General features: G+C 36.3%; 2 long non-coding RNA genes across 2 annotated transcripts; both read right to left on the bottom strand.

The window, feature by feature from the left end:
- Nucleotides 1-202: 202 nt before the first annotated feature.
- On the bottom strand, nt 203-72135 carry LOC145674522 (uncharacterized). Its single transcript, XR_014128963.1, has 4 exons — nt 71943-72135; nt 18648-18700; nt 6824-7057; nt 203-270 (listed from the first exon to the last, which is right to left on the bottom strand). It is a non-coding gene; the product is annotated as an uncharacterized LOC145674522 (long non-coding RNA).
- Nucleotides 72136-119785: 47650 nt separating this feature from the next.
- On the bottom strand, nt 119786-128397 carry LOC145673835 (uncharacterized). Its single transcript, XR_014128829.1, has 4 exons — nt 128282-128397; nt 124703-124770; nt 123251-123387; nt 119786-119894 (listed from the first exon to the last, which is right to left on the bottom strand). It is a non-coding gene; the product is annotated as an uncharacterized LOC145673835 (long non-coding RNA).
- Between the last annotated feature and the right edge of the window lie 15782 nt (nt 128398-144179).

The following is a 144179-nucleotide window of genomic DNA, read 5'->3' on the forward strand; positions in this document are numbered from 1 at the left end:
CCATGTCAATTTTGTTTTATGGACGGAAAATGTATGTGGCTGTGTAGTTTATGATTAACATAAGCTAGAACTAAGTGCTCTTGTTTCAAAATAAAACATTCAAAAACTGTTTTCTTTTTAAGTACTTTTATTTGTTGATTTTTCAAATACAATAATAATATAAATATAAATAATAGTTACAAACAAATCATATAAACATTTGTGAGCACAATAATCGTATCAACAAAAGGGAGAAAGCGTCATTTGGTGCATTTTGTTCGTTCCCTTGTCCTGAAAAAAAATAAATAAATAAAAATCAGGATTAAATAAGTCCAAGATAGTAAGATTCGCAATAATTAAAAAAAAAACAGTGGAATATGAGAGCTTCAAAAACAAAATCTGGAGCACACGCAAATATATTTTGTAAAACTATTTAAAAATTACCAATGTGAATGTCTATTAAGAGCCGATGGCCTTATGCAGAGTCGTAATGACGCGTGATTAGTGCCATACTAAAGAGTTCGACTAACATATGTTTCCTGCAGGTAGTCAAGCTTTTAGCATGATGTTAATCATACGTCAAAACGACTCTGCATAAGGCGGGATATGTCTATCTTACAAGGCTGGTTTTCGGCCAAATTTAGTTAAAAAGTTTAAAGATTGGTTAGGTTTTATAATTTCGGAATACCTTGTAGGAGACACAATAGGGTTTTACCCAGCCTATACAGTTACTTTCATCTTTCTCATTCTTTAACCCTCGGACTACCAACGGGGCTACTTTGTGTCCACCCCAATATATATATATACTAGCAGCGTTCACCCCGCTTCGCTGCGGTCACCCCGGAACGCAATAAACTTTGTTACTTAGATAATTTTTACTTTTTCGCTTTCAAGTGATATGATAAAAACCATAGAAGATTGCACTAATGTTAACATTATATCGCCTGTCATTTATGTTAACCCGCCCCGCTTCGCTGCGGTCACCCCAACCCGCCCCGCTTCGCTGCGGTCATCCCGGAACGCAATAAACTTTGTTACTTAGATAATTTTTACTTTTTCGCTTTCAAGTGATTTATAGCGCCTGTCAGTTATGTTAACCCGCCGATTCACAGGGTCATGCGGGTTGCATATAAATACGTTTATTTTTATACCTATGATGAACTAATAACAAAGGATTTGTACGTATGGACACCTGAATGGTCAATTATCTCAAGACACTGGTAATTGAAAATTAAAGTGATATGATAAAAACCATCTAGGGTCCACATCCTAACAACCCCCCAAAAATGAAAGAAATCGGTTCAGCCGTATTAGCGTGATGAGCGCACAAAGGATTTTTTGTACGTATTAACACCTGATTGGTCAATTATCTCAAGACACTGGTAATTGAAAATTAAAGTGATATGATAAAAACCATCTAGGGTCCAAATCCTAACAACCCCCCAAAAATGAAAGAAATCGGTTCAGCCGTATTAGCGTGATGAGCGGACAAAGGATTTTGTGCGTTCTCTTTTATATATATAGATGTAATTGCTCTTCTAATTGTTTCTTTAAAATTGTAAGAAAATATTGCTCAACATGTTTAGCTAAAGCGTATAATTTACGGTCGTTCAAATTGAACGTATGTGTCTCATAAAATTTGCTATTTTAAGTTGGTGGGCACACAGTACCCCCTCCCCTCCGCGTTGGTGGGAGATGTTACTAACATTTAGAACTGCACTCCCAGATGGCTGCATAATAAATAGCTAATAATCTCATCCTGAGTACTGTTCACTTTAGTCTCTGTATATATTTGTGATAGTTTCTGATTTGTTTCTTTTGCGAGATATATTTAATCTTAACAGGTGGGCACAGAATGACCCCCTTGGTAGTTCGCTTTACAAAAAAAAAAAAAAAAAATACCTAAGTAGTGAGAGGGTTAAGTCAAGTAAAACACAAGGACCACGTGGTAGAGCAGATGAACCAAAGTAGATAGGCTTAAGTGAAACGAAGTATGCAAACTTTACCTAAGTTCGTTGAATTGATCTGCTGTGAACCAAAATATCCTATACGGCCTAGTTTAATAATTTATAGTATTGTCATATTCTTTTTTCCACTATTCCTAATGTTTTCACTTTAGATTTTCCGTCGATCCAACTAATTTTCTCCATTCATTTCCACTCAAATATTTTGGAAGATTATAGTCATTTTACGCATTTGAGAAGTGTTCATATTTCTGATTCTTAAAGTGCAATACTTCATGAAACATCTAAAGAGATTTATCCTTACATCTCTATTTAAAAAGGTGCAAAGAATATATTTTTTTCTTAAAGGTTTATTTGTCATTTTCATCCTCTCTTTTAAGTATATATATTTCGTAGTAACTTACTAACTCTCTAGCCTATCGAGCCCGGACTTTCGATGGCCTATCGAGCCCGCATCCACAAAAGTTATCCATTGACTTACGTCCTTAGCCAACTGGATCCAGTTTCTACTTTGTATTCCTATTTCTGCGAGATCCATCTTAACATTGTCCTCCCGTCTGCGACTAGGTCTTCATAATGGTCTTTTGCCTATTCGATTTTCAGTTAAAACTTTGAAAGCATTTCTGCTTTCTTCCATTCTAGCTACTTGACCTGCTCACCTAAGTCTCGTATATTTATTGATCCTAACAATGTTTGGTAAATGGTATAACTTATGCAATTCTCTTTATAAAGTTTCCTCCATTCCTCTTTCCGATTCACCTTGCGCCCGAATATTCGTCTCAGGATGTTGTTCTCAAATACTTTCAGTTCGTGTTCTTCTCTCAGAGTAAGCGACCATATTTTGCAACCATACAAGACAATAGCCATGGTTATCGTTTTATATATTTTGAGCTTCATATTTCTCGACAGAATTTGCAACGACAAGAGATTTTGAACTGGATGATAACACGAATTTCCTGATATGACTCGACATTTAATTTATTCGTGGATATAGTTTTGCTGTGCTTGTCGAAAGTATTATTCGATATTTTCACGCATCCATAATTTGCAGTATTACGATCTCAGCGAACTTCCATGTATTTAGTTTTTTCTACACTCACTCTACTCTACAAACACATGTCCCTGCAAGCGTTTAATATGATCTCTGCATTTCTCACTATTGTTCTCCTATCATCCCCTATAATATTTATATCTCAGAATACGCCATAACTTGCTTAATACCATTCAGTTCTAGGTCCTGGTCCTATTATTTCGTACTTCATGTTTTCATGTGGGTAATACTTCGTACTACCCATACAGCGCAAACTACACACCTATTTTGCTTTATCTCTTTCTATTATTGTTGTTCATATAGACAACTTTTGCCAACCACAATTGCTACTGTTTCTTAACGTCCATTTTCATGCCATATTTTTGACTGTTTTTCCTCAAATCACGTTAATTTTTGAACGCCAAAAATTATCCATCACGACTCGCATATTTGAATCGAAGCCACGAACCTTCGCAGCAGAGTACAGCGCTGTTGCTATGTTCCACATATTATTTGATCCTTTTTAGTAGAGGAATTAGGGTTACGTTGGTCGTCCAGTAAATAAAAGATAGATATAGAAGACAGGAGAATACATAAGACAAAAATGTGTCGGAAAAGCGAATAAACAAAGAAGAAAGTGTGATGAAAGGAAGTAAAGACTGAATGACGAACAAAATAAGGGATTAATGCAAAGGAAGAAACAACAATGCAGTAAAAAGCAAGATTATTCAATAACTAATTCAAGTGATCGATAGAGGGAAAACACATGAATAAAATAGTTAAATCAAGGAAACAAATTCAAATAACAAGAAATGGAGAATTAATTACAAAATGGTCTCCTGCTATTTATTATATCAATTAGCGATGATAATTAGTTGTTTTATTATTATTATTATTATTATTATTAAGCAGTGCCTGGTACAAATGAGTTTTTTTTTTTTAATAATTGTAAGTGTGAGCTTGGAAATGTTTACTTCACTTTTTAGATCTTCCACTGCTCTAAATTTTCTTCTATTTTCCAAATAATCAATCACTTGTGTTCTTCTTCTTCCTATTTCTCGCTTTTCTTCCATATTTCCTTCTATACCCGTATGAAGAAGACAGTTTCTTCGCAAGATGTGTGCAATCCAATTGGCCTTTCTACGAAGGATGCTGGATAAAAGCGTTCTATTCTCTCCTATTCGTTTTAAAACATCTACATTTGTTACTCTTTCTTTCTATTTTATTTTCTCCATCTTCCTATAACACGACATTTCGAAGCTTTCTAAACATTTCTACTCTAACTTTTGTAGTGCCAAGTTTCTGAATCATAAAGTTCAATACTCCATATATAGTTCTTGACCAACTTTTTCCTTAGTCCAATATTAAGGCTATCAGTTAAGAATTATGTTTTATTGTTGAATGCATCTTTGGCTATGATAATCCTCGACCTGACCTCTTTCATGCAGTAAGCATCTCTCGTAAAATAACTTGAAAGATATTTGAAATTATCGACCGCTTTACATGTCAAGAACTGTTTCTTCCCTTCATTTCGTACGTACTGTACCATATGGTGAATGGTCTTGTGTTCCAAGATAACCTTTGTCAATGGTTCATTGTTCCAAGATAACCTCTGTCAATGGTCATGTGTTCCAACATAACCTTTATCAATGGTCATGTATTCCAAGATAACCTTTGTCAATGGTCATGTGTTCCAAGACAACCTTTATCAATGGTCATGTGTTCCAAGATAACCTTTGTCAATGGTCATGAGTTCCAAAATAATCTTTCAGAGATAAAGCGGGGATGGGATGCCATTTTCCCGGGGTTTCTACCTTAGTAGTTTTAATTAATGCCTGCGGACAAATGACGGGACAAACGCGAGCAAAGTGTGCACGATTAGGATTAGAAATTAGATTTCTGGGCTTAGGATATGTATGGCCTTGTTAGACTGTCATGTATGATTGATGACGTTTCTCGGCGATCACACTATCCGAGGAAAGGAAGGAAGAAATGATTGGGGAAGGAAGGAAGCGTCCTGGAACAATTGTTAGGTACCATCAAGGTATTTTCCTGGTGTGAATGAGGAAAACCCAGGAAAACCTCACTCAGGAAGCCTGAGAAATAGCTTTCACAGTTTCTCGACCGAATGTTCCCACCGGGAATCGAATCAGGGACTGTTATGAATTGTGCATGAGGGACAATTTAAGAGGTTTCAGCTTATTTTGCACCCATCTAAGACAGCAAGCGCATGAGCTCCATTGTTCCACTCAAATTCACACAAACAGAAAGGTTTTAGTAATTACTCAGAATTTCTTTATCTTACAAATGTATCGATATTTCACTGCCAATCTCAACTCTCTTCAATTTGGTGCTTGTCTCTTTGACCGGCCGAAGGCTTTCATTTTACGCAGTAGATCTTTGAACAAACACTAATTAGATAATACCCCTTACAACTGTAGTAATTTTATTTAATATTTCTATCGTATATAAATTTCATTTATCAGATTATTAACAAGACCAGGTAGGCAGGTGATACGATTATTATAGCTAGAACCGAAGAAGGACTACAGGAAATGATTGACAAAATAGTTGACACTGGGAAACTATATGGAATGGAAATTAACATCAAAAAAATCGAAAATCAGAAGAATATCAGGTGAAAACACGCCCTTACGGGTCAGAGTAGAGAACATGAAGAGGTGTATAATTTCAAGTGGAAAGTAATTTGGTGAGAGACACTTACTGTACCAAAGAGATCAGGTAGAGAATTACAGTAGCCAATGAAGCATTCAACAACAAAAGATCACTCTTAACCCTGCATCCCTAGAGAGGGGTAAATATGACCCCAGAGGGATATTTTTTGTTTGGCTCTCCTAGACAGTTGGCAATTCTGACCCGGCCACCCTACTAGCTGTCTGTTGTATTGTCTACTTCAAGGCCAAAAATTAGTTAGTTGTTTACTGCAACATTTTTCGTACACAAAAAATACGTTTAATATAAAGTGAGATCACTGTGACCCCACGCGAGGGTTGTTGATAACTAACACCACGCGAGTGGTGCAGGGTTAACCAGCAGGCTCAATATCGGACTTAGAAGGGTAATGGTTAAGTGCTCTATATGGAGTATTGTACTGTATCTTCAGAGATTTGGACGTTACGGAAGTTAGAGAAGAAAAATTGAGAAATCTTCGAAATATAGTGCTGGAGGAGGAAGAAGAAGATAAAATAGACAGAGAGAATAAACGAAGATGTTTTAAGACAGATAAGTGAGAAGTAGACACTTTTAGTCAGTATCTTTTGTAGGAAGGCCAGTTGCATTGGACACATCTTGCAAAGAAATTGTCTTCTTCATACCACTATAGAAGGAAAGATGGAAGGAAAGCCAGGAATAGGAAGAAGAAGAACACAACTGATCGATGATTTGAAACAGAGAAGAAAATATTGGGAGCGAAAGAGGAAGTGAAGATCGAAAAGACATGGAAGAGACATTTTCAGTTCCTAACCAAAAAAAAAAAATCATTAGTCCCAGGAACTGCCAAAAAGCAGAATACTTAATAATAATAATAATAATAATAATAATAATAATAATAATAATAATAATAATAATAATAATAATAATAATAATAGGCTTGTTAATATTACCGGAGTAACGTAAGAAAACAATACGTCCTAGCATAATGACATTCCAATACAAGTCAACGAAATTTAGCACTGTGAATAAACGTATCTTTGAAATCACAGAAAATGAGAGTAAAAAAAAAAATCAGTTTCAGAAGCAAGGGAAAATAACAGTTAATAGAGCTTAATGAAAGGAACTACAACAGGCTTCTATTGCTGGAACAATAATTGATAAATACTAACTTACTTACGCATTAGTTCCTTGAAATTGCCAGTCGTTCTATTTCGTTCCTCTTATTCATCTATGATGTCCGTGCTTCTTCCCGTGTTTGTGCCCGTGCCCATGTCCGTGTCCATGCCCATGCTCATGCCCATGTCCATGATCAACGTGCTTGTAAATAATATGTTTCTCAGGCACATGAACGTAAACTGTATGTTTATGATGGACTACATGGATATGCTGAGGAACGTGAATAATTATTTTCCTTAGAGTAAAGAAAAAGAACGAAACATTAAATTAATGGAAAAACATGTTTGCGTAGTACAGGATGACCCCCAAACTCCCACATTTTAATGGCTAATAACGCCCCTCTCCCAAAAAAAATGCAGATAGAAATTTGTTTGTTCAAAAATATAAAATAGTATTGAATACCGTTTGTAATATGTGTGAAACTACCTCTTCTTGCAAAATTGATCTTACATTCTCGCTAGGAAGCCCAATAGATACAGCATGTTCCCTGGGAACTGCAAAACATACTGTCTCACACCCTCAATGTTTTCACGCGTACGAGCACTTTTAGGTCGGCTAGATGATTTTTTTTTTTCAACCTGTAGTTTGGAAATTCTCAACTCATTGCTACTTCTGCATCACTGCTGCTTTTGTAAAACATTTTGACTGGTTACGCGAGACGAGCTCCGGACCAAATCACAATGACAACTGGAAACAGCAGGAGTGAGGCGAGCAGAAACGATGACTCCTACTCCTCCATTAAGAGGCCGTATCACTGCGAAATTAAAATACCGCTAATTTTACAGTAATTACATGATATCTTCAAATAGATAAAAGATAATCAAAATGTGGAGCAAGATCGCTTTTGAGAATATTATTTTGCATGAGGTACTGTTGTTACTAATCGCCTAGTAGCTTTTCGTTGGCAGCTATTTAGAAACGCGAAAATAAATGCCGATTTTCTAAATGGCTGGAGATAAAAATGAGATAAGTGACTAGTGATAACGGTATTTCATGTAAAATAATATTGTCTATGGAGCTCTTGTTCCACTTTTTGATTATCTCTTATCTAGTTGAAGATATCACACAATTACTGTAAAATTAGCGGTATTTTAATTTCGCAGTCATAAGGTCTCTTAATAGCGCTACAGCCGATCAAAACGTAAGGGGTTTCATTGGGTATTATTGACAATAATTGTGTTGTCAATTGTTATGTCATTTCCACACACAACAGAAGAAAGTAATTCAAATCAAACTAAAGAAATTGCAAACTGACTTAAATACCAATTTATATATTTTCATAAACAAGTTTCCATCTGCAATGTTTTTTTTTTTTTGTTCGCCTTTCAAAATGAGAGATTTTTGGGGATCACTCTGTATTAAAGTGTCTTAGAAAATATACCTTAAACAATATCAAAGGAATAGCGTTGAACTCGCAAATTTAAAGGCACTACTTTTATAGGAGAATATATATATTCGTATTTTGTTTCACTCCTTTAAACTATATGTAATTGCTTCCTAAGTCAAATTTATTGTTGATAAAGTCTTTAAAAATTGTTACTGCAGAAAGAATAAACTTTGCATTTTTTTTTCTCTTGAGACCACTGTGACAAGTATCAACATTTGCACCTACCCTGAATTTTGAAGTACCTGAATTTGAAATAAAATATTGCCTATCTTTATTATTTACGAGCTATTCTTATTAAATGTTATAATTTTTTGGAATTGTTGACAATCCTAGGGAGTAAGTCAATGTAAACTAAGTATTTGGCAACTCTACATTGAAAGAGAAATATCGAAAGAATTCAGTCAGCGCTTTCTGGACAGAGCGTCGATCATCCGACCCATAATACCATCACCAAGTTTGTATTGCGATTCAAAGAGACTGGTGGCTCAGTGGTAGAGCGTTCACCTCTGGTGCTAGGGGTCTCGGGTTCAAACCCTGCTCCCGCCAAGTGAACTTTGTGGTGGACAAACACCGTGTGCGTGGGTTTTCTCGGGGTTCTCCTGTTTCCTCCCACTTTCTTCATTTCACCATTTCATTCATTACTCATTATCACCGTCTCCTTTAGCCTAACCGGCATAATCGTGGGACGTAAAACTCAAAATTTCATTTCATTTTTTTCATTTCAAAGAGACTGACTAGTTGTATGGTAGACACATTACATACTGAGTGACGATGGACCGTCAATGGCACATCGGTAATGAAACCAGTTCTAGAGGCACGGGGGCTCAGCAGTAGAGCGCTGATCTCTGGTGTGTAGGGTCCCTTGTCCGAACCCCAACTAAGTAAGTTTGTGGTCACAAACATCGTGGGTTTTCTGGGGGGGTACTCATGTTTACTCCCACATTTGTTTTCTGCCAATTCTTCTATCACCATTCTCTTGCCTTAACCATGGTCTCCCCTTAATCTAAAGGATATAATCGTGGGACGTTAAACTGAAATATTTCATTTCATTTTCGTTTTCATAATCGTATTTACTAAAAGTCATCCGAAAGTTTACCACCAATTCGCACTGGAACACATAGGCCAAAGAAGTGTGTGAGACAATTTAAACGTATATTAGTGGACCTCAGTGAGAATGATTTTTTTTTTTTTTTTTTTTTTTGAATAAGCATATTATTAACTGGAGAAAAAGAGGGCTTTAAGTCCTTCGTTCTTTCCTTTCAGTTTTTACGTCCCACGATTATGCCGGCTAGGCTAATGGAAACAGTGATAATGAGAAATGAATGATATGGTGGAATGAAAAAACGGGATAAAACTTATGCACACGGTGTTTGTCCACCACAAGTTCAAGAGTGGGGATCGAACCAGAAACCCATGCACCAGAGGTGAACGCTATACTACTGAGCCACCGCGGCCCCTGTCCTTCATTCTCTTCAGTACTGAATGCCCACTGTGGCTCAGTGGTAGAGCGTTCATCTCTGGTGCATGGGGTCCTTACTTTAACCTCACCTCGCGCCATGTCAGCTTTGTAGTAGATAAACAACGTATGTGGGGGTTTTCTTGGAGCTCTTCCGTTTCCTCCCACTTTCTTTATTCCCGCAGTTTGTTCACTCTCACCATCAGCGTCTCCATTAGCGTAGCTGGCATACTCGCGGGACGTAAACCTTAAAGATTTCATATCATTTTCAGATTTTTTTTTCTTCAGCAACGAAACCAATTTTTAATGTGAATGGTCAGATCATTATTAAAATTATCATTACTGGACTGACTACATCCATAATTTGATAGGTCCAGCAAAATAGTGTAGTAGAAATGACAATAGGGCAATTGCGTATATGCAGATGAACCTTCGTTCATCCTGTCTTCATCGATGAGAACCTCAAAATAGATAGGTGTTATCCTTTACATAAAATAATAATTTCTTTTGCTTGTTTACACCTCTGTCCCTTTTGTAGGACCAAGAAATGTAGATGCTATTTCTTAGCAAAGTGACATTAATGTTATTTTCCATTGATGTAAATCAAACAAGTTGCTCCTAAATATATTTTTTTTTTTAATGGAAAGTAGTATCATACACCAGGAAAATGAACTGTGTACGCAACGTGTATACTATTAACCAAACTCCAATTGAGAGAGTGGATTTTTAACTGATCTTGGAGTCACTCTGCAGTCAAACCTATCATTCGATATTCATGTCAATAGAGTAGTTGGTGAAGCCTCTAGGAATCTTGGCTTTGTGATGAGATTAGGAAGTGATTTTTTTCAACACTAATGTTCTGAAAACATTACACACTGCCTATGTAAGGTCTAAGATGAAATATGCATCGTTAATATGGGGTTCTAATAGTAAGAAATACAGGGTATTTTTTTTTTAATTCACGGATTTCATTTGGGACTAGAATTTCTAACTGAAGTTCGATTTTTATGTGGTTTGTGGCAAATGGTCAAGGAAGACTGGGAGATTTGTGGAACTATGTTTGCTGGTTTAAATTCATCCGGGGTAATATCAGCCACGCCTGGAGAAAAACAGCAAACCTTCACCGGTGTACCTTACAATTGGAATGATATGCAGTGCAATGTAGAAATATGAGTTTTCTTCGTTAAATGACAACCTCGCCAAAGTCGATAAAAACAGGAAACTGACCGTTCTATTGCTAATTGTGCTGTATATTTCAGTGTTAGTGTGTGAGTATGATCTGGAGACAGCAAGTACAGTGTACTCTTTGGAGCAACATGAGTCTATCGTTAAAGGTTTTGGGAGAACGGAATCTGTTATTGTTATGCAAAGGCCATTTATAAACAAATTTGCCGCACGTTCTACCTCAGACAGGAACATAACATGGTCGCTAGTGAATAAATTGGAAGGAACAGATCGCTTCTGAGGGAGACAGGGAAGCATCGGACCCAGCAGGCCGGTGTTGTGGAAGATGTCAATTATCGACCCCTTAGGACACCCAAGAAATCTCTCCGTCATTTGTCGCAAGAAACCGGCTATAGCTATTATGCATATGCTTTATGGGTGTTACCACAAACATTTAATTTGCATTCTCACTAACTTAATTTATGTTCTGCAATTTCGCTTGAAAAATCCAAAACCTCTTGCCAAGTGTAAGGTACACTGGAGAAAATATGCTGTTTTTCTTGAGGCGTGGTCGATATTAACCCAGATGAATTTAAAACACCAAACATAGTCCCATAAATCTCCAATTCTTCTTTGATTATTTGCCACAAACCACACAAAAATCGGACTTCAGTTCGAAATTCTAGACCCAAATCAAATCCGTGAGTCTTTTTTTAATCACCCTGTATATAAACAAAATATAAAATATTCAAAATAAATTTGTGCGCTTTTCAACATATAAAGAAACACCGATATATCCAAAATTTGAGAATTACGAAGATATTCGAAACAAATTTTCATTTACAATCACTTGAAAGCAGGAGAACTCATTTCATTTTTATCTTTCTTACTTAAAATAATTCATGGTGCAATAGATTCAGAATGTTTGTTATCAGAAATCGAAATCCACGTTCCACATAGAACAATGAGACTCCATAATGAAATATTCCATCTCTCAGCGCAAAGAACTAATGCATTGGATGTATTGCCAATAAAAAAAAACTGTTTATTGTGTAATAAGCTGTCATAATGGTACACAGAAATAGACATCTTTAGTTATAAACAAAATTTTCATTCTAAATAAATTAGCAACATAACGTGCTATGTGTGTTGGCGTTTTTTTATTTTTTTATGTTAGCACCTATGTTTTAAGCGCTATTCACTTGCATAATACGTAAGTAAAAATCAAAATCTTTGTTTAAATACAAAATAGTTTCATCTAAACAGAATCACATGTCAAGTATAATCTTCCTGTCTTTCTTGTAAAATCACAAAAGTACTCCGGTGCACTTGGGATGTTCTGCAATTCAGATCTTCAATTAGGCATTGGCCTGTTTTTTTTTTTTTTCGAAATAAATAAATCTCTTAAGAATCGAGTATGTCCACCATCCTGATACTTAACTAAAACTAGAATTACCAAAAGTGCAATTCTGGACAAAACCAGCAAATATGTTACTTTGGTTTCTGTTGAGCTCACACAACATTGTAAAAACTAACACACAAAATAAAAATTCCAACACGCAGTAAGCTTCTCCTTGTTTGAGGTTCTGTTATACTTCACTTAGCACAAGCTTGTTCTATATTGTGCTGGTCAAGTACATAAAAGAAAAAAAAAACAGTAAAAGTAGAGTTATATTTTCAGATGTGGTTTTGAAGACTAAACCATTGTCGAATTATTCATACTTTTTTCTTTCCTTCCTCTTTTCTTTTATTTCTTGTTTTGTGAGAAGAAAAGAAGAAAAAGTGCAATTCCTAGAAAAGAGTTGAGTCTGCTCAACAACATTCTTAACCCATGCCGTAAGTATCGGTGAACCATCGATGAACAACTGGCGACATCTTGCCAAAAATTGGAGGCCCCGCAGCGACGGTCCTAAGTGGCCCTACTTCTGTTTTCAAAATTATACCACCAGCGGCAGAGACACGACGAAAAGAAAATGAACCACAAAATGACTTCCCCAAAATATGTTAAATCGCCTATTTTCTTGATTTCTTTACACTAAAATGAGTCAAAAACACTACAAGAGAAAGTACCCTGAAGTCGGTGGGAACCCCCATACTTATAATTACTAGCCACATGTTTTACCAACCTCGCCGTGGAGGCGCTGAAGAAACTGTTTGTAGACGGATAAATCATTGAGGTATTTTTAATTTGGCCAGTCAAAGTGCTTCTTTAACAGTGTATATTCGACAATAACCGATTGGGGTTAAATAAAATGCGTTCGCCATGTAATTTCATAACAAATGAAATGAAATGAAATTTTTGAGTTTTACGTACCACGGTTATGCCGGTTAGGCTAAAGGAGACGGTGATGATGAGAGATGAATGAAATGGTGGAATGAAGAAAGTGGAGGAAACGGGAGAACCCCGACAAAACCCACGCACACGGTGTTTGTCCACCACAAAGTTCACTTGGCGGGAGCAGGGTTTGAACCCGAGACCGCAAGCACCAGAGGTGAATTTTATAACCAAACTAGCTTTTGACTAGATGGGGGCTATGCCCCTAGACACCGGCGTTTGCTCGGCCTACGGCTTCACACCACTTACGCATCAACCTTTGCATCAACAGTGAATTTCGTGCATTTGCTCTTCATATCTCCTGAATTTGCCAATCTGGGGGCTTCGCTCACCACACCTGCCTTTGCTTGGCCTACGGCCTCGCATCTCAAACCCACAATTCTACAGAATTTCAAGTTTCTTTTACTATTTGAAATATGTAAAAAATAAGATTTTGTATCTAAAAAAAAACGCCCATTTAAATAACATGGGGATTTCTTCATCCCCATTTAGAACCCTTAAAAGTTAAAAATATGTACTTTTGGAAATTTTTCTGTAGATTATTCCCGAAAGGCTATAATCGTGCCAAATTTCACCATTCTAATCCTGCCGGAAGTGCCTAAGCATTCTAAGATGTAGAAGACGTCCCAAATAAATAACACGGGAAAGATATTTCAGTTCACCATGAAACCATTCTAAAGTTGGAAATTTTCATTTTTACTGATTTACTTACGTAACGATGATGAGAACGTACAAGTATACCGAATGTCAGGTTTGTATTCCAATTCCAAGTACCTAGAACATGAGATTATATGTCCCAAAAACTGCCCATTTAAATAACATGGAGAAATTCTTCATCTCCTGTTTAGACCCACTAAAAATTAAAAATATTCACTTTTGGCAATTTTTCTGCTTGTTAGTCCCGAAAAGATATAATCATATCAAATCTAATCATTGCATCCCTACTGGAAGAGCCCAATAATTTTGGGGCGTAAAAGGTGTCCCGTATAAATAACATGGGAAAGATTTTTTTTTTTCAGTTCTCAATAAAACCACTCTAGAGTTGGAATTTTTACTGACTCACTTAGATAACGATAACGAAAACATACAAGCATTCCGAATTTACGTTTGTATTCCTATTCCAAGTACCTAAAATGTGAGATTATAGATCCAAAAAAAAGGCCCATTTAAATAACATGGAGAAATTGTTCATCCCTCTTTAGAACCCCTAACAATTAAAAATGTTCACTTTTTAGCAATTTTCCTGCCGGTTAATCCCGGAAAGCTACGATCATGCCAAATGTCAACTTTCCACGTCAATCAAAAGTACCCCTTTAATTTATGTCAGTTCATAGTTAGGATGACGCGCGTCTATTTACTTTATTTCATGGTTCTCCTATATTCACTTTCTAATGTTCGGCTATAGATGCCACCTAATTTCATACAATTATACGAAATCATCTCAAGATTTTTCACTTCGTAATGTAGACGTAGGATTTACTATTGGCCTCCGGAGCTCACTTTAGGAATAATTAATCAGGAAAAAATCAATATTAACCGCATGCACATGACTGGCGATAGTTCGTGTTGGCCCCTTCGCGATTCTACGCGACGAATCGAAGGAGCGCGGGCCAAAATGAAGTCCTCGGTGCTCCTCGGTGGTAACTTCAACACCCTGACTCTAGATATCTTTTTCGATTCGACAAAACCCTGCTGCCAGTGGTACACTAGCGGCAATCCTTCGACGTGTTGCTATATCGACGATCGACATTTACCGGCAAGTGGGCCACTAGGTGTTGACGACGTTTACGGACTAGGATACGTTTGTGCCATACAGAAGTTTTGGTTTTGACCGAAACTAAATACAGTGTAATTCAAAATGAATGTAGCATAACTAAAGCGTATTTATTTATTTTGTAATGAAACCATCATTATTCATCATTGAGGCGAAGGATTCCCTCCTGAAAGAGAGGAAGGATTTTTTTTTCACTTTTGCTACTCTATCCAAATCCTTAAAAAAGAAAAAGAAAAGAAAAAGAAAAGGGAATTCTGCATAGTCTCTGTAGTGCAACGAAGCTTCTGTTTGAGTGAAGGTGATTTGATTCCGGCACAAAGTTCGTGACATTGTGTATGTCTGCTGTCTCTAGGAGCTCGTCTTGGGTTATAATTAACCACTGACACTGTAAACTTTCGTTGCTCTCCTTCAAGTTGCTTTGTTGAAGCAAGCATTTATGTTGTTTGGACATGTGCTGCTTGAATGCATGTGTTTAAAGTGTTTTTCTTTGTGGGGAAGCTAATGATGTATTTCTTGTAAGGGAGGTTATCGTTGTCTGGTGTGCATGATTCTGGCAGAGTAATATAATAATTTTGTTGTGTTGTTTCGGATTTCGTGTTAAGATAGTTCTAGTGACGTGTTCTGGATATTTTTTTATGTTTGTGCGTTCTGATGTATCGATATGTAGTTTTCTATAATTTGTGAGTTGTGGGATGATTGGGTGATGTAAACATCCCCCTTATGAGGTAACTGTGTTCATGTTTTTGAGCATGAGATGTCTGGAGGCTTTCTGTATTGCTTTATGAGAGTGTTTTGTTTTGGTGGTTCAACAGCCATGATGAATACATATCTAACCCACTGCATGATGGTTTACGTAGCTTCCATAACGGCTTCTTTGATCACGGTTTTGATGCCTTCTCTTGGCACTTCTGTTGTGGAGTCATCTGTTGTTGTGAATTCGCAGGGAGAACATACAAAAACAAAATTGCTCGGAAAGGAAGGTTGTAGGTTATATAGTTTGTATTTGTAGTTTGTGCCAAAGCCGTTAGAGGCGTTAGTTGTGTGGAAACAGTTAACAACGCAAATGGCGATTGCGAAGATACAGTGGGTATATTGTCTGATTTGTACGAACAGGGTCTGTCGTAACAGTGCACACTTATTTTTATACATAATTCAAGAAGTAAGCATTGCATAGGAAATGCATTTCACGCTGGGTTCAGAAGTTTGAATTCAATGGATGTTTGTGCTCCATGAAATTTTGATCGATCAGAATCATCTAGAGTCACAGTTGATAGGATCTGTGTTACATAGGGTGCTCATAACACATGCTGCTAAATTTTATCTTCTGGTTTAGTTAGTAGTCTGCTTTTAATACTAGTATCGCTACTATGAATGATGGTAGTCCGTTTTGTTTGTCCGTTTATAGCATTAATCAACGGTTCACCTTTAATGGGAACTTCTGTAATCTTATCATATGGTATCACTACATAAACGCGCCGCACAGTTTCCTGAAGGAGGATCGAACTTCGAGATAAATTATTTACCCATAACAGCATGTGTGGGTTAGCCACCTACGTTTTCTCTGAATACTTGTTTCAGGAAGCAATATCCTTAAACTAGTATGCCAGAGAAAAACATTCCTCCAGGCGTATCATGACGGACAATCTGACTTGTGCCTTAAGTATTATCCGGATAATTGGCTCGCGGACAATTAACCCCAAATTACGTCTGTATAAATAAACGTTTCTCCACTCCATTAGCATAGATAATCAGGTTGGTCGTCGACCTTTTTCCTGAACATTTCTTTCATGAAGCGTTAACTTCAAGCTGCGTGTCTCAGAGAAAAACATTTCCAGAGGCACATCTTGCATGAATAAGCTGACTGGGAGACTAATTGTTCCCTAGATACGTGGCTCTTGGAGGCGATTCCAAACTACATGTCAGAGGTAAACAATTCTCCAGTGCAATATGCACAGACAATCTGATTGGTCGTCTATCTGTTTTCTGGAACTTATTCGCAAGCTATCGATCATGAAGCACTAGTATCGGCTTTTTTCTAATTTTGGAGATTAATGCTTGAAATGGGCAGAATATATCATGCACAAAAATATTACACTAGAAATAATTTCCAGTTTACTATAGTCAGTAATAACTTGGTCTGAAACCATGGTAATAGGTTCGACACATTATCCTAACTATACGTAGGGGAAGGCGTTGTACTTTGAAACAATGTACCTTTGAACACCTGTGCTTTTCTCGAATTCAGAGCTATCTAGGTGCAGTGATTAAAATTCATTTGAAAGATTAAATGAAAAAAAAAGCACCACAAACGCGTTTGGCTGTTGTTTACTGAGTGTCGAGTAATGTTCTTTTTAATTTTTTCACCTCCAAAACGAAGATTTTTTGTAGTTACCTTTTGAGTTTTGTGCTCTTCGGTTTTCGAAACTTGTGATATTTATTTGTCCATACTTGGGGTAGAATCATTGGTGAATACAGTAATATTTTTAGTTTTAACTTTTGTTCAATATTTAAGCTAGTGAGGAACTTTTTTTTCGTAATGGTGGCCCTCTTGTACCTATGAACATTAATGCATCGTGTACCTTTGAACGACAAATAATATTGTTTAAAAGCTATACAATGTAAGTAGTTAAAATAATTGATATATTTTATATAGGTTAGGTTAGGATATAAAGTTATTAATTATAATTTTAAGTAGTTTCTAAATATTCACTTATTGTATAACATAATGTTAAGACTTGTATATGCTCAACTTTATTGTTCACAAGTTTTTGTTAGAACTTCTCTTCAATTTTTAATTTAATTGATAAAATTTTAATTATGGGGAGCTTTTTATAGCTAAACCTTTTATTGCAATTTATAACTGTTAATATTTGTGGTTTCCTTTTTTTATTGCCGCAGAAACATTGTAATTATCACGGTTCAAAGGTAAAAGAGGGTCTGTTCAATGGTGCACGACCATAATATACCTGCGAACAAAACGGATTTGTTCTTATTTTATCTTATAAAAGCTATTGTAATTATGTAACACGTTTAAAAATCATCCTATCTGATAACAAAGAGATGGCACTTCAAATGTACGGCAAAAATTAGGGAAAAAGTGTTGAATATTAGCACCAAAATTTCGAAGACTCTAAAAGTGTTCACAGGTACAACGCCTTCCCCTATATAAAACTACATGAACTGACATACAATAAAGAGATACTTCTTGTTGACATGGAAATTTGAAATTTGGCATGATTGTACTTCTCCGGAACTAACCGACAGAAAAATTGCCAAAGGTGGGTCTAAAAGAGGGATGAATAAATTCCCATGTTATTTAAATGGACTTGTTTTTTTTTGGGGGGGGGGACAAGATCTTATCTTTTATATAGTTGTAATAGGAAAGAAACTTGAAATTCCGTAGAATTGTGGGTTTAAGAGGTACGAGACCGTAGACCGAAAAAGCGTCGGGGTATAGGGGTGGAGCCCACAGCTGGCCGAAGGCTAGTCTTTCTTGCATAAAACTCTTTTAGGGTACAAATAGTGTATTCACAAATTTATAAAACACCAAGGATTACGTCAATGAGCATGGTTCTGGCTTTGATCTTTGGTGAATGCATATGCATCTGCTAGCCTCCCGGTGATAACCATGGAATGCGGAACTGACACACTTAGCTTCACAGAAGATTTTAAGTGGTCAACTTATACGAAACCAAAATGTTTTACTCACTTTTTCTTGCATTCCGCGAGCATCACGAATGCCAGCACCGATAAACAGAGAAGCTGAAACAAATGAAAATTGAAATAAATAACTGTAACATGAAACTAAATAAACAAAATAAATATTTATTTTTGAACTATACATTTCGATATTTTTTTTTTAAAAAAATAGATAGAAAATAAAATTATTGCATTTTTTTTTTTTACATGGAACTCAACTTTAATGTTATCGTAAATGTATGCCAGTCCTTAAAATTTATTGACACAAATACTTTAATTTGCCTTTTTTTCTGTCAGTATTTCGTGAAGAATAATAACTAAAAAGAAATATACAGGATGAGTTCCTTTTTAATTAGAGACTGCAAAATATCTGGAGAAACAATCATCGGTTGAAAAAAATGTTCTTAGTAAAATATTATTTTAGAGGGGGAAGATTGATGTCTGATAAAATTACAGATTCGAATTCTACAATTCTGCAATTAGTAAATTTTACTCGACAAATTTTTATCGAATGTCAATAGATGAGTTGAGTTGATTCTAGCGTCCCTTTCAGCAGAGAGAGCTGTATGAGACTTGGACCTACTGATTAACGTGGAGTCCGAACCACATGAGCTCCCGCCGGGAATCAAACCCGGGTCTCACACTCTAAAGGTGGGTACTCTAACCGATTTTTTTTTAAAAAGATCAACCGATCATACCTCAGTTTCCTTAGCAACCCGAGTTTCCTCGTATACAAGGTATCTTCGACCTTTACCATTATCGACAGGGACGCGAACACATACATATCCCGGACAGTTAAAATTCCGACCTTGCTCTTCAGAGAGAATTGAACCCCGAGTGGATTGCGCCTCATGATCCGAAGCCGAACGCCCGAGACCACTCGGTTATTGCCACCGGCATTTAGCCACGAGGGAGCTCTGTCGATAGATGGCACTGTAGTCTATGAGACCTAAATTTACTAAGGTCTCCTCAATTAGGAACCACCACATTTCATTTAAAAGAAAATTAACCATAAGCAGTAGTAATCAGGCTTGCCAACCACATGATAATTTTACGTGATATACAACAATGTAAGCCTCAATGCAATATATGCTAATGCCCTTGCGATGAATATACAATAATTTTAGAAATCGCACTTTTTTCTTTTTTTTTCTTTTTTTGAGTTTTTGAATGTGCAAATAAATTGAAAATGTGCATTAAATAATTATAAAACACACACGCTGAGGATTTTAACAGACATTCCCGATAAAATAAATCAATAACAATTTCAGAATTGATAAATTGCAACCCTGTATCCACTCTTTAAATTCAATTACGTTTACGAGGGAGTGGAAACATTGCTGATATTTAGAAATATTTGTTTTACGTCCCACGTTTATGCCGGTTAGGATAAAGGAGACGGTGATTATGAGAAATGAACGAAATGGTGGAATGAAGAAAGTGGGAGGAAACGGGAGAACCCCGAGAAAACCCACGAGCACGGTGTTTGTCCACCACAAAGTCCACACAGCGCGAGCTGGGATCGAACCAGGGACCCCAAGCACCGGAGGTGAACGCTCTACCACTGAGCCACCGCGCCCTCTGCTGTTGTTTAGAGTAGTGTTATAAGGATGACGATAGTAACGTCTGGAGTCCGAAACTGAATATTACTAGGTAAGTTTGTTAACTGTTATTGCTATTACCCTTGTTTCTGTAATTATCAGATGTATAAGGAATATACCATAATCTTCAACCAACTTAAAAATTTCGTTACTGAATTCTCTATGTGTGTGTGTGTCTGTCTGTCTGTCTGTTACTTACGATTTTTTTTTCAATATTGAGCCCTTCAATCGATAGAGCATCAAAAACTATCTGATACTGAGAAAGTGATAGAATTTTTTCGCGTCACTCTTACCCTTCCCGAGATATTTTCCAAAAAAATGGCCAATTTTTTGGAGGTTTAGGAAGCCATAACTAGGGGAAACATAAGTTATAGAGAGACCATATTGATGTTGATCAATACTTAAGAGGATGGTGAACAATTTGGTACCAAATAGTAACCGGTGGTTACTGGCCAACTGGCCATCGTTTGTCAGATATGGGCCAAAAAAGGTTCGAATTCCGGGAGATTTAAGGAGCCACATCTCGGGAACCGTAAGTCATAGACAGATTATATTTTGTGAATTTTTGCGAAGAAACAGAAGAAAGCGCGGATAAAAAGGTTTACTTTTACATGTAGGAACAACCCCAGTTATTGCTCCCACTCCATCTCTTCATTCTTTTTAAGTTCGTTCTGGTAACACTGTTGGAGCATTCTCAACTGGTTGTAATATACGATAATTTGAAAAAAATCAGTAATTTTGTTTTCTAAGGTTGGCAATTCTGCTTTTACCTAGAAAGTGCAGTGTTTCAATCTCTGGTTGTGTTCGATTTGCACTGTACCTCTACAGATTATTGTCCGGCATAGGAGTTTCCATTGCAGGAGATTACCTTGCAGGTGGACTCTGGGTATTGCATCTCACTTCTATTTGCAGGCTTTCCACAGGTTGGTGATGGTGCAGGCTTGATGGGACAAGATCCGATTGAGGAGTCCTAAATTATGATAGTCCATTGGGCTGGCATTTGGACTCTTGACAGGGGTGTAAGACAAGTCAAGTTCCGAAATTGCAGTTTCTTATTCCATGCGGCGACAGAATTGCAGCGGTGCTTTAGTCGTGTGGCTGAATGCCTTGTCTTGGTGCAGAACAACTTGATTCACGTTTTGTCCGTACGATGCTGACATTTTATGCTGGTACACTTCAGTCTGGCAAGAGGGCAAAAATCTGGTAGTAGGCAGCATTGATTTTGACGTTTCGCTCTATCTTTCGGAGACGCTGTTTGATCTGTACGAGAAATCGACCTTTTAGGAAGCGGTTCTATCTGCTTGCGTCAGCGTGGTGAGACCAGGACTCTTTACTGCATATTTTTGTATAATACGATTCACAGTGGTATGACCCACTGGAAAATTACGATCTTTACACATTTTCTACGACGCGTGACGCCGTGAACGGAAGGACAAACAATGAACCACACTGTTCTACTACGCGACTAACGAGATACCGTTGTATACCTCGTGCGTAAGAACCATACTCAAATTCGCACCGATATAAGTGAATCAACCGTTGTATTACCATCGTTGTATGGCAAGGAACGCTTAAGGGTCTTCACTACAGCGAAATTAAGCTACCGCTAATTTTAGAGTATTTCTGTAATATCTTCAAAACAAATAAAAATATTCGAAAAGCAGAAACGTAGTGAACTGGACAATACAATTTTGCATGTGATACCTTCACTACGATTTACCTACCCGCTTTTGGTATCCCGTTATTTACAGAACGCGCAAAAAAATGCTAAATCTTTCTACAGTTGCAAATCGAAAGCAGATAGATGAATTGTGATAACGGTATCACATGCAAAATCGTATTATCTAGTTCACTACGTTTCTGCTTTTCGAGTATTTTTATTTGTTTTGAAGATATTACAGAAATACTCTAAAATTAGCGGTAGCTTAATTTCGCTGTAGTGAAGACCCTTAAACTGAAAATGTTTGATTGATAGCACTTTCAATTTGAATAAAGGATTAACGAAAGAGATGAAACGTATTATTTGGACGCTGAATCGATTGGAAAAAAAAACTACCTCTTGATATTACTTACCATTTTTGCTCTTATATCTCTCATAGACGGAGGGACATAGCTCTTTTATAATACTTCTGTATTTCTGATACTAACGTATAGCATAGTTAAAAGTGGACTATTACTACAACAACAACTACTATTATTATTATTATTATTATTATTATTATTATTATTATTATTATTATTATTATTATTATTATTATTATTATTAATAATAATAATAATAATAATAATAATAATAATAATAATAATAATAATAGTAATAATAATAATATAGTGGGCTCTATTAGCTGTTCTCTCTTTAACTATATGTCGCCTTAACCGCCAATCTTCCAAGAAATAAGTTATTTATTTTCGTTATCAGTTAGAGACTGGGTGTTAGGCAAAATGCCTATTCTTTAATATTAAAGATATGATCAAAAATAACGTTTTAAAATTTATAAGGGGGTTTATAGTTTCAATTTAAGCCAATTTTATTTTGCCTATTTCGCCCATTCCTGCGTAAATATTTGCTTTAGTGCCTAAGGTTGCCTATTGTATGCATTTTCTTCAAAATAAGACTTTATTGGGGAAAATATATAATTTAGTATTTCAAGAAAGGATTCTGCCTCTTCCGAGAATTTGTAAGTGTTGTTTGCAGTGATAAGATGTCGTAAAACTTTGAACTGCTGTGTGCACATTGATAAAGCGACGTAAAATTTTAGACAGGTTGCATGTACTGATAAGTGTATAAAATTTGGACTGTTATGTGTAGTGATAAAGTGCTGTAGAGAATGTATTTATCAAATATACGTGGAGTACATTTCTAACTTCGTTTTTTTATATACAGTAAAAGAAGATATTAACAAACTGGTAATATTCGACATTCTTTGATTTTTTACTTTTTGATCTTGAATTTATCTTTTAATTGTATTGAGTATTTAACATCATTATTTAGAGTTATATTTTACTGTCTATTTTTAAAGGCCTATTTGCCAGCCCATTTTCCAGGATTTTAGTGCTTAAACATCCAGTCTCTAGTTACCAAGTTACATCAGTGTTCCATAACTTTATTCGGTGTTTCTTTTTGTCATGTCACAACATTTATTTATTACACAGTGTTTCGAAAACAGTAAAACAAAAACAAAAAAAAGTATTTAATAATAGTGATAATGGTGGTAATCTAACTTATTATACATTATTTTTTGTTCCAATCCACTCATCCTTATTGTTTTTTTTTTAATTGGTAGGAAATGTTAGTGATAATTCTAATTGCAGCTCTCAGAAGAAATTACTGAACCAGGGGCGGATCCAGGACCGACTTCTGGGGGGCGGTGGTTTGTCATACTGCTACTTAGAACTAGTTTTAACAGTTTCAAACTCTGGGAGGGTTTTATTTATATATAGAAAAAAAGTTTCCTCTTCTGGAGGGGCGATCACCCCTCCTGGATCCGCCACTAAACTGAACCAGGAACGTATTGTTTGTTTTTCTTTGCATTGTATTTCTTCATTGTTTGGGCTTTATGTTTTAGGTTGAGATGTCTCACAAAAAATAAATATCCTTGTCTTTATAAATGTTTCTACTTTTCTTTCCATTCAGTGTTGTATGCTTAATCGTATTCTTTTTTTCAGTTTGGTGAGTTTCTTTTTCTTAAATCAATACAGATACACCGCAAATAAGCACAGAAGGTCAGGAGTTAGAATAGGACACTGAAACATATATTTTTGGATACCGCACATATTAGTTCCTAAGTGAAGTCATGACCCGACTATGGTAGGTCCCATAGTTTTAGAGCTATGGACCTTTATACTTCATTTTTTCATGTTTTCGGCAGCCTACAACTCCGAAAGGAAGCATTAGTGCACACAGGTTGGTCTATACCTTTGTCGTGTGTTGGTGTTGGGAATCACCTCCCAAACGTTGTCGGTGTTGTTTTAAAACACCCCGTAACTAACTAACTACCTTTATGGCCTTTATACATAGGTATATTCGACCACCTTCGACAACGTTTGGAAGGTGTTCCTTATACCATGACAAAACAAAAAGTATAGACCAACCTGGGTGCACAAATGCTTCCTTTCGGAGTTATAGGGTACAGAAAACATGAAAAAAATGAACTTTAAAGGTCCATAGCTACAAAACTATGGGAGCTACCATAGTCGGATCAACACTTCATTTAGGAACTAATACGTGAACTATCCAAAAATGCAGGTTTCAGAATCCTAATATACTCACCCAGCAATTTTTGTAGAATTAATTTGAAGTAATTATAAACTATATTTATAAAAATTGTTGCTGAAGTACCGCAGGATTCTGAAACTTTGATGTTTGTATAGGGAACATTCCAGTTCTTAAGTGAAGTCTTGACCCGGCTACGGTAAGTCCCATAGTTTTGGAGCTACGGACCTTTAAATTTCATTTTTTTATGTTTGCACCTGGGTTGGTCTGCACCTTTCTGTCTTATCTTGGTGTCAGGAATCACTTTCCAAACTAAAAAAAAAAAAAATCAACTTTAGAGTGGTTTTATGGTTAACTTGAAAATCTTTTCCATGTTATTTATATTTAACATTATCTACACCCCAAAAAGTTTAGGTTTTTCCGGCAAGATTAGAATGATGACATTTTGCCTGATTGTAGCCTTCCGGGACTAACGTACAGGAAAACTGCCAAAAGTGAATATTTTTATTTTTTAAGGGGTCTAAAGAGGAATGAAGAAGTTCCCATGTTATTTAAATGGACGTTTTCTTGAGATAAAAAATATTATTTTCTAGGTTGTTGAAATACGAAAAGAAAATTGAAATTCTGTAGAATTGTGGGTTTGAGAGGTGCGAGGTCGTAGACTGAGCAAAGACGGGGTGTAGGGTAATCCCCCAGCTGGGGAAATTCAAGAAATATGAAGAACAAATGCACAAAATTCACTGTTATTGCAAAGACTGATACATAAAAGATGCTGTCCAAAGACTAGTCCATATATAAAAGCCATTAATCATTATCCCTTCCTGTTTTTGTTTTACAGCAATACGCTCCAAAATCAAAAATCGTTTATTTCAACCATTTCCGGTTCGAATAAAGGGTCAAAGGAGCAAATGAAACCTTTTGTTGGGATCCTGTTTTGTACGGTCCTGAAATGTTATCTTGAGACACTAAATTGTTTGCTAACAAAAGTTTCTTTCCATATGTTACAGTTTTCATTCTCTACAGGGTGGCTATTTGAAGCGATCGCAACGCGTTTTTATTGCTCATGCGTACGCTTGGAATACGCTGACCATGTATTTAAATGTGGATGAGTAACCACAAACCCGAAAGCAATAAAAATGCGGAAAAACGTCATCTCGAGCGTATTTGGTGCTTTTCGGAACAATAGACCGCCTGCTGTTTAAAATATGTCAAAAAGAAGGGTAAAAAAGGAAAGACGTGTTACCGGGCAAGGGTATTTTAGCAAGAAAAAGCTGCTTTGAAGATGCTTTGTGCAGAGTACTGGAACTCTGCTATTATAGACCTGGACTTGGCAAGAAAGACCTACAAACCCTGACTGGCTCACAGTATAATTTATAACTCTGGCAAAAATAAAGTTACCAAATAGCCACCTTGGTCGCGTTCGCTCTATTGGGTAACGCTTCGAAAACGCATTTTCAAATAGCCACAGACTTCTGATTTAAGTACAGGGTTAACGAAGCAAATATAACGTATTCTTGGGACACTCAATCAACTGCAAAAAACACATCTTGATGACATTTACCGATTTTACTCTCAACAAATCACTACCGGAAGAAATAGTAAATTTGAACCAGATTCCGTTTTGGTAGAGCGTTGTAGACAGCCAGGACATGTTGTCTTGAGAAGCTAAATTATTTGCAAAACATCATTTCTTTCTATCTCTTACTATTTTCATTCTTCAGCAATAAACGTTGAAACCCGAAAATGACTAATTTGTACCACTTCTTGTATGAATAAAAAGTTCACGAATGAGATTAAACTTATCCTTGGGACTCTCAATCGAATGCAAAGAACTGCATTTCGATATATTTTATCCTTTCTGCTCTGATACCTGTCGACAGACGGACGTACAGACAAAAACGTCCTATAAGACTTCCGAAATTTAACCATAGCATACTTTGAAATTCTAAGAAAAAGAGGTACGAATAGCGAAATTAAAGTGAAAGCAGAAATGTGAAGTAAAGACTAGGAAGCAATAGAAACCAGTTGAGAATGCTCCAAGAGCATTGTCAGAACGAACTTAACCCCTTCAGTGCGTAATTTTCGGATGCGAACAGCTGTAAAAAAGTGTAGTTTTTTTTAGAACTTTGAAATTTGTTACCTTTTAATAACTTTTGAACCTCTCGAGCAATCACAATGAAATTTTCGGCATTATGATCTTTGTTGCTTCTAATTAGCTACTATAACTTGTCATTGTCGTATTTATGGTTATCATCATCATCATCGTCATATGGTTAGGTTACACAAAATTTGGGAATGCCTCAACAGATCAAGCCCAATTTTTCTGTATGGTCTCTTGGGGTTCCTAGGTGAGCGCAAACTCGCCAAATATTGTCGGGAATAACATTACTCATACTATGGGCAAGTATATTCGCCATACGCAATACAAAATAGCCAAAGGAAAATGAAAGCGTATATATACGCCATCCGCACAACAGGTGCGTTTTGAAGACACGAGTTAACTCGCCACCCACACTCAAGGGGTAAAAAAGAATGGGAGTCAAGGATAACTGTGATTGTTCCTGCATGTAAAAGCAAAACTTTTAATCCGCACCTTTTTCTCTTTTTCGCAAAAATTTGCAAAATATCATCTTTCTATGATTTACAATTCCCGAGATTGGGCACCTTAAATCTCTCGAAATTTGAACTATTTTTAGACCAATATCTCAGAAACGGTAAGTTATACAGAGATTATATTGGTGTTACTCAATACCTAAGAGGATGGCAAACATTTTGGTACCGATATTAACTGGTGGTCACCACCGGTTACTATTTGGTACCAAAATGTTTACCATCCTCTTAGGTATTGATCAACACCCATATCATCTCTCTCTAGCTTATGGTTCCCGAGATATGGCTCCTTAAATCTACAGAAATCGGCTATTTTTTGGCCAATGTCTCAGAAACTGTAAGAGTGACTCGAAAATTTGCATCACTTTCTCAGTTCTTCATGCTCTATCGAATGGAGGGTTCAAAATTGAAATAATCGCAAATAACTGACAATGGCGCCCATCATGGGGGACAAGGTGAGGCGCTCGCCCCCCTAAGAGGAAATTGTACTTGAGAATATCGAAAGCTCAATATAATTTTTACATTAGTTACAGCATAATTTGAAACTATATTTGAAACGATGCTTATACTTGCCCCCCCCCCCCTTCTTGGAAACCACAACATGGGTGCCCTTGATAACGGACACACAAACATAGCGAATTTAGTAACGAGCTTCTTAAGTTCGTTGATAATGTATTGGAGACACTACAGTGAGTTTTCTTCCTTGCTTCAATTTTTAAAGTAGGGAGCTCATGTGGTTCGGATTCCACGTTAATCAGTAGGTCCACGTCTCATATAGCCTCGCTGCTGAACGGGACGTTAAACTCAAAATCAACTCAAGTCAATTTTTAAAGTTAAATTGTCATTATTGAAATTATTATCTATTAAATAATAACAAAATTATAATAGATATTTTCTGAAAACTTATAATATTCACCAGAAAACCAACTGTTTCCAACAGTAGACTACCCCGTCAGTTTTTTTTTCAAGATACATTACTTTATGTGATATTGTAAACTTGTTAATGAAATATTGATATACGAAATATAACTAAATCATGAGAGCTGTTTCCGATAGAATTGTCCATGCAAAACACTCCTCAAGAGCAAATTTCATTTTCTAGAATTTTCCTGTTGAAATGGCATATATATTTTATAGGGTTTTTTAATGAAATTTGAAGCTAATCTAATATAAATAAAATAAAGAGTTTATTTGTGTGTGTGCCTGTGTGCTACCCGGGGCCAGACGAGTGGACCGAGAGTTACCAAAGTTTGGTCACGGTTACTTTGGTCCAGGCCTGAGACCAAGACGAAGAGTTTTCTCAAAATTCAAACCAGGCAGGTCTCAGGGAGTGGTTACCAGGACATCTGAAAGCATTAGAAAATGACAGATATTAGTGTCAAACTCATAGTTTTCGCGATCGCTGTGGCCAATAGTGAAACTCCGACCTTATTAACTTCCAAATTCACCCTATTCGGCTGCGGGACGGGAGTTACCGGGGGAGATACCGAGATATGTGAAAATAATTCAAAATGACCGATATTAGTGTCAAATCCATAGTTTTAGCGGTCGCTGAGATCAATGGTGACACTTCCATTAGCGATGAATTTTAAATTCAGCTATCATTGTATGCGGGCCGGGGATCATCTGCGAGGGGGGTGTTACCCAGACATGTAAAAATAATCTAAAATGATCGATATTAGTATCAAATCCATAGTTTTCGCGGTAGCTGAAATGAAAATGATACTCCCACAAGCGTTGACTTCCAAGTACAGCCCCCATCGGCTGGGAACCTGGTAGTCTCAGGGAGTGTTTACTGGGTTATGTAAAAGTAGTAGAAAATGATCCATGTTTTTTTTTTCTTTTGGTTGTTCAGTTTGTTTACGTAGATATGTTATCTGACCCATGAGAATAATGGGTATTTCAGCTAGTTAAAAAAAAATAAGAACGAACTTCTCGAAGCCATCTTCAAGAAAAGAGTTATTTTCTTTGTTTACTCTCTATTTGGAGAGGGAGAGGTAAGTAAGTAAAATCTTTGAGTACCTTCTAGGAACTGTAATTTATAATTTGGTACGGATAGCTTGAACCTTGTAGCCTCTAGGACTGTGTACACACATGAGGACGTAGGGCTATCCAAAAGTTGCTTTGTAAGCATTTACAGAAAGATGAGAATGTAAGGTATGTTTATTGAAATCTGGAACCCGATTATTTCTCACAATCCTCTCCTTACGATCATTTTAATTCCTTAGGAGTTCTCAAGTTGAGAATCAAACCCGAAATCTCGTGCACGCACCGAAGAAATTCGCGACAGCAGACAGACTTGTGAATATAATTAGGGAAAAAATAGAACAATGTTGATAATTTACGAATTTTTGGAACTATATTTTTGGGTCAATATCTCGATAACAGTTAGTCATAGAGAGATGACATTGATGTTAATCAATACCTAAGAGGATGGTAACGTTTTGACACCGACATTAACTGGTGGTCACTGGCCAAACCAGAGGCCAGTTGGACATTGCCCAACGGCTACTATTTGGTACCAAATTGTTCAGCATCCTCTTAGGTATTGATCAACACCAATATCATCTCCATATAACTTACGGTTCCCGAGATATGGTTCCTTAAATCTCCGAAATCGGCTATTTTTGGGCCAATATCTCGAGAACTGTAAGAGTGACGCGAAAAATTCCATAACTTTTACAGATATTCTTTGATTATCGAATAGAGGGCTCAACATTAAAAAAAGTCACAAATAACAGAGAGACAGGCATACAGAGAATTCAGTAACGAACTTTCCAAGTTCGTTGAATATTAAACATTATTTTCTTTATAGGGTAATGTAGTCTAGCAATAATCAATAGGTAGTGGAGATGATGGGATACTCTCCTGGCGGAAAAGAGGTCACAAGAAGTTGTCAGCCTCCCAAACAGTTTAACGACACGGACATTAGTATTACATTATATGCATTAGTATTATAAAAATGGTGATGCCAGCTACACCACGGGACAGATATTAATTTTATTTTTTATAAATATATCTGGCCATTACTGGAATCTACAGCCTTATGCTTGTCATGTATGAAGGATAGCGTCCTTCGGTGAACACACTATCCGAGGAAATGGGTAAGGAAGAGGGGAATGGGGAGCGAAGAAAGTTTCCTGGGACCTGTATGCTAGATACAATCCTGGTGCGAATGATGAAAATCTAAGGAAAACCCCAGGCACAAGGAGACTTACGGAAGTATCACTCACCGATCTGAATGAAACTTTGCACACTAGTAGAACATCGAAAAATAATCGACACGTATTTTTTTTTCGGCAATTGTCAAGATTTAAGGGTAGAAACCACTCTTTAAGTGTTAGGGGTAGTCTCCAAACATAGACAGAAAACAATCATTTAAGACAGAAGAAAACATACTGCAAGGGAGGGGGGTTGGGAAAGCTGATTCATTATCTGAAGACAAAATTACAAAATTCAAAATGGCGGATCTAATATAGGGAAGGGATTACAATTACCAAATGTCTTCTGGTTTGAAATTCTCTGCATTTAGCCAAGAACAATTATAGTTGGCAGGGGTTATTACGAGAAGATTGCAGACCGATTTGAAACCCCTTTGTATTGATTTGAAACCCCTTCACCTCTCCCTATTCGGGGTGCTTATGTATACTGAGTCATCTCGCTTCTTACTATGGCAGAACTTTATATATATATATATATATATATATATATATATATATATATATATATATATATATATATATATATATATATATATATCTTCAATTGTTATAATTATGAATTTATTGAGAAAACGGTCCACAGTAATGATATTTCGTAAAAAAAAAGTGTGTGATGTATAAACATTGTTTACACCAAGCTCACTTTATTACAGCAATAACTATGACAAATAGCAAAAGGCTGCACAATCTTCTTCAAATAACTGTTTTTGTATCACGCATATCTAATAAAACTTGCAAATCTTGGAGAAGAAATCTTATTATGAATCAGCGATTTGGATCAAATTATATTACCGGTATTACCGAGATGTAAATTTATGTTATAGCTGTAGAGGACAATATCAGTAAAAAGTCTCAAGAAGTTTTCCCGCGGCCTAAAGAAGGCTGAATCCTACCAGTTTTTAGTGCAGAATGGTTTCTATTTTGAGGTACTCCTTCGTTCATAAAATAGGTTGAAAATTGTGGCAACTCCACGAATCTAATAACAAAATGGACTTTACATTAGACATTGGGAGAAAAACCTCTTGAAACATCTCACAAGACCTGATGTTAATTTCTCCGAATTTGATGCTTTCACAAGGACATTTACAGATTAAAAGAGGTTGTTCTGCACTATAGGTTCAAATATTCCATTCTTTTCCTGTAAAATAATTAATAACGATGATAACAACATTATATCCAGAAATTAAAGGCTGTATGATGTAGCTATGAGTCATAGATTTATTGATTGTGCCACACTTTCTACTGTTTGTGTCCCTTTAGACGCTATAGTGACAGGTGCAGAGACTCACTTTAATCAAGCATCCCATTAAAATTAGTAGAGAAATGGATTTCAAATTGTTCTGCAATCTCCTCTCAGTAATCTCTACCATGTATAATTGTTCTTGGCTAACTGCAGAAAATTTCAAACCAGTAGATATTTTGTAATTGTAATCACTATACTGGATCCGTCATTTTGAATTTTGTAATTTTGACGTCAGAATCTGAATCAGCTGTCTTAACCCCCCCCCTGGCAGTATGTTTTTTTTCTGAATTAAATGATTGTTTTCGGTCTATGCTTAGATACCACCCGTAACGTTCAAAGGGCGGTTTCTACCCTTAAATTTTCACCATTGCCGAAACAAAAAAATAAAATAAAATAAAATAAAATAAAATAAAAAATAAAATAAAATAAAATAAAAAATAAAATAAAAAATAAAATAAAATACGTGTCGATTATTTTTCGATGTTCTACAAGTGTGCAAAGATTCACTCAAATCGGTGAGTGACACTTCCGGAAGTCTCCTTGTCAGTATGCCAGGCCTAAAAACGCTGTTACACCTTTTCGATCGATTGTCACTACCGAAAATCGAATACCATGATGGCTCGCACAAAAGGCGAGAGCGTTAGCAACTACGCTACGCAAATCAGAGAAAAGAAAATGCATGTGAGACGTACGTGAAAACGTAGGTTACATGCGTTAATCCTGTAGTTTTTGTACTTGATGTACGACTACAAATCCTGGAGCAAACTTATAAATGAAAACGTATGTTTTATAATACTTTCCGTATACGTGTTCCATCTATACCTACTTTCCGTATGAAACAAATAAATGTATATAGGAGGTCAGGATCTCTTACACAGATTTACGTATATAACATTTAGTTGACGTATGTCCTACTGCGGCATTATGTAACATCTAAGAGGGAAAAGGGCAATGCGTATATAGGATATGCTCCGTACAGATTTCCGATATAAACTTATGGATTCCGTATATTTGTTTAATACACCGCTGTACAGAGAACGGACTCTTCTCAGCATACTGATTATAGCAACAATATATTTAATATATGATATGAGACAATAAAATCCAAAGCAAAGATTTTACAGCTCCTCGATCCCGTGTGAGACCCAGGTCTGAGTCTCAGTGGCTGCTTCTGTAACTCCAATTTCGTATTATAGTGTATGTTCATGGTCCATAAAACCTTGGTGCTGAAATGAATGTTAAAATTTCAACCAATAGAACTGGAGGATTTTATACCCCCAGTCTCAAAATTCTGAGATTGCCTATAATCCGGTGGCATTAAAATGTAATGTAAGTTTCGACCAAATTTCAAATTAGACGTTTTATCGTTTTCCTGTTTTAGAACTAAATTAAACACTAACATGTCAAACGAACTTTTTTTTATAAAACCAGATTCGTCTCCAGTAGTCGTATCAGAAAAATATCTTATTTGTATATTATTGATTGAGTCAGAAACGTGGACATTATGCAAAAATGTTGAAAACGACTAGAATATTTCGAAATGTAGGTGTGGAGAAGAATGGAAAGATTTAGCTGGATCAAGCTGAAAACTAGTAAGTGGGGCAGAAATGAATAATTTTAGATTTGATTGAGAAGAGGAACAAAAAAAAATTGTTGGAACATTGGCTAAGAAGGAACTGTGTTATGAGAGATGTGCTAAAGGATATGGTGGCAGGAAAGAGAGGGAGAGGCAAAGGAGACTACAATTAACGGATGGTATCGAAAAAAAATCATACGCACAGACGAAGGGGTTAGAGGAATGCCGTGAAGCTTGAAAACTTCTCATCTGCGACATTTGACCTGCCAATAATGGCAGAATACATATGTAGATGATTATGCATTGGCGCAGCTTTATAGCCAAGTCTGAAAGAAGAACCAATAAAATGAGTTGACTTGATTTTAAGTTCATCGGTCCTTTTCATTAGCAAGGCTATATGAGACGTGGGCCTACAGATTAACTTGGAATCCAAGCCACATGAGCTCCCGCCGGGAATCGAACCCCGTCCTCCCACCTCAAAAGCGCGTGCGCTAACCGCTTACAAGCAACGTACAGAATAAGGCAGGATTAGATCAGACTCAAACTTCGCCCAAAGGACACATAATAGAAAAGAAGAAAAAAATGCCAAATTGGAGCTGCCCCCATCCAGAAACACCAGAGATATGCTCCGCAACATAACGCACCACGCGACAATATGACATAAATTAAACGTCGCAAGATACCCATTTATGTCGAAAACGGAAACGATGGGCAGCACCATAATATCAAGATATTTGATATGCTATAACACTGACTTAGCGGCCATCTTGAAAGCCGCGATGTTGGATATAGCGTAAGGTATTGAAATGAGAAGCGGGATGTGTGTTATATCAATGTAAGGTAAAATGCAAAAGGAAAGCCATTGATGTAACCGCGAAAAACATATGTGTAATGTGTAGACCGGACAAAGTGTGGAAGACTTGGGCAAAATAAATGTGTGTTCGAAGGACAGAATAATAGGGCAAGACCCCCGACAAGTAACAGCAACAGTGTTTGTGCATGTAAGAGCATCCGCCATGACAGAGTTTGCCTTTCGAGGATATTGGGTTCCGTTTGTGACAGTGAAAACCACAGTTGCAACCCGCGAAACGACCGCTCGTTTGAAGACTACATAAACTACAAAGGACTATTTTTTATGGGACAGCAAATCGGCAGCTCGCTCCGGAGTATGAGATATCATCTTGGATTGGTGATCATAAACACGACCTACCTGGGATTGAAGCTTACTCCTGGACAACGTTTAGTACGTTTCTTGTTCACTGTTGTTGCTGTCTTGTGTGAACAAGGGACATTTCGACCCACGTTTGGTTAAGCAACACTATCTGAAACAAAGTGTGTACGCATGAGAAAGCTCAGCCAAGTTCTACCTTACGTTTCTTTACGAATGTTTCTTTTTCTTTGCGCGGTTTGCTACACTATTTTGCGACGGTCCTAAACAGTCACAATATCAGGGAAAGGCAGCGTTCTGCACAGACTCGATGAGTTCCATGATTTGCTGCAGTCTCAAACTAGAAGGCTACTTTACCACACAATGAAACGACTCGAATTGAGTCTACTGGTTTCGAGAGTCTCATCCACATTCACTTTTGTTATACAGTGGTTGTTCAAAATCTCCAGCATGTGTTCAGTTGCTTGTCATTCGTCCACTGTTGGTTATGTCGATTGGATGTACACTTGTTTTGGAAGCGCTCTTTGCCTTAGTAACACCACATTTAGAGGGTTCGTCATTGCAACTCTATATTGGTGTTTGTAGATGAACGATACTGCGGACACATTCACTACACAGAATATTGCGCGTTTTTGCTTGCGTATACCATAAACATACCATTACTTCTCACTTGCTGGCTCACGTTCACTTTGCTCCATATGTGCCAGTGAAACCAGTAGACACAATTCGAGTGGTTCATAGTGTGGTAAACTATCCTTCTAGTGGGAGACTATCAGTATATATATTGATAGAAACAAATTCGTACAGAGTAGTGTAAATTGCACGCCTCATGATATGTACAGAATATCAGTAACGAATGCCGAAGTTGCAACTTATTGTTGGATGAGACACAGACACAGTTATTTGAATTATAAATATAGATGTGTGCATATGGAATGTTGTTGAGACACTAAATCTTATTATAGTGGCTTCTAACATTCCTCATCATCGCTTTCTCTCATTATACGATTTGGCTTAGAAACAAAAAACAAAAAAACAAAACAAAACAAAAAAACACTCCAGGGAACCAAATTGCTGACACGCGGAAGGAAAGACGGTCCCATTTCAATGACCACGACTGCAGTGGAATAATATTAATTTAAATAGTTTTGTTGGAAACCCCTTTGTAATGTCCCGAGGCGGAAAAATTAAACCGCAGAAGATTTAGACTAACAATCTACTTTATATTGAGTATGATGATCCGTTTCTTTTGACCACAGATGGAGTGAAATTTTGGTTTCCCAAATTACTTGTAGACATTTCTCTCAGTAATATTTCATGTAAAATGTTTCACTTCGGAGACTTAACTTTGATTTTTAGTTGAGTTTGTTGTAGTTTGGATCCCGCTATAACCTGCAGGTTGATTCATATGAGACGTTCCGAGTAATAAGAATGAATGAACTCAACTAAAGTGTAATACACACACAATGAACTAACTAACTAATTAACTCTATGGCTTATTGAACCCAGAGGTTCAACATACTGTTCACAGAAGCTCTCCATTGACTTCTATCCTTAGCAACTGGATCCAGTTTCTACTTTGTACTTTTATATTCCTGCGAGACCCATCTTAATATTGTCCTCCCATCTCCGTTTTGGTCTTCCTGGTGAACTTTTTCCTATTCGATTTCCAGTTGAAACTTTGAAAGTGTCCTATTTTCTTCTATTCTGGCTACATGACCTGAACACCTGAGCCTCATAGACTTTTGGTGCCCTAACAGTATTTGGTAAACGGTATATGTTATGTAGCTCCTCCTTATGAGTTGAACGGTATTCACCAGGGTATGGCATATGCTGATGATGTAAATTTAATAAAGGATGATAGGAGAACAATAGAAAGAAATGCAGAGATCTTATTAAATGCTTACAGGGACATGGGTTTAGAAGTAAATGCAAAGAAAACATACATGGAAGTGCGTCGGGACCGTAACACAGCAAATAATCGATGCGTTAAAATGTTAAATAATACTTTTGATAAAGTGGATAGTTTCAAATATCTAGAATCAATACACTAGTTAACAAATTTAAACTTTTTGTTTGTTACATGAGAAAAATCACCTGATCTTAAAGGAACTTTTTGCTCTGAATTCGAATATGCACTCGGTTTCTCTCCATCACGTACAGTTTTCCCGTAACAGAGGGATTTTCGGGAAATTCCCTCAAAAATTTCCCTTTTTCAGATATTTTATTCCCCTAGCTCCTGTCCCCTTACATATAGTAACATGAAAATTATACCTAAGTATACCTTGATTTATATTTAATAAACCCTAAAAGTTTCGTAAAAATCGCTTTGTTCTTTCTAGAGAAATAAATATATTTGTATGTATACTGTGTGCACTGTTTATTGCACCTGATAGTAATGCTTTCAGATCTCCTGAGTTGGGGTAAAAACGATTTGCTTTATTACTACAAACACAGACATAAAAATGAATATTTACAATTCAACAACACACTTGTATTGCTCTCTGTAAATTAGAAACGTGTATAAAAATAGAATGTACTTCCAACGTATATTTTTTTAAACGTACAGTATATGTATATTTTAATACATATATATACAATTCTCCAAGTTTTTTCGTTTTGTCCTGACCTAGTCCGTGATTTGCACCTGACAAAACAAGAGGCGGAACTTCTGGGATCAAGGCTCCAGCAGTGGAACTTATTGGATGCAAAAACGAACATATCAGTGTACAGGAAAAGGCATGTTCAATTTTCAAGCTATTTCTCAATGCAAGATAATGCGTGCGTATGTACGGATATAAATGGGTTGATGGCGGAGCTAGGAATTCCTTACGTTCCAGAAGAATGGAGGTTATTTATCGACGCGTCAAAGGTCAGCCTTAAAGCTGTCCTTTTACATAATGGAAATAAAAAACCTTCTATACCACTTGCGCACTCAGTGAAGATTAAGGAATCCTATGACACCATGTCAACTTTGCTAAATCTTATAAATTACAAGGACCATTGTTGGCAAATATGTTGTGATCTCAAGGTAGTTGGTATTTTATTAGGACTGCAGTGCGGTTACACGAAGTACCAATGTTTTTTATGTTTATGGGATAGCCGAGCTGATGACAAACATTATGAAGTGAAGGAATGGGAACCTAGAGTGAATTACGTACCTGGAGAATGCAACGTCAAATACGCTCCTTTGGTAGATCCTAATAAGATATTACTACCGCCACTTCATATCAAGTTAGGACTTATGAAAAACTTTGTCAAAGCCATGGACACATCTGGTGAAGGTTTCAAGTATTTGCGAGATAAGTTCCCTAACCTGAGTGATGCTAAGATTTCAGCGGGAGTGTTTATTGGTCCCCAAATTAGGAAATTAATGCTTGATGATAGCTTTGACAGCAAGTTAAACAGTGCTGAGCTAGCTGCCTGGACAACATTTAAGTGTGTTGTGCGCAACTTTCTGGGCAATAACAAAGCTGAGAGTTACACAGAAATCGTACAGGACATGATACAGAAATACAAAGAGTTGGGTTGTAGGATGTCTTTAAAAATCCACTTTTTGCACTCCCACCTCAGCTTCTTTCCTGCTAACCTAGGTGCTCTCAGCGACGAACAGGGGGAAAGATTCCACCAAGATATAATGGCAATGGAGAAAAGGTACCAGGGACGATGGGATCCTTCAATGATGTGGGACTATTGTTGGGGTCTTGTTAGAGAATGCAACATTTCTTACAAAAGAAGGAAGTAGTGTACGTTTTTGTAACCCAATGGAAGTTTCATATATTGTGATAGTTTTGATTGTCTTTTCATGACCTTTTGGTACATTTGTATTATTGTTTATTGTAAATTGTCACACTTGTAAATTATATTGTATTATATTTTATATATGTGTTTGTGGTAATAAAGCAAAACGTTTTACCTCAACTTAAGAGATCTGAAAGCATTACTATAAGGTGCAATAAACAGTACACACAGTATACATACAAACATATTTATTTCTCTAGAAAGAATAAAGCGATTATTACGAAACTTGGAGGGTTTGTTAAATATGAATCAAAGTATACTTAGGTATAATTTCTATGTTAGTATATGCAAGGGGACAAGATCTTGGGGTGTAAAATAAACGAAAAGGGAAATTTTTGAGGGATTTTCCCGAAAATCCCTCTGCTACGGGAAAATCGTACGTGATGGAGAAAAACCGAGTGCATATTCGAATTCAGCGCAAAAAGTTCCTTTAAGAACAGGTATTTCCTTTTATGTAACAAAACCTTTGTTAACTAGTGTTTAACAAAGGAAAATCATATTCAGGAAGAAATTAAATGTAGACTAAAAGCAGGGAATTCGTGTTACTATTCGGTTGAAAATCTCTTGTCGTCGCGAATTCTGTCGAGGAATTTGAAGCTTAAAATATATAAAACGATAATCATGCCTGTTGTTCTGTATGGTTGCGAAACATGGTCGCTTACTCTTAGGGAAGAACATAGACTGAAAGTATTTGAGAACGAGATCCTGAGGCGAATATTCGGACCCAAGATGAACGGAAATGGGGAATGGCGGAAACTTCATAACGAGGAACTACATAATTTATACGGTTTACCCAACATTGTTAGGGTCGTCAAGTCTAGAAGGCTTAGGTGGGCAGTTCATGTAGCTAGAATGGAAGAAAGTAGGAACGCTTTCAAAGTCTTGACTGGAAGACCAATCGGAAAACGACCATTAGGAAGACAATATTAAGATGGATCTTGCAGAGATTGGAACACAAAGTAGAAACTGGATGTAGTTAGCTAAGGATAGAAGTCAGTGGAGAGCTTTTGTGAACGCGGCATTGAACCTCCGGGTTCCATAGGCCATAGAGTTAGTTATCTCCTCCTTATGAAGTTTCCGCCATTTTCCATTGCCGTTCCTCTTGGGTCCGAATATTCGTCTCAAGACTTTATTCTCAAATACTTTCAGTCTGCGTTCTTCCCTCGGACTGAGTGAACATCTTTCGGAACCGTACGGCACAGCAGGTATAATTATCGTTTTATATATTTCAAGCTTCAAATTCCTCGACAGAATTCGCGACCACAAAAGTTTCTGAACTGAATAATTTCCCTGCTTTTAGTCAACATTTAATTTCTTCACGAACATGGTTTTGGTCTGTTAATATTGATCCTAGATACTTGAAAGTGTAAAATTAATCTAAAGTATTATTTGATATTTTAATATAGGCTGAACTCTCAGAAATATCTATTTGAGCTGTAAGAGTAATGTGTTGCAGCTGTTTGTCGTGCTTACATGTATATGTATAAGTTGTCATTTGTCTTTACCTTAAAAAGAAAAAAAAAAGTTCAATCGCATGATTACATATGGTATATGAATCATTGTTTGTCACTGTTGAGAAAATTCAGACAATAGATTCTGTCTGATACTTATTTTCATGTACAATAAATAAATAAATAAATTATTGTACTACTAGCTGAGATACCCATTCTTCGCATGGGTCAAATAAAATATCTATGTAAACAAACTGAACAACGAAAGAAAAAAATATCTAGCATTTTCTACTACTTTTACATGTCACAACAACTCCCCACCTCATTGAGACCCCTTGGTTCGAATTTTTTTTAAAAAAAAAAAACTTCATCTTGGTCTGGGGCTTGGTCCAAGGTACCCGTAACCAGAATTTGGTAACTCTCGGTCCACTAGTCTGGTCACCAGGCCGCACAGAGACACACAGACAGACTGGGTGTAGGTATATATATATATATATATATATATATATATATATATATATATATATATATATGTGTGTGTGTGTGTGTGTGTGTGTGTGTGTGTGTGTGTGTGTGTGATAGAGAGAGAGCGCGTTTTCCCCTGCTTTCGAGCTTACAGAGTATTCCAGTGGCGTAGGGTGGTAAAAGGCCCTGAGGCCCGCCTATATTAATTTACTTTCAGAAATTATAATTTATAAGTCATTAATTTTCCTGGCACAGAATGTAAGATAATTTTCTAAGTTGAATAATATTTTATTCTCTGATTAAAAATCGTGCCTATTGGCAGAATAGAAAGGGAGAGGGCAAAGAAAACTACAATTCATGAATGATATTAAAACAGAAAAATCGTACGTGAAGACGAAGACGTTAGTGGAAGACCATGGAGCATATAATTGCAGAATACCTATGATGATGATGATATATAATTAACTTACAGAATTATTTTGATAACTTTTGTGATTTTCTTTATATCTCAATATTACTTTCAAAACCGTACATTATTTTGGCAATAACATTTCCTTTTTGGATCAAAAGATCCATTATATTTTAGGCAAAAATTTTCTTGTACGCCTTATATCTCGAGAAATACATATAGTGGAGCCAATCCCGAGCTATCACTTAGCTCAGTATGATGCGCTGATTCCGTAAAAAAATAAAATAAAATAAAATAAAAAAAAAACGATCTAGGAACCGTTCCAAAATTTTGTGGCCCCTGATACAAAAATTAATTCTTGGCCAAGATCGCAATCTTTGGAGCACTTTCTGGATCATTCCTAAAATTCTTGGCCAAAATCGCGATATTTTGATTCATTTTTTGGATCATTCCTAAAATTCTTGGCCAAGATCGCAATCTTTTGATGCATTTTTTGGGATCATTCCTAAAATTCTTGGCCAAGATCGCAATCTTTGATGCATTTTTTTGGGATCATCCCTAAAATTTTTGGTCAAGATCTCAATCTTTTGGTTCATTTTTTTTTATCATTCCTAAAATTCTTGTTATTTATTTCTCAAATGTTTATATTATAATTCACACAGCACATAAATAAATAAACTGCAAGAATTCCATGATCCAACTATACTTTTTTTGCTTTAAAGTCAAATGTGTTTATTCATTTATATTTATTTACGGAATTAATCTAATAATTGTTTTTCGAATTATCAGAAAACTAAGTTACAACATCTCTAGTAGTCTTTGTAAGAAATGTATGTGTATGTGTGTATCGATTGAAACAAGGAAGATTTACTATTTGTAAAGAGCAATCGCCGCGTTTCACTGTTGCATTTCTATTGCAGTTTCAGGAAATAACAGATATATTTTTTTTAACTCTTTTTAGATGACACGTGCTACACAGACTTCCCAAGCTAATTTTTAGTTCGTTCATCTGAAACAGTATTTTTTTTCCCTCTTTCTTTTCAAAGAATCCTTCCTTTATTCATTGAACTCATGGTACAGAAATGTGGAACAGTACTGTTATCTAAGGTTCTTCAGACGACTTTCTAGTAATTTTCCCCTCTATTTTTTTATTAAATTTAAGAAAAACAGTGTTTACAATAACAAATGTGGTTGGAGTTAAAAGTGTTCTCTCCCGCTTCACTAAATTTGTAAGGCCTACGCTTTATAAAGAATGCGTATAAAATGCTTGCTTAATTGAATTTAATGGTGTTAATCAATAGATTATTAATTACTAATCTTAGTTTAGAAAGACTAAGAAAGAATGATGCATAGAAAAGTTGAGGAATGTAATAAAGAATGACACATAAGAAAAATGAAATCTTTGAGTTTTACGTCCCATGTTTATACCGTTTAGGCTAAAGAAGACGGTGACGATGAGAAACGAATGGAATGGTGAAATGAAGAAAGAGGAAAGAAACGGGTGAATCGCTAGAAAAAACACACACATGGTGTTTGTCCACCACAAAGTTCACTTGGCGGGAGCTGAACCAAGGACCCCATGCACCAGAAGTGAACGCCCTACCACTGAACCACCACAACTCCCTATGTGACTCATACAAGAGTTAAGGAATGCGACAGCTTTAAAACTTAAATGAAATCGTCCAGTTTAACGTCCCACGATTACGCCAATTTGGATAATTCAGATGGCTGAATAAAGGTAAGTGAAGAATGATGGTATGAATTGGTGGAATGAAAATGTGGGAGGAAAGGGAGCACTCCGTGAAAATCCACGGACTTGACGTTGTCTATCACAAATTTACTTAGCCGGGGATCTAGCCGGGAGCTCACGCACCAGACGTAAGCGCTCTACCACTGAGCTACCTTGTCCCCTTTAAAACACAAATAGGGAATTGAGTTAATTTACATATTTAAAATTTTCAAATCATATGGATCTAGTATCAGAAGCGTAAATGGTAAATGTACTTTATTTGGTTTCAATTGAGAATAAAATTTGCTAAACGACAGTAAATATAGTCCACGAAACCTAATCTTTTTTATAACCAGATGCTTTAAGTCGTCCGGTAGATATGGATCACTGGAGGATGTTTGCTGTTATATAACTACACGATGTGTAACTTCTACAACCTTTGTTTTAAGAGTGGAAAACGGGATATGGATAGCTACTGTTAAACTCGCCGTTACCCGGGAAGATATTAACGGATTCACTCTTATAACGAACTCGGCCGAGAAATTGCAATAAGGCAAACTGAATATCCTTTATCGTAGGCAACCAACACGTCTTTGCCACTGTACAGGTTGCATGCAAACTAGCGATTTTAAACCTTATATGGATAGTGATCGTTACCCGTTGGAACTTTAACGGATTGAGTAATTACGAACACGGATGACGTAATTGCAGTGCGAAAAACTTCATATCCTGTATCGTAGGCAACCAACTTTTCTTTGTCAGTGTTCAGGTTGCATAAAACCTAGGGATAATTATAGATTTAAAGCGGAATGTAGATAGTCATCGTTACCCGTGAAGATGCTAACGAATTGAATCCATTAACGAAGTCTGCCGAGATATTTGCAGTAAAAACATATACATATCCTTTATCGTATGCAACCAACACTTAAATGCCACTGTGCAAGTTACATACAAACTAGAAAATATTATTATCTTTAAACGGGATATGGGTAGACGTCGTTACCCGTGAGGGAGTTAACGGATTGACTGTATTAACGAACTTGACCTAGAAAACAGCTCTAGTTATCTATTGTAGAAACCGGCGTTCAAAATTTCGCGTACGTTTAAGTTTTATTGTGATGAGTAACGACGCACGAGCAGTCGAATTGACTTAGTAATATTACAATCTTATAAGGTCCGCTACCGTGATACTAATAAGTTGAAGATGGAATATACTTTTGAGACTTTCAATCAATCCTTTCATTATAAGGAACAAGTATCGAAACCTTGAGAAATATGTATCTACCACTTACAATGTAATTAGATAGAGGACTATAAATTCGACACAAATATAATGCATTTTGGATCATTTTTGTAAGTCGACCCTCCCACTCTCTTATATGTGGTAGGAGGTCGAACCGGCTGCAATGAAATTGCGCACACTTTTCCAGTTGTATCAGTTTTATCTGATAAGTCATTGACAAGCTGTCATTATGTACAGAATTGCGCACAGAAAAATTAAGCAATGTTGTCAGATGGAAAATATTTTCTCTTCTGTTATGTAAATCTGTAAGAAAAGAGCAGCCGAATACCTGAACAAAGGGTCGAATAAAATTACTAGAACTGAGCTAATTTTAAAAATACAGAGGAATTAACACATAAGGATAGAGAAGCTATATACTGTATTTGAAAAAAAAAACTCACACCAGTTCGTCCGAGAAATATTACAGAGGCTGCTTCAATAAATGATTGAAAGAGAAATTGAGTTCAGTTATGATGGAGAAAAGTTTCTATTTATAAATGAAGAAGCTAAGATTCCCGTACTAACTTGTATAACATTAGGAACGAACAATGATAGCATTTACTGTGCATAGTAGTAGTGTATTAATTAAATTATGTAGTAAATGTCTGTACAAAGTTGCAAGCTTCTGTCTCGAATAGCAGGGGCGAAAAAAAATATCAATAATCCTCACAATGCCCCAGATTACCGTAAAACACCCTGATCTCAGGTAGAAAATTTCCTAAGACATCCCTATTTATCCTAGGATCATAGTTCGCCCATCACTCTCTTCCGAATAGAACTGCCTTTCAAACGGTACCATTCATATGTCTCTCTTATATCTCAGGTGGGAATACCGCGAAGAAGGGGATTTTTTGGTGTAAAAAAACAACTTTTTTAACCTTTTGCCCCTCCCCCTTATGCTAAATCAGAAATCTGAGAAAAAATATAATAAATACTACTTGGTGGACTGAATGTTTGTGCAAAATTTCAATCTTCTAGGTGCAAAAGTAAGCCCGCCAAAAATTAATGAAAATAGGCCTAACATGTTTTTACGTTCTGACGTCATCACCTCCTATGACTCAACGCAGGAAGGCATGAAACAATACGTAACGTGTTCTACAATGCCTCTAGACTTAAAAAAACGAAGTAATAAACTTTATTGGTTCTTTTTAAATCGAATAATGAAGACGCTACTTTAGTACCTAAAAGTAGGTACTAGAACGTCAAAGGGTTAAAGATGATAAATGTTCAGTGTATGAGACAAGTCAATTTTAACATTTGGATTGTAAATTTGGAGGTATCGTGACTTCTTGTATGTATTGATCAAATTATATTTAGTTAATCCTCAATATAATATGAATTTTATTTTTAATTTCTGTTTCTATCTTAGTCAGAAGGAAAACCTTGTTTGCGCACAGATTTTAAATCTACCATTGTGGCAACGTTGGACAAAAATCTGTGTTCAGAAAGGTCAACAGAGATATATGCTCAATTCGGGATCTATAGTGTGCGTAATCCTGTTGCTCCCGGTCGAAGCACAACAGTATTATTTTCCGGTTTGTAAGTAATATGAGTACCAAGTTTGGTTAAAATTACCCCATGGGTTTCAGAGTAATGCTAGAACATACGCCCATTCATCCATTTATTAAGTATATAGATTCGGTAAACCCGTTTATAAAAATTAAATAAAATGAAATCTTTCAGTTCAACGTCCCACGATTATGCCTGTTAGACTAAGAGAGGAGGATCATTAATGCAAGTGAAATTGGTAGAATGAAAGTATGGGAGGAACCCACAGACACGGTGTTGTCCATATCTACCGTTGGTAAGCATTCTATTGAAGAACCCACCTCTCATATGATTAGAGTGAGAATAGAGATCAGGTCAGTCAATGTGTATCATGTAATAATTTGTATAAAAGTAAGTAAAAGATCCGTTTGTACTCTCCGTTGTTTCAAAGTGTGTGTATTAAAGTTTTGTACTATTTCTGAATTTGACTCTGAAATGTAGACTGTGTCTTTTGGAATAAAGGAGGGGGGCGCGGTGGCTCAGTTGTAGAGCGTTCACCTCTGGTGTTTGGGGTCCCGGGCTCGATCCCAGCCCCCGCCAAGTGAACTTTGTGGTGGACAAACACCGTGCTCGTGTGTTTTCTCGGGGTTCTCCCGTTTCCTCCCACTTTCTTCATTCCACCATTTTCATTCATCTCTCATTATCACCGTCTCCTTTAGCCTCACCGGCCTAACCGTGGGACGTAAAACTTAAAGATTTCATTTCATTTCATTTTGGAATAAAGGACTGGCTACGTCTAATAACAGTGTTGTTCTATGACAATTTCGTTATTTCAAATGGTTCTCCACTTGTGGGCTTAACAGAGTTCGAAAATTAAATAGGCAATCGTGCGCTAAATTTATTAGATCCAATGCCGATGTGTCATTTCTACGACGCTGCATCTGTGATTTCCTTAAACAAACGGTTTGTTTGTTTGTCTAAACTTTAATTTATGGCATCACAAGCGGAACGAATATATTTATCTTGTCATTCCTATATAGCGTTCGTTTAAAAAGCAGTAAACAAATTAAGAAGGAGGTATCATTTACGTGATATTAATATCATTTGATACATAAACACGCATATATATATATATATATATATATATATATATATATATATATATATATATATTTCTAAAATATATTAAATTTCATGCTAATTAATTAAGATGACCATTTTGTTATCATTGTAGCTCGTAATGTATATTTGCTTCTGAATTTATACTAATATTTATATGAAAACAATCAACAAAATTACATTTCATCTAGAAAGGTTTTGATGGAGCATTTTCATTGCTAATTAAGATAAAAATAAATAAATAAATTATACGCAATCAAAAGTAATTAAGTCATAGTAAACCAGTTTGTGATCTAACTCCAACAAAAGTTGACTTGTAACTTTGAAAAAAAAATAACTTTGCTCTTTGACGTACATATTAAACCATAACACTGTTCTCCAAATTTCCGTAAATTTTTACGTAACGGAGAAACAAGCAGACAGTTTAACATAGTTTTAAGTTGCTGAAACACAGAAATTACAATGAAAAAGCAAGATTGGTTCTTATTTTAAAGTCACAGAGAGAGAGAGAAAGAAATAATAAGAATAAAGAAATGACAGCAGGGAATAATTATACTTTTATGATTTTCATGACTTTGCTCGAAATATGTTCAAAAATCTTGTACACTTTTCATGCCCATAAACTGGTACTCTTTTTCTACACGAAGTTTATAGCACATTATTAAAAAAGAAGTGAGAAATCAAAAGAGAGGGAAGCGTTTTGAAACCTATTACGTAATCTCGCAATTTCTTAGATTTCAATGCAGAAACTCTCAATTTACGTCTCTACGTCTCTCTCTCTCTCTCTCTCTCTATATATATATATATATATATATATATATATATATATATATATATGATATCATAAAATAGATCATTGAGCAGGACAGATTAACAACTAGAATCAGAAGTTATTAAAATAATTATGAAATATTCTATTGCCGGTAATTCTCACATATGATTCAAATTTGCTCCGTATTCCTTGTTTCTTTGTATTCCGTCTGAGGATCATCCAACAGTAATCCACAAACGTTACATGTTTCAATTATTTTATGTCGTGGGTGTTGATTACGATATCCCGATAAAATCGCACACAATATTCATTATTGAAAGCAGCGCAATTTGAGGTAAATACATCACGGGTGGAATGGAGGATATGCAACATATGATAATGCAACATATCACAAATTTTTATTTGATCTTTCAATTTGCTTATCTGTTCTGCACGATGGTGGATTTGCAGATGCCAAAAATTTTTGGAGAAACATATTGCGAGTTCCAGCATTGAAACCGGAAACATATCCAGATTTCGTCATTGGTTTAGAACTCATTTTCGTATTTTCCTCCATTTTCCTTTCAATGAAGTGGAATAAATTTTGTGGGTAAGCCTTAGGTTAAGTGACTGGGACAAAAGTATGAAATTTGTGAACGTATGTTTGAGCTATTTGTGTAAATTAAAAAATCATTTAGATAAATAAATCTCTGATAAAGACACACAAATCTGCGGGTGCTCATTCTTCTTATCTAGAACAAGGAGGAATTATCACAAAAAGAATTATCAATCATTGTTTCAATTCACGAGAAAGGAGACAAAACTGAATTGTGGATACATTGTCATAAATGTGGATACATTTATCTTCTATTGACATCGTATAAAATCATCTCAAACATTTTGTTAGCAAGACTGTCACGAAATTGTTGGTGATTATCAGTGCGGATTTAGGTGAAATCGATCAACTATTGACTAAATATTTACCACTCGGCAAATATACAAAAGAAAAAAGAAATACATGAATATCCCGGTAAACCAATTATTTATTGATTTTAGAAAAGCCTACTACTCGGTTACGAGCGAAATATTATACAACAGCGTTACAGAATTTGGAATAACAAACAAGCTAGTTACATTAATTAAGATGTATTTAAATGAATCCCAAAGTAAAGTTCGAGCAGGAAAATACTCGTCCACGTCAAGAATGACCACACAGAGAAAAAAATGTTCTCCGGACAGCAGTATGTTGTACAAATATACGGTATCCTTTTGCTTACTATAGAAATCAGAACGGAGGATACGTTATCCGTATGCTACATAGACATTGCCCTTAGATGTTACATCATGCCGTTGCAGGATGTATGACATCTAACAGTTTTCCGTATATCACATGCATATACTTATGTTACCTTCGTCAGCTATATATTATATACGTCCATTTGTATGTGAGATCCTGACCGCCTACATTATTTCATACGGAAAGTACGTATAGATGGAACACTTATACAGAAAGTATTATAAAACATGCGTTTTCAGTTATACGTCTGCTGTACGTTAAATCCAAAAACGAAAGGAATTACGCATGTGACATATCTTTTTAAGTATGCCACCTGCATTTTTTTTCTCAGTGCAGAAACAAGGAAATGCGTTCTATCCATTATTAATCAACTTTGTTCAGGAGTACGCCATAAGGAAAATCAAATATAGCAGTCAAAGCCGAGATCTGAATGGTATTCAAATTATGGTATGCTGGTAATGTAAATCTGATAGGAAATGATAGGAGAGCAATAGAAAGAAATACAGAGGTAAACTCTTCGTGATGATCTTAATACTATGAATTATGGACCCGTCAAAATATCAAATAATACTTTCGACAAAGTAGATAATTTCAAATATTTAGTATCAATTTTAACAGACCACAACACATCCACAAAGGAATTAAATGTAGATTGAAAGCAGGGTACTCGTGTTATTATTTAGTTCAAAATATTTTGTCTTCCCGAATTCTGTCTAGGAATTTCAAGCTTAAAATATACAAAATGATAATCATTCCTGTTGTGCGTATGGTTGCGAACCATGGTCGCTTACTCTGAGGGAAGAATGCAGACAGGAAACATTTGAGAATAAAATCCTGAGGAGAGTATTCGGTCCCAAGAGGAACAGGAATGGTGAATGGTGGAAAAATAGGAATTCAAAATAGATAAGGTGCAGTTAACTAAGGGCAGAAGTCAATAGAGAGTTTTTGTAAACGTGACATTGAAACCTTCGGCTTTCATAGATCGTAAAGTTATATAGTTTTTCCCTGATTTACAACGTATTAAAGATAACCTGGACATATGCAATTGATCAATAACCATCATCATTTATTCGGGAGGAAACGGGAGTAACCCAAGAAAACCCACAAACCCGATGTTGTCCACCACAAGCTTACTTGGCTGGGGATCCCATGCACCAGAGTCAAGCGTTTTATACAATAAGTTGCAGCACGGAGGTCGTATTTGTTGCCACGTTTCGTCATAAGTTAACAAACATTATTATTTTCCCCCTAGTTTCATATATTTTCAATGAACTTTAAAAGTTCATTACTGAATTCTCTATGTCCGTGTGTCTTTCTATGTCTGTTATTTGTGATTTGTTTTCAATTTTAGACCCTACATTCGATAGAACATCAAAAGCTATCTGAGAAAGTGATGGATTTTTTAGCGTCACCCTTACCATTCCCGAAATATTGGCCAAAAATTGGACGATTTCCGGAGATTTAAGGAGCTCGAGAACCGTAAGTCATAGAGAGATTATATTTTGTGAGAATCAAGAAGGTGTGGATATAAATATTTACTTTTACATTCAGGAACAATCACAGTTATCCTTCCCGCACCATTTTCTTTCTAAGTTCGTTCTGGCAATGCTCATGGAGCATTCTCAACTTTTTTTTTTCTAAATTCCCTTCGTATAAAGAGGCACAAATTTTGTGAATAAAATCAGTGTGATAGTCGCAGTACATACAAATATGAAAAATGTACAATTTGTGAACATATTGATCATTTCGTGGGGGCACGATGGCTCAGTGGTAGAGCGTTCACCTCCGGTTCTTGGGGTCGCTGGTTCGATCCCAGCTCGCGTCGTGTGGACTTTGTGGTGGACAAACACCGTGCTCGTGGGTTTTCCCGGGGTTCTCCAGTTTCCTCCCACTTTCTTCATTCCACCATTTCATACATCTCTCCTCATTACCGTCTCCTTTAACCTAATCGGTATAAACGTGGAACGTGAAACTTAAAGATTTCATTTCATTTTTTTTTTCGATAATTTCGTCATGAATATCACAGTCACTTCCAGATTAAACCATAGGTTCAGAAACACTACACATTTCCCCCTATTTTCATGAATTTCTCTTTACATTTTGAATGAAGTGACACGCAGTTCATTCATAAAAGAAGTAGAAGTGTCCTAGTGTAAATGGCTGTGACAAAAGTAAATAGTTGGAGAATATACCTTTGGAAGCTCCGGTATGAAGATTACAAAAAAAAAGAGCCTTATTTTTTTCATAGTTTAAAAAAGGTACTATTTCTTTGATATTTTATAAAACTTTCCGATTTTCTTTCGAATGCAGTAATATAAATTTTGTACACAAAAACATTTTAGTATAAACATTTTAGTATATATAAGCCTAGTTTATTTTAAAATGTGTAGAATTTGTGATTACCGTAGAAGCTAGGTCATGAAATTTAAAAAATTCATTAATTTCCCGTTGATTCCATTTTTTTCCTTTTCTCCTCTGTAATTTGGAAACAAGAAAGAATTTCACTTTTTCATTATCATTCTTGTGTTCAGCACCGTAAATTATCTAAAAAATGTCTGCTTATGTTTCAGTCACAAAACCCTTGTTAATGAGTGTAACCAATCATTCAAAATTAAGTGTATACTAAGTCTTGCAGTTTTGAAATAATGCATTCATGTTACATCAACATTATTAAAAGTATATTTAGCCATATACGTTTGTTGCTGAGAAGATATCTTCCAGTTATGTGTTTCTGTTAACGCATATTTATTTATATGTGGAAGTGGGTCATTTGATTATATTGTGCAGTGGAACATTTCACTTACTTAGACACACTTAAATGTTTTCGTTTATTAAAATGCGCTAATTGTGTTCTTTTATATATGCATACACTATGAAAATACAATACAAACTTAACAAAATTAATATTTATTTATACTATGAACTGTATCATAGGAAATATGACGTGGGAATATTCTTTAATGTAATTGTTTTCTTAATGTTAATAACGTTAAAAAATAAATTAAATGAATAATGCATGATGCTACAGTGTGGTAGGCTTTCAGTCAATTGACATGGATCGTGCACTAATAAGATTGATTATATCTCAACCAGTAACGTAGCTAACATGTTGTAGCAAGCAAACGATCATGTCATTTTGCCATGCAAATGGAGAACATAACGACTGTTCAATTGGCCACGCCTTGATAACTGAAATTCTACAGAAAATGAGTCCACTTATGTCGCTATTGAAAACATTAATAAAACTCTATGATTGAGAGCTTTTGCATCTCTTATTTGCCTGCACAGTTTGCACTATGATCTGTAGAAATCTGGTTTTGATACCAATGAGATTTGATAATTTCGAAGAACTTATGTGAAACTTTATACATGCCGGTCGTTGTCCCCATGATTTCGAGGGAACCATCGGGTCACACAACAGACTGTTATTTTTGTTTATCGTCGAAATCACGTCGAAAACAAATAGAAGTATGCTATACCCTAATGTACCGTCTCTGCTAGAGACCTGTAGCCGCAGTGAAGAATTGCCGGTACTATTGCCTCCAGAAAATGCGACAGTGAGTGAATATGAATCTGGTGACGATCATGAATATGTTGCAGAATGTGGAAGAGCTATTCATTCCGACCAAACACTTCAAGTGTCCTGTGAATTAAAGACTCAGCACATTTTAACACAAGAGGATCTCAATGATCTTGTTTGCGATTTAAATTTGTCCAAGTAATAGTCCGAGCCTTAGCTTTACGATCGAAATTATGGAATCTTCTTTCTTGAGATGCGGAAGTAAGTGATTCTTATGATCGGGATACTGTTTTTCCTGAATATTTCTTGCAGGAAGACGACATTGTTTACTATTCTGTAACGATATCGAATCCACGCGTTATGGAGACTCCTGGTCTTGGATACATCTGAATGAGTGGCGTCAGCTCATAGATCCCAGTAAAGTTAGCTTCAAAGCAGTATTTCTCCACAATTGGAACAGATTCTCTTCTGTTCTGATTATTCACGCATGTAACGTTAAATGAACTTTAAACTGCTTCCCACACTTACCGAATATGAAAGATACAAATGAAATATACGCGGAGATCTAAAGGTAACTGAAATTTTGCTTGGCATGCAGCTGGGATGCACAAAATACTACTGCTTTCTATGCAAGTGGAACAGCAAGAACATAAAAAAAAAAAAAAAAAAAAAAAACTATAGTGTGGAAAGATAGCTTGTTCGCAATGAACTTATGCCTGGACATAAAAAGTTGGTGACCATTCCTTTCGTTGTCCGTATAGGGTGTATATCTAGTTTCGCTGCACACTAAATTGGATCTTATCAAAAACATTGTGAAAGGTATGGACCAAACATCACGCGATTCGTGTATTTGCGACAGAATTTCTCAAAAATTAGTGATGCTAAAATAAAGGAAGGAACATTTATAGGTCCACAAATTAGGATATTAATGAATGATAGGAATTTAGCTGAATTGTTTAGTAATGTTGAAAAACGGCATAGCTGTCCTTTGTAAGTATCTGCAAGAACCTTTTAGGCAACCACATGACAGTGGTTTATCGCGATGTTGTACATGAACTAGTGAGGTACTACCATAGTATGGGATATAACATATCACCTAAACTGCATTTTCTGAACGATCATTTGGACTTCTTTCCAACTAATCTTGGTGCAATTAGTGATTAACATGGCGAACGCTTTCACCAGGGCATTTCTCAAATGGAAAAGCGTTATAGAGGCAATAGAAGGCAATGTTGTCCGACTATTGCTGGACATTAGAATGAGACGTTCCTGAAGCAAAGTTTCGTAGAAAATTGGGGAAAAAACATAATACATGTTTCTTAAGATTTAATTACTTTTAAGTCACTCGTTGTCTTGATTTCTTTGTTTAATTAAATCTTAAAGTTTAACCTACTGTTCAGCACCAGGCCACATGAGGCAGAACTTCTAAACGTGGGTTTCGAAACACGACGTTTAGCAGTATTCACAAAACCCACATGACACGAACGGGGGTAGAATCTGCGACGTGAGTATAGGTGAGTGTACTAACCACAAGCGTCATTCTTTAATTCGTTTGTGAACTATACCGGGTTTTAAACACATTGCATTATGAAATATTGTTGCTAGACCATGTCCTAATGAAAATACATATAATTAAGTGTGAAGCTCAACTTGAACTTAAACGAAATCGGGAGTTAATTATTCATTATACAGAACCCTACATAATCGAAGATTAATATGGTAATAGAGACAGCTAAGCGATACAAGGAATAGGTCATAGTCCGATGTCATGCACATTTACAGAGTCTTTGTAATCTGTATGATTTTGAAATCAATATATCTATATTCTCTCAGCAAGACGGTGCCACCGCCCACATAGTAGAGACCGCGGGCCGGGCTTGGGCGGTCCGACACTGATTTCTCTTCAGATCGGGCCGGGCTGGGGCCGATTAATTGCAATTCTTTAATAATTATTGACTTTCACTAAACGATAATTGGAATAAAGCCAAACGTTGAAGAAGTGTGCCCGTAAAAATGTTACAAAGAATGCAATAGTTATTTACAGTGTGTACTATACTACTGCAATAGGTATTTCTTAGCGGCTCCACTTTCACTATAGAGGATTACAGGCATTGCGCGGTAAATTGAGCTCTGACCTTGACCTTCACTGAACCCAAAATATAACAAGAAGGGGTGGGAAAGTTTTGCCTCTCGCTAATCAATATTGCCGTCTTCACTTTATGCTAAAAATCAATTAATTTAGATTTTTGTTACAGGAAATGGAGTTTTTGTTCTCTCGATGACAGGCAAAATTCTGGGAGGCAATGGTACCATTTGGGGGGCAAGCGTCAGGTTGTGAACCAGAGTTTAGAAAATGTTTCTGAGGGTTAGGTCAAGTTTAATACTAAATTTTGAGAAAGATTGTGGCTCGAGCTATTTTTCTTTTTAAATTATGGGGCCCGGAGTCGGACTAGAAACTTTTAAAATTTCTCTGGCCCGGGCTGGGCCGGGCCTAGGCACATTCGGGCTGGATTGGGCTCGGGACGAAAAATTCGGCCCGTGCAGGTCTCTACCACATATGCAACGAGAATAGAGCAATATTACATAAATTATTTCCGGAACGATTTGTTCCCAGACGAATTGACTTCTCTTTCCTTCAAGATATCCAAACTCAACGATATGAGACGTTTTCCTGTGGGAAATGTTAAAAATGAAATGCTTCACGCCCCTCCCAGTAACGGTGGGAGATATTCATGAGAACATTCAATCAATAATTAGGGAATATAACCCCTGAGCAGTGTCCCCGCATATTGTAAGCAATGAACGTATGGAATATATAATTATACATGATGGATCACATTTAAAACATGCTATTTTGCGATAAACATAAATAAACTAATGACACCAGGTTTCATTTTTTTTTTTTCGGCCCTAGCCAGTATATCACTCAGCACCACGCTATAGTAGTAACAGAAAGTTATGGGAACATAACGTGCAACTTTAAATATGGGATCCAGTCTAATTCCATTATCCGGCATCCCACCTGCAAGGAAACCCAGCCCGCCATTAGTAATAAATGGGCTTTAGTTTTCCCTGTTTATTGTGTTCTTGTTTACAGTACGTTACTTCATATATTCTTTTACCACCAACTTTTCATAAAACCTTTGCATGTGATATAATGTCAATGTTAGGCTATCCACATATTGACCAGAGGTAAGTTTAGCCAAGCCGAGGCGCAGTACAGGTATTAAATTGTGAACAATGCAACAAAGCCTCGTAACGTATACTCACCGGAACAAGTGCTAGACAAAGACTCCCCAATGTCATTGAGACACTCAGGCCTCTTTATATACTCCCCTGCCTCGCTCTGCCTCAGCTCAGTTGGGGTATTTTATGATCAGTATACGGAAAAATGAAATGAAATCTTTGAGTTTTACGTCCCACGGTTATGCCGGATCAGTATACGGATAGCCTCAAAGTACGAGTATACTACCTTGATCAAAAAGTTCCCGAAATCGCCACCGTGTGGCGCTCTCAGTCACCTGATTTGACTTTTTCTCTTTAGGTTTGTTGCCGCACGTGTCAGCAATATTCCCTCCCAATTTGAACTCATAGTTTGCCATTTGTGAAAGTGACACAGTGCTAAGTACATCTCTTTGACTGCATGTTTCGATTTTAGGAATGGAGTTAATTTTGCAACAAGAAGTGTGTGCGACAAAAATTGATTTAATGGTGCAAAGACTTTGGAAATGTTCCAAAAGTGTTTCGGAATTGATGCTATAAAAACACAGGTGTTTACGAGTGGTGAGCACCAAATGAGACAAAAAAAAACATCGTTTTCAGTCGAAAAATATTATGGTCGTTGTTTTCATGGATTTCAACGGTGTTGTACATCATGAATTTCTGCCAAACAGTCAACAAGGAGTAATATTTGGCCGTTATGTAGCATTTGCGTGAAACAATTCGCCTAAAAAGAAAATATTTCTGAAGAAACGATTCGTGGATTTTGCACCATGACAACGCAGCGTCGCACAATGCTATCATTATCTGCGAGTTTATCACCAAAAACTTAACTAATACCAATCGGAGCCTCCGAATTCACCATATTTAGCTCCGTGCAACCCTTTTATGTTTTCTAGGCTTAAGAAACCATTATAGGGAACGCGATTTAACAGCGGAGAGGAGATAATACGAAAATCGAAGACGTCCGTGATAGACATACCGAAAATCGAGTACCACAAATGTTTTGAGAATTGGATAAAGCACCAGCATAAGTGCGTTGCAGTCGATGGGGATTGTTTCGAAGTGGATAATAATTATTTTCAGAAATAAATTTGTATTTTTAATTTTGTGAGTGAATTCCGAGAACTTTTCGATCAAGATTTTGAACTTGCATTTGATACAAAATTAATAAACAAAGAATAAAAAAAAAAAAAACATACTTGGTTATGACATCCAATGAAATTACGTGTACTTTAGATTTCATCTTAAAATATAATAATGTAAAAGTATTGTGTATAATAATTCAAAATTTTAGAAATAATATATTGAACTGAAATTCTGCCAAGATAACAAACATTATTTATTTGAAATCAAGGACGGTGAATTGTTATTATCAAATCAATGTAATTCTTATATTTAAATTTCTTTTCCTTTCAGAGTAACTAACAGTTCAATTATATTCCAGATATATATATATATATAAATATTTTGTGTTGACTCGTTTTCTTTTATGCATTTCTTCATCAATAAAACTGCAGATTGCTTCCTTTGTTCACGTGCTAGGAATTGCCATGTTTGACGTTAATCTACTCACCTTATACCTGTATTATCCATTAAATGAACTGAGATGACAATGACCGAGGCCACCGAACGAAAACGAAGGAAGGATGATGATATGTGGATGTTGAAGATGAGTTTAGCTACGACGAAGATGTAGAGGCGCGAATCACGATTTTGAGTTTTGAAGTCCGAATCTCACCCATATTAAGTAAGAGTAATATCTGTAATCATGTCTTTGAATTTCTGACAAGAATGAACGACATTTGAGAGAGCGTATTTATATTGATTAACTTCATCGTCGCTTAAGTGTCAGTTGCTCCCTTTGGGGCCGCGGTGGCTCAGTGATACAGCGTTCACTTCTGGTGCTTGGAGTCCCGGGTTCGATCTCTGCCCCCGCCAAGTGAACTTTGTGGTGGACAAACACCGTGTGCGTGGGTTTTCTCGGGGTTCTCCCGTTTTCTCCCACTTTCTTCATTCCACCATTTCATTCATCACTCATCATCACCGTCTCCTTTAGCCTGGCCCTCATAACCGTGGGACGTAAAACTCAAAGATTTCATTTCATTTTTTTCAGTTGCTCCCAATGTCCGCGCCGGACTTCTACTGTATCTATTCGCGCCTTTATAGCCGTCTGTCCACCGATTACCTGGAAACATGTGCCAGAGAGAGAGAGCAAAAATACACCGAAAGAGTCATCGTTGGAGAAACCCCAAGAACATGAGGCAAGTGCTCTGTAGACTATTCTTATCCCAAACAAATCCTTATTTTCTTTGACTATTTTTCGTTCCCTAACATCACAATCAATTCTCCCTTTAATCATCCCTCTAATCTCATCACAACCAATTCAATCGATTTAAATATGCTCCCTTTCATTGACAAAGCAGCCCAAGTCCCAAACTCATTACCTCTGCTCTACAAGTTTTAGTTTACAAAAATCCTGGGACAATTTGTCAGTTCTAAATTTCCGAAATATTAGTTTCAGTTTTGTTAATTTGGTGAGATACTACGTCCTGCGTGGCATGGGTGCTCTAAAGGAAGTGTTATTGTATACAAATGAATACATAATAGTGTTATTCATAGATCTTTTGAGTACTTCCATTTTCGCACTTTATGCAGTTCAATATTGTATTAAATCAATTCATAACCTTTATCATTGTCTAGCGAGGGGGGCGCGGTGGCTCAGTGGTAGAGCGTTCACCTCTGGTGCTTGGGGTCCCGGGTTCGATCCCAGCCCCCGCCAAGTGAACTTTGTGGTGGACAAACACCGTGCTCGTGGGTTTTCTCGGGGTACTCCCGTTTCCTCCCACTTTCTTCATTCCACCATTTCACTCATCTCTCATTATCACCGTCTCCTTTAGCCTAACCGGCATAACCGTGGGACGTAAAACTCAAAGATTTCATTTCATTTCATTGTCTAGCGGCTGGAAGTTATGCCTTTGGTGCACGTGGTGTCGAGTTCGATTCCCTGCGGAATTACACTGAATGCATTACTTAACATCCTAGACATCCTATATATGGTGTATATATATATATATATATATATATATATATATATAGATATAGATATAGATATAGATATAGATATAGATAGATAGATAGATAGATAGATAGATAGATAGATATAGAGATATATATACCTGTATATTATAGAATCAGGTTCCAAGACTTTCCTTAACTCCGATTTGATCGCATGGCTCAAGTGGTGGAACGGACATCTCTAATAGGATAGATTCCTGGTTTGATCGCAGATTGTCTGAGTTTGTGGTAGATAAATCTGTTTCTGAGGATTTTCTACAGGTTTTACCTTTTCCTCACTCATTAGCATTTCACCAAATATTTTGTAATGATTTACTTTCAATAATCATTCAGTTCTTTTAAGTTTTCTCACGTATATATTACAAGAATGACATAGCTACATTCTTATAATATTGACTTTTATAAAGGAAGTCAAAGAAGAGACAAATTGAAAGGAGAATCGTTTACTTACTGATTTTTATTAGAGTTGATGTTAGATAGGAGTATTGTGTACCTATAATTGTTATGCCTTTTGAATCCTCGTATGGAGACGCGAATTGCACTATGCCACAACGTCGCAGATAAAGAACCAGAGACTAGATCTACCAATCCATCAAATAGTTGCATCGATTCTTTCCAGATGGCAGTTAAAGTCGATAGACTTTGGCACTAACAACACTTCTTAGTACAACAATCGATGTAGCCTAGCTGCTTGATGGATTCGCAGAGTAATGCTAGTGGCTCCAAGTTAATGTACAACGTTGCCACAGAGTGAAAATTTTGATTCTCAATAGTGGCTGAAGGTTACGGAGGGTATACCATTATTAAGCAACAGGCCCGCAACCAGAGGGGGGCTAGGGAGGCTTTGGTCCCCTAAACTTTCCGCGGCCCCTAGAGACCTTAACAAGAAATGCTATTATTAATACAAAAAAAAAAAAAAAACAATTTAGCTATTTGTAAGAGAATTTTTAATGACTTGCTCCCCCCCTGACTTGCTTATGTTCCCCAAACCTCTGTGGCTGGTTGCGGTCCTATATAGCATTTTCGCTTTGTTTTAATTTGAGAAATAGTGCTCCCTTGTCTGTGATATCTTTCGATAGACGAACAAATAGACATAGCTGTTCTACAATAATTCCCATCCGTACGTATAGCACAGTTTGAAAGTGAAGAAAAAAATAGTCAATCGTAATTACAAACTTAGGGAGACACTTACTTCACTGAGCAAATGAAACAACACATACGCGCATAAAAGACGTACCTCGAACCTCTCACTTCACACACAAATACACGAGAGAAAATGTTCAAAACCACTTGGGAATAATAACTAAATATAAAATAAACCTATAATTTTCTGAATAGAAAAACAGAAGTCAGTTATTTGTGTAATGAAGATTGACACACCTGGGACTACACTAAAATGTAAAATAACTGATGCACGAAGATAATGACTTCATTTAGAAATTTGGTCCTTTAACCACAAACAAAAGGTAGTAAAGTTACCATTTTGTTTTTTCATGGTTAAAAAGATTGATTGAAATAAGAAGATTGCATGTGCAAAAATGTAAGCGGAGAAAGTTCGCGGTTCTATCTGATCCCAACAGTTGTACAGATAAAAAAAAAAGAGAGTTAAAACACACTTCTTTTATTTTTGTTAAATGCAGAAAGACACATTTGCATGCAACTATTTGATATACCACTTCAAGTGTGCAATTGTTGTGATATTTTTGCTCAACTAGTTTTGTTATATAAGCAGCGTAACTTGTGTAGAACATGAATCAGTTATTTGCAACAAGAATGCCTCTTTTTGTTTTATTATTTTGCTTTGAATTATTGTAAAAAATAATTTGTTCATGGAACGTGATGAAATTTTGAAATATATCTTTCTAATGAAAGGAATATTGAAATTTTAAAATATTAAACACTAGAATTACTAACCGTACACAATGGATATTACATGCTAATATTCTTTTTTCATTTATTATTTTTCTTTAATGTGATAATCTTAAGAACTCAAAGAAATTTACATAAGAACCAACAAGTAAGTATTAGAATAGGGGAGGAAATGACAGAAATGAGTGCAATTGGAAAGGGAGTTCGAAAAGGAATGTGTCTCTCGCCTACATTCTTTAACATCTATCTAGAAGAGGAAGTGGAAAAGAGGCTACAAAATGAAGACAACATATCAGTAGGAGTTAAAATGATTAGATTTTATAGGTTTTGCAGATGATATGGCGCTTGTTGCGGAATCTGAAGAGAAAATCAATAAAGATATTAGAAAGCTTGAGAAAGGGCTGTGAAGAATATGGGATGAAAATAAATGTGAGAAAGACAACAGCCATTATGATTGAAACGAAGCGACGAGTGTTAAATGTAGAAGTAGGAGGGGAGAAAATAGAACAGGTAACCTTTGAATACTTGGGTATTATTATTAGTGATTATATGAAGCGTGAATGTGAAACGAAAGCAAGAATAGGAATGACTAAAGAAGCCTTTAGGAGGAAGAAAATGGAATTTTGTGGGAGCTTGAATAAAGAGTCGAGAAAAAGACCTCATAAAATGCTTCTTGCGGAGTGTTGTACTGTATGGGACAGAAACATGGTCATTACGCGAAAGTGATGAAAAACGAGTGAAAGCTTTCGAAATGTGGGTGTGGAGAAGAATGGAGAGAATTAGCTGGGTCGAGCGGAAGACGAATGTGAGGGAGCTAGAAATGGTGGGGGAGAAAATTCTAATAATTTTTCAGATAACGATTTTTGGAACAATGTCAGTCAATACATATCCTATCAACAGTTGCCAAATTAAAAATAAAACATTTTAATTTTCATCTCTTTCCTTCTTTTCAGTTTAACGTCCCACGATTATGCCGTTCAGGCTAAGGGAGTCAGTGAGTGAGGCAAATGAACGATGATGGAAGACATGATGGAATGAGAACGTGGAATGAAACTGGAGTACCCTGAGAAAACCCACGGACACGATGTTGTCCACCACAAAACTCATTGACAGGGAATCGAACCAGAGACTGCACCCACCAGAGGTAAGCGCTCTAACACTGGCCCGCTGTGCCTCCGCTCTTCTCTTAGACAAAGGTAAAAAGGAAATGAGTAACGCATAAGCCGTCTTAGACTTACCAAATTATTAACTACCTATAAATGAAGACACACTCAATTAGTAATTCAGCTAGTAGTTCAATTGTCAATTTCTACAGCTTATGTGTATTTACCTTTATGTTACAACAACATACAATACTTAATTCATATTTCCCCACCTTACTTTTTACTTAGATTGTGATCTTTCTACATATAAGTTTGCTTTCTTTATTTTTTTTTCAGTTTCATTTTATGTTTTGCAGTATTTAATTATTTTCTTAGGTGACATATTCTTTTTCATATCTGGGCTAAATTCCTTTTCTGTTGTAATTGTTAATAATTGTTGTGTGTTAATGTATTTTAAAACAATGTATGCAAGTAGTTAAGTGTTTGAAGAAAGTTCCATAAGATTAACCTCGTTACGTAAAACAAGTCATCAGTCAATAAATACATTCATAAATCAAATAACGCATAATTAGTCGAATTTCTTCTTCTTCTTCTTCTTCTTCTTCTTCTTCTTCTTTTTCTAAGCGTTTTTCCCAGTTAGCAGGGGTTGGCTTTCCGAATCACTGTCGTCCTCCTGTGTCTATCTCAAGAATGTTATAAAATAGAGGATCTGAACCTACAACAAAATCGTGAAATTAAAAAATGAAATGAAATCTTTAAGTTTTACTTCCCACAGTTATGCCGGTTAGGCTGAAAGAGACGGTGATGATGAGAGATGAGTGAAATGGTGGAATTAAGAAAGTGAGCGGAAACGGAAGAACCCCGAGAAAACCCCCGAGCACGGTGTTTGTAACAAAATCGTGAAGCCATACGTCACAGCTTCGTCACACTTACTCTGCCCACTCCGCGCCACTAAGATCGCGATGTTTCGAGCCAACAATCATGGCGGAAACGAGAGTAGCCTATGAGTCGTGCCGGCTTAGACGATGCTCGGTTGTTTTTTTGGCTTCATTGAGTTCATAGGATGAAGATACGTATGGGCAGATCCTGTATTTTATAACATCCTTGGTCTATCTTGGTCTTATCCGCTGTGACACTACAGTGGACCATATCATTCTTAATTCCCCACTTCTTCTTTGACCGATCTCCGACTCGTTATCCATTCAGTTCTATAGCATCTACTCGGTGCGTTACGTATTCCAAAGGTCTTCTTACATGCCCAGATCATCTCAGTCTACTTTCTTGCAGTTCACCTTTACTGCTCTCCGAATCATTTCATTCTTAATTTTGTCCTCCCGCGTCACTCCACAAAACCACCGCAGCATTTTCATCTCCGCAACATTCAGCTTGTGTTCCTTTCTCTTCTTCTTCGTCGTCCAACATTTCACTCCGTATAATACGGCAGGTCTCACTGCTGTAAACTTTTTTTTTTCTTATTGGTACTCTATGGTCTCACAATACTCCTTCCGCTTCTCTTCATTTTCGCCAATCGTTACTAGTTCTGCTGGTTACATCTTCTTCTATTTCTGCATTTTTCTGCAGTATCGATCCCAAGTACTTGAATTATATTCGAATATTCAAATTGCACGAGAAAAAAATATTCCGACAACTTTAACAGCATTATTGACTCTCTCTGTTCCTCTTATATATCTGAAGTTAATCATTAATATATCTATAAAGTTTGTCACCTAAAGAGCGCAACTTTGGAAATGGCTGCCATTTATGTTCTAGCAAGCTGGCAGCACTGAGCGTTACACGGTTTTCATATACAATGTTCGTGGTTAGTATAGTGATTGCGAGGAGTGGTGAAGCTTGACCTAGATTTGCCAATTTCACCCTCCAATAGAACTGAAGGGTGTGTCCCAGTCGTCAAGCACCAGCCGTGAAATTTTGCCAGTGTCATTCCTCGTGCTATACGGAGAGCATTTATTGAGAGTGCAGCCTAGTTGGATTGCCACTGAGTTTTATTTTGTTGTTATTGCTGTTGTTATTATTTAATTCGAATAACTGTAAGTGTTCTTGTTAATTGTTCCCTACATGTTGTTTTTTTGTCGCTTGTTTGCCATGTTTTCTAAGTTTGGGAACATTGTTGGTGCACTCCTGCTCTTTCATGTTTCCTAAAGTTTGCGTTCGGAAGGCAGCTCCACGAAACGTACCGAATTCTTCCGAGGTATCACACTTGACGGAAAGCAATTCTATATTCGTGTAAAGCATCTGTTTTTTTGTACGGGTAGAAATGAAGTGCTTCACGACGAAATCCCGTGTTGTCACAGTGATGTTGTGCAGAAACGGTTCACAAACTCCGTGGAATGTTTGGTCAATATAATGCACCGAATAAGTCGACTGTAATGAGAATGACTACTAAATTAAAAAAAAAGATCGGTTGTGCAACTTTGGGGTGTCCTCAGACTAGTGGTACTGCTCAAAACAACGCCATCGTGAGTGATAATGTTGCTAACAAGGCAGGGTACCCAGGTGTAACACATCGATTGTGATAAGATTGCACAGACATAAAGAACATTGAAAATAAAGCGACAAGTATTTTTTTATATCGGCCAACAAGTGCATTGAAAGGGTTAAATGGGTGCATTAAAATGGGGTCAAAATGAGATTATATAGAATATAGCGAGAACGAGAAGAGATATCGGAAAAGGTTAAACATACGAAATACTACCCATAGTCGACGCAATTCAATAAGGTAGAACGCACCCGTGAGAAGAGAGCAGAACATCCTGAAATGGACCAATCACGTGTACAACATTGTCATAATGTGTTACGGAAATGAGCGAAAAAGGTGATAATGAGCAGGAAGAAAGAAGAAACGAAAACAGAAAATACGTGTTTTTGCTTTGGGTGCATATATTGCCCGTATGCGAAAGAGACGCAGATTTATCTCAATGCCCGAAAATGGGATAACACGCAGGAAGGATGCAAACGCCGTTCATATAGACAGCCAACGAGACAGTACTGCACAGTGGGTTGCATATATCGGGTAATGGGAACAAAAATTCATGGCACAGTAGAATGTAATAGCAGGTAGTCCACATACGTAAGATAAACGGCAACAGTAATATCAGTACCACACATGAGTATCAACATTATATCACTACGAAAATACGCATACAACATAACAGTAATAGTAACAATTTTGTTTTTGTATTACTACTGCCTACACACATTTTCGTTTCCAACATCGATCTCATTGTTGTTCTCATTACGCGATATATGCAACCCACCGTGCAGTACTGTCTCGCTGGCTGTCTATATGAACGGCGTTTGCATCCTTCTTGCGTGTTATCCCATCTTCGGGCATTGAGATAAATCTGCGTCTCTTTCGCATACGGGCAACATATGCACCCAAAGCAAAAACACGCATTCTCTGTTTTCGTTTCTTCTTTCTTCCTGCTCCTTATCACCTTTTTTGCTCATTTCCGTAACACATTTGACAATGTTGTACATGTGATTGGTCCATTTTCGGATGTTCTGCTCTCTTCTCATGGGTGCATTCTACCTCATTGAATCGCGCTGACTATGGGTAGTATTTCGTACATTTAAACATTTCCTATATCTCTTCTCGTTCTCGCTATATTCCACATAATCTCATTTTGACCCCATTTTTATGTCCCTATTTGAACCTTTCAATGTGCTTGTTGGCCGATATAAAAATAAAAAAAAAAAAATACATGTCGCTTCTTTTTCGATATTCTTTATATCTGCGCAATCTTATCACAATCGGCGTGTTACACCTGGGTACCCAGCCTTGTAAGTGATAAAGATGGCACCGAAAACGCATTAACAGTGAACGACGAACCGTACTGCAATATGTTACGAGAGTTTTTGTGGTCTGAACTCAATCGTATGAATGCTGAGGAAGTACAGTTTCAACAATACTTAGTAACCTAACACACATCAGTTGCGACAATAGACCTCTTACGAGAGAGTTTCCTTGGCTGGGTGATTTCTCGGAACGGTGACGAGAATTGGCAATCCAGATTTTGAGATTTGACACCATGCAATTTTTTCTGTGGAATTATTTGAAGTCTGTGTACGCCAACAAGCTACGATCACTTTCAGAGGTCAAGGCCGAGATTCAGTGTGTAATTTCAGAAGTAGAGGTGCAAGTATGCAGAATAGTTATGGAAAATTTCATTGAAAGAACGACAGTGTGTCTGTAGAATGTTGAAGGGAATTTGGTAATAGCATATTTCATGTATCATTACAGGTAGAATACACTGCAAAAATATATAAATATGTAACGTGTAAATTACTTAATTTCACTAATAAATTTGAATGTTATTATGCACTCAAAAGTTGCATTCTTTACAAGACAATCTTTATAAGAACAATTCTTTGGTAGCTTTGCACTATGCCTTTACCGTGTCCATGTTCGTGGTTTTTATTATAACCCCACTGTGTCTAGATTAGATGAAAAATTTTCTGGCTATATTTAGTAGTTCTATTTTGCATATAAATGTTTCATTAATGACAATATTTGTATATTCATATATTGACGTAAGTAAGGTAGCAATTTCTCCCTTTCAAATGTAAAGTGAAAGTTCTCATTTTCGGAACAGGCCGTGAAGGTTCCACACTTTCTTGACTTTGGCACCCATGGCTAATAGTTTAAAATTAGGGAAAAAAAGGAACTTCCTCTTATGTAAAGCAAATTTGTTTACCTAATGCGTTTGTTCAGAAACAGATTAAATTGATGAAATAGCGTTGTTCGCGGAATAAAACAATTTCACGGTGGCAGTTTTTTTCTAGTTGAAAAACGCATCAACTCTATCGTGAAGTTACATAACACGTTAAATTAAATTTTAAATCCAATTTATATACTAAAGTTTTAATCACAAATTTCACGCCTTTAATCGTTTAAAACGAATCTACACAGCGCAAGCGTTTTCTTTTTCTTACAGAAAGACAACATACCTGTTTCATTTTTTGTGAGATGATCTGACAAGTAATATTTTTTTCTGATTTACCGAGTTTCTTTTCTGATGAAGTTTACAGGTTCTGCAGTCGGACTATTTATCTAAAATTCAAATTATAAGTAATAGCTAACTTCTTTGAAATATTAAAGCGAATTGCTTGTACAGGCCAATTTTATAACCTATAGTCGTATTAAAATAACTTGTATATTAAGTTTTTTTTTCTTTTTTTTTTTCTAAAAGGATTATTGTATATATATCAGAATACTACTCTCAATGAGCAAACATAACCCACTTCTTAAAATCAACATAACATGTACGAAGTGCTTCGGAAAAGTATTTGGCTTTGTTCCCATCTCGCCCATATGAATTCTTAATACGAAAACCAGCGATATGAAATCCTACTATGCCAACTACATATAAAACTACATGATCTGACAAAATAAATGGGTACTTTCTGTTGACGCGTAAAGTCAAAATTGGACTTGATTGTAGGTTTCTGGGACTAGCCGATAGGAAAATTGCCAAAAGAGTGAATATATATACATATTTATTTTTTTTAATTTTTAGGGGGTCTAAAGTGGGTTTGAAGAATTTCCCCATGATATTTAAATGGGATTTTTTGGGAGGGAAATGTAACACCATATTATATGCACGAGGAATCGGAATAAAGACTTCTAATTCGGTACGCTTATACGTTTTCGTTAGCGTCAAATAAGTATATCGCCAATAAATAAATAAATAAATAAATAAATAAAATAAACTTAAGAGTGGTTTTATGGGGAACTGAAAAATCTTCCCCATGCTATTTATATGGGCATCTTCTTCACCTGAAATTGTTTAGGCACTTTCGGCAGGATTACAATGATGAAATTTGGCATGATTGTAGCCTTCCTGTACTAACCCACAAGGAAATTCCTAAAAGTGAAAATTTTTAGTTTTTAAGGGGTGTGAAGGGGGATGAAGAAATCTTCATGTTATTTAAATGGGCGTTTTCTTAGGATACAAAATCTTATCTTTTGGATAGCTGAAGTAGGGAAAGAAACTTGAAATTCCGTAGAATTGTGGGTTTAAGAGGTACGAGGTACGAGGGCAGAGCCCACAGCTAGCCGAAGGCCAATTTTAATATATAATGGTAATGGTGTAAATATATGATTTTTTGTGATTAGCTTATCTATTTTTAAAAAAAATTATTTCACTTATTTATTTTTAAAGCTTCAAGCAATGCAAGTGAAGACTCAAACAAGTTTGGTGTGTCAGACCGTCAACCGACCCGGCAATGTGGTTATGTCTAACAACTGAATCTTAAAGACATGGGAATATCAGCAAAATAGAATAAAATGAAATCTTTCAGTTTAACGTCTCACAATTATGACCTTTAGGCTAAGCGGGACGATAAGTAAGGCAAGTGAATGATGATGGAAGAATGTGGAAATAGAATGTGGGAGGAAACGTCAGTAACAGAGAAAACCCAGGGATACGCTGTTGTCCACCACAAACTTACTTGGGTGTTGTTCATATCCACCATATGAGCAACATTGTGTTCGTGGGCTATCTCGTGGTACTCCCGTTTCCTCCCACATTTTCACTCCACTTCATTTATTATTCACTTTCTTTTTCATCGTCTCCCTCAGCAACTGAAAGTATACATACTATGATATACTAGCATGCCAAGTTGGCTCAAGATTGGATGAGCCTTATGGATCACATAGAGCAGCGTTTCTCAACCGGTGTGCCGCGAGGAAATCGAAATAAAATTATTAATTCATGGCAATCAAATTGCAATGGGAAAATGTATATTTGTATTTTAGATTATTATGAACCTCTACTATGAATCTACAATTTTAATTTTCATACTTGGTTACTTTTCTGTACATTTTTAATGTTGAAAAAAGTATTTATCATTGTTATGACCATTATTGCTCCTTTATTGTTGCAGACTGTTCCTTAATATTATTAAATCTTTTCGACAAAGCTAACATGCATAAAAATGTGTTTTAAAAGTAAAAAAGATTTGTTTGTTCGTTCGTTAGTTAGTGATCTTCCTTCTTAGTGAAAGGTTGGATACAGTTTTTCAAAAAGAAAGTGTATTTTTAAAATCCTGAGTCTTATATCTCATTGCAATTGTTTTCTATTTTTAAATTAGAATGAAAACTAAGCATAATAATTTACCGAAAACCAGTCATCGAGCTTTCTTCTCTGTGAGGAGATCAGTAATCACAGAAATAAATTACGACGGTATTTTATATTTACAAATAATAATAATAATGTCTACATGAGTGTGCTGCGAAAATTCAAGTTACACCTGTAGTGTGCCGCAAGTTGAAAAAGGTTGGGAAAGGCTGACATAGAGTGTTATCAGAATGGGCTTCAAGTTTCGAATTGGGCTATTTTTAAGTGCTTTCGCTACAAAAATTTCAAATTGAGCTACACGCTACTTTTGGGCTACTTTTGATTATCTGCAGGTTATAGAGGAAAACAAGGGGTTATAGAGGAGGGATGGGGCTTTGGAATCGTGGTTTATTGCCTCTATTGTGTGTTGTACATTCGCGGAGATAAGCGAAACTATATCCTCGAAGAAGCTTCACGACGTGGCAGAATTATGCTTCTTGTTGCTGGTGAATGACATGCTGCCATTTGTCTTTTATAAATTTGCGCCTTCGAAAAACTTTTGCAGGTAAGTTTTCGTTACTTATTTTGCAAATTAAATACTAACTATACAGTAGTGTGTGCGCCTTGTGTTGTGTTTCTATGGAACAGAACGACATGTCACGTTGTGTACACGACTTATTTGAGATGTGAGTGTTTTACAAAATGGCCATGGGAGGGGGTTATGGAATACTTCTATTGTTGGTAGTCGTGTTTTATTTGATTGTTTATTTAGAGTTTAACTTTCTGTGTCAACACTGGGTTATGTAGGACTGGATCTACTGTTTACGTGGGATCCGAACCACTGTTTGAGGTTTTATCTGAGGCTTGAAGATTAGAGTAGATATTTTTTTTTCTTTTTCGTGCCCAGAAACTTTTTGCATCACAACTGGCGATTTTCATAGACGAAATCGGCTCACAGTTTAACTTGGATTTCATCAAAAATGTGAAGGTTACAGTAGGTAGCTAAGTACATATATTTGGATGAATAGAATAGACTATAGACTTGTCTATTAGAAGCGGTATAATAGATTCAATCCTTTTGGTCATTAAAAGTGTTCACGAAGTGTTCTCTCAACAATGCATCACTTCGCTGGAAGCTTCTTATCTTCAGGACCGTCGACAAGCTCATCTATCCCTCAATATGACATTTCACCAGCACCATCGCAGAAAAGCAAGCCATCTACACCCAGACGTCCAAGTTGCTCAGCGCATGTTTCGACTTCTTCGCCATACAAGGAACACGTAGCACGTTCGCATGACAGACGAAAATCCAGGCTTGGCGCCAATGGTCCTTCTTAAAAACGTGCTTTTCCGAAGAAGATGCAGAAGTTAATGGAACCATCTTCATCTACTGATTCTAGTAGTTAATCTGATGAACTGCATCTTCAAGTTACCAGTGATGGAGAGATCGTGGGTCTGTGCATACAAGCAGAAGATGGAGATGTTACATGCATCATTTGTGAGAGTAAGTTTATTGACGATGCTCGTGTGGAAGTTTGGATTAAGTGCGTGATTTGTTCAATGTGGGCTCATGAAGAGTGTGCTTTATCCGAAAAGGACATCTATATATGCAAGTAAGAACGTGAAGAGTATGCGAGTTGCGAAAAGATGCACAATTTATATGTACTTTTTCTTAAAAAAACAGTAATTTATAATGTACTTCGCTACTGTTCCATACGCCCATCCCTATTTCATATCACTCGCCTTTTTTCTACATTTAGTATTTTCGACGAACTTAAAAATTTTGTTATTGAATTCCCTATGTCTGTGTGCCTGTCTGTGAGTCTGTGAATTATTTGCGATTTTTTTTTCAATTTTGAACCCTGCATTTGATAGAGAATCAAAAACTGTCAGAGAAAGTGACTAAATTTTTCGCGTCACCCTTACCGTTCCCAAAATATTCGCCAAAAAATGTCCGACTTCCAAAGATTTAAGGAGCCACATCTCGGGAACCGTCAGTCATAGAGAGATCATATTGGTGTTGATCAATATCTAAAAAGATGGTAAATATTTTGGCACCAAATAGAACCCAGTGGTCACTGTCCGACTGGCCACTGGCCAGTTGACCAGTGGCCACCAATTATTATCGGTACCAAAATGTTTACCATCCTCATAGATATAGACTAACACCAATATCATCTCTCTATGACCTACCGTTCCCGTGTTATTGACCAAAAATGGCCAATTTCTACATATTTAAGGAGCCATAGCTCGGGAACCATAAGTTGTAGAAAGATGATGTTGATCAATACCTAAGAGGACAGTATATATTTGGTACGAAATAGTAACCGGTGGCCACCGACTAACTATCTATTGGCTAACTGGTCAATCTTCCCCAGAGATTGGCCAAAAAATTTCGAATTTCTAGATATTTAAGCAGCCATATCTCGAGAACTGTAAGACATACAGAAATGATATTTTGCTAATTTTTGCGAGAAACAGAAGAAGGTGATTTACATGTAGGAACTATCACTGTTATCTTTCCCGCTCCATCTCTCCATTCTTTTTAAGTTCGTTCTGCCAATGCTCTTGGAGCATTCTCAACTGGTTACTTTTATGTTCTTGCTATACCTGCTAGGAACTTCAAGCTGTTATATTATAGTCCTCATTAAATATCCTTCAAGCCTATATAGTAACTATTTATTTAACATGAATCCTCGGACAGTTATTTTGACATATGTAAATGGTATTCCATAACCCCCTGTTTCCCTCTAACTCTTCAAAAATCAGCTCTTTTTTTCTTATTTTCATGATTTTATGTATTACAATAAAATTTTTTATTGTTGAGTAGGTCTATTTATTCTATTTACAATAAACAATTATTTTACTAAAACCAACATGTTCGATAGTAGTTCAATAACTTGTTTTAGAACATTTTAATCTCCAGATTTGACAACACAGAACGTTTGTTTAGTTTGTACTGTTATAGTATCACTGACGTTTTACTGTTTCAGTTAATACATAGGCCTAATACTTGTACTAAGATGCGTAAAGATGTACATAGCAAATTTAATTGTGTTACTGTGTTATCCATACTAACATAATGAGTAAGTGAAGTTATAATAAAGAACTTCAAAATGCATGGCTCCAATTTAGCAAAAGAATAAAAAAAGTGAGAAATAAGAGTGAAAAAGCACAGGGGCGCCAGACAAAAATTTTCTAGGGGGCATCTCCATGGTTACTATATTACGTCTGTTTTTTTCTAGTATTTAATATAAGTGAATTGCTATATTGCATATACATTTTCGTGAGCCAAGGGGGCTGGGCCCCACACTGTCCCCACCTTCGGGCACCCATGGAAAAACATACTGTAAACATTGTAAAGTGTATTTCAGATGACACAAAATTCACTTAAATATATTGTTGTAAGACACCACCGCCAAACAGTCCAAAGCTGCGGTCATCATCTGTCTGTTGCCAACCCAAACATATTTCGAACTCCAAGTGTTTCTGTTAAATTTAATATATATATATATATATATATATATATATATATATATATATATATATATATATATATATATATATATATATCCTGTTTACATAAGTGTATAGCTGTAAAATTTTTCATTTTTAGGTTTGGGCTACAAATAGCTCAAATCCCCTTTTTTTGAAGCACAACCTCTTTACATTTCAATATTCAGATCTGCCAACACTGATCACTTGGAAAATTTGCTTCTATTTCTTTCTTTCTCTCTTTTTTTTTTCCTTGAAAACTTGACAACTTGACTATCCAATTTCGATATCCTATAACTCAAAAACTGAAGTCTTGCACACCATAAAGTTTCATATGTAATTTTTACTACATGCCAAGTTTTCGCATTTCCCGTAAATAAGTTTTCGTATATCTCAATGTGACTGATTTTTATTTTATTTTATTTTACTTTATTTTGTTATTTTTGAAAAAAAAAACTATAATCAAAGAAGCACGGCCAAACTGAAGTGTCACACAAACAAAACAAAACTTTTCTTACCGTAATCTTTAGCATTTTGTGCATGGTATTCTGGTAATTCTCCGCCAAATACTGTGATACAAGTCCTCCAAAAAAGAAGCTCAACTCGAGAGTATTACCGAATACACTCAGAACCACTAAGATATGTCCATAAAAGTATGTGTTTCTTATATCACGTCGAATACAATAGAACAAGACAGAATAAAAATATGAAGGACCGAATTGGACAGTTGTGTTGAAACGCAAAACCTTTCACTAACTGACGAGTGTTTTTACCTGCTTTCTGATTTTCTATTCTTGGTGATACCTCATTTTGTTTTTTTCGTTTTCTAAATTTCTTATTTTACCGCGATCACATAACACAGACACACACCCACAAAAACCAGAGCGGGAAGAGCAGGTCATGGTTGATCGCTCTCTTTAATAGATCGAACATGTAGTCGATTTCATTCCGATTTTTTTTTTTTTATAAATTATTTTTGTTATTATTAATGGGTTTTAGATTTAGGAATTGTGCATGGGCTCTCTCTCTCTCTCTTTTTCTAAAAGTATCAAAGCGTTTTACTAACTCACCCACTTGTTGTGTAAGAGGATTTTTAAAAGTAAAATCTGATTTGCAAAATCTGCTTCATTATCTTAGAGAAATGACCATAACTAATTTGATTCTTTTAATATTTGTTCATGTTTTTGTAACAAACAAACAGACAAAATCTCTATTTCTAATTTCAGACCACTGTAACACTTTTCAGTTCATCTTGCTAAGTTATTCAGTATAAGCTTTAGATTGTCGTCTACTACTACTACTACTATAATAATAATAATAATAATAATAATAATAATAATAATAATAATAATAATAATAATAATAATAATAATAATAATAATAATAAACTTTAACTTACGTGCCGAGCACAACTTAAATGCAACACTTTGTCTTATTGTACAATCCGCGGCAAAAAAAACTGCAACATGAGCATATAAGTTTATTGTGAAATGACGAAGTCTTTTGCTCCAAAATAAGTGTGCACGGGAGGAGGCCGAGGTTTATCCTGGCGTGATTCGTGCCACTTAGACGTTAATGTTTATTCCCTGTGCTGTTAGGCGTAGTTTCACAATAAACTTACATCCTCATGTTGCAGGTTTTTTTTTTTTTTTTTTTGCCGCGGATTGTACAACATTATTTTAACACTGTAATATAGTAAAAGAGATAAATAATGATTTAATAACTCTGACAATGTGAATTATGTCAATTCCTGAAACACGGAGACGTCAAAAATTAAAATTAAAAATACTACTTACTAACTTACATTAACAATTCTAAAATAAAGTCACATTTTAAGTCTATTCTAGTTTGTTTAAACTCTAGTGATTAAAATATGTTTGTTATAATGTGGTTGCAATAAAATTTTTACCCTTGTACCGTATATTGGAACCTTAAAATCCACATTAGATATATACATAGTTACATCAGTTGTTAAGTATCTTCTCTACAGAGAATACAGAGTCAATTAATTTTCTCCTGTCAGCCACACTGGTTCCAATTTAACATATGTTTTCCAGTATTCATATGTGCTAGACTAATTAAAATGAAATGAAATGAAATCTTTAAGTTTTACGTCCCACGATTATGCCGGTTAGGCTAAAGGAGACGGTGATAATGAGAGATGAATGAAATGGTGGAATGAAGAAAGTGGGAGGAAATGGGAGAACCCCGAGAAAACCCACGAGCACGGTGTTTGTCCACCACAAAGTCCACACGGATCGAACCAGAGACCCCAAGCACCGGAGGTGAACGCTCTACCACTGAGCCACCGCGCCCCTAGACTAATTAAGTCGTAACTTAACATATTCTAATAAAACACTCTTGGACCATTTCAAGTTTGTCCACACTAGTATTTGTTAGGCTGTTCCAAATCACAGATGCAGATTCTAGTTTTGATCTTACCAGTATAACTTATATAAAAATACATAAGTATCTGCCTGCAAAATGCAGGTAATTGATTATAAAGGTAACCAGTTACTTTTTCTTGCTTCGTTACATATGTTCTGTATACGATCAATAAAGCATAACGACCTGTCAAAATCTTACACTTATATCATTCATTGTGTCAACTTTATGTGTTATGTTACCTTGTATTTCTAACTAACTAACTAACTCTATGGCCTATGGAACCCGGAGGTTCAATGCCGTGTTCACAAAAGCTCTCCACTGACTTCTATCCTTAGCTAACTAAATCCAGTTTCTACTTTGTATTCCAATCTCTGCGAGATCCATCTTAATATTGTTCTCCCATCTGCGCCTAGGTCTTCCTAATGGTCGTTTTCCGATTGGTCTTCCAGTCAAGACTTTGGAAGCGTTTCTACTTTCTTCCATTCTAGCTACATGACCCGCCCACCTAAGCATCCTAGATTTGACGACCTTAAAAATGTTGGGTAAACCGTATAAATTATGTAGTTCCTCGTTATGAAGTTTCCGCCATTCCCCATTCCCGTTCCTCTTGGGTCCGAATATTCGTCTCAGGATCTTGTTCTCAAATACTTTCAGTCTATGTTCTTCCCTCAAAGTAAGTGACCATGTTTCGCAGCCATACAAAACAACAGGCATGATTATCGTTTTGTATATTTTAAGCTTCAAATTCCCGGACAGAATTTGCGACAACAAGAGATTTTGAACCGAATAGTAACACGAATTCCCTGCTTTTAGTCGACATTTAATTTCTTCGTGGATATGATTTCCGTATTTATTTATTTATTTATTTATTTATGACTTCTTTTACGTGGCGAAGTTAAGGCTCTGCAGCCTTCTCCGAGCACTTAACCACGTGCATACATTCTTTTCTTTTTTTTTAAAAAAAAAAGCACCAATATATAGAAAATATTAACAATTACAAAAGAAAAGTATTAACCACATAAAGAAAGAATATACCACTGAAGTAAAAAAATAGTTAAACACTTCAAAAACAAAAATGGAAAATAATATACAATATAGGAAACAAAATAACATGGAGAAACTTAAAATGCATATATCATGTAGCGGTACCAGAACTATGAATATATAAGCTGTACAAATTAGCATAGGTTACCTATTGGTTGTGTGCTCATATGTGGGTTATTAATAATCTCGTAAAACGAAGATGACTCATGAGCTACCAGTATCCTTATCTTTACTTAAGAGAAGGGAATTTACAGATTTTTTAAATTTGGCAACTGTGGAAACGTTGTGTATTAATTGAGGTAAACTGTTCCAGAGGCGTGTAGTACTTACTGTGAAGGATTTTGAGCATGAATCAGAATTGTGACTGGGTATGGAGAGTAAGAAATTATCTTGTGATCTTGTGCTTCTAGTATGAAAGTCTGATAAATATAAAAATCTACGGGCAAGATACGATGGTTCTGACATAGTAAGTATTTTGTACAATATTTCGTATTTCGATACCTTGTATTTCGTATAATAATAATAATAATAATAATAATAATAATAATAATAATAATAATAATAATAATAATAAGAAGAAGAAGAAGAAGAAGAAGAAGAAGAAGAAGAACTAGCTGTACATGCGCTTTCTACACAGCGCATCATTCACATATGAGCATGAATCTCCTCGTCATTCCTCACAACATCTGTACATGTCCCTTTACTGACACAAGTGAAAGACGTCTTGATAAAAATCGGCAAGGGGTACCATAAAGGGATGTTTTTTTTTGTCTCGATTATTTATCAATATCTCGCACCGTATGCAACATTTGAGCTACTTCCGGTTGGAGTTTCCAATTCTTGTATGATCAGTGTTTTCTTTCTTTTTGCATGCAGTATGTAATAAGCAAGTACATTCCACGCACAATTAATTATAATATCAGCGATATATGGTCTTCATTGGAAAAAGCACTCCAAACAATAAAGATTCATCTTAGCCTGGGGAAATTGTTATCCTTCGTTTTTCATTACCATTTGGCCTTGAAACAAACACTTGAGAAATATACAGCCCATAAATATACATAAATATGTGGTGTTGGAATGTAAAATACATAGGATATGATGCATTACTTTAAAAAAAAAAAATCAACACTTCCAGCGTACCCCTAAAAATGTAATAAAGCAACAACGACCATGATTTATTTTGCATATATATATATATTGAACAAATTCCTAGATACAGCATAACTTTGCCATTTTACACAGGGACATGCTAACAAAAGAAAGAAAAAAAACAAGACAACAATAACAACAACATAGAAGAAAGAGTGTAAAAGTAAAACTATTCCGTCAAAGCTCGTTTAATTGCTCTTTCAAACATTGGGTAGCTCGAAAAAATATCCACATCAGTTGTTACTTGATTGTAACAGTTTGGTATTCTATAAAAAAGGAGACCTCTGTGTAACAGCCAACCTAGGACGGGCAAGATGGAATAGGTGGGTTTTCCGGGTGATGCGGGAAGGGACACGTAAGGATAGTTCCTGAAGTAATATTTCCGATCTTAAGCTTCCATTAATTATTTTATGTAGATATTTCAGGTCAGAGATAATTCTGCGTACTTCAGGAGTCTGAATATTAAGATGTCGCAAGAGCTCCTTCTTAGATAATATTCGAAGTGCAGGAACACGAAAACGGACTATAGCGATGTAGAAATTGAGAACAGAATCAAGTCTGGAGAGATGTGTATATATTCAATTAGAACTGAACAATCTCTACAAAGTTTGGAACCAACCAGCGGAAACCAGTTTCTAGCACTTGTGGTTTTCGAGATCTCATTGTCGAAAGGATTGGAGACAAACATAAACCTAGCATTTTAATATAGCGAGGTACGAGCTATACAAATTCGCAAACTGGGTGAAATGCGCTTCTCTGTAAACAGGATAACGTTTTACCTACAACAGCTAGGGGGATCAAATTTGGTAAATAGGTACCTTAGGTCAATACCGAGATCCAATAACCAAACCAGCCATCTAGGATCACTCTAGGTTAAAAGGTCAAATTGGAGACTTTGGGGCAAAAACCCGTCAAGTCCAGACAGTGAAAGTGTAAATGAGATAGCTTCACAAGGGTTTCTCTTCATCCGATTTTCTTCAAATTTGGCACTACACCGAAAACAAATCGACACGTATTTTTGTTTCTTTCGGAAAATAGGTTAAGGGGGCAAAGGACCTCTTTTCAAAAAAGGGTCCTCGTGATTAAAAGGGACACTTTAAAGAAACGAAACTCTGCTGATTGCAAAGATGACTTCAAAGTAGGAAATACGGGTTTTGTCGCTTTTAAGGGGAAAGGGTTGCAGGGTGCAATGGCTCCCTTCGATATGACAAATTACTCCGCACAATCCTTACGGAAATTGGAAATGACATCTTTAAGTTTTACGTCCCACGGTTATGCCGGTTAGGCTGAAGGAGACGGTGATGATGAGAGATGAATGAAATGGTGGAATGAAGAAAGAGGGAGGAAACGGGAGAACACCAGGAAAACCCACGAGCACGGTGTTTGTCCACCACAAAGTCAACACGGCGCCCCGGCGCCACGGATTGAACCAGGAACCCCAAGCACCGGAGGTGAACGCTCTACCACTGAGCCACCACGCCCCCAAGAAATTGGATATCAATAGAATTGCTTCAAACCGTGATATGTCGTAGATATGGTGTTCCTAAGAAAAAGTCTCAACGGGCATAACCACAAATCAGTGACGTTTGGCCACTACGGGGCCAGTTTTTTGAAAGCAACCTAAGATATAGTGATATTTTGGAAGTCGATTAAAATGACTGAAACTGTGATATGTTGTAGATGTTGTGATCCTGAGAAAAAGTCTCAATAGGCACAACTACCAATCACTGACCGTTTGGCCACTACAGTTTCGCTTTTTTGGGGAACGGTAGCTAACGTTATTCTGGATTTCGGTGGGATTGCTTGAAACCGTGATATGTTGTAAATATTGTGACCTTGACGAAAAGTCTTAATGGACACAACTACCACTCACTGACCGTTTGGCCACTACGAGGCCATTATTTGAAAGCAACCGAAGATAGTGTTGTTTTGTATTTCGGTGAAAATGACTGAAACTGTGATATTGTAGATATTGTTATCCTGAGAAAAAGTCTCAATGGACACAACCACAAATCACTAATCCTTTGGTCACTACAGGGCTACTTTCTTGAAAACAACGGAGTATAACAATGTTCTGGATTTCGGTAAGATTGAGCAAAACTGAGATATGTTGAAGATCTTATCATGAGAAAAGATCTTAATGAACACCACCATAGAATTATGATCGTTTGGCCATAGGACTGCCAACTCTGGAAAATAATAATAATAATAAAAAACAGCTCCCCCTCAAAATTCCCTATGGTATAGGTCTGAGTGTGAAATATCTCTGTTCGGACTCATTCATCGGAAGGAAATGTACTATTGTGAATAAAAGTGCACTAGCACCTGTATTCTGCATATCTTTAGTACAATCATTAATAAGCTTAATAGATATTTTGTGCTATAAATGAGAAACTGAAATCGGCATTGATAATTTTATTGTATTTAACACTAACTACCACTTCTTTAAAGTCATTGAAACAGATGAGCAAAAGCATATTAATTTTTACGTAACAATTTTGCATTTGGAAAATGAAATTTGTTCTATAAACTTATACTTCAACTACAGGAAATTGCTTTAAGAAATCCTTTTCCACGCTCAATAAATGTATAAAATTCAAGCAAATTTCAAAATTTCCCTGATACAGTCCCTGTCTTCTTTAAAATTATCTAAACGCATGAACAAAATACAGTATATTAATCATTCATAGATGGTGAAAGGTGACAGTTTTGAATTTACAGAATGAAAGTTAATTTTTAAATCTATACTTCGAACTAGATACAAATTTGAAAAAAAAAGTCTTAAAGGGGTTGGTAAGAAGTTTGTACCAATCACCAGCTTTAATCAAAATCAGCAATATTTCTTGCCAGCCCGGTCAAAAACCGGACAGTTGGCAACCCTATTTGGCCACTACAGGTCTCTGGTGGAAAGACTACAAAGTGGATGCAATGCAGCGCTACATTCTTGTCGCTCTGGCGCATGACGTCATCTTGGTCGCAGACGTGGCCAGCGAGAGGCAGATGAACTTTCAACAAGCGCTTGCTCGCTGGTATCTCACACGCAAACTTCTCTTGTATTTGTAGTGATCTTCAACAAAGTGAAAATTTTAGTACAAACAGTAATTATATAAACGTAATGTAATCAATGATTAAGCTAGGTGAAATCAAAGGATGATATTTACAATAGCAAAAGCATGGTGGAAAGACTACACCAGTCATACTTAACTTTGTAATCATGACTACAAGTCATTCTTTAACTTTGTAATTCTGAAGGGAACCCCTAAATATGCATATATATAATTATCCAGTTATGATTAAAATGAACAAAATTTCAAAATCTGAGTGTAAAAATATCCCGACAATGTCGCCCTGACGTGGTAGGTGGATACTTTATTCTCTTGATCTAATACATTGTTATATACAGTATCTTTGTAACCGTTAATCGTTATTATGAACCTCCCATTCGTTAGTTAATTTGAAGTGCAAGGTCCCGTTTCAGCACCGAGGCTACAGGGAATGCATACCTCCAGAATGAAATGGGACCTGAACTACATTAACGCGTTCAATGCTTTCCATGTGCGTAACTCGAGGGGAGTAATGCCCCCTTGAACAACGTGCCTCCCTTCTCAAGTTACATGCCTGCCTCTGTGGGGAAAATTTTGTCTCAATATCTTATGGAAATGATGATAGAAATGATCACCTCTGCCGCTCCCCCTCCCTCATGATTTCGAATCCGGGTCTTACCTGGAAGTTCGTCTTTTTAAATCGTACTATTGGATTTTTGTACGCAGAATCAACACAAGCCACTGTATATACTACTATTACATACTATTAATACTAAACAGAAACTACATAATGAAATCGTGTTTATGGAATTTCATTTAACATTGCATTTATTTATTATTTTCATGTAAAACTTATCATATTTTAGGTTTATTTTGTCCTGTCGCCTGGAAGCTAAAATCCATTTCTGGAGATATTCTCCCTGTTCTTGAGGAAATCTAAAGTATTTTATATTAGTTCCTTTACTTTTTCTGTAGTAATTACTACAGCCGTACGCTGCACAGTTAGGCATTCTCGATATCACTTAACAGAATAAAGCATTTCCAATTGTTACTTCCAGCCGCGACTTTTTCCGTTGTCTCTTGCGACCCAGATGACGTCACAGCCACGACAGCGCTTCAGGTGACATGCGCATGCAACCATCTTGTAGTGTTTCCACCATGTACAGATCCATTTTAAAAAAACAGCCTTGTATAACGATATTTTGATCTCGGTGTAAATGAATGAGTGAGTAATTAGGGGGGGGGGGTAATGGGGACGTCAGCAGCTAGGCTATATGTGTGTAAATGAATGAAAATGTGATATGTTGTAGATGTCGTGATTCTGAGAAAAAAAATGTCTAGGGCTTTCCTTTATCCCGTACGATGAGCATGGGAATATGGTCTATGCTTAAATGATGTTCGCCGTTACTCTCCTCATCCTTTTCCGAGTTGTGGGATATGAATTTTCAGGGTTTCATACAATTCTACCAAAATTCCAGAGTATCCTTACCTTCTGCTGTTTAAAAAAAATGTGGCCTCGTAGTTGCCAAATGGTCACTGATTGGTAGTTGTGACCATTGAGACTTTTTCTCAGGATCACAATATCTACTACATATCAAGGTTTCAAGCAATTTCACCATAATAAAGAATACCGATACCTTCCATTCTTTTTTTTTAAGTGTCCCTGTAGAGGCCAAAGGGTCATTGATTGGTGACTGCGCCTGTTGAGATTTTTTTTTTTTTCAGGATTACAATATCTACAACATATCACGGTTTCAAGCAATTCCACCGAAATCCGGAATACCATTACCTTTAGCACTTTTTTTTTTAGTGGTCTAGTAGTGGCCAAACGGTCAGTGGTGGATGGTTGTACAAATTAAGACTTTTTCTCAGGATCATAATATCTTCAACATATCACGGGTTCAAGCAATTTTATCGAAATCCAGAATAATGTTACCCTCTGCTGTTTTCAAAAATGTGTCCCTGTAGTGGCCAAACGGTCAATGATTGATGGTTGTGCTTATTGAAACTTATAGTGACCTCGCAATCCTCGTTCCACGAGCGCCTATTTCATTCTTTGATTACGTTCAAAGCGCCACATTACTCAAAATTAGTCAACAACAGCCGTCAGCGCTGTTCGTTCAAATCTTCATTTGAACGTCAGGAGACAGCATTTCCTCCTCTCAGCTGCTCGCGCTTCTCTACTGCACTACACACAGGCGATCTATCACGCTCGCTGCTGGCTCAATCCATACAAAGTGGTCCAGAGCAGGTTGCTCGGCCATCTCCGAAAATTATAAAAATTGGAGTGTGATGAACCTTGTGTATGAGAAAGTCAAGAACACTATTCATGTTGTCGTATCTTCCAGTGTTCCTCAGTGGTGGCCATCTTTGTTGTCGGTGTAGTGGCAATTTTTGCATTTGCAAGCGTATTCGAAAAGTACAGTTGTTCGGGATGTACGGATCAGACGAATACACACACACACTTCGATCTCGGATTCGGAGTCAGCGACCTGTAAAACCCTAGTCAGACTCGTTCATATTTCATAGATAAATTGTCGACTTAATTGTTACTTTCATTTTACGAGGAATCGTATAACTTTAAGCGACGATAATAATCAGTGGATATCTCGAAAATGTTGGATTTTTGGGCTTCGTGCCCATTGAGACTTTTCATCAGGGAACCAAAATACACAACATACTGCAATACCAGTCAATTTAACGGAAAACATATTTCCAAAAGCTTTGTGATTCACGTGCTCTTGCAAACTGCACAAAGCGACGCCACTGGTTGAAGGTAGTGCATCGCAAAGTGTAAGGTGTTAAGTGTGTAAGCACCCAGAACATTTTTTTTAGAACCATGGCCACGTTGAATTAATCTTCTCAAATAAACAAATGCTTCATATTGGAATACAGCTTGGCATAACATATAGGTTACTACTAGTACTAACAAAATAAAGCATCTAACAGGAATTGCAGGAACAAAATTGATATGCAATATTTATTATGCGTCATGCATGTAATAGCGTTTTGGGTGATATTATAATTAACATTGCATTTGTTGTTGTTAGTTAACAAGCGTAATCGCTGTCATAGTTCGTTGATTGACAATTGTCTACCCTAAATAATTGAACTGTTTCTGCATATTATATAAAATACATGCACGTGCATATTCAGTTTCTACTTTGTTATTTGGCATTCATGTGTAGCTATGTCCGATATCACGCATGCAAATAGTCAGGTGAAACAGACATAAGAGAAACTCATCACGTTTCTCAAAATGTGTCACTTGAATATGTTCGAAAATGAAAGGAAATCTTTGAGTTTTACGTCGCACTGTTATGCCGGTTAGGCTGAAGGAGACGGTGATAGTGAGAAATGAGTGAAATGGTGGAATTAATATAATGGGAGGAAACGGGAGAACCCGGAGAAAACCCACGAGCAAGGTAGTTGTCCACCACAAAGTCCACACGGCGCGAGCTGGTATCGAACCAGGGACCCCAAGCACCGGAGGTGAACGCTCTACCACTGAGCCACCGCACCCCCTTGAATATGTTTGAGTTAGTAGTGAAATTTTGATTTAGAAAATGAACGTTTGCACCTGGAGTTCAATTTTGTTCCTTATAAGGTAGGGAATGAGAAGAGTATGGTGGACATGTCAGACCCACGACTGGGAGGGGCGGAGGGAAAATGATCAGTCATCGTTCGCTTAACCCCTTATACCTTCGCTCCTAATTATTCTATTTTAATTTTATTTTTATTTTTATTTTTTGTAAAGAAATGTCTAAGTACGTTCTACACATTATGTTAGTAGCATCGTTTACGTAAATCTAGCCGTTTTGGTTAAAATTTCTTTTAAAAATGATTTTTCCTAAGAAAAAGTATTTCATTTGACAAAATAATCATTTTTGTATTATTTATTTATGCCAAATAGCTAAATTTATAAAAGGAACATGAAATATGAATATTTTTTTGTATTTTCAAAATCGTTGTTATATAAAACGTAAGGGAAAGAACACTATACAACATCTAATATTTCACTCAAGAGAAGCAATTAATATTTTTAAATTATCATTACACCTATTCCTACAATTTATTATATTATTTGATCCATATTAATGTTAATTCTGTAGATGTTCATAAGTATTTTAGAAATATGTTTTAATTATCATGAAATAAGTACTCCAGTCATGTGTTTTCTTATTATATTCATTTACTGAAAAATAAAGAATATTCTTCTTCTGGTGTGAATCCACATGTTAGTTGTTCGGACACTTCCAGAATCAGAAGTTGTCCTTATTACTTCAATCTTCATAACATTAATTCTTTTTAATATTTTAACATACACTACGTTACAGTATGACACCACATTCAGAACGCACTAACGTGAGAAGAAACAAGAAATAGTTAAAAGGGGGACAAAGGAAACACACAAACCCTTTCTGATTTTCATTCCTCCACGTCACAGGGATTTTATGCTGTTCAATCGATCGGCAGCAGGTCGAAAGACGAACGGACTCGTTCATGAAAGAATAGAGTAAGAAGTCACATAAAAAAGGATTTCCTTAATCGAGTTATGACAGTGCTCAGATCCTTCTTGTTTCACGAGAGTTTATTATCTATCCTTGGCATTATCCAAGTAACAGATTCCATAGTAGTATAGTCCGCTTCAAGGTACTTATCTCATAACCATGATTCAAGTTCATTGTTAAGAGCTCTTTAGGTCCACAAGCAATATCACACATTATTAGCTCGTGTTGCCCTTTTCCATTAACAGCTCAACCCCAGTCAGCCACTGTAGGTAGTTCAGGATTAGGACTTGAAAATGTGCTCTTTTTGTGACCAGACGCAGACTATCTTGTGTTGGAGGTGTGCATGACTTACTTTTTAGTGAAAAAGTAGCACTATCAGGGATGTTATTTTTGGGATTCGTAAGTACCCAGAGCGTATAAATGCTTTCAGAACTCGGAAAAGTTCTTCGTTAAAGTACATTTTCCCAGTGATGACAAAGCGTCAAGAACTGTCTCATCAGCGTCCATAAATGTATTAATGAAACTTATTTTCGTTTTACCATAAAATGATCTGGTGATATCAGTCCCTGAGAGAGAATGCAATCTAATCAAAGCATCAGCTCGTTTGTTACCGGACGCTTGACATATCATAAGAACAGAAATCTCACGTGTTTTAGCTCCTGAGACAAACCAGATATCTTTTGGAAGTTGAGAGTAGAAATTCGTCGCTAGTACTAGGACATCAGTATCAGAGGAAAATATATTTAGAGTTGTGCTCCATTTACACTTGCGAAAAGTGCTTGTAATATGATTTTTGTATCAGCCTCTTCTTGTGTTGTTACTGGAGATTCAACACATTGATTAGCAGCAAGAGCCTGATTCCGATAGGATACTACAATATTTTTCCCATTATCCAAGCTAGTTTTCACTAGAGAAGTACTGAAAACCTCCGTTAGCCGGTCCTTGTTTTTACAATGAGAAAGTAAGTTTTTTCAAAGGAATATTTTTATGTCACAAACGAGCTGATGCTTTGATTAGATTGCATTCTCTCTCAGGGACTGATATCACCAGATCATTTTATGGTAAAACGAAAATAAGTTTCTTTAATACATTTATGGATGCTGATGAGAAAGTTCTTGACGCTTTGTCATCACTGGGAAAATATACATTTAATGAATAAATGTTCCGAGTTCTGGAAGCATTTATACGCTCTGTATACTTAAGGATCTCAAAGATAACATCCCTGAAAAAAACTGCGGTGGTGTTTTTTTCACAAAAAGCAAGTCTGTGGTTCATGAATGTCTCTAACACAAGATACTCTGTGGCCGGCTATAAAAAGAGAACATTTTCAAACCCTAATATGTGCCGTAAAGCACATATTGCGAATCCTCAACTACCTACAGTGACTGACTGGGGTTGAACGGTTAATGGAAAAGAGGAACACGAGCCAATAATGTGTGATAATCCTTGTGGGCCTAAATTGCTTCTCTCAGCGATGAACTTGAATTGGTTATGAGATGGGTACCTCACAGCGGACTACGCAGACAGGGAATCTGTGACTAGGATAATGCGAAGGAAATAATTCTCGTGAAACAAGGAGGAACTGAGCACTGTCATAACTCGATTAAGGGAATCTTTTTTTATGTGACTTCTTATTCTATTCTTTCATGAACGAGTTCGTTCGTCTTTCGACCTGCTGCCGTAAAATCCCAGTTTATTCTTGAGCGATGTAAAATCCCTGTGATGTGAAGGAACGGAAATCAGAAAGTGTTTGTGTGTTTCCTTTGTCCCCCTTTTAACTATTTCTTGTTTCTTCTCACGTTAGTGCGTTCTGAATGTGGTGTCATACTGTAGCGTAGTGTATGTTAAAATATTAAAAAGAATTAATGTTATGAAGATTGAGGTAATAAGAACAACTTCTGATTCTGGAAGTGTCCGAACAACTAACATGTGGATTCACACCAGAAGAAGAATATTCTTTATTTTTCAGTAAATGAATATAATAAGAAAACACATGACTGGAGTACTTATTTCATGATAATTAAAACATATTTCTAAAATACTTATGAACATCTACAGAATTAACATTAATATGGATCAAATAATATAATAAATTGTAGGAATAGGTGTAATGATAATAATTTAAAAATATTAATTGCTTCTCTTGAGTGAAATATTAGATGTTGTATAGTGTTCTTTCCCTTACGTTTTATATAACAACGATTTTGAAAATACAAAAAATATTCATATTTCATGTTCCTTTTATAAATTTAGCTATTTGGCATAAATAAATAATACAAAAATGATTATTTTGTCAAATGAAATTTTTTTTCTTAGGAAAAATCTTTTTTTTTTCAAGAAATTTTAACCAAAACGGCTAGATTTAGGTAAAAGATGCTAATAACATAATGTGTAGAACGTACTTATACCTTTCCTTTTTGTTTTAAAAAAGAAAGAAAATTAAAATCGAATAATTAGGAGCGAAGCTATAAGCGAACGATGACTGATCATTTTTTCTCCGCCCCTCCCAGTCGCGGGTCAGACGTGTCCACCATCACTTTTCATGTTCCCTACCTCATAAGCAACAAAATAATACCACAATACTCTACCATTAAATTGCACACGGGATACCACTAGGAAACCCACTAATCAGTAGCGTAGCCAGGATGAGTGTTTGGGGGGGGGGGGCAAGTGCTGTTATAGGTACATATAGAAAAATTACAAACAAAAATATATAAACATAAAAATATATAAAAAATTACAAACATTAAAGTACTAAAGTACATTGTCGGACCTCTCTGGGGGGCCCGGCCCCTCTGCCCCACCTTCCTTACGCCACTGCCACTAATCAATGAATTCGTTCAAATAGCAACTAAAAATCAGTCCTGGAGAATGAAACATAAAAAGAAAAACGATTTTTTTTTTTTGCAAATACATGTTTTATTTGTACTAAAGTTGTTAGAGATTATTATCATTTTTAATGCATTGCTTATATTCTAAAAATTTTAACTTCAACTTTATTTCATCCCTCTAACCTTGGCAGTAATGAACTCCAGGCAACATGCCAATTTTCAAAACATGACATAAAGAAGATACCAGTTTAATTTGAAAACTACGTAGGTAAACCATACGCAAGTTATGACAGAACTGTATATAGAAATGTGTATTGGATAGAATAGTGGAAGCTTGCTTATGCTTGCTTCAACAACTATTCATCCTTATTTTTAATATGTTGCACTGAACTGAAATATTTAATTTCATTTTAGCGCTACACAAACATGAATATTCCCTGGAGGTGAAATTGCAAGGCTGGGCACAGACAATGTACGTAAGGAGCTTTCAGTTATCAATTGCTGGTAAACGAAATGTATAGTTTAACATCCTGGAGTTATGCCTTTTATGCTAAAGGAAGCAGATGAATAATTAAACTGAATACTTTCAAAATAATTGACGGAATGTGATTGTGCGCAGAAAACGGGAGAATCCCTGCTTTCCGCCACTAAGTTCCATGGCCAGGGATCGAACCAGGTATTTCTTGCACCAGAGGTGAACGCCTTTATAGTAGATGTAGTTCTTCTAGTGCCTCCTTCAAAGGAGGGGAGAAATCGGTAAACTATAGTGCGTTTACACAACAGAAGTGCAGTTTGGTAAATTTCTTTCAAGTTCCTATAATGGTTTTTACAACAGCATCCCTTTCTCCTTCCATCCCTCTTTTGACCGCATTTGCGGGGTTGCAACTCCTTAACACTTATTGTGCCTGCCCTTTTCCCCCTCAATACTATAGTTAATATGAAACAGATGTCAGGCTATGTAAGAACAAGGAACCTAGTCTTGGGAACAGGGAATGGCTCACTAATTTAAAGGACAGTATTCGGAATTGTGACAACTATGATTCCGGGCGGAGTTGAGAACTGACTGTCAATTGTTTGAAATGAGAGTTCTGGTTGTTCATTTAGGGATTAGGATTAGGAAATTAGATTTCTGAGGTTTTGGTAGCTATGGTCCGTCACGTATGAGATATGACCCCGCTCAGCAATCACACTATCCGGGGAAAGGGAAGGAAGAAAGGATTGCGGAATAAAGGAAGCGGTCGGGACCTGTATGTTAGGTACCATCCCTGCATTTACCTGACGTGAATGAGGAAAACCCAGGAAAACCCCACTCAGGATGTATGGCCTGGAAAAGAAACTTGTTACCCTTTTTCGACCCCACTGGAAATAGTCTATTTAGTTATGGGGGTATTTTTCGCAAGATCCCTAGGACGACGACTTATTTATGGCACGAGTCACCACACGTAGATGGCAGCATTGCTAATATACAAACTACACTTCGGTTGAAGAAATGAACTCTACTGAATGTCCGACGTACCCACCTCGCAGTTCCTCTTTGGTCCAGGTTGGCAAAACTCTGCTGATTACCGCGCTTGTAGATGCATACGTTGATTTGTTCCTTCTTTTCACACAGCACGTACAACTGCCCATTCTTTCTCATTTGACCTTGCTCTGTATGCCTGCCGGGCATCGCATATGCAATGGTGTACTCTTCCTTTCAAGCAGCTATACATTAACATTGCTTGCACCATAGGGTTCGTGCGTTAGAAAACAATAGTTTCATTTCTATGCATTGCCAAATCATAAGATTAACCTCATATGCTTTCGGTGCCGTGGTAGAAAATAGGGAAACTTCCTCTCCGCCTAATTTTTCGTAACAAATTAATTGTATGTTTGGCAGCCGGTCGGTGTAAATTTTTTTGCGTTAGTGAAACACACTTAAATGAATTTATAGTTCAAGGTACTACGTTTAATGCCGTTTAGGTTGAACAAAACTGATAATGAATGAAAGTGAATTATTATGACAGAAAAAGTGGAATGCTAATGAGTGAGGAAACAGGAGAATTCCAAGGAAATGTACGGGACAAAATTTTGCAAATTACAAATTCTTATGGACGGGCCGGGAATCGCACCAGAGGTGATAGCTCTATCATTTTTTAAACTTCCAAACTCTTATTTGCTCTCTTGTATCTCCGCGTAACGTAGTCCCTAGCGCTTTCGACTTTGATGCGAATGGTTCCGGGTTCGATTCTCCGTGGGAACACTCGGTAAAAATAGTGTAACAGATGTTTCAAGCCATTCACTCTGAGTGAGATTTTTCTTGTATTTTCCTCATTCGCACCAGTCAAATTCCGGGATGATTCCTAACATACAGATCTCAAGCCAGGGGCGGATCCAAGATGGACTTCTGGGGCGCGGTGGGTTGTAATACTGCTATTTAAAGCTACATTTAAAAAGCTTCAAACTCTGGGATGGGCTTTATTTATATATAAAATTTTTAAAAAATCCCTCTTCTGGGAGGGGCGATCGCCACTGTCTCAAGACGCTTCTTTCCTCCCCTGCTCTTTCACGAACAGTGAGCTCGCTAAAGGACATCTTCCCTCATACGTGACAGGGGCAGTAATAACCATAAATATGTATAAATAAAATTTATTTTCTCTGTGTTCCAATGTTGAGGAGTACCTGACTCGACAGGGATATGAACACATAATCATTGATGTCAGTTAAAAATTCTGCCATGCAACTACAAAAGGACTTGATTAATAAACTTTTAGACACAAGTTACTGTCAAAATATTACGGTCTGAAGTGTGCTATCACGCTCCGAATAATAAAATGCATTCCTGGTTAGTAATATTCCACGAGGACACGAGACATCACAACGTGGAAATGTATTGCTGTACACCATCTATTAAAGCGTAGTTTATGTTTAATACTGTCATAATAATATATATCTTCAATGTACATGTACTTTTAAGATATATTTAGCATATAGAAGAAAAAATCATGAATGCTAACGACATAGTATACTGCTGAATACTATCAATAGGTGTATTATGCCTGTTCATTTGAGGGGGTGAGCGCAACAGTGGTCTAACCCATATTTTTTTAAAATGGAGAAAAATCAAGTTGAAGTTAAACACATGTGCTTTTTGTACAATATACCAAAAACAACCACAAGTAGTTAAATGTATCATACATTGTACATATATATATTGTACAAAAAACCACATGTGCTTAAGTTTAACTTGATTTTTCTCCATTTTTAAAAATGTGTGTTACACCACTGTTGCACTTAACCCCTCATTTTTTTTAAAGGTAAATCTGTCTAAATGAAATGGACATCGTATTTCGCCTTTTTACGAGGCCTAACACTTGGGACCAGATGAATTTTTATCACTTAATGTTCATTAAAATGTGTATCCTAAGGGTCCTTTTACCCTTGCGGTTGCGGTAATGGTTGCTAAACCGCCACGTTTTTTTTAAAAACTACATTGAATCAAATGAGTCTTCAGCGCGATCCGAACCGATGTGGATAAAAGGTATCGTATGATAAAATTCAATTAGAAACCGCCCAATCACACACAGCGAATCGAAACTGCCAGCGATTGTATTTTCAGACCGTCCGGCCATGGACGAAAGGCTTCAGTTAACGCAATGGAGTTAGAAAACGTGAAGGTTGATCAACCGCTACCGCAACCACGTGGATAAAAGGACCCTAAGGAGAGAATTACAAAAGTGGTTTCAATTGTTTTCCAAAAATAGACAATCTCGTGAGCCTCTCATTTTAGGATCGTATAAGCTATTAATAAAAAAATCATATTATTACCGTTTAACGAAAAAATATCTAAATAAGAAACATATACCTATCAACACACATGGGTTGATCTTAAAGTAAGGTTACAAAGCCTGCAATGAAACGTGTAAGGTTTATATTATTTCATACAGTCAACACAGCCAACAGGTAGTATCTCTACATACATATGGATTGTCCAAAGGTAAGATACGTGTATATCAGTCGAAAGATCACATTGTGTTAAATAAAACAGGAAGGTTGACGATAAACTCTTATGCGTAAGTTTCGAGAAAATAAAAAAAAAAGTGTTTATGGCGCCAAAAAGAATGCTCTTCGTTGCCAATCTCATGCATGTTATAGTATTTTTCCTCTGAAATAGATTGTTTATTCGTTTACTGTATGAACAAACAAGCCCTCTTGGGGTCCTGGATTGAGTCCCGGCCTGTGGTCATACCGTGGGATTCGGTCACTCATGTGGCCTTATCCCAGGAATCTGGGTAATGGCGAGCATGGCCGGGATGTGAATTTGCCTTATAACGCTCGGACACCATATCAGAAGAGCATGAGAAGATCTGACTCGGTACCAGGATCGCCTCGACAAATAGATTACTGGTAGGCATTCAGGACTTTGGTCTGGCTGCTCAGTGGGCGTATCGCACTCCATTAGAGAATATGTGTTACATCGCAATAGCGAATCAAGATAAAGGGACACACCTTGACGGTGCACTGTGTGCACGAGGACAAGTTGTCCACGATAGAGAAAATACAGGCCGTGTGCATCTAGTGATGCCGGGCCAAAATTTAGGCCGCACGGCCGCGCCTAGCCAGTGTGCGAACTGTGGAGTATAGCACTTGATCCGAATGTATATGAGTAGTCACACTGTCAAGGGACGAGGGGAGACTTGAGTCCCAAATGAGCGACTTAAGATGTGTCATTGGGCACCTGTACGCGGTGCTTCGACATACTAGAAGAGAGGTAGTTCAATGCGACCGGACCTACCGGAGGAGAGCAGTGGTCACATCCCCTCTCCCAAATGGTGAGTTAATATATCATTAGACCCGGGAGAAGGTACTAGATATTTCAACGTGCACGTGATACCTCAACATATAAAATAGAGAAAATCCCGTATTGCATAGACGATCCTTCCAGGGGAGCCACTCTCCCGATATCTCCATCCTTTAAAGCTAAACAACCTACATTCGTCATTGACTCTTTTAATGTACGATGCACCTCTGCCGTAAATAGAGGAATTCTCGTATTGCTTCTGACATTCCACCCAGGTCGAAGAATGTCATATTACTGCTTGGAGGGGAACTGAGTGGCGACTGGGGAAAGGTGTCGATCCCAGGTCTCTGTGTAAAGATTCCCAATCCCAGGAAAAGGAAGGAATCTCTCCAGGGTAAAGGGTTCGTGTCAAACCCAAATGGTGACTTGATACCTGCCATTTGATTTGGAATTAGATACCTCTACGTGGAAGGTGGTAGCCATTCACCGATAGAGGTAGGCAAGGCTGATATTCTGTTGGGTCATGGTCAAAGCGTGACATTCGGAACCCGGTGCTTCCACTGGTAGGAGGTGAACTCTCCTCATAAAGCTCAGGTATCATGTTTGCAGAGCATGACAGGTCTTGACTGGCACTAAGAATATTGGTTTAGTCGCGCAGTGGGCTATCCCACTCTCTCTAGCAAAAGGGCGTCACAAGCTTAAAGCTGCAAAAGTTGAGAGACAATTTTAAAAGATGCATTTGTTCAAGAGAACAAAAAACTGTCCAATGTCCAAGAAACTACAAGATAAAGATTTCTAATGGTGCCAGTCTATTAAGTTAGGCCGAGCGGCCGCACTATGTCATTATAACAAGTGAAATATGTGCCGGTAGACCACGCCATCTCTAAAAAGTATTAACTAGCAGATTACATAAATTATTGTTTGATTTCTAAGAACACGAACACACTACCTATAAGTGGAGAGATTTTGCAGTGTTTTCTAAAATTCCTCTTCTAATGGGACAAAGCAAGTCATTTTTTACAACATTTATACTCATAAAAAAACTCAATGGACGTGTATTCCAGCTTTTCGGAAAATTCTGCTTCTAAATTGGAAGAAAGAAGATAATTTACCAAATATTAATTTCCGACTTTAACGATTTGCATAAGATAGGTGAATCCATCAGCTTCAGATGTGAGAAATCGATATGACTCGGCCTGAGAAATCAATATATGAACATCCATATAGGGGTGAAAATACGAATGTTTTCGTAACTTCACTGGGATTGAGATTGAATTAAGCTTAGTGCCTCTTTGAACAACGAGGCTATATGAGACATAAGACCTTAACCCGGGTCCTCCACTCCAACAGCGCGTACGCTAACCGCTTAGCCACGAGGGATCTTCGTAACTTCATTGCAATCAAAGATGCGTTTACAAGTACCTTCATAATTACAAAATATGGTATTTACCTTTTAAATATTTTATATTAACCTTGTTCTTCGTTAGATCAGGTACATCCGCTAGTTATTAATGAAGATAAATTAAACTAATTCTTCGCATTTGACTGTCTTCATGCAATATTGTGCTTGTGTTTCTTGCAGTTTCTCCCCTTTTCCTGCTACAAACTAGATTTAGCAGAAGTTTTCCTTTCAATGACATACTCTTATAACGACAACATCCTTTTAATCGTCGAAGCAGAAAGCCCATTACTTAGATTTTTACAACTTTTGATAAATAATTGCACGCAGCTGTTACACAGACGAACATGATTCGTCCCTTCTTCCATCATGCAAAGTCATTAAAAATATTTTTATACATATATAAGTTCTCTTTGGCCATGGGAAAATAATTGCCTTTGAAGGGAGGTGCTTGCCCTGGAAGGTAAATGTTGACAGCACACCACATAAGTTTCGGGTTAGAAGTATTTTTTTTTTTTCTTTCTTGTTTGGGTCAAATTTTACTTTAATACTTTTAGAAATGAAAAGAAAAGCTGGCTTTCTTCTAGGATAGTGTTTTTCTTCATAAAAACAGAAAGTTTGCTTTATTGACATTGTATGGTTTTTACAAGAAGAGGTTGTTAGCCTCGCCATTCTCATTCAACGTTGTTATTCAACACGTTATAAGGAAAATCAAAGATAGCAACTAGGGCTTAGAACCGAATGGTAGACACCGGATAATGGCGTATGATGATGCAAATTTAATAGGGGACGATAGGAGAGTAATAGAAATCAATACAAAGATCTTATTAAATGCTTACAGGAACATGGGCTTGGAAGTAAATGCAATGAAACTAAATACATGGAAGCTCGCCGAAATCATTAGGCTGCAAATTGTGGATGCGTCAAGATATCAAATAATACTTTCCACAAAGTGGGCACTTTCAAATATATAAAATCAAGTTAACAAATCAAAACCGATATCCACGAAGAAATTAAATGTCGACTGAAAGCAGGGAATTCGTGTTATTAATCGGTTCAAAGTCTTTTGTCTTCGCGAATTCTGGCTAGGAATTTGAAGCTTAAAATATATAAAACGATAATCATGCCTGTTGTGCTGTATGGTTGCGAAACATAGTCCCCTACTCTGAGAGAAGAACGTAAGTTTAAGGTATTTGAAACATACATGTTTCAATCGAGCAAGTATGACTTCGAGTGTCATGTTCTAATCCGCACTCTCTACGTTGCATTGGTTTTCAATTACAGAACTCAGAAGTTCATTTTCCAACGCTTTCGTCACCTTATATTGCCGAAACTATCCCTCACTGAACAAAGTTCCACAGGACATTTTGCCGGTTAGCGGTGTCGGAAATCAGCTCCAGAAGTTTGTGCAAATACTTTCTTACCATTTGTATAGATCCAAATATATGGATCTGCACTGCCGTGTCGTGACAAAACGCTGTAACTTTGGCGAAGAAGTTTTGCGAAAATGAGCCTTAAAGTTTTCATCCGAAAATGTGATCTGTATCGTGTAGAAATAGTGTATCTTGACTTTGGAAACACGTGGTTACATGTAATGTTACGTAAATGCATGTTGTGGGATTAAATTTGGTGAAAATTGATTGGTTGACCATTATTGCCTAGTTACACTGGTTCTACACGATACAGATCACATTTTCGGATGAAAACTTTAAGGCTCATTTTCGCAATACAACTTCGCCAAAGTTACAGCGTTTTGTCACGACACGGCAGTGCATGTTCCAGTATTTTCCTACATAAAATATGTCTTTATCTCCAAAAGCATGTTTTTAGCTGAAGTTTAGTTTATGCATAAACTGTAAGTCATAAGTTTGTTTCAGGAGAAGGAAATGAGACATATAAGTAATAATATTAAAGTTTTTACTTCAATATTTTTGTTTTGAACATTACTCTAACATCTCTACAAATAATTTTTTGGAACTAGAAAACCTAATGTGTACACCAATTTGTCCTTTTTTGTAATGATTTCCTTAGATCAGCATAAATTGAATGCTGCTTCATGTTATAATGAAAAAAAGAAAGACGAAGCGCATTCTACAGGGTGTTTCAAAAAGAACACCGACAACGTTTGGGAGATGATTCCTAACACCAAGATAAGACAAAAAGTATAGACCAACTTGGGTGCACAAATGCATCCTTTCGGTATTATAGGTTGCCAAAAATGAAAAAAAAAGAACTTTAAAGGTCCACAGCCCCAATGCTATGTGACCTACAGTAGTCGGATCAAGACTTCATTTAGGAACTAATACGTGGCCTATCTAAAAATGCATGTTTCAGAATCCTAAAGTACTTCTACAACAATTTTTATAGAGGGAGTTTGGCTACGGGCATATAATTTGAAGTACAAACTACCCCTATAAAAATTGTTACGGAAGTAGCGCAGGATTCTGAAACATGCATTTTTTGATAGGTCGTATATTAGTTCCTAAGTGAAATCTTGACCCGACTAGGGTAGGTCCCATAGTCTTGGAGCTGTGGACCTCTAAAGTTCATTTTTTCATGTTTTATTCGTCCTATAACACCGAAAGGAAGCATTTGTGCACCCAGGTTGGTCTATACTTTTTGTCTTATCTTGGTGTTAGGAATCACCTTCCAAACGTTGTCGGTGTTGTTTTCAAATACCTTATATTTCTGGCCTAAATTTGATACAGTTTTAAAAGTCCAAAATTTTCCAAGAAAAAAAGACATGAAAAAAACTTCTTTTTTTTACAGGTCGGAACTTTTCGAGCCCTTGCAAGTCTAGTTTTATAAACACGAAGGTAAAATGAAAAAAAAAATGAAATGAATGTCCATGCTTATGTCTGCGAGGCTGAATTAGACGGTGATGAGAAACTAATGCAATGGTGGAATGAATAAAGTAGGAGGAAACGGGAGAACCCTGGAAAAACCCACGAGCACGGTGTTTGTCCACCACAAAGTCCACACGGCGCGAGCTGGGATCGAACCAGGGACCCAAAGCACCGGAGATGAACGCTCTGCCACTGAGGCACCGCGTAGCTCATGCGTACGCACGAAGATAAATTGATGTGAATTTACTTGTTTATCAGTAGATTATACACTTTCAACAAAGAGCACAGATAGTTTTTTCTGCATTTCAGCCGTTGCTGCAAACAATCGAACAAATTTTCAATTACATTTCAATCTGGGGGAATTTTGTGGCCATACTAAGTGTGACTGGATACAGAATGACCCCTCCAACATTGTATGGGTCCCCCTTGAGCCCTGCGGATACTACGCTTGTCATCTTAGAAGATGTAAGTACTCCGTCATTGCCTGGGAACGACATGTGGACCATAAGATTCAAAAAATGAAATCTTTAAGTTTTACGTCGCACGATTATGTCGGTTAGGCTAAAGGAGACGATGATGATGAGAGATGAGTGAAATGGTGGAATGAAGAAATTGGGAGGAAATGGGAGAACCCCGAGAAAACCCACGAGCATGGTGTTTGTCCACCACAAAGTCCACACGGCGCGAGCTGGGATCGAACCAGGGACCCAAAGCACCGGAGATGAACGCTCTGCCACTGAGCCACCGCGTAGCTCATGCGTACGCTTGGAATACGCTGACCATGTATTTAAATGTGGATGGCTAAACACAATGCGCTGCAATAAAAACGCTCAGAATACGTTGGCTTGAGTGTATTTGGTGGGTTTCGGAAGAATAGACCGCCTGCTGTTTCGGAATCAGTAAAAAATGTCTAAAGGAAGGGAACAAAAAAAGGAAAGACGTGAGACCAGGCAAGGGGATTTTACCAAGAAACTGCTGCTTGGAAGATGGTTTCTGCTCAGTATTGGAACTCTGCTATTAAAAAGTATGTCCGTGTATAACAAAAGGAAATTCACAAAAATACAAGTACATTATAAAAAAATAGCTAATCACAGAAAAATCTATGTAACACAACAGAACTATTTCTCATAGTTCATATGAATGAGAAAATTGGTTTGGCAGTAAGGCCTGGAAACCTTCACTGGCTCACAGCATGATTTATAACTCCGGTGAAAGTAAAAATACCGAGAAGGCAACTAGATCGCGTTCGCTGTGGTGGATAACGCATCGGAAACACATCCCCGTATAGCAATACACTTAAAGAGAGTACTTGTGCAAATATCAAGAACCCTACGCCAAATGCTTCGAAGGCATGGTGAATAGCAAAATGTTCAAGCCCCTCTTAACTTCTTGGATCTCCTTCGTATAACCCCATTTTATATAATGCAAATTTCAAATTCCTGTGCCAAAATATTTCCAAGATCTGATGAACGGTTGACGAAGAATTAATGCACCCTTTCCCCCATATAGGTCGAATTTCATTTTTTTTTTTATGTTTAATTTACAACCTAGGGATAACTGAGGTTTGGATATTTTCAGCAACAAAAGTATTACATTTTACTTTAGACATATTTACTGACACTGCAAAGTTAAAAAAAAAAACTTTAGATTACACCCAGATATAACGAACAACATGATTTTCATTAGTTATTCACTAAATATTCAATTTGAAAATAAAAGTCAAGAAATTGCTGTATTGCTACAAATTTTATTGAAATCTAGCATTTCTGCAGAACTTGAGGCAACAAGACTTCAAGATGATTAGGTTGAACGGTTGAATACTGATGCACAATAAAAACTTTGGATTTCAGTCTACGTTATTTTCTGTAAACACTGATAATTAACATTTACATAATTAAAACAGAAAGACCACTCAGCTACACAAAATCGTAGTGATTAATTTTGAACTTCCATGATGAATATCCTTATGAAGTTGCAATTACTGTTTGCGTCCATCCTCAGAAGCGTCTTGAAGAGTGACTATCTTCTGGTTTTCGTCCTGGAGGTACCTTATCAGGCACTGCAATACCAGCTCTCACCATAATATTCTTTACTGAGCCTACAAAATACAGACCAAGAATTGTTCCACAAAAACCAGTCAAAATTCCAATTTTGAGGCCAGATTGGAGTGAATCAAACTGAGAGAAGTAGTAAGTGTTCTGAAAATCATTTCTACCTTTCGATGATTGAACTGTGACTCCAAATATTCTGGCCTTTGCCAAGGCATGAACTATTTGTTTTATAAACCAGTTCATTTCGCAAGAATACAAATAACTAAAAACTGCAGAAAATTTTGTTTTAAAAAAATAGACAAAATGGTTGCTTCTCTAATACATTTCTTAGGAATTTATAAGGTATTGTTGTACATTTGTTGCTTAGCAGTTAACACTGTATTGTTAGAAACAGTAAATGGCATTGTTTACTGGAACAATGACTTACTAAAGGAAATGCAATGAGTACCTACTATTCGATTCATCCGGAATTTGTGTTTTTGTCCTTCATTCTGTATACCTGTTCGTCGGCTTGTCTGTCTGTCCGCTATCTGTGAACTCCCATAAAACTTATCTGATTGAAGTAATACTTGGTAGTTTTCTTAAAGTATTTCGATACATCTTTGTTAGTTGAGGTTGCAATCCATAGAAAAAGTTATTTCAAAAATGTGAAGTCAAGTTGAAACTTGCACGTTGCATGTTTCCATGTTACTAGTTAACACGTATACATAGAAAGTATACGATGAGTAAAAAATATTCGATTTCGATATGTTATGGACAGAAACACCGGAGTTAAAAACGGCCCCCACATCGAAAGGACTCGGATCGAAGGGGCCCTGTGAGAAAAGAGACCGGGTCAAAAGGGCTACACGACAAAAGGCTTGAGTAAATAAGGGCTCTATGTCAAAACTGCTTCAAATATAGCCTGGAAATTCTGAAAAAGATAAAAAATACTTATTAGATGAATAATATTCTGTGTACAGTACCTGATTTACTTGTGTTGAAAGAACATATAAGTAGGGCCTAGATCTGTACACACTATTACATAGAAGTATTGCGACAGTCCAATAATAATGATATGCGTGGACGGAGGAAAAGCAAATGCTGCAAGTGGGTATTGATGCAAAAACTGTATTAAATGGGAGTATGTACACTCATGTCCAAAATGATTGTCGTATATATATAACTGTCTTCTTGTAAGAATATAATTTGCTAATGATTTTGCAGGGTACTTTTAATACTGATACTATGTGTATAATCGGAAAATGTATATTTGTGGTAAATTTCATAGGAAAAGAACTATAAATACGAAAATTAGAGTGAGTAAAACAAAATGTTTCTAAATGGACAAGAAAGTTTTATTTACATTTTATTGTTCTTATTTACTGCTCTTTTGACATGAAATTTGCCACATACTGTCTTTGCCGATTATACACATACTAACATTATAACAAATACCCATCGAATTCGTTACCAAATTATATTCCTTGAACAACATATTTATAGACATGCGACAATAATTTTTTACATGAGTGTACTTTATGGCATATACCTTGGATCTCGCCACATTGGATATCAGACAGTATTTTTTAAATGGAGAGGGGTATGGTTGACATCAATTTAAGCCAGAGTCTTTCTACAAACGAGAATATGAACTAATGCCTTAAATATCCTGATTCGTTTACAGTGTGCTATGTTTGACATTTGTATCTAGTAGACAAAAGTATTTGTACAGGTCATTAATATAGAGAAAGGGGAAAATATTTTCAAGTGCCTATTGGTGTGAAAACTGCGTTGAGTGATGTTATGCACCTTATTCCAGCCATGTTGGATTCTGCCATATTGGATATAGCACAATATTTTAAACGGAAAAGAATTGACACAACAATTCAGGATTGAATCTTCCAGCAAACTAGAATATGAACTTATTGTTTACCAATCACCATTCTACGAGGGGCGTGTGCTACGTTTGACATTTGCATGTAATAGAAAAAAGTATCGGGACAGGCAAGCAATAACAAACGTGCTGGCATAGGAAAAGCAAGTTGTACAAGAAGGTGCTACTACAACTACATTGAAGAGTTGTGTAGACATCACGGCAGCCATCTTGGATTCCGCCATATTCGATATTACAAAATATTCTTTAAATAAAAAAGGATATGCGTAACACATCAATATTGACTAGGGTGTATTCTGAAACGGGGACCTCAACTCACTTTTAACTGTTGTTAAATCTTTACGAGATACAGTGTGCTACGATTGACATTAAAGAATTGAGAATTATTTGTAAGAAGGTTTAATGTATTTCTGTGAGAACTATACACTGCGTATTAAAAAGAGCGTAAACAAACAAATGTGACATATAATTATAGAATGCGTCGGATGTCTGACAGAATATTAAGTTTTACAAATTGGAAAGTGCCCTCTGTAGCATATCACGAGGAAGTTTTGTTGTTTCTTTCACAATACGATGCAATAAATCATTCATCAGGATGTATGGTTTGGTGTGATACATCTTATGTTTAATGTACCTCTATAGAAGGTAATTCAGGAGTGATAGATCGAGAAAAAATTGAAGGCCATTTGATCACACCTTGTCTTTCAATCCATCGTTGTGTACAGGTTCTCTCTAAGTGTTGTCAAAAATCCCTTCAATAGTGTAACGGTATTGCATCCTGTTGGAAACCAAACGTATTTAAAATAATCTGTGGAGTCCAGTGCAGTCTGCGGATACACAAGCTATCATATATGATAAACTTTCACAATATAAACCGTTCCCCATTGTAGTATCGCACCTACAAGAGAACTAGAGTACATTAACACGGTACCGGCACGAGCTGTAGTGAGAAATTAAAAAGTAAACACTGTCGACAAGAAGTTTATACTACACAATATTTTTGAATGTGTAGACTTTCTTGTTCGGTATGGCATAATGTGAATAAAGTTACCATAAATTCGTAAAAGAAATGAAAAATGAAATGAAATCTTCCACTCTTAATGAAATCTCCCACGGTTACTTCATTAGGGACACCATGCACCAGAGGTAAGCGCTCTACCACTGAGCCACCTTGCCCCATGGTTAGCTCGTGCGCCTTTTGGTGCAAGGGTTTGATTCTCGGTGGGAGATTACGAAAATTTGAACTCAGTAGGTTTGAATTCGATCTTGAACTATCCGACCACATCTCATATTGCCACAATGGCAAAAAATAACTCTAAACTTCAACAAGATATCAAGTGCTAGACAGAAGGAAAAAAAAATATAAAATGTATGATTTCACATTTTAAAATTTTTTGCCTTGTTAATGGATATTCATAAATATTACGAAATTTTCTATTGTGCATAAGCTCTTGATTTGACTCAAACACAACACTGGAATTATTTGTCAGTGTACATTTGTGCTTGATTGTATGTCAATAGGCATTGAAACGAAGTTTTAAATTAAGATTTGATCCATATGTTGTCCCACGTCTCATCCTGCGTATAAATGAACATTTCAAAAAGTGAAAAGTTATTTTTTTCTTTTTTTTATTTCTGAGTTATAAAAAAATCATAACGCCATATCTTGTATTTTTTGTTGGTTTTCACGGTCTCGTTCCTCGGTTTAATGAGCGAGTTGAATGTATGTGTGGTTACAAGCCTTCAATTGTTTGTTCTGTAGGAATTTTTCCTTTGGCATCTCTGCTCTTTTCTCTTTTCTACATAACCATTTCGTGTGACAAACGATTCTTCCTTTCTTACACATGTGAAGGTTAGCATACGAAAGAAGTCTTACATTGGTGTTAGTAAAATCAGTTTCAAACACTAAACCCCTTTCAACAATATTATCGTTTACAATTAAACAAATCGTAAGAAGTAATCTACTATGATGTAAATATAATAAAGAGTTTGTTTGTGTGTCTCTGTCTGTCTTTTGTATGTGTGTTTGCCTGTGTGCAGCCTGAGGACCAGACAAGTCGACAGAGAGTTGCCAAATTTTGGTCACGGATACTTGGGCCAAGGCTCCAGACCAAGAAGAAGCGTTTTAAAAAAAATCGAAAAAGGGGGTTTCAGGGGGGATGTTTACCAGGACATGTAAAGGTTGTACAAAATGACCGATATTGATGTCAAATCCATAGTTTTTCCGGTCACTGAGATCAATGGTGAAACTCCAATCGCATTAACTTCCCAATTTATCCCATTCGACTGTGGGCCAGGTGCAGTGGCGGCGGTTGGACGTTAAAAGTGAGGGGGCAAGACATGATCTGAATATTTGTATATAAATGTTAGTTTTCCTGGTTGTTTCTAACATTTTGTTTGACGAAAGGTTGTATAACTAATAGGATACTATATTTTCAGTTAAAATACCGTATATCGTATATAATAGTTTATTAAGTAAATTGAGAAGAACAACGCAAGTAGATACTAGCCCTTTGTACTCTTAAACAACGAAAGTGTAAGAAGAGATTTGATTCCTTGCTCATGAGCATCTTAAAATTCTGTCTGGAAAATTGTGTGATCAGATTATTTAATAAATTTGCAAAACAAATAAATAGAAAGGATAATATTAATCATAGTAATGAATAATGATGCTTGTTTTGCAAAAGTTATATTGAAACTGAGGATTAATGCAAAACTTATAATAATATTTAATTCCACACATGCTATTAAATGTATGTTATTACTCTTAGAAAATGAAAGACAGTAAATACTACAAGCATATGCTACGACATTTAAAGAAATATTTGCTTTTGCAACTTCTTGAAATATGTTCGTTGCCATTAGGTGCAGATTTCACTTTCTTGGAACACATCAAAACACAACAATACTTACAATCCACACTTCAGTTATACAAAATAAACTTAAAACCTAGAATTATGTTCAATTTACTAAATTTTATTGTATATACACTCGTACATCCTTAAACACAACACTTCACTCGTATATGACACTACAAAACAATGGAAAAGGTAGAAGTTGTTTCTTATCACACTCTTTTTAATCGATATTCCTTACTTTAGAAAGAAGAAAAGACATTTTAGGAACTGTCAATTTTTGTGCAATTAAAGAATAACTTGTGAAATAGGCCCTACTTTTCTGCATAATGTTCTTTCGATTAGCTTCAAAGCGGCTCACTAACATATCGAGCCCTTGTAAGAAGAAATGAAAGTATGCTGAAATTGTGCTCCAATAGGTTATTTTTTGGGGTTATTTTCTGTGGCGATTAAAACGCAATTACTGTAGCTTTCTTTACTCCACGGGAAGACAACCAATACGTATTCACGCAACAGCAAATATTATATGGCAGCATTTTTTCCTATTAATCAGTAACACATGCAAAATCGTTACATTTCCAAATGAAACTATATACATTAATTGGTTACTTAAAAAAAGTGCGGGGGCAACTGCCCCCTTTCCCCCTCCTAATCGCCGCCCATGGCCAGGAGTCACCCAGAGAGGATACCGAGAAATGTAAAAATAATCCAAAATGACCGATATTAGTGTCAAATCTATAGTTTTAGCGGTCGCAGAGATGAATGATACTCCTACTGACGTTGACTTCCAAATACAGCCCCCGTCGGCTGGGTTTCAGAGGCATTTTTTTTTAATTCGAACGGGGTCTGGAGCGTTTACCGGGATATGTAAAAGTAGTAGAAAATGATCGATATCTTTCCCTTTCATTGTTCAGTTTGTTTAAATATATATTTTATCTGACCCATGCGAAGAATAGGCATTTCAGCTAGTTAATAGCAAATTTTACTCGGCATTTTTAAGTTTTGTCTAGCAATGTAGGAAATTATTAGCCTTATTACATTTTATGTACAGTATTATGTAGAAAGGAAATAAATATGAAGATTCTTTTTTGTATACCACAAACAATAATGATAACGATAACAACACAATCAAAAGAAAAACACAGTCAGATCCTCTTTTTAATCAAACGATCCAATGTATTTCAATCAAAAAAATTCTTGTAGGTTTTATATCAGGAGAACTACGTGTAGCGTAGTCAAGCCAAAACCATCACCCAACTCAGTATAATGTGCTTATTTCATAAAAAAATACGAAAACTCGATTTAGGTACCGTTGAAAATTTTCGTAACCTCTGATTCAAAAATGCATAAAAAAAATCCAATATATTTCAATCAGAAATTTTCTTGTGCGCCTTGTATCTGGAGAACTACATACAGTGTAGTCAAAACAAACCTACCACTTAACTCAGTATGATGTGCTTATTCCGTTAAAAAAAGAAGAAGAAAGATCAATTTAGGGGCCGTTCAAAAATTTTGGGGCCCCTGATTCAAGATCCAATACATTTTAATCAAAATTTTTCTTGTGCGCCTTATATCTGAAGGATTACGTAGAGTGTAGCCAAACACAAACTATCACTTAACACAGTATGATGTACTTATTCAGTAAATAATAATAATAATAACAATAACACTCGGTTTATGGGCCGTTCAAAAGTTTTGTGGCCCATGATCCAAAAACTAATTATTGGCCAAGACTGCAATCTTTTGATGCATTTTTTGGATCATTTCTAAAATTCTTGGCGAAGATCGCAATCGTTTGATCCCTTCTTTCATCGATCTTAAAATTCTAGTTTTAACATACTGATTTTGAACAGCAAAGTATTTCAATTTTAATTTAGTCAATTAAAATAATCACTTAAGAACATTATAAATGATGTTGTTGGTAATACTGATTGTTCACAACTCAACAATAACATACATACATCTGAAAATTTTAAAAATAAAATGCCGAATATACTCATGATCGCATTGGAATCTATGGAACTTGTAAAAAATAGCATTAAAATAGATTTGAATGATGAAAATGAACTGAAATTGCAATTAGTGTACTTAGATAATTGTTTACATGTTATGGACTATGTGATTAGTCCTAGCTGCTGACGAAAACAAACTGAAATGCTAAATGGAAAAGATTACAGTGACATCTACCGAAAAGACTCACAAACAACAACTTCAGCAGCACTATCTGGCGAAAACATAGGAAAACAAGTATAATCGTTTTTTTTTTTTTTTTTCAAAACATGTACTGGTAAACAGAAGCTTACACGAGTATATTCCGGATTTTATATTTTTCGATAAAATTAAACAGCCGAGTTTTCTCGGGATCTTATGTTAAGAGATTAATATAAAGTTATTTGCCCTATAGATTTTCTAAGGTATTAGCTTGTTTAGAAAACGTCCATATTCAGCTTTGTATTAAGTGCTTTATCCGTAACACGTCACGAAACGGAAAATTGAAATCATTGTGAGTTCGAAGTGAGCCTTCATTTCTTTTCCGATAAAGACACGAAAAGTAAATTTAATCTCAAATGTTCAATTTCTTAACTAATATTGTAGCCAAATGATACTCGGATCCAGTTCAAGGTCTTACTTTAAAAAAAAATCTAAATTAAATGTTACTTTCATTTTTGCATTTTTTAATGGAAAGCAAAAGGGCTTACCAAAGAAAATATCAAAACGGGTTACCAATGTTACGTAACCTTACCAAAGATTGAAGAAATTATGAAAAACGTACGATAGAGAAGAGAGTACTGCAGGATCCAGGATTCTCTGAGGGGAGTGCACAGAAAACTACCAGTACATTTGAATTAAATTAGAGCTTTTTTAAATGCCTTTAGGCATCTGTGATGTGAATGAGGAATTTCTATGGAAATGCTAAGTGTCTGCTCTCGATGAATTATTTTCCTTCAACCTTCAGAAAATCGACTTAAACTATTGATTTTGCAAAAATCACTTCTAGCTTCTCACTTTAGGTAGTGTATATTTACAACGAAGAGGGATGCACGTGCATCTTTGCACCCCTCTAAATCTGGCCCTGTATATATATATTCTAAATACTTTTCCTATAAAGGGGCTATTTTTTTCCCTTTGTAAAACAGATTTGATTCAGTTGTAGTTTACCATTCCTTTCAACGCCAAACTCTACATAATACGTGGATAAATAGTCTAACGTGAGATCCGAACTACATGAACTCCCACTGGGAATCGAATCCGAGTCTCAGACGCCGCAAGGCGCCTACTCTAACCAAATAGACACAACAGAGCTCTTTTATTTTTACTAAAAGTAGTAAATCTTGCAAATTTCTGAACTTGGGGGAAAATGTAGCACATAAACACTCAACTAAAAATAGCTAAACACGTCTTTCAGCATGATTTTAAAATTCAGGACACAAAGGGGTCAAACGAGAACAATTTTAATAATAATAACATGTCGAATGTAAGAGTTCACTTCAATTGAAAGGGAGAATTTCGGTAGTTCATCTCTTGAGCAAGCATGAGGAAATATATGTTTGAGCGTTTTGTTAAAAAAAAAAAAATCGCTCCTAAAGCGGTGAATAGAAATGTACACTCTTGAATGAAAAAATAACACGGACATCAATGAACAGGCTATTCTCTTTACAATTCTGGACACGTGATGTTTGAACAAAAAACTCTTTTTGATGCGAGAGCAATGAATAGCACGGTATCATTTTTCTTTCTTTCTTAGCATTACAAATGCATGTTTATAAATAGCATGCTTATTATTGGACTAAGAAAAAAGTTGGTCAAGTGCTATATCTGGATCATTGGACTGTATGGTTCAGAGACTTAGACATTACGAAAGTTAGAAGAAAAAATATGTAAAGAGCTTTGAAATTTCGTGTTGGAGGAAGATAGAAAAGATTAGGGATGGTACCGAGACCGAGAAGGCCTTTTATATACCGAGACGAGACCGAGACCGAGACGGCCTTTTATCTACCGAGACGAGACCGAGACCGAGACGGACCTTTATAAATCGAGACTAGACCGAGACGAGACTTAGGTCAGTCTCGAAAGTCTCGGTCTCGTCTCGAATATTGATATAGACAACTATTAAGATTGACCATTACTCAAAATTTCTTTCATTGCTGTATTGGGTAATAAGGGAACAGTTGACTAATGTTCAGTGGCGTATTTAGGGGATGCCTATCGGACTGAAGCCCCTCCTGAAATAGATTTGTGATCATTTTTTCGCATTGCACGTACAACACAAATATTTCTTACTCGTTCTCAAGCCTCTCCCGAAACAAAATCCACTGCTGATGTGTATAGTCATCTCTGCCTCTCTCCCTCTCTCAACACACACACACACACACACACACACACACACACACACATATATATATATATATATATATATATATATATATATATATATATATATATATATATATATATATATATACCAGCGGATCCAGGATATGATCGAGGGAGGGGCTAAACCATAGTTTAACATTTTTATCCAGTGTAAAGAAAGAAGTAGGATTCAAGCCCATTTTATACAGTGTATAGCTGAGAGTCAAGGAGAGGTATAACCCCTTTAACACTCCCCTTGGATCCTCGCCTGTATATCATATCTAATAGAAGTAAAAGGAAGAGTTTGTTTGTCTGTGTGTCTGCGTGCCTGTCTTTCTGATTGCCTGTGTGCGGCCTGGGGACCAGACCAGAGTCCAAGAGTTACGAAATTTGGGTGACAAGTATCATGTCCCAGGCCTCAGACCAAGAAGAAGCTTTTTTTTTTTTAAATTTTGAATCAGGAGGGGCGTTTACCGGGACATGTAAAAGTAGTAGAAAATGACCGATAGTAGTGTCGAATACATTGTTTTTGCAGTCGCTGAGATCAATGATGATACTTCCATCAGCGATGGCTTTCAAAGTCAGCTACCACTGCATGCGGGCCGTGGTTCACTTGCGGGGGAGGGGAGTACCGAGACGTAAAAATAATACAAAATGACCGATATTAGTGTCAAATAGTTTTCGCGTTTTCTGAGATCAATGGTGAAACTCCGATCGCATTAACCTCCAAATTCACCCCATTCAGCTGCGGGCCGGAGTTCACAGGAGGGATACCGAGACATGTAAAAGTAATCCAAAATGGCCGATATTAGTGTCAAATGTATAGTTTTTGCGGTCGCTGAGATCAATGGTGTCACTTCCATTAGCGATGACTTTTAAATTCAGCTACCAGTGCATGCGGGCCGGGGTTCACCTGTTGAGGAGGGGGTACCGAGACATGTAAAAGTAGTAGAAAATGACCGATATTAGTGTCAAATACATAGTTTTCGCGGTTGCTGAGATAGTGATACTCCCACAGGCCTTGACTTCCAAATACTGGTCTCATGCGAAAAATAGGTATTTCATCTAGTTATATATAATAGTCATATATATTAAAAATGCTGAATTTTTTTTAACATGCTGTGTGAAATATGGAAGGGAAAATTTTTCTAGATACTCTGCAATACCACTAGATAAACAAGCAGTGTTGCCAACGCAACATAAAGTTGTAATTTCTCAAATTGCACTACGTTTGATATTACATATTTCTGTTCAGTTAATTTAGTTTAGTGCGTAGGTTTTCTCGGGGTTCTCCTGTTTCCTCCCACTTTCTTCATTCCACCATTTCATTCATCTCTCATCATCACAGTCTCCTTTAGCCTAACCGGCATAACCGTGGGACGTAAAACTCAAAAATTTCATTTTATTTTTTAATTGAGTTTAACGCCTCTTTCAGCAGCGAGGTTATATGAGACTAAACCTACTGATTAACGTTGAATCTAAACCACATGAGCTCCCACCGGGAATCTAACCCGGGTCTCTCACGCCATAGGCTAACTGCTTAGCCACGAAAGAGTTTTACATATTTCTAATTTAGATATTAAATTAAACCACAAAAGCACATATATTATTCAGTGTAACAAAGGACAATACATATCACTAACATCAACATTTTGGAGATCTCTAATAACTCAAATGGCAGGAACATTATAACATTAGTGTTCAGTAGTTTTAACTACAACAAGTCACAGTTACATTATTTTAAGCAGTGTTGCGAACTTAAATAAATTGCTAAATATTATTATAAATATAGTGCAAATAACGTAGCTAAAGTGCAAAATATTTTAAAATTACTCGTAATTTGTTTTATGGTGAAAGAATGTTTTCAAAACACGATGTTTTTCATAGTCTTTGGGCTACTTATAATGTTAATGTCAAAGTTTTCGTTCCAGCAATACATGTAAAAGCAAATTGTAACTGAAATTAAACGTAACTGAAAGCTTATCAGTAGCACTAGTTGTTCTCCCTAAGTCTTAGGCCTGGTGTATTTTTTTAGATTAAAACACTGCTTTATTAAAATTTTAATTACACCATAACTGCATTTCATTTGTTATAGTTTGACCACCGACCATCTCAAACTCGATCCATACCATGTAGCTATATGCAATTATTCAAAGACTTACAGTTAGTAATATACATTGTGTTAATTTTTGGTTTGTTTTGTTTTAGTTTAACGTCTCACGATTATGCTAGGGCGGCTAAAGGAGACGTGGAGTTACTGATCATAGTGGAATCCGAAAATCTTCGGTCGTTGAACATTACCGCCACCGGGAATCGAACTCGGGACCATGCAAACCAAAATCAAGCGTACTAGCCATTACAGCAAATGAGGGTTCTTACATTGTGTTGATTTAAATAATTGAGTCAGTGTTGCCAGATCCGAAGATCAAAAAAGTAGCGTGTCTGTGCTCGAGAAGTAGAGGATATGAACTATTTGTAGCCCAAATATATAGAAATGAATTATTTGGCAACTAATGACTAGTACTAATGAAATAATGTTTTAAATAGACCAGAAAATGTGATGGGCATATTGCAAGACGAAATGATGATTGGATACCACGTGACAAAAACAGCCTAGGAAATGTCCGCATACAAGAAATTGTGACTAAATCAGGAACCACTGGGGAGTAACCTGGAAAAGAATTACCCAAGATAGATAGTTGTAGAGAAAACTTGGGAAGACTTCATCCAGCAGTGGATTGATAATGCTTGATTATGATGATGGTGATGATTTTATATCGAGACCTCAGAGGTAAACTAAACCAAGTCATAATTTCGTTATTTTACAGAAGAAGCGAAAAACCGGTTCCTTAACTAAGATCTATAATACGGTTTTTCAAACTATAAGTAGTTACAAAGTAGTAAGATGCCTTTAGACTTACATTATTACACCACTAGAAAGAACATAGTTTATTAAAAAAAGTATTCTAACTCAATTTGACCAAAAAGTGACTTAACATAGTCTACCACTAATGTTCAGATATAGCCTATATATATATATATATATATATATACTGTAGAAATTTACTAGGTAAGGTAGGGTAAAATTGGATCCAAAATTTAACGAAAGTCATACAGTGAAAAAAAAAATATTTTTGACTATTTAATACTTCATGTTGCTGCAAAGCTACGAAAATAAATACAAAAGAAAACTAGAAAGTTAAGAATGACTTGTTTTGGCGAGAGAGAGAAAATAGAAACAGCTAGCTCGAAATACCTATATACTTATATAATATGTATGTTCATGTTTCGCAAGTAATTTTCAATCAATATAAAATTTCAACGTAATGAACGCACGATTGGTTTTCTTGAATAAAAATCACATGCACCGCTAAGAGCTCAGGAATAAGCTTAATCTATGTTACGGCAGTGGATATACGTATTCGTATGTAATGCATTACAACTTTAGGAACTTGTATAAGAAACAGAATGTACTTAAATTTAGACGCGAACTATGCGAAACATCTGACTTTGAATCTAACTTGTTTCATGATGCAACCCGAGGCCACACATAGCAAAGATGAGTGCCGTAGCTCCCACCACAAAGTTCAGGAATTTCGTGTTATAAGGTGTCAATTAAACACGTAGATGTGAAACGGTAATAAAGTATTTGATCAATTTTAAACAAAATATATTGTAGTAATAATTTACCCTATTTGTTCAGATAATGGACGTTATATTATGTTTTTAAAATGACAGTCGAAACAGAATGTATTGGATAATAAATGAGAAATTGTAAAATTTCAATTTCGGTACGATTAAATACATTCATGCTGCTATATGTTGCGTTATCCGTTAGAATGTATTGAAGGATTCTAAGGAAATAAACTACTGTATAGTACTGAAGTTAATTTAATAGAGCTTAATTGTATAGGCAGTACTGAGGCCATATGAGAAAGTCTTCTGCTGAAAGTGAAATATGGGTTACTATTAGAATTTTATCCCAGATATGATATACCCACTGATGATTGAAACTGGAACACACGCATGGAAGGCATCAGCTCTAGCAAATTAGCTCTGAAGAAGTACACCATACTATAATTCTAAGTCAAGAATAAGGCCAAAAATAAGAAGCAGAAACGACAGACTTTACAATAATAATACTTTTACAATTTTAATTTCACCTTTTTATTTCGAGACTTTCGAGACGAGACCGAGACGAGACCGAGATTTGGCCCTCGAGACCGAGACCGAGATCGAGACAAGCATTTGCTGACCGAGACGAGACCGAGACCGAGACGGCGATTTTTGACTCGAGACGAGACCGATACCGAGACAGCTATTTTTAAACCGAGACGAGACCGAGACTGTACAAAGTCTCGTCTCGTCTCGTCTCGATACCATCCCTAGAAAAGATGACATCCACGGAGAGAGTAACAAACAAAAGTGTTTTAAAACAGATAGGAGAGAAGAAGACCCTTCTTTAAAGCATCCTTTGTAGGAAAGGCCAATTCGATTGAACACATCTTGCAAAGAAGTTGTCTTCTGCATACGGCTATGGAAGGAAAGATGGAAGGAAAGCGAGGAATTGGAAGAAGAAGAAGAACACAACTGATCAGTAATTTGAGGAATAGAAAAAAAATATTGGGAGTTAGAAGAGGAAGCTAAGGATAGAGAAACATGGAAGAAACATTTACAGGCCCAAAACGTAAAAAAATAAAAATAATAAAAATATCATTATCCCAGAACTTGTTAAAAGGCAGAATACTTAATAATAATAATAATAATAATAATAATAATAATAATAATAATAATAATAATAATAATAATAATAATAATAATAATAATAATAATTTTAATAATAATAATAATACGTATCTTAAAGGGATAAAGGAAGTACATTGTTTTAAACGAATATATTATCTCATGAAACCATGAAGCTAGAGAGATGATACTATAACCTGGTAAGTTAGAAATCTTCTTCACAAGACTAAGTAAATTGGGTTGAAAATGAAGCGATCAGTGGAACTAATTCCGAACAAGCTTTTTTTTTTTTTTTTTTTTTTTTGTAAAATTTTTAGATTGGACTTAGGAATAATATTCGAAAACTCCATTGATGTCCATAGTGGGTATCATCCCCATTTAAAGCAAATGTTTTCGGTATGAGTGTATTCAAAAATATTCAATGTCTGCAAAAACTATGCGAGATAAGAAAATATGTCAGGGAAAATTTCCAGTCAATGAATACGAATTAAACCTTTTCTTTTGCCACAAGTTTTCTGAAACTTGATATTTATAAAAAAATATTAACCGTTCATATATCCATGCACGTTTGGTATATTTTTTATTTCTATTTTATCCCTATACCATCAAATAAAGTTACGATGAGTTTAACACATAGCCCGAACGTGATCGCCAAAACCGCTTCTGCCATAGTTCAATGCAACGGGTAGGTTGAGGTTGGTTTGCTGGGAACAGGTTATGAGTGACCCATCACCTAGCCATAAGGATCTTTTTTTTTTTTTTTTACTTTACAGTATATATAATGCTACATTATTAAGACTGATAATCAACTTGATTATTATTAATATTATTAAGTGTTCTGCCTTTCGGCAGGTCCTTGGTATAATGAGTTTTTATTATTATTATTAATTAGGGCTGGAAACGTATCTTCACGTTTCTGGATCTTCAGCTTCCTCATTTAACTCGCAATATTTTCTTTCATTTTTCAAATCATCGATTCGTTGTGTTCTTCTTCTTTATATTTTTGGCTTCCCTTCCATCTTCCCTACTATGCTAATATGAAGAGGACAATTTCTTAGTATAATATGTCCAATCCAATTGATTTTCTACGAAGGATGCCGGCTAGAAGTGTCCTCTTCTCTCCTATCCGTTTTAAAACATTTTCGTTTGTTGCTCTCTCTGTCCATTTTATCTTTTCTATCTTCCTCCAACACAACATTTCGAATCTCTCTAAATATTTCTTCTCTAACTTCCGTAATGTCCAAGTCTCTGAACCATACAGACAGTTCAATGCTCCATATAGCACTTGACCAACTTCTTGAGTCCAATATTGAGCCTGCTAGTTAAGAGTTGTCTTTTCTTGTTGAATGCTTCTTTAGCTATGGCAATTCTTAACCTGATCTCTTTGGTGAGGTAAGCGTCTCTCGTCAAAATACTTCCCACATACTTCAAGTTATCAACCTCTTCAAGTTCTTTTTGTTCTACTTTGACCTGTAAGGGTGCATTTCCACGAGACATTCTCATGACTTTCGATTTTTCGATGTTGATTGCCATTCCATATAGTTTTCCATTATCAACTATTTTGTCAGCCATCTCCTGGTTTCCTTCTTCGGTTCTAGCTATAATAACTGTATCTGCATACCTGATCTTGTTCATAATCTGCCCTCCAATCTTGAAATCTGCACTTCCCATCAATGCTTCCTTCATTGGACTTGAATATAGTGAGACACATTTCATAAAAATTTCCTAGTAACTTTCGATTATCACGATTGAACTAAGGTAAAATGTTTATTCTCTCTGTCTTAAATGCAATAACTTTTTTTTTTTTTTTTTGCAGCTGATTTTTCGAGTTAATTTACCATAACAATTTCACCTGAATATACTAATTGTTCCCAGTATATTTTTAGTTTCAGTTCTTTCTTAACAACCGTCATTGTTAAGTGTTCAAGGATTGAGCACAGTGCCTCAGTGGTAGAATGCTTACCTCTGGTGCTTGGGGTCTTTTGTTCGATCCTTGGTTATGTAAGTTTGTGATGGAGAACATCGTGTTGTGGGCTTTCTTGGTTTATTCCCATTTTCTGCCACATTCTCATTCCACCAAATCTTCCATCACCATCCACTTGCCTTAATTATCCGTCTTCTTTAGCCTAATCGTGGGACGTTAAACTGAAAGACTTCAAAGATTTAAATGTTCAAGACCGTTCTCGTCAAAAGTACCTTCTCTATCTTCTCAAATTCCGTCAGTTTCATTTCCCACAGTGTAGGTCAGTGGTTGTCAAATTTATGAAGCTTCCGAGCTCCGATACCATTTTTAAATCTTATTTTGAGATACTAACCAAAAGAACAAAAAACTTTAAAAAAAAATCTTACGTTTACTTATGGTTTATAAACTTACAACTTCAGGATAGCCAATCGGAGCGTTATCACGATCCACCGAAAATGTCCCCGCGAGCTACTATTGTGCTGCCAAAATGACTTGAGCCGTGGTAAAAATGCGAACTAACGCTCACACCCTCACACACCCACGCGGTGAGCCAATAAGGGTTCAGCTGTTGTTAAGCGAGAGAAAGCGAGTGGATTTCCATCAGCCGATAGCACCGCTTGCAACGGAAGACTAGAAATCAAGTCAATGTGGCATATCAATAATAGCTCGCGATCGTCGGTTTGACGATTACTAGATCATCTTCAACTCCATCTAACATGTTTCGTCCTTTGACGTAAAAGGTGTCGAGTTTCAGTATCCTAATTCTTTACAGAGGAAACATGCAATAGAAGATATCGAACCAGTTTTTATGCGACTTTACCCTGAATAGCCCCCTGTTTCGCCTTCGCATGCCACTTTACGAGAGAACAAGGTGTTGTCATACTGAAAACTTATTACAAATATGGTCAGCACTCCATTCCTATCCCGAAGTACCCGGCTATTTGGTAGCGTTTGCAAAGCGTATTTATTGTTTATGCGTAATCTTGGAATACGCTGACCATGTATTTAAATGCAGATGGCTAATCACAAACGCGAAAGCAATAAAAACGCGGAGAAAAAGTCAGTTCGAGAGTATTTGGTGCGTTTCGGAACAATAGACCGCCTGCTGTTTAAAAGATGCCTAAAAGAAGGACAAAAAGGAAAGACGTGTTGCCAGGCAAGGGGATTTCAGAAAGAAACAGCTGCTTGGAAGATGCTTTGTGCAGAGTATTGGAACTCTGCTATAATGCTGCCAAAATGTCTTGATCCGTGGCAAAAATGCGAGCTAATGCTCACAACCTCGACACACACACAGAGGTTGAGCCAATAAGGGTTCAGATGTTACTAAGTTAGAGAGCGGATGACGAAAGGGAGTGGAATTCCTTCACCCGATAGGAGCGCTTGCAACAGAAAGCCAGGTGTCATGTCAATGTGGTATATCTATAGTATAGACCTGGACCTGGCAAAAAGATCCGGAAACCCTGACTGGCTCACAGTATGATTAATATAACTCTGGCAAAAGTAAAATTACCGATTAGCCACTTTGACCGCGTTCCCTGCGGGGGGTAACACATTCTCAAATAGCTATAAGCTAAAGAAAACAAATGACGATCATAAGCTATTCGGTGCTCCGTGACTGCTAACCAGGAAGACAATAGATGAAAATCGTGTAACGATCAGTGCTGCCAACTTAACAGAACATAAATGGTAGGCATTCAAAAGTTTGTTTTTTTATGGGCCACATACACATGGTATAGTACATTGAAAAAATCCGTTCACCGGACAGCAGTTTTTTTTTTTTTTTTTTTTTTAATGCTCAGATCCGCCTCTTCAGTTTCGGCATCTGAAGACTTTAACCGAAAGGGGCTATCATCATCGCATTTTATTTTTCTTTAGCCTTTTTTCATCATCGTTTATTTGCAATAATTGAAAGGAAAAAGGGAACAAGGAAAAGGGTGGGAAGGACGGAACCACAACACTCAACATCAAACAACAATGAACAACAAACAAAACAAAACAAATTTTAAAAAACAAAAAGAAAACAAAATGGATTTGAGCTATCTCAACAATATTGCTAACTAACAAGAATTTAATTACTATCTAATTCCTACCAAATTTTATTATCATAATATTTAACAGAATTCGATTGCTATCTAGCTACTACCTAAATCGTCATGTAGGCCTATATTATGTTGATAATTCTTTAATATTTCCAAAATCTACAATTTCTATTTTCGTCTTATTGATTTTAGAGTTCATTAAAATAGCACGAAAAAATTTTCCTGTTATGCTCTGATCTCCAGTCAGATAATTTCGGTGTCTGCTTACTGCTGTCCTCTTCCTAATCTTGGTTTCTCACCTAAGTGATTTTCACCTGTGTGTGTGTTCCTCTTCTGTGTCATGGTTTCCCCTGTGTGGTTAATAATCACTATGTACACATTACTTCACTAAACACATCACTTTTCTGTAATGCACATAAGTGTCATGCTGACAAGGTTGGTTCTCTGATTTTTTTTTTTTAATTATGATTAAATTATGATTTTGGCTGTATTTGTTAATGTAGCTGTATTATTCACTGATCTTGGTTCATTCTGCACATAAAAAAAAAGGGACCGTGAGTATCGACATGAGGCCCAGGACCCACTCGGAGCACTTAGTGCGGGCCCTGGTCAGTTGTGTCCCGCCGCCGCGTACCGGACAGCAGTATATTGTACTAATATACGGGTTCCCCTTGTTTACTACAGAAATAAGTATGGATTATACGTTATCCATATGCTACATTCGTACCGCCCTCTTTCCCGCTTAGATGTTATAACATGTCGTTGCAGGATGTCTGATATCTAACAGTCTTCCGTATATTAGATACGTCCATGTGTATGTGAGATCCTGACCGCCTAAATAAAGTTCGTTCCTTCGCACGGAAAGTATGCTTATTAGGATCATTTTTACGGAATGCATGCATAAAACATCCTTTTTCAGTTATACGTTTGCTGTACGTTAATTCCAAAAACTACAGGATTTACACATGTAACTTACGTTTTTACGTACGCCATATAAGTTTTTATTCCCCCTCAGTGTAAATCTAGGTATACCAGTACACCAAGTATAATCCATTTGCTTGAGCCGTACGGTATACAATGTGCTTTGGAAAATAACTGACAAACTTCTCACAAGTTTTAAGGGCCTCAATAACAGAAAAAAAGGGTTTATCTGCGAATTTGGTCGGAAACACCTAATTACGGAGATAGGGCCGATCTAAAGTACTTACTGGAATTAGTCATAGGCGAAATTGACCCCATTTCCGTTAGTAGGAGTTTCCGAGCACCATCGCAAACAAACTGTGCCTTTGTATTGAGATCCTGAAACGCGTATGCGAAATTTGTCGATTTATTCCCGACTCCCCTTTTTATTTATAGAGTACAATAGTCCACACGAATCATTTATGAGCATCTTTCTCAACTCCTTGTTCAAGGTCCCACAAAATTGTATTTTCTTCTTCCTAGAGGCTTCTTTCGCCATTTCTATCCTTGCTTTTATTTCACATTCACACTTCATATCTTCACTAATAATACTATCAAGTTATCAAAAACTAATCTTCTCCACACACCAGAGTTGACGTGGGTCAATCAAAACTTGACCCACGAACCACTGACCCACCACCCACCGTGACCCACGACCCACTGACCCACCATGAACCACCACCCACCGTGACTCACGACCCACTCTGACCCACCACCCACCATGACCCACTGTGACCCACTGTGACCCACCACCCATGGTGACCCACTCTGACTCACCACCTACTGTGACCCACTGTGATCCACCACCCACCATGAACCACTCTCATCCACTTTGACCTATTCTGACTCACCAAAATCCATCGTCATCAACTCTGAACACGATCCACGGACTCTTCTGAACTGACTAAAGAGTTTACACTTGTAATAAAACAAGACTGTGAAATTGTCACTAATCGGAGTTTGAACTTCTAGTCAATCGCTCAAACACCACTCTGTTACAATAACGGTGGATCTGACCTTTACGATATAAAATGGTAAAGTGTTTGTCAGTGAGGAAATTGAAACAGTTCGAGGTGAGGGGAAACTAGTGTGTGCCCAAAATATACTTGTACTAAGAGAGTATTCTTCCAATTGTTAATTTCTGAACGCATTCCACAAGAAACTTCTATTCGCAGGAAAATACCCCTGTACAATATGGAAAAGGTTATTGTTTCTCAGTTCACAGTATTTTTCTCACAAAAGACTTGAAAAATCACTTGTTCATAGGGTATAAAGGTGCTCGGGTACCATGTGTGAGAGCATTTCCATAAAGTATGCTCATAATTGTAATTTGTGTAATCACTAAAACACCACATTAAATTTAAGTTACAACTATACATAATTGCATTTATTATTAATATTTATTCAAAGTACGGTAGTTTACCTAAAGCAAAGAAGAGACTTACTAAAAATTAGGTACAAAGTTGAATAACACAAATAAGCCATTAGTAATACAAGTATACATTTTCCATAACTCGTAATTTTCCATCTTAAAACAAATCTGAAATCGGATTTATTTCCTGTTGGTAACTTTTTGACGGTAAATCATCCGCAGTGGAATAATGTCCATCCTTCAGCCAAGAAATAACTAGCTCGTCTACTTTGAGCATGTCTAGCGGTGGGCCATTAACATTGATGAGCAACAAGTTAGACAATGTTTGAGCATTTAGGCTATTTCTAAAATCAGTCATCTGTAAATTCATAAAGGGAAATCCCCGTTCGCACTCTGTCGTGGAAATTGATAATACTTCTACTCGATTTCTGCAACTTCTCATCGACAATCTACTTGTTAGACTTAAGTCTGATAACGATTTTTCTTGGTCAGGTTTGAAATACTCAGCAAGAAGTATAATCTCTCTATCACCATACAACATCTATTCCGTATCGACCATGTCAGTTGGCAATGTAGACTCATGGAGAACAGAAACTTCATCTACCACGCCTTTGATAGGGAATCTTGTGAATAAATTATCAATTAAAGCCTGATAAACCGATGATTTCTTATTTGATTATAAATTTAATTTTTGTAATTACACATGAAGGTTTGATGCCATTACCAAGTTCCCTCCCCTGTCTAGAAAGCAAAAGGGAACGAGGTTCCTGGAAAGTGTTCAGAGGTGAATGGGAATGTCCCTCTTTCTTCCCCTTCAATTCCCACACTGCTGTTTGCCATGTGCCAAATTACGATGAATTTCAATTAAATTATCATAGTATGATTATTTCCTTGTCGAATTATCAATACTTTTCAGTGGAAAAAGGATGAAATTTCAAAGTTCCAAGTCAAAATAAGTAGACCAACGTAAAGGAAAAAATGTAAAATTTTCCATAAATTATGCGTACAATCCAAACTTCAAAATTTTCGTGTAATTAAGCTTACAGTACAAATTTTATGCCTATTTTTCTCACAACTTTATGGGTTGATTGCCCTGTGCTGTAAGCGCTCCATATAATAAACATAAGCTTCAGCAATTATTATAGCAGAAAGCAATGAAGCCAAGCACTGTATTTTTTGTTTCTGATTTTTTTTCTTAAATAACATCGATCGTTTTCGATCATTTTTACGAACCAACTCACTACCAATTTTCCATATATAGAAAGTGCCCCCCCCCCCCCCACATAAAGGAGAATTTAAAAAAAAATGCTAGGACACATTCTGTTTATTTTCAATAAAGAGTTAATACACTGAATTTCAGCTCCGTAAGTTTAACGGCTTGCGAGATACTCATTTTTTTTTTCGCAAAAATTCGGATCCTCACTACCTCCTTAGGATATTATGCATTATAATAAAAGCAATATAACAACCCAATTTGGATTAAGGCCTAACTATATACCAAAAGTAATTTTATTTGACTTTGCAATTTGACCGTGATGATCAGGCACACATAGTTACATTCAATTTTTTATATCATTTATATATTACAGTGATTCAAAAATGTGTTTTTTCCCGTAGTTAACTCTAAAAACTCACAGGTCTCGAAAGCCAAGTTGTAGTGTAAGTCCTATTGCTATTATTACTATTTAAAATATCAATATCCAAAAGTGCCTGAAGTTCTTTTTTCACTTGGTTAGATATACTCACCTCAAGTAAGTAGACAGAAACAAATGGAAAAGGAAGGGAAATGAAGGTGTTGAAAGTAAAACGGAGACAAATTTAAAGTCTTCAGAAGATACTGTCTGCAATGCAGTGAGCAAAGAGGGTCGGTAGATCATACTGAGTCGGTGGGTCGCAGTGGGTCATGGTGGGTGGTGGGTCACAGTGGGTCACGGTGGGTGGTGGGTCACAGTGGGTCACATGCTGTTGACCCACGACCCACTGACCCACTCAGAAAACTTGACCCACTTGACCCACCGACCCACTGACCCACTCCATCTCTGCCACACACGCATTTCAAATCTCTAGATGAGAGTTAAGATTTTTTTCTTTAATAATATAAGGACAAAGTAACTTGTACTGTGGAACACAAATTTGAAATAAAACAATTGAAAGTAACTTCAATAATATCATTTAATAAAAGCTTCGGTTTTCAATTCGGAGCAATTTTCAGGCTAATTGCTTCTTCCTCTTCCGAAGACACTGATTTCTAGTTGTTGTAAAACTGAAAAGAGAGAAAAATAATAAACTGTGAAATTAAATAGTTTTACCGTTCTGAAAGTAACAATTGACATATTTCTCTTCCAAACGTATGCACATATGGCGTGTTCAGTGTAAAAGAAATCAAGTTCACTTATGCTCATTTTGGGTACAGTTCATCTTTAAGATCTGTTTCTGAAGCTCCTTTCAGACCATAAATATGCAAACCGAGATAGTATACATACCTCTCATAATCTGTGAAAGAGAAATAGCTAATTTTTCTATGTACTTAATCATTAGGGAGAGGAAGGGAATGGCGATCAGCCCACTTTGCCCTCTTGCGTGACCTGAGGAGAAGTCAAACTAGTGCTGCCATCTGACTCTTGTAGCAAGGTTTCTTGTGTATTGTAGAGGAAGTTGTCAGAGAAGACTGAAGTTTACAGTGTGATGAAACTTGTTTTTGTTGATTTTCTTATAAGGATCTGCATATTTCAACTCACGATACGTACAATTTTAAGTTGTAAAATCTTGAAGTTACTAAGATTCATAAAAAGTTATATTTACGTCTAATGCACGAAACATAGTTATATATCATATAAACTACGTTTTACAGTATAACCAGCTCAATTTTCAAAATTTCGCAATGTTGGGAATGGCGATCAACGTGATCGGTTTACCATCATGGTGACCGCCATTCCTAACAAACATTTGGAATACTTCTCCAGCCAAAAATTATAAAAGAGGCTAGACCTAAGATAGGTAATACGCCTACTTGAGTCAAACACTGAAACTTTAGTATCGGTGTAACCCTTGTGGATCGTGGTTGCATGCTGACTGTACTGCTGTGGACTCGTGGATATATCTGTGACGTGTCTTTGAAAAAACGTCAATAAAAAATTCAGTTGACGTTTCTCAGTCTTTCGAAGGGGCAATGTAGAAAAAAAACTTGAACTGCCTATGAAACTGTGTGTGTTTATTAAGCTTGTACTGTGATCGCCATTTCCCATCACATCCCATTCCCATTTGAGTTTTTTCCATCGTGTTCCTGAACTGAAAGAATGATCCTCTTTTTATTTTACACACTTATTGTAGAAGGATTGGAGTACGTATTTACAAATTTGTTTCAATATATTTTGCAAATGTAACTACGTAATAACCCATTTTTCTTAGGTGATCGCCATTGCCCACCTCTCCCCTATGCCTCTTTTTCTCACTACTTTGGTAATCGTATTTGAATTCCCTTGTGCTCTGAGCCCCCCCCCCCCATATTTTACCGGGGTATACATGTTTACTAAACTAGACGTAGAGTTACCCTTAGCGTTTTTCATATTAATGCAAACCAAAAATTTCCTGAATATGTGGTCTATATTCAATTATTATCCAACATTTGGCTCCGGAAAACCAATTCCTCTTGTGAAGTCCTGAAATCAAAATTCCCGTCAAACTCCTTTTGAACTGTATGGTTGCGAAACATGGCCGCTTACTCTGAGGAAAGAAAGTAGACTGAAGTAGGTATACACTCCTGCATTGATCAAGTATAACATTCTAGTTTATGGATTTATTTGCTTTGACTGTTCCGGGCTTAAGTTATAAGTAAAAAGATGTTAAGAACAAATAATAATAATAATAATAAAAAACAGTTCTACCTGTTTGATTATAAAATACAGTGATCTGATAGGTACGGGACTGTATATATACTTTTGGGCCACCCTATATTTGAGAACAAAATGCTGAGACGAATATTCGGACCCAAGAGGAACGAAAACCGGTAACGGCAGAAACGTCATAACGAGGAACTACATAGTTTATACTGTTTACTAAACATTGTTAGGGTCATCAAGTCTAGAAGGCTCAGGTGGGCAGATCATGTAGCCAGAATGGAAGATGAGAGGAACGCTTTGAAAGTTTTAAGTTGAAGTTCATTCGGAAAATGACCATTAGGAAGACCTAGGCGCCGTTGGCAGGGCAATATTAAGATGGATCTCGCAGAAATAGGAATACAAAGTACAAACTGTATCCGGTTGACTAAGGATAGAAGTCAGTGGAAAGCTTCTGTGAGCGCGGCATTGAACCTCCGGGTTCCATAGGCCATAGAGTTAGTTAGTTAGTTAGTTATATTGTAAATGCAATAAGTACTTATTATAAAGAATTGTTGAAATTAATTTTAAAAGAAACTATTATTGTTTTCCGCAATGAAAACTATTTTTTTTTTTTTTTAATTTATGAATGTCATTAAAGTAGCTCTAAAACGTATGGTACTCAGATAATGCTGTTATAGCTAGAAACGAAGAAGGAAACCAGGAGATCATTGACAAAATATTTCACACTGGGAAATTATAGGGGTATAGCAAATGAAAATAAACATTGAAAAATCGGAACTCATAATAATATCCCGTGGAAATGCGCCCTTACAGGTCAGAGTAGAACAAAGGGAAGTTGAAGAGATTGAGAACTTCAAGTATATGGGAAGTGTTTTGACGATAGACTCTTACTGCACTAAAGAGATCAGGTCAAGAATTACCATAGCCAAAATACATTCAACAAGATAAGATCACTCTTAACTTGCAGGTTCAATATTGGACTTCAGAAGAAGTTGGTCAATTGCTATATATGGAGCATTGGACTGCATAGTTCAGAGACTTTGACATTACGGAAGTTAGAGAAGAAATATTTAGAAATTTTCGAAATGTGGTGTTGGAGGAAGATGGAGAAGATAAAGTGGACAGAGAGAGTAACAAACGAAAATGATTTAAAACGGATAGGAGAGAAGAGAACGCTTTTAGCCAGTACCCTTCGTAGGAAGTTCAATCAAATTGTACACATTTTGCGAAGAAAATGCCTTCCTCATACTGCTATAGAAGGAAAGATGGAAAGAAAGCAAGGAACAGGAAGAAGAAGAACACAACTAATCGATGATTTAAAAAATGGAAGAAAATATTGGAAGTTAAAAGAGCAAGCTGAAGACCGAAAATATGGAAGAAACATTTCCAGGTCCAGACCTTAAAAAAAAGTCACCAGTCCCATATCCTGTCAACAGGTAGAATACTTAATAATAATAATAATAATAATAATAATAATAATAATAATAATAATAATAATAATAATAATAATAATATGTAATAGTTAAAAAGAAAATGCTGAGTACTAAGTGTTTGAAGCAATTTTGAGGAAATATTTGTGACGTCCATTCCTTCTCTTTAACAGTAAGATACGCAAAGCAAAACTCAAATAAAGCCGCCACTGTTTGTGCTTTTCGCATCTTTGGACTACAATAAAAACAATATAAGAAATCTGCTTTGGTCTTGTTAAACCAATGTTCAAATAATATTTTGACCAGTTTATTCTTTTCTTTTACAATTTCATGCAAAGAACCAGACTTACTTTTGTGGTGGCCCCACTCATAATTCTAGCGCCATCCATGAACTTCGTGTACGTGATGTAAGTCGTGGAAGTGAGGGAAGTCATGGAAATCGTGATGATCGTGGACGTGATATGGCACATGCACCACTACATGCTCACTGGAAAAAAGAACAAAAGAACAGCCATTTTAGTTCTTTCTGTAGTTTTTTTCTCTTTTATTTTTGTAAAGATATGCATTGCTGCTTCTCATTCATATGCTCGCCTAATACTACCAGCACCAATTTACTTTTATTTTTTAATAAATGTAGTAAAACATAACCCATGAAAACTTGTGTGTGTGCTTTTGTATTTTAGAATTTCATCACCAGATGGCACTAGCATGCAGTTACTATTTAAGTATTTATTAGTAGTTCCTAAAAATAACACCAGATGACACATATGGCTTTAAATATCTGTTGTTCGTATTCCCAGCTACAAGTATGAGAATTTTTGAAGCAAATTCTCTTTCAATATTTAGAAAAAAAATCAACGTGTATTTTCTTGCTTTTATGTTAGCGGTGTTGAGAGCAGGGTCGGCTCTACTATATGTGCAACACCTGCATTTGCACGGGGGCAAGTTTCGAGGGGCAGCAAAATTTGCCATTTCTTGTTGGGTAGAGACTTCACGATGATGGTAGATAAATTTACTAAGCTGACCTACTATTTAAATAATACATTCATGAATCATGTTTAGGTTGCATTAGTTTAAGGTCACATGGAGAGTGCTAAAGCAAATGGTCAAATAAATCCCAGCATGAATTGCTTGATTGTTGTCAAATACAATAACTCAATTCTCGAACAGCAGCAAACACCTGTTCCATTTAGTTACTTATCACAGTTGAGATACGAAATCTAGTCTTGTCTTTGTGACAAACAAGTTCCTTATCATTGAGGGTGACAAAATGTTTTTTTAATTTATTTTCTTAACAGACGTAGAAGGAAAATCAAGAAATAAAGATAAAAGAAGTAGTTGCATTGTAATTGCAAGCTGACATATTGAGATTGAAGCTCGATATAGAATTCTATAAAAAGGATTACCAACTTTCCTCTGCGGGTGTGTTTGCTCTATTTTCCACTAACATAATACGTTATTATTTTTAAAAAATCATACAGACCGAGATTGTATTTGTAGTGTTTAGGCCTTTCTGAGTGCGAGTGCACTTTCCCTTCCCTTCGTTGTTCGTGATGTGATAGCACACTTAAAATCGTAGTTTTTAAGATTTGTCCTTTCTGCAGAAGGGTTGCGGCAAATGATACCATTGCACAGGGTGGCAAATTACCTAGGGATGGCCCTGATTGAGAGAGTAGTGTGGTCACTGAGAGACTATTTTATTTTTGTTCGCTTCCTATGCCATTTTTGTTGCTGTTAGATTACGTTCTAACTCACTAAATAAAAATATGAAAATGAAAGAAAAATAATTTGTTAATACTTACTGCGTTGGCCCAAAACCTGGTTTAGGGTTGCACAACACGATAGTTGCCAAGAAAAGCAAGCATAAAACCTTAAAAGAAATAATAAAGAAATTAAATATGAAGAAAGGTAGTTTAACAAAAAAAAAAGTACTAAATATAGCTTATGGCTTAGGTATATTAATTTAAGCTTTTTTTTTCAGGTACCTTTTGTACTTGTTCAGCTCACACAAACTTCACACAGCCTGGAAACCTAGAATCAAACTTCTAACTTCATACACCAAAAAAAAGGTATTCAAAAGTGCAATGCCGTTATATTTCAGATACCTTTAAAACTGTAGGAATTTTTATTAGGGTCAGGTGGGGTAATTGTGAAACACAAAAAAGTGGGGCTATTGTAAAACATCCATGTTTCTTTTTAGTACTCTGAGACTTTGAAGTCTGAAGAAAGATATGACAATAAATTTATTGCTGTATCTGTTGTATATATCACAAATATCTGAAGTATGACAGTTTTTTGAGACAAAAAATATAATCTGAAAGTATCCATTTTTCAACAACAACAACAAACTTTTTATTGTTTCTTGCAAAACTTTTACTACATATCGTATATCAAATGCCTCACTAACTAATTAAATATATGTTTTTGTAGAGGATATTTTGCGCTTTTCAGGGCATGTAAGCAATGCATGAAATGGTGAATGGTGGAGAGGCAACATGGGTCAAAAGTCAAGGGGCTATTATGAAACACTGTATGGTTCTATTATGAAACGTGATAGCATTTAAATATATGCAGAACTGCATGCTAATTATGTCATGGAGCATCTCAGAATAAACAATATAAGGCTCGTGACTCTTCGAGCAGCAACGAAAAGTGTCTTGTTGAAGAATTTTTGCTTGTCTGACGGTAATTCTGATTATGATAATTTGGATGCCCCACAATCTGACACAGCTTCGAAATAGAGAATCGTAAAACAGGCTGGATATTTTGTTCGTCCAAATTTTAAAGAAGGTCCCCAAAATAGCACCACATATAGTTACATTGTTGCAGTATTAAGAGTCCTATCTCATGATGAATTTGAAGTTACGAGCCTTAAATCAGAGGTGAACAAGAAAGCATTTAAACCTGTTGAAACGAACGTTTCTTTCATTAAAGAGTCGAATATCGTTGGCATTATGCCTTTTCCGGCAATGGGAATGTCTGGTGACAGATATAAGTACTGCTTTGAAAAGATTGTTGATTTTCAAAGAACATAACATAATATTCTGGGAACTTTTCATGTTATGCAACAGAAGTGTGTGTCTAGGTTTATTACTCAGTACAAGCTGTGAAAGTTTCATCTTTTGTTTTTTTTTTTTTTTTTTTTTTTTTGGCGTTTAATGGGATGATGTTCAATCACAAAAACGTCATGATATTTTACAATTGATATTTTCTGCATGATATGCAGCTTTTTATGGAAACAAAGAAATTTTTGATGAAAAAACAACATTATTTTTTTTCTTAACTTCAGCCAGCTACCCATCATCACTTGCAAAGTTATTTTGCAAAGTATGGTTTCTCCTTTCACAATTACCTTACTGATAAAGTAAGTAACAAAAATATCAGTTATTATTCGTTTAATTTTTGATACGGAATAACTGAGTAAGTATCAGAGATAATTGCGCCAGATTTTCTCATGTGAAACATTACACCCAAAGCATTTTACTAGAACCTTTAGTATTCGTTAGAGCCTTCAATCCTGTAAGTTTTGCGGGTGTTTTACAATAGCCCCATTGCAGTTTCAAAATAGCCCCAAATGCAGGAGCTATTTTGAAACACGTTTTTATTTTTTCCAGAAAAACTAAATGTGATGACGAAAAGCACCTGAATTATTCTTAAAGGTGTTTGTGTACCGTATATAATGGCATTATTTTGAAAATATTTCTAGCCCAAGCAGTTTTTCCTGTACACTCAAAAGTATTGTTTCTCGTTATTGACCCTATTATTATTATTATTATTATTATTATTATTATTATTATTATTATTATTATTATTATTATTATTATTATTATTATTATTATTATTATTATGAGTAGTAGTAGTAGTAGTAGTAGTAGTAGTAGTAGTAGTAGTAGTAGTAGTAGTAGTAGTAGTAATACTGGTAGTATGTATGTAGTGGTCCCGCGTAGCGTAGTCGCTAACACTCTCGCCTTCGGTGCGAGCGCCCCGGGTTCGATTCCCTGTGGGAGCACTCGGTCGAAAAATTGTAAAATGAAAAACTTTTTCAGGCCAGCCACTTTGAATGAGTTTTTCCTGGATTTTCCTCATTCACCAAGGCAAATGCCGGGGTGGTACCTAATTTACAGGTCCCAGGCCGCTTCCTTCCTTCCCCAATCCTTTCTTCCTTCCCTTTCCCAGGATAGTGTGCTCGCCGAGGAACGCCATCCTCAAACGTGACGGGCTAAATGGTCATATATGCCGAAAGTTCAGAAATCTAAAATCCTAAATCCTATCATCCTAGTATGTATGTATGCATTTGGTTCCTGATCTGAACTATTTTATGTGAACACTGGATTGCAGAATCTTTAATATTTAATTTTGAACGTTCGTGATTATAAGATGCATTATAAATTAAGCATTTAACTCTCTAGAATGCTTAATGTAAAGGTTGAATCAGTTACACTGAAGCGAAGTCAACGTGCAACTGCACCTCGTATGCGCAACACATCGCTGTGGAGCAATGAACAGTATCTCATGTAGTAGAACAGTGTGGAAGAGCATAACTTGATGCTGGCGAAACTGAATAGATTTTGGAAGAGTTTATTGTTACCCCTATCCGAAGATAAATTCGGGGCGCCCCGCATTGTAGAAATGTCTCAAGTGCCTAATTTTCGTATATATCGTGCCATTGTGAATCATATTATACGGAAATATACGACAGAGAGCCCTGGGTTTACCATACCGACGCGAGCAGCTTGAAACCGGCCTTCCTCAGCTAGAAACCGGACAGGAGGACCTCACCGTATAGGCCGTTAATCATCATAATTTGCGCCGTCTGCTGGATTACAAGACTACGCCACCGCAAACTCAAAACTACTCCCCGCAAAAACATCCAGAAACCTCTTTATAGTTATTATTTTGTATTTTTTTTCAATGATGTAAGAATTGTTCCTTGATTTGACTCATCACTTACGGGGGCCGTAGTTGCTCAGCGGTAGAGGGTTCACTTCTGGTACATAGAGACTGGGTTCGATTCCAGGTCGCGCCAGGTGAGCTTTGTGGTGGACAGACACCCTGTTCGTTGGTTTTCTCGAGGTTCTCCCGTTTCCTCACCGTTTCTTCATTTCACCATTTCATTCATTCTCACCAACACTGTCTCCTTTACCCTAGCTGGCATAATAGTGGGACGTAAAACTTAAAGATATCATTGCACTTCTATTTTTGATGCTCCAAAACTATAGGAAGTTTGAATTTCGACAACCGACAAGATTTTCTTTGCAATTTTTGTACTAATAACACAATAATCACACTGAAAGAAGCACTAGGATCTTGGTAAAATTTCACGAAATAACACGAAAACACAACATAAAAATAACACTATACGGCTTGCAACGCTGTCTTACCGTGAACACAACAGCTTTCATTTTGATACGTAAAGGATGGCAGCTAGAAATGAATCTGAAGTAGCGAATGCTTTGAATGAAGTGTTGAGTTAAGGAACGGCAATATATACCACCCAACTTCCACATACGAACAATAAGAAAGTGTAAATCGTGATTCTCATGTTATAAAGCAAAGAGAGTGAAATTTGTTTGGCAACATATTTGACAGGAAGACTTGGTCACATGCCATAATGACTCCGAAACTCAGATAAATAATCTTAATTCCCTGAGAACCATACGAAATTTTGTGGTAACGTGCGTGCGAAATATTGCTCTTACGCATAACAAACAGTCTTGAACGGTATCCAGCGTAACAGCATGTCCTAGTACGTCTATCTAACACTTTCATTGATACTAGCTGAATCTGCGCTCTCTACACAGCACAGCATTCACATATGAGCATGAATCTCTTTGTCATTCCTCACAACATCTGCACATGTCCCTTTACAGACACAAGTGAATTACGTCTTGATAAAAATCGGCAAGGGTTATCATAAAGGGCAGATTATTTCAATTATTTTTTTTTCAATATCCCGCACCGTTTGCAATATTTGAGCTACAATACTCGAGTTTCTAATTCATGTATGATCAGTGTTTTCTTTCTTCTTGCATGCAGTATGTAATAAGCAAATACATTACATACACAATTAATTATAATGCCAGTTATATATGGTGTTACTGGGCAAAACTCTCCGAACAGTAAAGATTCATTTTAGACTGGAGAATGGTCATCCTTCGATTTTTATTATAATTTGGCCATGAAACAAACGCCTGAGAGATGTACAACTCCTGTATACAGATGTGTGGGGTTGGAATGCATAGCTCGTAGCATATGATGCTTTACTTTTTTTTTTTTTTTTTTTTTTTGAAATTTAAGCATTTCCAGTGTACTCCTAAAAATGTAACAAAGAAATAACGGTCATGTTTTTTTTTTTTTTTTTTTTTTTTTAATATTAAGTTACAACTCGACAATCTACACAAAATTTGGAATCGACCAGCGGAACCCAGTTTCTAATATTTGTGGTTATCGAGATCTCATTGTTGAAAGGATTAGAGACAAATATTTAAACCTAGCATTTTAATATACGGAAGATAAGATAGAGTTTAGAGTGATGTGTGTGAGATATACAATAAAAACTACCGGGGTAATTTGAATCGGTGCCTAGAAATTTTTTATTTAGATTAAATATTTGTTTATATCTCTATCTCTATCTATCTATCTACCTATCTATCTATCTATCTATATATATATATACAAAGAAAAAAGAAAAGGGTTTTCTCAAAAAGCATTTGATCAAGAAAGTAATGTTTTTGGTTCAAATGCAGCAAAGTCCGATTATCCACGTGCAGGCGATCCACTGTGCGGATTATCCGCGAGTGCTGCGAGAGTTGTTTTTTTTTAACCCTGGTGCAGTTACACTCATTTTTTTCATAAATACAGTCGCTGTGGACTGATACTCCGCATGTAAATAACTACTGTATGCTCTAAAATATAAAAAAAACATTGCATTGTAAAAATCAATATTTCCAACAATAGTGCATGTTTCGAAGTGGAGCTCGGAAGTCGATCGTTTTAAGGTAAAGAAGGGCAAATGGAAAGAATGATTTGCTGTACTGTACAGGGTGTCTCAAAAATCTCCTGACATAGGATAACTCTGTTATCAGAACTTACAATAAAATAAGAGGGGGGAAACCATCTCCAAATATAATCTCTGTTATCAGAACTTACAATAAAATAAAAGGGGGGAAACCATCTCCAAATATAATGTTTTCAATCTAAAGTGAAGGATTTTTTTTTTTAATCGGGTGAACCTTTTGGGCTGTACCTTCTTTATGCACGCAATGTTTAATGAAAATGCAACGTTGTCATTTACCTGGGGCTGGCGAGGGAAGGACGGAACGGGAGGTTGACAAATTTTGTAAGAGTATGGTGAATGGGAGCATGTTTGAAATGGAGGCTGTCCATTGACACGTTAGTATAACAGACAGTAACTTCATTCACTTATGTTGTGGATGCAGGTAAATAGCAATTCATTTTCATTTAACATTGGATGCATAAAGAGTGTACAGCCCAAACGGCTTGTCTAATTTAAAATAATCTTTCGCTTTAGATTGAAAACATATTTGGAGAAGGTTTCCCCTCTTGCATTTTGTTGTAGTTGTGGTAATAACAGAGCTACCATATATCAGAAGACTTTTGAGACACTCTGCATATATGTTTAAAGTTTTATTACGTTTTTTGTACAATTAAACATAGTTTACGCTGAATGCTGAAATATAAATTTATGCTGAAATATTGCTTTTCGTGTTTGCACCTAGCTTTTAGTCTGTTTTCGGATTACTCGCAATTTTCGCTACCTGCGGTGCCCTTGCCATCCAATTCCGCGGATAATCGGGGCTCTACTGCACATTTCGTTAAATGTCGGAGTAATGTTTGATAAAGTAGGTTCCGTTACAAACAATCAGAGAAATATTGTTAGCGTAGTTGTTTGACGAAAAAAAAAACTGTCGAATGATAAAAAATTCAAAACGATAGATCTTGTTTGAATAAAATGACATTGGGTGGGTTTAAATCTTCCTGAATAGTTTTTTGAAAAAAAAAATTAAAATAAAAACGAATTGGTTTGTAAACCTAAAAATTGAAGTTCCACGATAACCATGCAACTTACAGAGTTGAAATTTGTGTTGAAATGCGATTTCATTAAGATTTTATATATATATATAAATACCAGCGAAACCACGTGTACTGTGGTTACGAGAAATGGAATAACTATAGACGTTACAGTATTATTCCACAAGGCATCGATATACTTCATTAATGGTTCACAATATATCCAAGAAAGCAATAGCACGCATGCTCCAATTGCATACTACAGGGTGTCTCACTCGTAAGAGGTCCCAGAAAATGTGTTATAAAAATCTTAATAAAAGTGGTATGAAACCAAATTTTTATATGGACCTGACCACATAGATTTCACGGTGCATGTTCGCACATAACTTGTTGACGTGGCAGCATTGCAAATATGTGAAATGTGGCAACAATGAAACTCCGGGAGCTGTGTGTGTGTTTCCTATTTCAGTGTAACCTGGATTACTGTTCGTGTATTGATATTCTGTGGAAGAGCTTGTTTCTTGTGAAAGAGTTTTGGATAAGTGGTTCCTTTTAGACCTGTCAGGAAATGTGAACTTACAAAACATACGTTTATGGAGTAGTGATAACTATGTAGTCGTTGAGGAACCCTTCATTCACAGAAAGTACGGATGTTCTGTGCACTATCAGGATTATTTTTACACTACTGTCACTGGTGAAGTGTACCATATATTGTTCCCTGAATTTGTGATCCAGTTGGATGATGACGAACTCACACTTGGCTGGTAGCAGCAATATAGGGCAACATGCCACACGTCTAAAGCAAGTATCGCTGCGGTGCAATCATTTTTCCCTGACAGAGTGATTTCCTATTATGACTCCCAAGGTCACATGATTTGACGCCTGACTCTTGTCTGTAGGGTCACCTTAAAAGTAATGTGTACAGTCCGCACCAAAAAGTCTGCAAAATGAGCATGTAAGTTTATTGTGAAACGACGAAGCCTTTAGCTCCAAACAAAGTGTGCAGGAGAGGGCGCCGAGGTTTCTCCTGGCGTGATTCGTGCCACTTTTACGTTATGCTGATTCCCTGAATTGTTAAGCGTACTTTCACAATAAACTTACTTGCTCATGTTGCATGATTTTTGCTGCGGACTGTACAATAACAAACCACGCACCGTCGTGAAATCCAGGCAGTCATGCCCAATACTCTGACAGCACCATTGACGAACATGCAGCGCCATGGGTTGCCCGAAGGTGGGGGCAGGGTGGGGCCCGGACCCCTTCTGGCTCACGAAAATAAATTTCTTAAGATTTTTTAATACAAATAAAACATACCAAACGTAATATAGCAACCAGGGAGATTGGTCCCTCTTTAGAAAATTTTCTTCGGGCGCCCATGTGCAGCGCCGTGTTGAACTGTATATACAGGTGGACGAAGTCACTTGCAGCACCTCCTGTAATATACCTTTCTTTCTCAACCAAGTCATATAGAAATCTGGTTTCATACCCACTTTTATTAAAAATGAAATGAAAATTTTTGAAATTTACGTCCCACGGTTATGCTGGTTAGGCTAAAGGAGACGGTGATGATGAATAATGAATAAAATGGTGGAATGAAGAAAGTGGGAAGAAACGGGAGAACCCCGAGAAAACCTGCGCACACGGTGTTTGTTCACCACAAAGTTCACTTGGCGGGAGCAGGGTTTGAACCCGGAACCCCAAACACCAGAGGTGAGCGCTCTACTACTGAACCACCGCGGCCCCCTAATTTTATTAAGATTTTTATAACACTTTTCCCGGGCCCTCTTACGATTGGGACACCCAGTAATAAACCTATAGTTATGTAAAACCAGGGAACCAGGAATATACAGACAATATCTCGGATATAACTCTTTAGCATGGTAAATTGAAATGAACTGGGAAAATAATAACTTAAGAGTTTACGTAAACAATTCTTTATTTACTCACTCAACGTTAATCGAATCAATACACTCACAGACAAACTGTATAACACATTTTTTTCTTTTCAATTGTTAAATCGACTACTGACATAATATGTAAACACTTTCCATTCCCTACAATGTACTCTACAGTTGTCAATAACTCTTATTTTTTTTTACAACTACAATATTCTTCACATCTAAGATAACATTAAAAAAAGCAGTAATTATCCTTTTCAGACCTTATGTTTATTTTGAAATATTTTGTCTTTAGGCCTTAAGAAGGTAATCGATGGCGACGGAACAGCAATAAGCTGCAATCTATCGACAAGAAACGAAATTATTAAGTACGATGCTAATTGGAATCATTTCCAGATACCAACCCGTGGGAAAAATTCATATATTGTGGGATTTTTGTAATGATTTCTTGAAATGCGATGAAGGGAATTTTAGTAAAAACTAGCATGTATTACCCGCTTTGCTGGGTAGAAATAAATAATTTAAATGCACATCTTTGTATGTTGTATCGTTGAATTTGTATCTATGCTGCACAGTAAGTATCAATGTTCATCTTACTGATCCCTAAAATTATGGATTCAACACTGATACTGCTCATTTTCCATCATTTTAATGTACGCCACCCCTCCTCATCCCCCAAGTGTCGGTGCTGAAAATGGACTCAGAACTGTCACTGTACATCTCGGCGACCGCAAGAACTATAGATTCAACACTAATATCGGTCATTTTTGACCATTTATATACATACATACATATTTCACCCTTTCCCATGTTGCGGGACATGGCATCGGAAGTCTACCGTTCATCTCAGCGACCCCCTAAAATGTGGATTCAGCACTAGTATCGGTCATTTTGAAGATTTTTAAATATCTCTTCCTCCCCCAAGTTGCGGGGTTGAACCTAAACTTAAACTGGATCGAATATATCACTGTTTATCTAAGGGACCCATAAAAACATAAATTTGACACTGATAGTGGCTATTTTCGATCATTTTTAAGTATCTCTTCCTCCCGTCCCCCAAGTTGCGAGTTTGATTTGGATTTAAACGGGATCGAAAGTATTACAGGTCATCTAAAGGATCCAGAAAAATATCGATTTCTCCCTCTCCCTCAAGTGGCGGGGCTGATTTTGGATTTAAACCGGATCGGAAATGTCACTGTACATCTCAATAATTCTGAAAAAAAAACTATGGATTAGACACAAATATTGGTCATTTTCGATCATTTTCAAATTTCTCTTCCCCTCCTCTAAGTTGCGTCGTCAATGTGAATAGCCTAAAGTAATCCCTGCCCCAAACCTCATGTATGTTGAAAATTTGATTGATTTCGGTCGGATAGTTCAAGAGTTACTAAGTTATAAAAATAGTCACTTTCAGTCTTATATAAATTGACTAGCCTTTTTCTACCTGGGGACTCCGCCCCCAAAATCCCAACTCTGCTCGGCCTACGACCTCGCATTTCTTATCTATCAGTCTTTGCATCAACAGTTAATTTCGTGAACTTGCTCCTCATATTTCCTGAATATGTCCATCCGAGGGCTTCGCCCAACACACTGTCTTTGCTCGGCCTACGGCCTCACACCTCTTGAACCCACAATTCTATCATTTCTTCTCCTATTTCAACTATCTAAAAGATAAGATTTTGTATTCCAAGAAAACGTCCATTTAAATAGCATGGGAATTTCTTCATCCCCCTTTAGGCCCCTTAAAAATTAAAAATATTCACTTTTGGCAAATTTCTAGTCGGTTAGTCCTGGAAGGCTAAATCATGCCAAATTTCATCATTCTAATCCTGCCGGAAGTGCCTAAACATTTTGGGGTGTAGAAGACGTCCCTTATAAATAACATGCGAAAGATTTTTCAGTTCCCCATAAAACCACTCAACGTCTGAAAATTTTGATTTCTGATGATTCACTTAGGTAACACTAACGAAAACGTACAAGGATACCGACTTCAAATTTCTATTCCTATTCTAAGTATCTAAAACATGAGATTATATCCCACCCAAAAAAGGCCCATTTAAATAACATAGGGAAATTCTTCATCCCCTCTTTAGACATCCTAAAAATTAAAAGTGTTCACTTTTGGCAATTTTGCTGTGGGTTAATTCCGGAAAGCTAAAATCGTGCCAAATTTAATCATTTTAGCCCTACAGGAAGTGCTCAATTAATTTGTCAGTTCATGTAGTTTTATATACAGTTAGGATTTTTACGTCTCCCTTACTTTGCTTCGTTAAATTTAAATCATAAAAACGATTCCAGGTCAGAGCCTCATCTATGTTGAAAATTTGATCAAGATCGGGCGATTGGTTCAGGAGTTATTAAGTTTTATTTATTTTTAATTGATGGGTGTTATTGCCAGTAATTCCAGCTACAAAACAATTGCCATGGAAAAGTACCTTCAAGGATTAAATTTCATCTTGCCTGGCTACAAATGTCACAAACTGACGCCAACAAATATACTGTAAGGATAATTGCGGGAAGGAGTAAATCCTTAAAAACTAAACCTTTTTTTTTTTTTTTTTTTTTTTGTACAGTGGAAACGTGTAGAAAAGTGAGACTCATATTTCGTGTAAAGTAAATCCACTCTACTAAACAAATGTGAAGAAAAACTAGAGATCGTGATCTCATATCATTGTGTTTATTTTAAGCTTTAAGTACATGTTTTTCTCACGTAAATACTACGAGGAGCCCAACAGACTTCGTACTAACATTTGTTTTATTTTCTACACTATTGTTATTAGTATTTTATCTCTATTTATTTTCTAAACCCGTAGATGGAAGAGTTTGCTGCTTGATCTATGTGGGGCAGGAATGAGTTTGGATTTTTTTTTCTTCATTGCTCCTACATAGGTCAGACGTCTTTTGGACAACTCATCTACAACTCCAATTGAAGTGCACCAATTATCAGCAGTAACATTTCTATTTGTTTTTGCAATTCGAGCACTCAGTGTTAGAAATGTTTGAATTGACACAGAAAGCCTTCTTCATCTGTCAGCGAACGAACATCTCTCCCTTTTTCAGAATAAATATAAGCTTGTGATGCACTGAGAAAAAAAAATGTAGGTGGCATACTTAAAAACGTAGGTTACATTCGTAATTCCTGTAGTTTCTGGACTTAACGTACAACCGTATATAACATCCTGCAGCAAACGTATAGCTGAAAAAGTATGTATTATACGTACTGTCTGCACAAGTGCAATGACGTCATTCGTGTGACGTTATCTGCAGTAACAAGTATATACGGAGGTAATATCTAGCTTTGTGACGTCAGGGTCGTATGTAGCATGTGGGTTAATAATGACGACATACACTGACTATCAGGACGGAGCATGATTTCAAGAAGTATGCAATATACGTTCTGTACGTATGTTTCTTGCGTTCAACCCCGAGACAGCATCTATATTGTACTTGTGCCCCATACGTACGACTAGATACAGTATACGTATTGTACGTATGTATTATACAGATTTTCCTTATGTCGCACACAGCTTGTCCAGATACAGCATACAGAATATCCGTATGCACCATACAGAGTGCATATATGTAGCTTACAGACTGTCTGCATGCAGCATATAGATTATACGTATGTCGCGTACAGGTTGGCCATATGTAATGTATAGATTGGATGTATATAGCTAATAGGTTGTCCATATGAAATATACAGATTTTACCTGTATCGAATACGTATTGCCTTCTTGTAATGTATGGATCGGACATATGCAGGATCTAGAGTGTACGTATAGTGCACCATTATTAAAGTGCTGCAACATACTGCAAAGTGCATGATACATTCTTACTGTAATGTTGTCAAATATTGTTTTACTCTGTATGAAAACAAAAATAGCTTAAAATATGGTTGATCTCCTTTGTGCCAATAATAATAAAATTAACAATACTACACTTTTCAAATCTTAGTTTGGAGCAGTGAAACTGTCCAAAGAAATGTATTTACCTGCAGGGTGTCCTATAAGTTTGGGCTTCCTGCTAATTCGTTGGAAAGCTACTGCAAAGTCAAGTGTTGAAAAGTGACACAAGCGTTAATTTTAAAATTATGGGCACAAAGCAGGGGCGGATCCAGGACGGACTTCTGGGGGGGGGGCGGTCGGCGGTAATACTGCTACTTTTAAGAGCTCCAAACTTGTTATGGATGGGTTTATTTATATATAAAATAAGAAAGTTTCCTCTTGTGGGGGGGGGGCGATCGCCCCGATCGCCCCCCTCTGGATCCGCCCCTGGCACAAAGGAGGTTAACCATATATTAAACTATTTTCGTTTCCATACAGAGTAAATCAATATGTGATATATTACTGTAAGAATTTATCATATGGTTTGCAGTTAGTTAGTTGCAGCACCTCAATAATAATGCAAAATGCACAGCCTTATACAATCCTATATTCAAACTCAAACAAGATTTACGTACAATCATTTATTAAGCTGTTATCATCCATTGCTTGTACGATATAAAGATTATTTTACCTCATTCTTTTCCTTAATAGTATCTTCTACTAAAGTGCAGTTGTTACCACAAGAGGCCTGAATAGAATTTTCCAGAAATAACTTCTCTGTACATTTTAATTAACAGTTTTTTTTTTTTTTTTTTTTTAATGTCGCAATAATTAAAAGTGTGGTGTCAGCCGGAAACGCATTCGCTTACAATATTATTCCTACTCAGTACTCGCCATTAAAAATGAAACACCAAGAAGGAGACTGGGTAGATGCGCCAAAGTTCCCAGGCCGATACCTAATAGTAAGTGCAGAATACTCTTAAACGTTCGCTGTATTCGCTGTGTGACAACGTGGTGACAGCGGAGGCGTTGTGCAGCCATCGACTAAACATATTTATTCTTCCCTGCTATAGACATTCTGCAAATTTGGACTTTCCTGGATGCATCCTTCTTAGTGCAACATTTTAAGGAAAGAGCAATTTAACAGTCTCATACATTGCTTAAAGAAAGAGCAATGATTCTCAGAATTACTCGGAAGATATATATACACAATAATTTAAAACGGTTATTTCAAACTTTGCAATTCAAAGCACGAAAAGAACTATAGATAAAGGAACACTGATTTTAGCCAAATAGTAATTAGTAAACTCAATCACACTCAGTACCATTAGTTGCTTGGTGTTATCCGTAAGTCAGAGATCACGGTATCTCATTTCGTGTAGATTTTTGCATTTGTTTAACGCTAAAAATGTATTTTATCGCTAATTGAACCCAGTACCATATATATACCGACAGGACGTACCTTAGTCACAAGGTGACATGAGTGAAACACTAAACTATTCGATTGACACCTGCGGCCTTGTCAACACTAGAGAAAGTTACAAAGTGATTAAGTAAATACGGAACATAGTTCATACAAAGTATAGCGATGTATGAAGTCTCCGTTTGATACGACTTGGATAAAGGATACATCTGAAATAGCAACAAAGAAATATATAATGATTTCTCTGGATAATTTGGATTAGTCCAGAATTCGAACACACACACGCTGGTAAGTCCAACATTTTTTTTTTTTTTAACTTCTTTCTTCGGATTCCCAATAAAGTTGACTACTGAAAAGCTGAGTTATAGATTCTGTATTAAAACAACACCTTCGCTAGACATGTTCAGTATACACATTGTCTTACATACAGAACAATACATTAGTTATTAATGCATGTCTGAAATAATAGTGCTTCGTATAGAATTTTACTTCATCCAATCGCAATAGCACAAAGATAAAAAATATTGCTAGGGATAATGTTCTTATTACAGAGAAAAAGAATTAAAATGACTTAACATTAACAATCATTTTCTTTAAACAGAGATAATATTTTATTATAATTTATGGAAGAAAGAAATAATTTGTAGTACAGTATCTTTATTAGGGTTATATATTCGTACAAAATAATGTAAGTACAACTGAGTCTGTCTTCAGAAAGGGCGTACTTTTAGCCACAACCTACACTGCTTCTTTTGACTGTCTTTCAAGCAGAATCCTGGTTTGATGCACGAAATACCTGCAACAAAAATCAGAAAATATTTAAAATGTTATATTCAGTGTGCTTAATTTGGTTGTACTTAACAATACAAAGTATCTTAACATTTTTGAGATTAAATGGACAAAATCTGTTCGGTCAGGTATGGACTTTTGGGTTGCACGTAGAAAAACTATGAAGTGTTTATTGATGCTGAACAACAACTCAAAATGTATTACCATTCAAAAGTAAGTGGGTACCTCAATGGTGTTCGGGCTACCATGGGGTACCTAATGTCTGTATTTTTTTAGATATATGAAAATATATGTCTCTAAAATGTAAGGAACTGACATCTGTTTACCGAAAACCTCAACTCGGTAAGCCTTATGGATATCGAGATATGGGAAAATAAAGAGCGACACTACAGAACTGTGGAGTTTGCGTACTAGATGGTGCAGTTTCGGAAACGTAATTACGAGGGCTTACAACAACCTCAAAAGTAGTTTCAATTAAATACACTACACACACGCCCTGATGGGGGTTTTCGGGTACCATGATATTCCCAGAACTCTCATTTCTAAATATTCTAAAATATGTCTTAATAACGTTTTAAAGAACGTTAGAGGTGTGTGTTTACCGAAACTGCAAGTCGGTACGCCTAACAGTTACCGAAATATGGTGAAATAAAAAGCGACACCATAGGTACGTGGAGCTTGCATATTAGACAGTACAATTTAGAAAATTAATTAAAATATGACTATCAAGATATTGTCAAATAAAGGGAGGATCCATATAGTTATGGGGTTTTCGTGTTAGGTGGTAAAATTTCCGAAACCGGTCATGTAAAGTTAATAAGCATCAGTAGCAATTTCATCTTAAAATAATTAGGTATTTCCATGGAGTTTAAGAACATCATGGGGTCTACCAAGATTAAATTTTAAAAGTTTTGTAAAATATATTTTGACATTTGTAAAGAGTATTAGAAATATGTATTTACCTAAAAGTTCCAGCTAGTACATCTAGCAGCTAGAGAGACACCATACAATAAAAGCGTATTAGATCTTGAAATTTCAGAAAACAATTATTGATCCTAACAAAAGTTAAATAAGATGGTACTTATATGGGTTAAGTGAGAACCTCAGACTCGTCAGTACAATTTCGATCGAAAGATTAATTCAGCTCTAAATTTTCTTTGGACAATTCCAAGCGTTCATCGGGCTCTGAAATAAAGTGAACATTTTTTGTCAATATCTAATATAGCAAGCGAGATATAAGGAATTATGTATTTTATGACGTCGTAAAAATAGAGACCCACATGGATTTGTACTTTTGAGTATTTGCTGTAAGAAGAAGAAATTTCAGAAAACAACCGTATATACCTTAATAGACAATTAAATGGGCGAGGGCACAGTGGCTTAGTGGTAGAGTGCTTACCTCTGGTGTATTGGGTTCTTGGTTCGATCCACGGCCAAGTCAGTTTGTAGTGGACATCGTATTCGTGGGTTTTCTCGGGGTACTCTCCTCCCACCTTTGCATTCCATCAATTCTGTCAACAACATTCACTTGCTTTAATCATAATCTCCCTGAGACTAAAATGCATAATCGTGGGTCGCTACACTGAAATATTTCCTTTTATTTAATTTTAAAATTAAATAGGGAGTTAAGTATGATCGTATTTCTATGGGTTAAGTGAATACTCCAATAGTTTCTGCAAAAAAAAAAAAAAGATTAGTTAAATACCCTACCACTAAGCTACTGTGTCCCCGCCCACTGAATTGTCTATTAAGGTATATACAGTAGTTTTCTGAATTTTTTTTCTTTTAGGAAAGACCCAAAAGTACAAATCCATAAAGATCTCTATTTTCACGTCATAAAATATATAATTCCTTATATCTTATTTACTATCTTAGATATTGACAGCGAATTTTCATTCTTTTGCACAGCTCGATGAACCCTTGGAATTGCCTGAAGAAAACCTAGGACTGAACTAATCTTTCGATCGAAATTGTACTGAGGTACTGATTTAACCCATAGAAGTACCATCTTATTTAATTTAGTTGCGACCAATAATTGTTTCCGAAATTTCAAGCTTTTATTTCACAGTGTTTCTCCAGATGTTAGATGTACTAGCTGGAAGTTTTGGGTAAATACATATTTCAAATACTGTTTACAAATGTCAGATTATATTTTCAAAAGCTTTTAAAATTTAATTTTGGTAGACTCCATGATGTTCTAACACCCCATGAAGATATCTAATTACTTTAAGATGAAATTGCTACTGGTGTTTATTAACTTTCCATGACCGATTTCGGAAATTTTAGCATCTAACACGAAAACCCCTTAACTGTGTTGGTCCTCCCTTTATTTGACAACATCTTGATAGCCGTTAGTCATATTTTAATTCAATTTCCGAATTGTAGCGTCAAGTATGCAAGCCCCACATACCTATAGTTTATTCCCCCCCCCCTAAAAAAATCAGTTCTTTACATTTTAGAGACATGTATTTCCATATATCTAAAATGCAGAAATTAGGTACCGCATTGGAACCCCATTGGAGTACTCACTTACTTTTGCATAGCAAGGTAAAAACGCCAGTGGTTCTCACTTTAAGTTTGAAAACATACTATTTTGTCTCTTCTCTGAGCATCGTGAATCTGTCGGAGCTGTACCATAGTTGGAAAGACTCACTGATCCTTCCTATAGTGACCATGTAGTCAGAATTCAAAAAGGAGTAGCCCTTGAAGGAAAAACAATATTTTAAAATCCTTGCACCAGTAGTCGTCACCTTAAAATCAAAATGTTCCAGTAGTAGTCAGGATTTTCTACCAGTGTTCATCACTCAAATAACTTGACAATTTATTCAAAAACGCACTGTGTATCAGTTTAGGGTTGAGAATACAATATAAAGTAGTAAGCTTAATAACTTTGCATCACTTTTAGCACTCAAGAAAGAAAATAAAAACGTTTTTACATACTTTTTAAAGCAATTTCAGAAAGAAAAATGTTAACTGAATACAAAAGTTAACTGTATATCACTTCCACGTTAAGAGTACAATATTAAATACTATGTTTAATAACTATACGTCACTTTAAACTCTCGAGAATGAACATAAACAATTGTACATACATTTTAAAAACAATCTGAGAAACAAAATAAGTTAACTGAATTCAAAATTTAATTATACATCACCTTAAGCTTAAGAATACACTATAAAATGCTGAGATTAATAAAAAATGAAATCTTTAAGTTTAACGTCCCACGGTTATGCCGGTTAGGATAAGGAGACGGTGATAATGAGAAATGAGTGAAATGGTGGAATGAACAAAGTGGGAGGAAACGGGAGAACCCCTAGAAAACCCACGAGCAAGGTGTTTGTCCACCACAAAGTCCACACGGCGCGAGTTGGGATCGAACCAGGGACCCCAAGCACCGGAGGTGAACGCTCTACCACTGAGCCACCGCCCCCCCTGAGATTAATAACAATGCATTACTGAAGAATGAAAACAAAAATGTTTTAGCTACCTATATTGTATTTACATGTTATTTCTCATTAACATTTTTTTTTTTTGATAACTCATGATCAAGTCTAGGGATGCGCAAGAGAAAAGATTTGAGGTTGTCTCCTCTCGAAAAGGTGCCGCGAAAGTTGTCTCGTCTCGAAAACTGGATCCGTTTCTATTGGAAAAGCTCTATCTTGTCTCGAATTTCGTAACAAAAATTGTCTCGTCTTGTCTCGTGCGCATCCCTAATCAGGTCCATAGCCAAAAACTTCATTTCGGAGGGTGCTCGATAGGGCTTTGGGATATCCGAATTTAGATATAGATAATCGATGTCGACAAACTATCGAAACTTGTTCGAAATATCGAAAAATACAGCAATATCGAAATATAAACAATATCAAAAATCGAAAATATAGAAATATGAAAGAGATCAAAAATATGGATATATCGAACAAAAATGGATATATGATCTTGGAATACGATTTTGTGGAATAATGAGGGAGAAAAATAATCATTGATTAAATATTAAATTGAAAAGAAATAAGAGCCTGACGCTCAAATACTTATCTATCCGGCACCCATCTTGATCCCCATAAAATATCATGAAGTGCTTCATTGATTCTAAACCCAATAATAGTAATTTAACAATAAACACAATATATAATTTACTACGCACCTTGAAATGTGGAAATTAATGATTGTAATCCCCAGCTTTCCAATAGACGTTTGATTTCTCCAAATGAAGATTCGGATATCTTGTTTCTTCTCAAGCAATAATGGGTTACAATAATCAGTTGCAGTCCAAAGCCAAGTCACTAAGTTAAGCATAAAAATAAAAGAATTCATTAGTTAGATGCATACAAAATCCTACGCATGTAAATCCGAATCTACTTGTATTAAATTGTAAATTTAAACAAACTAAATTATACTACAGTTATAGTGACATCAAACATACATTAAATAAGGTATACAGGGTGTCTCAAAAGTCCCCTGACATAGGGTAACTCTGTTATTATCAGAGTTACAACAGAATGTAGGAGGGAAAAGCATATCCAATTATGATGTTTTCAATCTAAAGTGAAGGAATTTTTAAAATCGGATGACCCGTTTGCGCTGTACACTCTCTATGCGCCCAATGTGAAATGAAAATGCAACGTTGCCATTTACCTGGACCCACAACAGAAGTGAGTGAAGTTACTGTCTTTTACGCTAACATGTCGATGGCCAGCCCCCGTTTCAAACAGTAACTTCATTCACTTATGTCGTGGGTCCAGGTAAATGACAACGTTGCATTTTCATTTAAAATTGGGTGCATAAAGAGTATACAGCACATTCATCTTGTCCGATTTTTTAAAAAAGTGTTCACTTTAGATTGAAAACGTCATATTTCGAGATGTTTTTCCTCTTACATTTTGTCGTAACTCTGATAATAACAGAGTTACCCTATGTCAGGGAACGTTTGAGACATCCTGTATACATCATAAGAGGTTCCTTTCTTAATTCTACACGGATGTGGTTTCATTGAATGTGAGGTGGGTGATACACATTAGGCCTTTTGGGAGTACGTCACACGGACGACCGTAATTTTGTGTTCAAAATTTTTATGAACTGGTGGGATATGTGATACATATGGCCACGGGCTAGAATTTTCTCAGTATGTCAAATATGCAATCAGATTTCATGCAGCTTAATTTGGTGAAAAGCTATTGCCAATTGAACGTTACATTTACCTCTTTCTTGCAGATGTTGAACCATGCCGTTAGCACGTGAGGAATGGATCGAAATAATCAAACTGTGGGGCGGGAGGAGTATATGTGCAGTGGTTGCCGATTGCAGAGTCATCCACAA

The sequence above is a fragment of the Thermobia domestica genome, chromosome 17 (assembly GCF_964235325.1).
Source record: "Thermobia domestica chromosome 17, izTheDome1.hap1.1, whole genome shotgun sequence".
Taxonomy (NCBI): Eukaryota; Metazoa; Arthropoda; class Insecta; order Zygentoma; family Lepismatidae; genus Thermobia; species Thermobia domestica.